Raw genomic sequence first — 121,896 nt, forward strand, 5'->3', positions numbered from 1 at the left:
TACACAAAGCCTTTGTTTTTCCAAAGGTGTAAAGAAGAGTTAGTATGTCTGCTTTTCAAATGTGTTCATAAACTCTTCCTGGTGCCAAGTCCTTTTAACTTACATTTAATCATTGCTTTCTCCTAAGAGTCTGCTGGACTGGGAATGCAGGCAGTACTGGACCAGGCTCAGGGTGGGGTACAGGAAGTGTGGTTGAAAGCCAGCTTCATTAGAGTTCTGATGGGGGCTTTGGGGCAGTCAACCTCCCTCCCTGAGCCACAGGGATCTCACTGTAGGAGGCGCAGGACCGGTGCCATCTAAGGAATCTGTCAGCACTGACATTTAATGCAGGTGTCTGATCAGTGGGTCTCCTTGCCTGAAGCCTGAAGGTCCTGACTGCCCCAAGCAGCCCCTACTGCCCATTCCAGCTTCCCTTTCACCCAAAGACATAAGATAGAGGATGTTGGGCAGGCAAGTCCATCCTTATCCACAGGTAAGAGTTAAGGACACAGCTGTAGAGGCTTTGTATATAAATTTTTTTTCTGCAGCTTGTGACGTAATGAGAAGCAACCAATGTATTTCAGAGGGGGGGGATCCCAGGCAGCCCTTGGAAGCAGGAAAAGGCCATCACTTGGGAACCTTTGTACACTAGCGTGGGTATCTGTGAGGTGCTCGTGGGTGCTGAGAGGCACCCAGCCCAGTTACACCACCCAGAGTGGCCACCTCTCCCACCTCACCTCTGCTTCTTTCCCCTGCTGGCTGGAGGTAGCATGCGCTAAGGATACAGAGGGGATCAGATTCTGTGTCCTCCCCCACAGCTTAATTGGGGTGATCTTCACACAGTGAGACATTTCCCCCCAAATTTGATCAGCATGAGGATGGCAGACCACAGAAGAGAGGCCTTCAACCCCACATGCAGGAGGCAACGAAGTCTTCCTGGTTTGGATTTTCACATGCTCTGGCTTCTACTCCAAATCCTGGCCCACACTCTGACCCATCTGCCCACAGGCACCGTGGCCTCCCACCAAGTGGGTTTGCACAGATCACCAGGCTGAGAGGTGAAAGACCCCCACCTTCTTGCTTCCTCTGGGATGTCAGGAGACCCCCTGAGCTGAGACATGCCCCTTACCATGAGCTGTGGAGTCAGCTAGTTACTAGACAAAGGGTGAGAAAATGGCCTTATTCAAGGAAGACTGGGCAGCACACGGCGAAGTTCTGTAGGGTTTCAACCTGAGTCTCCTGCTAGGTCCTTCAGAAGACCTGCAAGGGAGGAACGCAGATGTCAGTGTCTAATGGGGAAAGAACCACCACTCTGAGTGTATGTGTAAATTGTATGGTTTCTTTAATTATGTCTATGGAAGCAATGATACCTATTTCTATCTATCTAAGTAGAAAAGATGGGCACAGGGAATTAGTAAGTTAGGAACCATGCTGTAACTGGCATAAGATCCTCACCAGCGTCTGCCTCTCCTCCCAGTCCTGGGCACATGAAGTAGAGCAGTGTGACTACTTCGGGCCAACAGGCTTTAACAGGAAATGATGTGTGCTATTTTTGGGCCAAAACACTTAACAGCCAAATGTTTTTCTGCAGCACTTCCCTTTGAGCCATGGCTCTAAGGAGGCTGCAGGTTCTGGATGGTGAGAGCCATACCCTCAGGATTTTTTGAGGCCCCAGAAATAGCTGAAATTGATTTATCTGATGATCCAGCAGGCCTACTCAAGGGCCGACTTCCCAGCCTCCCCTTTGCTCCCTGCTAGCTAATCAGACGGCCTAAAAATGCTGCTACCACACCATCTGCAGTCTTTCTGTCCTCTCTCTTTTAAAGCTGATATTTGCTTTCATCGACAATGTTCTAAAAGCTGTTCTCCCTTAAGTATGAGTTAATATGTGTGCAAACAACTAATGTCTCTCCAGTCATTCTTTATTCAGGGAAAAGCACACAATCGTAAACAACGGAAAGTGAAGACAGTAACAACTGGTTTGATATTGAATTTTTAAAATCTTGATTCAAATGGAATTTTCACATCTACCACTTAAAATTTATTTTTAATTAGAAGAAAACTATGTAACTGTGAAGAGAAGCACATTTCAGCCTCTCAGTCAGCCCCATTGTGCCTCTGCTTCACATCCAGGAAGAAGCGAGTCCTCGGGGCAGCCACGCAAATGCAAGGACACGGAAAGTCCAGAGAAAACCACTTGGCCTCCAGGTGCATGCCTTCCAAGTCTACTCTGCAGAGGCAAATGCCAAGTGGGTTTTTGCCAAAATCTCAATGGAAACATTTCTATTTGCTTTAATTTATTTTTAAAGTCAAACACCACAGTTCAGGATGTGGAAGAAATATGAAGTCAGTGGATGAAGATCTTGCTTCTACCAGCTTATGATCCCACTGGCCATCCAGGAAGCACAGGACACATATCAGCATCTGAACAGCAGGGAGCATTCTTCCTCCTGTGTTGGCAACTCGAAGCTGGAGGTGCCTTTATACGAACATTTTTCATCATCATCTAGTCCAGAAATCCCTCCTTTTACAGATGTACATTCTGTAAATCTTAGGTAAATATGGATTGTCTTGTTTTGTTTTTAAATACAATTTCTAAAGAGCCCTCTGTAGTAATTTCTTATTTTATCTATTTAGAGCAGGCTTCACGTATTAGTCTGCCTGGGCTGCCATAACAAAGTACCACAGACTGGGTGGTTTCAACGACAGAAACGTATTTTCTCGCAATTTTGGAGGCTGGAGGTCCACGATCAAGGTGCTAGCCAAGTCTGTTCCTGGTAAGTGCTCTTCTTGGCTTGCAGATGCCCGACTCCTCACTGTGTCTTCACATGGCAGAGAGAGAAAGAAAAATCTCTCTTCCTCTGCTTAAGGCGCCACCAATTCTACTGAATTAAGGCCCCACCCTTATGATGACCTCACTTAACCTTAGTAATCTCCTATATGCCCTACTGCCAAATACAGTCACACAGGGATTAGGGCCTCAATATATAATTCTGGGAGGACACAATTCAGTCCACAGTACTTCATGTTGAGCAAATGAGGGGAAAAATCTCCTTCTCCTGTTTAAGGTGATCATATCATGAGAATGTCTGGCATTGTCACCAGAAGTACAAACTTATTTTAGATAGGATAACTGTGACATCTGAGGAAATGCTAAAGCGCTCTTTTTCCACAGAAAGTAAAACTTTATGACATAGCTTCTTTTAAAACTTCGCATTTTTGGGCATGGTCACTTCATCTATACCACCACAGTTCAAAGACTTTAAAAATCAATATTCACTCCAGCAACCTCTGCTCTACTCTCTAAGTCCAAAACTAAAGCAATCATCAAGAGTTTTGAAAACAAACCAAAAACTTTATTTACAAAAGTAAATTTTAACTTGCTTTTGTATATCATATAATGTTAATGATGACAACAACAGATTTAAAATACATTGAGGTTTGTGCAGCTCATTTCCCCCTAGTTATACCATAAAACTTTATAAACATTGCTTTAGCTTTGATGTTTGGTCACGTTTTTTGTGCAGAAGTCACGTTTCAGGGTAGGTTCACCACCAGACACGGTCACATCACCATTGGCTGTGGATTTCCAAGAAGCAAAGGAGCCAATCTCAGCAAAGCTCGCACTGGCATTTTTAGCTGCTTAAATTTGAAGAGCAGTTCAGCAAAACTTGTGCTCCCTAAAATGGAAATGGGGTGGGAAGGTCACATCTCTAAATAAATTCAGCCATACCTCTCCTTTCAAGGAAGCTTCAGAAACACAATCACGCTTAAAACAGGCATTTTTCCCTTTGAAAATGACTATCCAAAGACAATATTTAAAATTATGAAATTCCTTAATACACTGTAATGTAAGTTGAGTATCCCTTTTCCAAAATGCTTCGGAAGAGAGGTGTTTTGGATTCTGGATTTTTTTAGATTTTGGAATATCTGCATTATACCTACTGGCTGAGATTTCTTTTTTTTTTTTTTTGGAGACGTCTCACTTTGCCACCGGGGCTGGAGTACAGTGGCGCTATCTCGGCTCACTGCAAACTCCACCTCCTGTGTTCACCCATTCTCCTGCCTCAGCCCCCCGAGTAGCTGGGACTACAGGCGCCCACCACCATGCCCAGCTAATTTTTTTTGTATTTTTAGTAGAGATGGGGTTTCACCATTTTAGCCAGGATGGTCTCGATCTCCTGACCTCGTGATCCACCCGCCTCGGCCTCCCAAAGTGCTGGGATTACAGGCGTGAGCCACTGCACCCAGCCCCGGCTGAGCATTCTTAATCCAAAAATCCCAAATCTAAGATGCTGTAATGAACATTTCCTCTGAGCATAATGTTGGCGCTCAAAACGTTTTCGATTTCCAACACTTCAGATTTCAGATTAAGGATACTCAAACCTGTATATGATTTGATAGAATTTACCCATTCTAGACTTCAGAAAGTGACCTATAACTACATGTGAAACTACTAACATTGTTTAATTTTATATATGTATATATATACACATATACGTATATATTATACACGTATAATACATATATATAATTCTTTAAATATAATGTGCAAAAGTGCCTGTCTACCTTCAATTACTATCTAAGTGGTACTTTACTGGTTCTAATACAGTTGACCATTGAAAAACCCTGTTTGTCCATCCTGGACTGAAAAGAAAGTCTATACTTTTAAAATGTCTTCCTTTTCCTTTTAGTAGTTTGACTATTAATGTGACTAGGTATGGTTTTCTTTGTATTTATCCTGCTTAGGGTTCACTGTGGGTTAATATTTAACACCATTTTTCAAAATTCTTAGCTTTTGTCTCTTCAAATATTGCTTCTAACTCATTTTTTCTCTCCTCTTATTCTCTTATTCCAACCCCATGCATGTTTGATTTTTTTTTTTCACGGTTTCCACATGTCTCTTGTACTCTTCTCTGTATTTCCTACCCATTCTTCCCTCTGTGCTTCAGTCTGTTTACTTTCTACTTGTCTTCCAGCAGATAAGTGTCTTCCAGTTCTCTTCAAATAATCCAATACTGAGATCTTCATTTCAGTTACTATATTTTTCAGTTCTAGAATTTCCATTTTAACTCTTTTTTACTGACCCCAGGTTTCTGGTGAAATTCCCTATCATTCCCTCTATTTTCCTGGAAATATCAGACATAGTTATTTTAAGTCCCAGTATAATAACTCCAGTATCTGAATCACACATAGGTCTGTTTCTATTATTATCTGTTTTTTTATTATTATTATGTTTCATAATTTTTGATTCAACACTGAATCCTGTAAACTAAAAATTGCGGGGGCTCTGGGTATGTTTTCTTTCTCCTATGAAGGTTACATTTTCTTCTGTCAGGTGGGGAGAAAGCACACAGATCACCTTAGTTCTGCTCTAGGCTAATTGTAGGTCAAGTCTGCTTGGAGTGAAACTGAATCAGACCAGATCTAAAATTAGGCTAGAGCAGGCTTAGGGCTTGACCATGTATTAATTCACCTGAGGAGCTGGGATACTGATCAGAGCCACTTCACTTTAACAAGCGTTGAATTCCACCCTTTGTCTCCTCAGTCCTATGCTGCTGCTGACATTTTTGCTTACATTTTTGGCCTTGTGGCTTCTGCTAGATCTCTTGAAGTCTTATCCCATGTATATGAAGGCTAAAATTTCATTAAGTAACTCAAGGGAAAGGTATATCCAGAGTCTGAGTTATGATTTCTATTGTTCTCTCCTGCCTGAGACTGTGTTCCTCAAGTTCTAGGCTCTTGGGCAATCACAAACCCAACCTCTGGCTCCTCAGCCCTGCAGCATTGCTGCTTTTTGCTGGCACTCTACTTCTTGTACTATGAACTGGCAAATGCCTTTGGGGGAGAAGCTAGGATGAATATAAAGTTCTCCCTGTTGTACTTCCCTTTTCTTATTTTTTTTTTTAGCTTTTATATTTATTTTTGAGGGCAAGTGAGTCCAATACAAGCAATTCCATCATGGCCATAACTAGAAGTCTCTAGAGAGTAAACTTTTATCAGAGGCTTGCAAAACAGCAAAAAACTAGTAATGTAATTAAACTTCAAGTTTAAATGATTAAATGGAACAATTTTTGCCCTTATCAAAAAATATTTTTTTTGAGAATCTCAAAAAAACTGGGTGCTTAGAATTCATTATATCTTAGTATTCAGCTTAATGGATAAATTTTTTTTATCTGTTTCTATATTCTGAAAAATACAATCAGGTGATAACACCATTAATTTTTAAAACTATTATTAAAAAATTCAAACACAAAATTAGTTGTAAAGCTTTTTAATATTAGAAATTAAGATTATATGTGAGTCTAAAAAACCTAACTGAAAACCCAGAAAGTAAAGAAAAATAGCTTTAATAAAAAATCAATTAGTAAAGAATAATATGGAATATTTAGTTTATTAGTATAGACCAGTGTTTGGGGCTCTGTGAAGAAGAATCCATCCTTTTCTGAATAAAAATGAAAGTTATTCATGTATAAAGTTGATAATTTTTTCTTTTTTGCTCCAAAACAGTCCCTAACAATGACACTGCAACATTAATGAAGAGGAAAGTCAAACTAGGGGCAGTAACTACCGAGAAACTAGAACATAAAGGGGTAGGTAACAGAGGTACTGAAGATAAGACTTAGATATGCAATTACCTTCTAGTCCTATAGGCGGCAGGTGCCGTGGAGCTGGCACAGAGTGGTAGACGAGGAAGCAGGCCAGCATGCTCAGCTGTGATTCCTCCAAGGGCTGCCCGCTGAGGTAGGCATGCACACACATATCACCCCCGACTGTGAGAGAAACAAATGGAACTGAACCAACTGATGACAGAACTGAGAGGCACAAGAAATACCTTCTATTACTTTTTCATCAAGAACTTATTGAACGCTTAAAATATATAAAGCAGGTTCTATAGCTGTTATTGAGGATACTCTGACAAGCTAGACTGAGTCCCTGTCATTGTAGAGTTTAGAGTGCTGCTGGGGCGAGACAGATATTACACAAATAATGACACAAACAAATGCATAATTACAAATTGTGATGAGTGCTACAAAGGTGCAGTGGTCACTGTGGTTGTCTCCCTGAAATACCCCTTGTCACATCCTACCCTCCACCATATATTATATTTGATGGGACTGACTTCAGCTTCAGAACTAGATCCTTATTAGTCTTGGCCAGGGGTCCTCAAACTTTAACATGTACCAGAATCACCTGGAGGGCTTGTTAAACCACAGATGAGTGGGCCCCACTCCATGCACAGAGCACAGAGATTCTTATTCAGTAGGTCTGGGGTGGGGCCAGAAAAACTCCATTTCTAACAAGTTCCCAGGTCACGCTGCTCCATGAACCACACTTTGAGAATCACTGATCTTGGGTGATCAAGGCAATCCCATTCTCCTGATATAGTGTTAGTTCAGAGACAGGCAGACCCAGGCCATTTTTTCAATAAGAGACATTCTCTGCCACAGGGATAGATTGAGGGGTGTGCATGAGATGCAACTCGAGCCAGAAACCTGAGGAGGTACTTAATGACAAGCTTGCTGGAGGCTCCAGGGAAAGAAATTCCCTCATTCTCATCGCAAAGCTCCTAGAAGCAACTCTACTCTTCCTCTGAGTATCATGCTGAGCTATGGGTGAACATATTACAGCCATTTGATTACCATCTGAAAAATGCACTGAGAATACAGTCAAGGCACAGAATGTAGCTGATGGAACCTCAGAGAAATGGAGTTGAAGACACTGGAAAAAGACGACCCTTTACGTGCCTTACCTGCGGACTTCTAATAACATAGGCATACTTGTGTCCTTACTGTTTAAAGGCAGGTTAAGTCAGGCCTTCTGTTACTTGCAAACAAAGGCATTTTGATACAGAAAAAAGGTAGAGAGCATGAGCGGGCAGGCTAAAGATGTCAGGAAAGCTGCCTGAGGTAGACTGGTCTTGGAAGGCCTGGGAGGAAAGGTCATTAAAACTGAGGCTGCATGGATAAATATGAGTTGGGCAGGTGAAGAATGAGAGGAAAAGCTTCTAGGGAGGGAAAATAGTATATTCAAAGGCCCCACAGTGAAAAGGAGCTCAGTGTTTTTGAGTAAGTGGAAGGGGTCAGGGTGGTGTGAGGAGCAAGTGGTGTAAAAGAGGCTTTGTTGAGGAAAACAGGCGCCTTACAGGTAACACAGGTCCTGGTGCCACACAGTAGGGATTTCTTTCATAGCTGAATCAGGAGCCATTGAAAAGCTTTAAGCAGGAGTGTTACATCAGTTTATTCTTTAAAAGACTGTTCTGTCAGTTAACTTGAGATGGTTGGAATGGAGATGAGAAAAAGCAAGGAGGCTATTTAGGAGGCTATAACAATGGTCCAGGCACAAAATAATCATTCTGTTCTAGGTAGAAATAGTAAAATGTGGACAAATTCAAGAAATATCTATGATGAGGATTGAAAGGCTTCAGCAATGGGTCAGCTATTGCAGAGGAGGGGAGAAGGGAAGGAGGGAAAGGAGCAAGGATGACTTCCAAAAGGGTCAACAAAGGAGTGACAGTGAAATGGTGACAAATACTGAGAATTTTTAAAGAGGATTTTTTTAAAAAATTGGGAAAGTATGCTGTGACAAAGTCAAGGGAGGCTCATTTCAAGAAGCAAAATGTAGCTAAAAGCCTCAACATTGTAGAGATGGAGTGAGATGAAAACCGTAGACTCCACTGAACACAGTTGTGAGGATGTCAGTCTACTGGGAGATGGAAACATTTAGGTTTGGGGGAGGCAGCAGAGGGAGAAAGGTTAAGGGAGAACAGATGAGATTCTTCTTTGAACAGCTCATCATGAAGGAGAGCATGGTGGTTCAGCCTCTCTTCGATGACTTTCTCATGTCTACCAGCACTTTGTTTCACTCATTTTCTCTATTGTTTTTCTGTTTTTGGTTTCATTGGTTTCTGCTTTTATTTGCTTGCTTTGGGTTTACTTTGCTTTCCTACTGCACTTGACAAGTCTTAAAAAAAAAAAAAAAAAAAAAAAAAAGGACAATGCCAAAAATTGCATTGCACTCCACTGCTGGTGGGAAAGTAAAATGGCACAATTTGGAAAATTAAGTGTGGCAGTGGGTGAAGGTACAAATGATGCAAAAATAGGAGAATGCTGGCAACTATTAAAATTGGTGTTGGGGTTTATTACACTAGTCTACTTACTTTGTATATTCTTTAAATTTCCATAACAAAATATGAAAAAGTTAATAAAACTTTTTAAAGTTCTTAAACTTGAAACCCGCTTTCCTTGCCCAAAATTATAATTTGAGGAGATAAATACCGTACAAAACATTTATACAGGCCAGGCGCCATGGCTCACACCTGTAATCCCAGCATTTTGGAAAGCCAAGGCACGGGGATCATGAGGTCAGGAGTTCGAGATCAGCCTGAACAACATGGTGAAACTCCGTCTCTACTAAAAATACAAAAATTAGCTGGGTGTGGTGGCGTGCGCCTGTAATCCCAGCCACTCAGGAGGCTGAGACAGGACACTCGCTTGAACTCAGGAGGTGGAGGTTGCAGTGAGCTGAGATCGAGCCACTGCACTCCACCCTAGTGACAGAGCAAGACTCCGTCTCAAAAAAAAACAAAACAAAACCGACATTTATATAATATAAATAGGCTGCATTTTCAGATTAGTGTAGCGATTTAATGGGTTATCTCAGATCTAATGAGTTGTTAGTGAGTGATCCTGAAAGTCCACATATGCATCTGTGATTTTTACACACAAATACGAATGCAATTTCCAATTTTCACTTAATTTACTGTTCTCTACCCCAATGCCAACTGCTAGTGCTTGTAAGGGAGGAGACTATATATTTAAGAGGTTTTGTTTAAAAAAAAATTCTAGTTTTTCACTAGAAAATAAACACATTTTTGATAAATCTGAGTGGCAGGTCAAATTCAATGGAGGCTGACAGCAATGCTGGAAACCACCAAATGCGCTAAAGAGCAACAAGACAATCAGGGCCCTGTTTTAGAGAATGTTCTAATCACTGCCAAAGTTCCATACATTATATGAAATGTGCAAATCAGGGAATCTGCAAAGATTTAAGGAAGTATTTCTTATCAATAGCAAAGGTCTGCCATAGGTGATCAAATGTTAAAATGAATAAAAACGAAACACCAAAACCTTTCAAATAACACGTTTTTCCTCAAAAATGAGGATAAAAATGACTATCAAAAAAATTTTGAAGCTATATGATCTTTGAATCTGAACAGGAAATGACAAATAGAATGCAGCGTTTAAATATAAACATGGAGAGTCTGAAATCAGGCTTTCCAAGTATATCCCTCACAACCTGGTTTACAATTTAATTTTTTTCAGAAATTTATTTCCTAGTGTTACAGGTGGATAGTTTTAAACTGAATTATATTCAAATGCTTAGGGTCTGTTGATTACTACTAATAGTTTTCACTAATCAAAGCAAGAATTGTTTCTACTACTATTACTAAGGTTAGTAGTAACCCAAAGCAAGCAACTGTCAGATATTTACTAGGAGCATTTGAATGAACTAAAAAGAATGAAAAGATCAAGGAGTCTACTCCTGAAAATCAGTTTCAGGTGTATTTAACACATAGATATATTTCAATAAATCTAAAGGCCCCATCACTTGCCTCATGTAAGTCAGAATCACTTCTACACTGTCAACGAGTAACTACAATTTCCTTGCAATCACAAATCCTGCTGATCGAAAGCCACCACTGTGACATCACATAGCTGTGCGGTCCCAGGTTTTCAAAACTGAGTTGGTACAACAAGCTCACTCAGCAAGCACACGTCAACTTCTACATGTACATGGGGTGCCAGTACAAAAACGGGATGACTGCTGGCCTCAGGAAGGTGACTGGCCACACCCCTAGGAAACAGGAGACAGAGGCACTGGAAAGGAAATGTGATCTGATGCTAGGGAAGAGAGAAAAAGGTCCTGAGCACGAAGTGGCATTTACCAATGCTATAAATATTATCTGCCTGGGTCAGATGTATTTTACTAAAGAAGCTAAAGTAGACAATCAAAGTCTAATTCATCTAGCTGGAAACGTTAAATCTATAGCCATTCTTGCTTATACTCAGATTTATCTTGCTTACCAATGAAAAAAAAAGTTACAACAGAAAAGCCTGAATCGAATGTATCTCAAAAGCACAAGAGCGCTATGCTACAATGCTACTATTACCTTGTAGCCACTGGTCCAGAGTATTATCGATGGTACACTTCACAACAGGGAGGAATTCCGAGTTCATAAAGAGCCCCCGCTTAGGGTGGTTCTGCAGCCGCTCCTGATGGCTTCGGGAGCTGAAAAACTCTAACACCAACTTTATCTGCCACAGTTCAGAAGTCTCAGACATTTCTCTTCTCCCAAGTCTTCTTATAGCCTTGAAGAGGAAAGAGGACAACAGTCTATTTAATCAAAGAGTGCTCTGTCTCTTCATCAGAGTTGTAGACTGAGTATTCTTTAAATGTGGCTCCTAATTATAAAGGGTCGGGGGGTGGGGTCCATTCTGTGTTTTGATGCAGTCTGCCCACAAAGGAGCCGTCAATGGGTACAGGTGCACGGCTCACCTCCTTCAATATGGCCCTACATGAGCAGCTTGCAGGGAAAAGTAACAAAGGTGAATGAGCCATTCTTGGCTCAACAGCTCCGAATAACCAAGGTCACAGCCAGTCACCTCTGGGAAACTCAAGCTGGGTACAATGACATGGCAGAGATCCCAGGGGGTAGAGGGCAAGAAGAACGCTACTAATAATACTGCCCTTGAGATCCATCTGCAAGTCACTACAGCTGCAACCAGAGAAGATATTCATGCATAAAGACCTGCCGCCCATGACTGTAAAGATGTGAGGGTTCAGAGAGTAAAAAGACACATTCTCGGCCAGCAACTTAAAAACACAACTTGTTATTTGGCTGCTATACAAAGAGGCACTGTGAGAAGCAATGCCAGCGTGGATACCATATATCCATACTTTCCAACCAAAAAAGGGTGGATTCCAGACAATAATGGCATTCTGGGCCTACTTAGTTATATTGGAACTTGGTTTTTAATGATGTTACTTAACACTGTGTGTTTTCTGGTTTGAGGGAATTATCCTCTGACTAAATATATGTTTCCATTCAGCTTTTTAGCAAATTATTTTTACCATTAAAGGTTATTTCTCTTAGACATTGAGTCTCAGATGCTTAGCTGTGAACTTATTATATTCACTTAAAGAGCTGTTTAAAACTAGATTCTGGATCTCACCCCAGAAATTCTGATTCAATAGATGAGGCATGGAATTAAAGGATCTGTATTTTTAAGATACCAAGGCAAATTTCTGCCAGGTTAGAAAACTACTGGCTTGGCTTAACTGCAAATCTGGGTCTGAAAGATATAATACTGAAAAGGTCTATGTATTACTAATTTGCCTAAAGTGAATAAATTGGTCTGATCCTTTAAGAACATTATTAAGCATTATTTTCTGCATTACCTCTTTAGGCTCTTTTAAAATAGCAATAACAAGAGAAATTAAAAAATGAACTCCAACGCCTAGATAACTACATACGGACTCTGTAACCTCTTGCAAGCTTCATCACATAGGTCTAATTTCACAGTACTGCCATCACTAGGGCTCTGTTCACTAACTGCTCACATGCAGACTTCTACAAAGAGGCATTGCCAGGAGGGAGGCAAAAATAAGATGGGAGAGAGGGAGGGAGTGCTCTCCTCCTCTCCTAGTCAGGGGAGACAAAAGGGAGGAATGGGAACCCTTAAAAGGAAGACAGCCCCCCAAGGGGCACTCCTGTCAACATAAAGCCCAAGCTTTTTGGATTTTTGAGAGCTTTCAAATTTTATATGGTTTCCTTTCTTGAACTTCCAAAAGCAAATGGGAAACTAAAAGGAAGGACACTAGGAACCTTACCACACTATTCAGTGAGTTACTTCAACTACAGGACAAATTTCACCAGAATTGGTATAGGTTTTTGGATCCATACCTGATCCATTGCTATGTACGCAGGCAACATCTCTGGGGTCTCCTGGGTAACACATTCATAGAGTACTGAAGAAAAGAGATCCAGAATTTCCTGTTTCTGCAGAAAATCAGAAGTTTTGTAGCACAAAGTATATTCCAAAATCAATTCAAAAACCAATTGTATAGCACTACTATGGCCCATTCTTAAGTTTTATAATGAATGACATAAAATTAACACTACAATCTTTTAAAAAAGCCACAGCACGTGTAACGTTAAACATTAATAAAAAAAAAATTAAGTCCCAAGAGACAGTTAAAGGATAGCAAGTGCTACAGAAGAGAGGAATGGACCAAACTAGGATAAAATGAGTAGACAGGACATCACAGAGCTATGCCTTGGGTTGGGCTGGAAGAGTAGGATCCAGAAAGGAAACAGAGTAAAAAAGCTGCAAGAAAAAAAACACTGACCAGAACAAGTTTAGGGGAGGCGGCAGAGTCAAGTCCAGCTGGGGTTAAGGGCGGGCATGGGCTTTATTAGAGACCCGTGACCTGCAGTGCACAGCCCAGCTCTTACTAGCTGTGTGATCTTGGGCATGTGACATCTCACAGTGGCAGTTTCCTCATCTGTAAGCCCAGAATGATAAAATACCTATCCTCAGGGTCATAATTAAATGACATTTAAGTATTAGCAGAGTATCCAATGTATAGTAAAGATTCAATAAAAAAGAGAGGGGAAGGTTATTTCACTTAATCCTCAAAACAATACTGTAAGGTAGGTTCTATTATAATCACTTTTAGAAATGAGGAAACTACATTTTGGAGAGGTTGAGAAATTTTCTGAAGGCAATATATGCTTGTAGACAATAGGCTATCAATCCTAGATATCTAATTCTACATCCAATCTTTCCTTGTCTGTATGGTGGATTAAGTCAAAGATCTGGGCCAGGCACAGTGGCTCATGCCTATAATCCCAGCACTTTGGGAGTCCAAGGTGGGAGGATCATTTGAGCCCAGGAATTCAAGACCAGCCTGGGCAATATAGTGAGACTCCACCTCTACAAAAAATTTTTAAAAAAAAAGTAGCCAGGCATGGTGGCTACATGCCTGTAGTCCCAGCCACTCAGGAGGCTGAGGTGGAAGGAAGGATGGCTTCGGTCCGGGAGGTCAAGGATGCAGTGAGCCATGATCACATCACTGCACTCCAGCCTGGGCAACAGAAAAAACCGACGCTGTCTCAAAAAACAAAAAACAAAAAAATAAAGAAAAATCTGCTAAGCACCCTTGGAATCTTGAAGGTAACAGGTGTATGAACAATAAAAAGAAGGGTTATAATATACAGAGGAAACAGTTAATGAAATTACTTAAAAATAAGAGAAAGGTGGTAAATACTGAAAACATAAAGCAGAATATGAATGGGCATCATTCTTGTAGATGACAGAAACTATCATCTGTCAAAACTGATGTCTTATAAATTTTAAGTTGTTTCTTCTATCAAGGTAGAAAGTTGCTGGATTTAATAGTTTTAGGCTATGCAAATCTATACGTGCCAAGCAAAAGTCACCCAATGTGACTGACGCATGTCATCAATCTCAAAGATAGATATAGATAGTACAGATGTTTTGGGTGACCCATGCATAGAAATAATAACAAATTCTAGTCGTGGGGCTCGGCAAACCATAGAATATATACCTGACCCATGTTCACAGTTGGCTTGCAGAAATATTCAGCAAATGACAGAAGTGCTGGATCAGAAGTGAATGCTGAGATTGTTTCTGGCTAAAAAACAAACAACCACAACAGCATAAGATAACAAAAGATTATTTTCCTTACGCTTAAACTGTAATACACGCAGTTCTAACAACTCTACCTCCCCTTTGTCACACAACATTCCCAAAAAAACCCAGATGATGCAAACTTGCCTCATCAACCTGTTCTGCTAAGAAGTTACAGGAAGCTTTTGCACAAGTTAACATGAGCTACTAATTTATCAAAAGGCCAATAGCAAACAGGTCTTCCTGTTTACACAACTCATCCAAAAAAGGCTTTTCCCTCCTTCACTGACTAATTAAAAAGCCTACCAGAAACTAGAATTGTTACTGAAAAGGTAAGGAAAAAAGAATATCACTCAAGCCAGCCACAAAAAGATAAACAGTGTATGAAACCACGTATATGAGGTACTTAGTATAATCAAAATCACAGAGACATAAAATAGAATGGTGGTTGCCAAGGACTAGGGGAAGTAGAATGAGGGGTTATTGTTACAGGTATAGATTTCAGGTCTGCAAGATGAAACAGTTCTAGAGATGGATAGTGGTGATGGTTGCGCAACAATGTGAATGCACTTAGTATTACTGAACTGTGACTTGCAATGGTTAAGACAATAAATTGTGTGCATTTTACCACAACTTTTTAAACTTGGGAAAAAAACAGTATCATTCAAGGTTCAAGACTGAAAATGAAATATGAAGGTATTACTATTTTCCACTGAGGTTTATATTTTATTTCTGAACTCCAGTAGGCAGGAAATTGAAATAGCTTTTAATTTTTATATACTTTCTTCATTCAAACTCAAGTCTAAACTTATCTATTTTCTTCACAAATTGGGTTAGAGTCTTTGAAATATGCTCTAATTTTTAGAAGAAGCAATACTACAAATTTAAATTAAACTGTGTCCAAAAATCTTTCAAAAGTATTTCATAAACAATTTACTGAATACTGCCAAACCAAATTCACCAATGTCAACCCTGGGAACTATTTATACATTTCAATCCTGGGAACCATTATAAAGGCTCGGTCATAAGTAACTGACTAAAATGAAATATGAGTTGAATTAAAATAAACTGCTGTCTCCGTACTTGGAAGAACAAAGGATGCTAACTCAGTCCTCTGGCTGCCACTCATCCAGTCCGCCTGCCCCACTTTTGCCGTCTAATTACTCTTTAGGGGCCTAACTACTTTAGACTACTCTACTTTGTATCACCAGCAGGGACACAGTTGCTCATGGAATTACAGAAAACTGAAGTTAAATTCAGAAGTCTTAATGCCTGATTATGGGACAAATTTCTTGTGTTGGAAACTTATCTGAGTCAAGAATATAGAGCAAAACATGTGCTGACCCCACTATGGGAATGAGATTGCTTCCTACCCTCATTTATCGTAACTATTTCCTTATTTCAAACACTACTGCACTGGCAGTCAAGTACTGTGCAAATAATAAAGCAAACTAATAAAAGAAGTCTGAATCTGTCATTAGTTTATCCTCACCAAGATTAAGGAAACAAATGGTGGTTTTTAAATGGAGTTAATAATTGCTAGCTTGCAAAACTCCTTTTCTATTTTTGCTATGAAATTAAGTAAATCTTCACCAATTTGAGGATCAATAATAAAATCACTATTTGTTACAGTGTCAAGATATGGTGTGACTGTCCTTGCTGCTAAATGTAAACATTAACTTAGAGTATTTTACTTTATTTTATATATATATATAACTTATTATATACAATATTTTATATTCATTATATTTTATTATGGCCATCACATAAAAAGCAAACAGAGCCACAGTCAGTTTTTACAATCTGCAACAATGAAAAAGGAAGCAGATCCACCTTTAAAGTTTATAGCAATGGGCGAGGAAGCCAGCAATTTAGAATTCTTTCTTTCCGTTTTTACCAATCAATAATACTACCTTGAAAGCCCGGGCTTCAGAGTTCCTGTTAGCAACAGTCTGAGCCAACAAACTTTGCCATCCCATTGGATCTTCTTTGTAGGAGAGCTGACCTGCCCGGAGTTTAACATATAAAACCCCATCCTTGGAAAGGATGGACCTGAAACAAAAGGAATGAATTTAATATAAGGTATTATTGGCAGTTCTTGGCTGGAAACAGTGTTTTCCCAATACCATGTTCACAGGAGATGAAGCTTTTACCATTTTCCACTAAGGTAAATGATTATTTACTGTGTTTAAGATTAAATCAGTCCCTATGAGAAAGCCTAGAATAAAGTTCTGTTTTTCTTTGGTGTCTAGATTCATGGAACTTGTTAAATGAAGAAGGCACTTTGACTATTGGCTCAATTACAAGCTTCAAAGGTAGCATTTTGTCTAACATTTCTTTGTATTCCCTATATCCCCTAGCTCTATGCCTAGAGTACATGAGGTACTAAATATCTATTAATTGGTTTGCAGCAAGAAGAAAATAATGCTGCAAATCTAAGGACAGAACAATACAGAAAACAGCCAATATATAGTCTGGAAAAATTCACATTGGGACCAAACTATAAAAACTTTTACATGCTTGTTAAACTTCCTTGAAATTTAAAGGCTTAATTGACATGCTACTTTAGGTATAAATGTATCAACACTCTAAAATAATTGCATGTGATTATTTCCACCCAAAATAAACTGGGTGAGTAGTATACATTATCTACAATAATCTTAAATTTAGGAGAACTTTCTAGCAAAAGAATGGTAAAGAGATGCAACAAAAGATGTGGTCTGACAAACACTGATTAATAAAGTTCTTTTGTGGATGTACAAATCAGTTTTACTTTCTGACATGGTTAGGCTCCGTGTCCCCACCCAAATCTCATGTCAAACTGTAATCCCCACATGTCGGGAGAGGGACCTGGTTGGGGGTGATTGGATCATGGGGGCAGATTTCCCTCATGCTGTTCTCATGATAGTGAGTGAGTTCTCACGAGATCTGATGGTTTAAAAGTGTTGCACCTCTCTCTCTCTCTTGCCGCCATGCAAGACATGCCTTGCTTCCCCTTTGCGTTCTGCCACGATTTTAAGTTTCCTGAGGCCTCCCCAGCCAGGCGGAACTGTGAGTCAATTAAACCCCTTTTCTATATAAATTACCCAGTCTCAGGTAGTTCTTTATAGCAGTGTGAAAATGGACTGATACACTTTCTTAAACTAAATCTTATGTTAATATACCAAGAGACAAGTCCATTACTGTCACAAGGAAGTCAGTGCAAGTTTCTCAATAAATAAATATTTAGGGTTGGAGTTTGAAATTAAAACTTTCAGTTTCTAACTCAAGTCCTGTTTCAAAGATATAGACTGTTTTACAGAAGACATACCCTACATATAGTCTTGAATGAGATTAAAGGGTGATGAGTCACATTCCAGATAATAATCTATAATTTATACCTTCTTATATACTTCTATTCACTTCCTAAAAGGTAAATTTGAAAAATTTAATGTACTTACTTCAAGTGTTGTGTTCCTTTGCTTAAATCTATGAGCAGTTCCCAGTATCTTGGGCCTTTAACTTTAATCTGTCAAGATAAACGCAAACATAGTTGACCCAAAGCTGAAAAATATGCTCATCTGACAAACTGAAACCTATGTTTCTCAGAGGAAACAATAACAGCCAGAAAGAGGCATCTGGAGGTTAACAAGCTCCATTTCCAGACAAAAAATGAATGTAAATCATGTTCTGAGGCCACCTAAGCTATCAATAAAGATCTCTAAGACAAGACTTGCTCTATTCTTTCTGACTTTTCCTCCTGCTGCAGCTTTCTTATCTGCTACAATACATGAAGAAAGCAGAGGCTTTTATTTAGCTATTTTTAACACTATGCCATTCTGTTGAATTGACCCCTTGGACCCAACTCCTGACCACGCCCAGCTTACCTGCTTTAAAAGATGGAGTTCTGGAAGAAGGGTAGGAGCCATCAATTCTTCTTTGGTTTGTTCATACCACTGAGTGCCCTTTACAAATGTAAAAGTCCAGCCACAATTCACTAGGTAGTCAGTGGAAACAACAAAGAAGAAACATCTCCACGCTATACCTCCCCCCATCCCCGCAGTCCATACAGAGACCTTTAAATGGCATAAAATCCTCTCTGGTACTCGAATCTTGAAGGACTGATGTCTAAATTCCTCACAGGGTATGTGTCCTTCCCACCACTTCTAGCCTTGCTCCTCACGGGCCAGCAGGACCGAAGGCCGTGCTCCAATGCTGCTGGGTTTCTGCACATTGCCTTCTCCGCTGGGAAGGAGCTCCACTCAGTGGGCCAGGCCTACTCCAAATACTGTCCACTGTTGACAGCCTCAACCCCATAGTTAACAGCTAAAGCGAGGGTGCTTCTCTGCTTCCCCTGCATTCCACAGACATCTCCAATTATCACCCTCTATTCCCACTGTATCCATGCCTGGCTCCCCAGGGGATAGAAGATCCTTAAGGAAAATGACAATGTCATCTCATTTTGTACCACAGAGCCTAGCACAGTTTTGAGTCACAGAAGGTACTTAATAATTTGCTGAATGAAAGAAGGATATAAAACTTGTAATCTATTTATGCATCTAAATGAAAACTGTCATCAAATACACAATTTTGGGTTTTCAAGTTTCAGCTAACAAATCTAAGAATGGGTCTAACTCAATCAGTTATATAAAACACTACTGTCAGTCACATAAAGTTAACAGGGACATTTTCAAATTATAAGCTCTAAGGACAAAAGAGTAGCTGATGATCCCTAAAAAGTGATACCCAGAGAATATAAATGAGCATGAATGGCCTGGCAGGATATACGATAACTTTAGAAGCTTCCATTTTTATGAAAGTTCAATTCACTACTTATCACCTTTTACTGGACAACACATTTGAAATATTATGACCTGCAAAGATGGATGAGTGGTAATAAAATTACAAGTAAATGATAGGGAGAGATACCTTGTAGGTAACTTCTAAGAGGGCATAGCAGGGCGTGTTTGTGTCCACATCCACAGGCACTAGAAGCCTGGGCTCCGCGGCCAGCACATAGAGGTGCCGGAGAGCCTGGAGATGATATCTGTTCACAAAAAAGACAGAGGGTGGGTAACAAACAACTGTAACGATATGAGCTCTGCAATCTGCTGTTGCCTATAAGCTAAGACAGGACAGAAGCTCAAGTAATATCTTCAAATGAACAGAAATCTTAAAGGCAGATAAGATTCTATTAAAAAGTAATGGAGAAATTATCTTTTAAAAATTTTACATAACTGATCCTTGACCCAATAATTCTTTACTTTAGTCTTCACAGTGAAGAGGTTTTACAGGGAGGTAAAAAGTGTCATAACATGAAAATATTTACTATCAAACTGACCACTTATAAAATCAATCACTCTCAAAAATCCCTTTCTACTTAACATAGGCATCTGTTTTTATCTTCTCCGATTTTTTTTTTCTTTTTCCTTAAGGATTGATAGGGAAGAAGGGGGAAAATACGATGTCAATTCTTCTCAGACAGCAAAGATCTTCTACACATACATACTTGCACATACATATACACACGTCCTTGAAACACAGTACATCAAACATCTATGTGGGTATGGCAATATTTTTCTTTGGGGTTCTCAAAAAGTTTTTTAAACTTTAAGATTTCTATTTTAGAATGTAAAAACAAAAAAGTTTTCATATTTTAAGATCTCATAAAAGAAAGATAGGCTGGGCACAGTGGCTCACACCTGTAATCCCAGCACTTTGGGAGGCCAAGGCAGGTGGATCACCTGAGGTCAGGAGTTCGAGATGAGCCTGGCCAACATGATGAAACCCCATCTCTACTAAAAACACAAAAGTTAGCCAGGCCTGGTGGCACATGCCTGGAATCCCAGCTACTCGGGAGGCTGAGGGAGGAGAATCACTTGAACCTAGGAGATGGAGGTTGCAGTGAGCTGAGATCACGCCACTGCACTGCAGCCTGGGCAACAGAGCAAGACTCCATCTCAGAAGAAAAAACAAAAAAAAATCGCTCGGGAGCAGTGGCTCACACCTGTAATCCCAGCACTTTGGGAGGCCGAGGTGGGTGGATCACAAGGTCAGGAGATCGAGACCATCCTGGCTAACACGGTGAAACCCCATCTCTACTAAAAATACAAAAAAATCAGCCAGGCGCAGTGGCTGGCGCCTGTAGTCCCAGCTACTCAGGAGGCTGAGACAGGAGAATGGCGTGAACCTAGGAGGCGGAGCTTGCAGTGAGCTGAGATTGCACCACTACACTCCAGCCTGGGGCAACAGAGCAAGATCCTGTCTCAAAAAAAAAAAAAAAAAGGATAAAATGAGACTTCAATTTTAAAAAGCTTTATAGACAATAACTTCCCTCTTCTTACTCAAATATATTTACTTCTATAAATCTATTAAAAATAAAATCAATAAAGATCAGAAAAAGCTGACACTAACAAATTACATAAAGATTCTTGTCACTGGCCGGGCGCGGTGGCTCACACCTGTAATCCCAGCACTTTGGGAGGCTGAGGCAGGCGGATCCTAAGGTCAGGAGATGGAGACCATCCTGGCTAATACGGTGAAACCCCGTCTCTACTAAAATATACAAAAAGTTAGCCGGGCGTGGTGGCGGGTGCCTGTAGTCCCAGCTACCTGGGAGGCTGAGAGGCAGGAGAATGGTATGAACCCAGGAGGCGGAGCTTGCAGTGACCCGAGATCGCACCACTGCACTCCAGCCTGGGCGACAGAGCGAGACTCCATCTCAAAAAAAAAAAAAGATTCTTGTCACCAAATGGCTTTGTTTACAATAGCTAAACCAAATAGCTATGACCAGCAGTATGTGAGTGTGGCTCTCCACTGTACCCTAGCCAATAATTGGCTTTAACAACTCAAAAAAATCTTTCCTAAATGACAGGCATGAGGCCACATGTCAGAAGTGTATTAACTTAACAACAATATTCTTGTGCTGCACCTACCATCAGAGTGTGGTCTTCAGATTAGGCTACTTTTGTAAAACAGCTATCTTTCTTCTGTTGTTGGTTATACATTGTAGTGTAGTTTAAAATGATGGCTTAGGTTACTGTGATAAGTGCTCCTGACCCTTCTCCCATAAACAATAAAGGGCTCTTGACCTGTCTCTGGGGAGACAACATGGGATGCCTTCAGTTGAGCACAGTGCTCAGGTGTCTTAAAGGGTCTATTTTCTTCCCTGCCCCCATATGCAAGAGACCTGCTATATCTCAAACTATATCTAGGGAAACTGAAGTGTTGGTGGTTCCTCGTACCCTAAAACGCAGAGCTTTTAACTGCTTCTACATGGGTTGAAGTTCTACTGCTCACTGCCACTTCTAAATTGTCTCTGGTTTTTTGCTGTATTTTGCTTTTCTTGTCCCTTCTATGTCATTTATACACAATTTCTCGGCATCTATGTGAAAGGTAAAAAAGAAACTCATACAGACATTGCCACTAAATCAGACAAAGTTTTCTCTTGGAATTAAATAATTAGAGCACAAAAAAAGTATCTTGAACTTCCCTTGGCAACTATCCTTTACCTGATGACTTTTTCCCTAAAGACAACTTTACTTGATCTCCTTTTGGGTTTAGAGCAGTTCTATAGATCTGAGAATGGCAGAAGACTGGTCAGTCATCAGGTGTCCAAAGTTATCCTCTGGTCTAATACTTTGTGAGATAATTTTCTTAAAAGATTTAGCCAGGAATATAACTAAGTTGAAGAACAAAACAATGCTAATTTGGAAATAATTCCATGAAACCAAAACACAACCAAATGATCCCCTTAGAGAACTTAGTAAGTATCACATTGAAGACAGAATCACTAGACTCACCGGTTGTCAGTGCTGTGAGCTGGGAAGTGCGGATAAAGGGCACAGAGAAGAGCAGCAATGGAAGAATTTGATGTGCTCAAAGAGTACCTGCAAAGTAAGTTCGGTGGGGACAGATGTTATTGATTATATTGCACATACTTTCAAGGCATTCTTGAGAATCAGGAAACCGGGGTATAGTAAGGCATACTGATAAGATGCCCTCATAATACAAGAGTGTCAGTGGTGTGAACATTCCACTTTTCATTTAGTCCTTAGGCCATTTCAAGATCATCACTATTTAAAGCCAAAGTAATATCCCATAAATGTTAAATTGCAACCCTTGAAGCAAGGTTTTAACATAAAATAGCACAGTAGTGAAGACCATGAATGCAGTCCTAGAAATTATAAATATTGAAGAGTCATGTACCAAGTATGCCACCTTCTTATCCAATTTTATTAATATATATGCCTATTTATACAATTATAAATCTGATTTTTAAAAATACAGGATGTTTTCATTGGTATTTAAACAGTTTTTTCTCTTTCTGTAAAGCATGAGGATTCCTTTAGAATGACTGATTAAATGAAAAGGCAAAAGTTATCATTAAAAAGTTACAATGAGGCCAGGCGCAGTGGCTCACGCCTGTAATCCCAGCACTTTGGGAGGCCGAGGTGGGCGGATCACGAGGTCAGGAGATCGAGACCATCCTGGCTAACACGGTGAAACCCCATCTCTACTAAAAAAACAAAAAATTAGCCAGGCGCTGTGGCAGGCGCCTATAGTCCCAGCTACTTGGGAGGCTGAGGCAGGAGAATGGCGTGAACCCGGGAGGTGGAGCTTGCACTGAGCCAAGATAGCGCCACTGCACTCCAGTCTGGGCGAAAGAGCGAGACTCCGTCTCAAAAAAAAAAAAAAAAAGTTACAATGACTGTATAAACAACTATTCCTCTAAATATAAATTCTTTTCTCACCAATATGATACGCTTTCAAGATAAAGTTTTATAGACTTTAAAAATATTCTCTTGGTAAAGAGTCTATTAAAATTTTCCTTAAATTACTTTATTGTTGCTCAAATTTAGTACAGCAACCAGGCAAATTAATCTAAAGTCCCAAAGTTTTTCTAAAATATATTTTGAAATAAAGATGGTGTAGGACATCACATAAAACCACTTCTAAAACCACTGACTTTTTATTACATACAAACATGCACACACATATACCCAAATCTCTTTCCCTGTCTTTTAAAATAATTGGAGTATTAAATAAGAACTTATAATTCATTATATATGCTTATATATTTAACGGATTAGAAAGAAGAGATTTCAAAATTTAAGCAAAGAGATACATCTATTTTGGCATGTGCATGGAATAAGCCATTTTCTTTGTACCCTTTTGATAAACCAAAAATCAAAGATAAATATTAAGATACTAATGTTAGAAATTTTGGCTAGAAACATAATGGTGTAGCTATGCTAAGTTTAAATGTTGTTACAGAGTATACATGACCATTCAAAAACCAAAAATCACTAGAAAAGCAGTAGCAGAATGGTAGAAAAATCTATTCGATACGAAAGAAGAGCAAGGAGAGTCATACAGTTTGGAACAATGAAAGATGGGATTAAGAGACACGGAGAGGCTCATTTTGAAAGGCAAAAATTTTCAAAAATCATAGAATAAAATAAATAAGAATTTTCATAGTAATATTTCTTTAACCATTATTAATTCTAAACAATTAAAGAAAGACAATTCCACAAAACACGTTGAGAGGAAACGCACACCTTTCTGATCATCTTTACTTTTTGTACTTCTGAAAAGGTGAGTTCCAATGGTAAGCTCAGTCTTAAAGAAGAGGGGAAAATTAGCCTACGCAGACATTGTAGCCATTGATCAAGGTCACACACACTAGAGCTAAATATATGCAGGGGTATACCATATTCACAGAATGGAAGACAATACTGTAACAGATTCTAATCTCCTTAACACAGACACATACAATCAAGGCAATTCTGATCAATATTTTATCAGATTACTTAGTATGGAACAGATTCCAATATTTATATGAAAATGCAAGGAGCCAAGAGAAAAACACACTTTTGAAGAAGAAAACTGAGGTTGAAGGATTTACTCAACTGGATACCAAGACTCATAAGACAATGGAGTATTGGTGCAAGTACAGAAAAACAGACCAGCAAAACCTCATAGCCCGGAAATAAACACAGGTGTATAGGCACTTAACTTATATAATAGAGGTGGTACTGCAGAGCAGTGAAGGATAAATTTTTCAATAGCAGTGGGAAAAAAAACATGGAGAAAAATCCGTGCCAGGTAGATTTTAGATCCAAATGTGAATGGAAAAGCTAAAAACTTCTAGAAGATAAGATAGGAGAATATCTCCTTTTCTCTGGGTCAGAAAATATTTCATAAGCAACACAAAAAAGTAAAAACTATAAAAGAAGAACATTAATAATTGTGTCATCAAAAGACACCACTGAGAGAGAGTGAAAAGGCAAACAAGCCCTAGGGTTGCAAAGATAACTGCAACAAACAAAACTGACCAAGGGCTTAGGACATAGTTTAAAGAACCCATAGAAATCAATACAAAGCTAAACCAATGTGGAGCAATCAACCTCATCAAAACAGAAAGTAGAATGGTGGCTGCCAGAGGCTGGTGGGAGGGGCAAACAGGAAGTTGTTCAATGGCTATAGAATGTCAGTTTTGCAAGATGAAAAATTTCTGGAGATTGGTTGCACAGCAGTGTGAATATAATTAACACTACTTAATTGCATACTTAAAAACTGATGTTTTATGTTATGTGTATTTTACCACAAACAAAGATTTTAAAATAAATAAATATAAAAACTGGGTAGCAAGAGATTTGGACACCACAAAAGAGGTTTTGCAGTTGGCTATTAAAAGTGTAAAATGGTACTCAAGAACATTATTCAGAAATACAGAAATTAAAGCCACAATGAAATCCTGTTATATACCTACTAGTTGGCTAAAACTAAAAAGACTATAACAGTAACAAGGGTTGACAAGGATATGGAACAACTGGAACTTCACATCCTGCACATGAGTATATAAAATGGTACAAGTGCACTGCAGCACTGATGGTATTATTCACTGTAAGTGAATACACACGTACAACCTATATGACCCAATTCCACACAGTTCTATATACAACAAAATCGAAGACATGTACAACTTTCCCTAACAGCACTGTTCATAACAGCCCCAAACTAGAAGCAAGAAGCATATCTATCAATGGGGGAGATCAATAAAATGTGGTACAGTCATACAATGAAATGTAATACAACACTGAAACTTGAATAATCCATTGCTACATACAACATGAATCTTACAAACATAATGTTGAGCAAAAGTAAAGTGGAAAAGGATACATCGTGTATAATTCAATTTAAATGTCAAAAACAGGCAAAACCAACGTAAGGTGTTAGAAGACTAGATAGGGCTATCTTTGGGGAAAGGAAGGTAATAGTGATTGAGAGGGGCGCATGGCAGAAGCAGAGACGGGTGCTGTGAGTTGCAAGTGCTATACAGAATCTTGATCTACATGATAACAAAGAGATTTTTCTGTGGTAGATAGCTCTTTGACCTGTGCATGCTATGATTTATACACTTTTCTGTATATGTGTTTTTGGTTCATCTAAAGCCAGGGCAGTCTTATAAAGGATGTAGTCAGGAATGGCACATGTTGGAAAAAGATCAAGAAAGCTGAAAACTAAGAAAATGTCACAGGATCTAGTAAACAATTTTGTTTGTGACCTTTCTGAGAAAGTAGCTTAGTGGAATGGTAAAATTTTTAACCAGATGGGCACAAGCAGTGATGCACTGAAACACTGAGCATAGACTATTCTGAGAAATACAGTAATGCTCAGTGTGTTAGAGAGGATGGTAATTCTACTGAGTAGACCATAAGTTGACGGTTAAACTACAAAGAAGCCCATCAAGTCGAATAATGCTGCTAGTTAAGCTAAGAGCTAGTCAGAATTTAAATTTTTCATGTTATCTTCAAGATCAAAGTAAGTCACCCTTATAGATCTCACCAATGAGAGCTTTTCAATGGAAAAATACATATTCACTTACCTTCCTCCTCCCAAAAATAGAAGCCCAAGGGCCATGTGGTGAGCTAAGTGAAAACCATAGTTCATTTCACCACCTGTTTTCATGTGTAAGAAGCGACAAAGCTGCAAAACCTTTAGGTTTCCTGAGCCAGCCATGACCATGGCGAGAGACAGCAGCACCACGCTCAGACAAGTTTCTAGGTTATAAGGACCTGTCTGTAAGGTGAAGAGATGACATCACTGTAACTGTTGTGTTACATTTCTTTATTATCAGAACTAGCTGAGCCATCATTAGAAGACTACAAAAGTTTGTAACTTAAAAAAAAAATCTGAGCTGGGCGCTGTGGCTCACGCCTGTAATCCCAGCACTTTGGAAGGCCGAGGCAGGCGGATCACGAGGTCAGGAGATCGAGACCATCCTGGCTAACATGGTGAAACCCCGTCTCTACTAAAAAATACAAAAAGTTAGCCGGGCATGGTGGCGGGCGCCTGTGGTCCCAGCTGCTCGGGAGGCTGAGGCAGGGGAATGGCGTGAACCCGGGGGGCGGAGCTTGCAGTAAGCCGAGATCACGCCACTGCACTCCAGCCTGGGCGACAGAGCGAGACACTGTCTCCAAAAAAAAAAAAATCTGTAAATACAAATATTTTCCCTGATTATGAAATATAAGTTCAACAGAGATAATTTCAAATATTGAATATCAAGACATAGCAATCACTTGGAATGTCACACCCAAAGATAACTGGTGTTAACATTTTGGCTTTTTCTCTGAATTTTTCCTTTACCTACACATATTTTTTCCAAATGAAATGGAGATGTTACTCTACACAATAGTTTTAACCTTTTAAATAACCTATTACAAGCAAGCTTCACTCACAAAAAAAAGTTGGGTTTTTTTTTTGTTTTTTTTTTGTTTTGAGACAGGGTCTCTCACTCTGTCACCCAGGCTGAAGTGTAGTGATGCAACAGCCTCAACCTCCTGGGGTCAAAGGATCCACCCACCTCAGCCTCTCAAGTTGCTGGGACTACATGTGTGTGTCACCACACCTGGCTAATTTTTATTTTTTGTAGAGATGAGGTCTCCCTATGTTGCCCAGGCTGATCTCAACCTCCTGGGCTCAAATGATCCTCCTGCTTCAGTCTCCCAAAGTTGCTAGGATTATAGGCATGAGCCACTGCACCCAGCCACAAAAAATTCTTGTATAACATGATTTTGGTAGCTCCACCGTGTAAGAATATATAAACCATAATCAAATTTAATTAACTACTTTTAGACTTTTTTGATGGTTTCTAACTTTTCCATATTATAAACAGTGTTGCATAAATCTATGTAGCTTTTACCAGGAAATAAAATCTCTCAGTCTTGTCATCAGAGAACCAATGCCTCAAAAGCAACTGAATCCTTAATAAGTACTAATATTTTTTAAAAAGGAAATTCCCAATATTTAATACTGAGACAGAATTACATGAGGTATGAAAATCCGTGAATATTATGGCCTTTTTTATTCTCTTGTCACAAGAACTAGATACCTGTGCATCCTTCCAGGGTAATCATATTCTCACCTAAGTTAATATCGCAAAACAAAAATAAAAAGATAAGCTAATGGTTCTTCAAATCTCTCATTCTACATTCAAACAAACCGCAGAGATATCTGATAACACATAAGTAACTGGATCATCAGTAAATTTTTTTCAAGTTTAATTTTATTCCCAAGGAGAATGATAAAAAGACTTACAACAGAAGCATTAGGTGCAGACAAATAAGTCATAAAATCTTTGGCAAATTTATGCTAGAAAAACAAAAGAAAAAATTCCAAGTTAAAAGAAGCATCTTAAAGCTTTGTTAAAACAAACAAAAAAAGAACACAGTAAACTAAAATACTTCTTACCAAACAGTTAAATGCTGATAAGTTTTCTGAGCCAGCAAATCGAAAACCCAGAGACAAACAGGCTCCTGCAATTATGTAGACGTGTGCTTGGCTGAAAACAGGTGACAAGAAATTTAATAGTCATTATTTTACTTTAAAATTAACTTGAAATAAGTAACAATAAATATTCCAGTTCTCTAAGCTAGTTTATATCTTTCTGGGAATGATCAAGTGCCCTCTGCTCAGTCAGCAGATTTCTATGTATTTTTTTTTTTTTCAGCAGAAGCCATCGGGTCACCTTACTTACGAAGTTTGCCCCTTGCCTACAGTTTCATATGCAGCAAAAACAATTTTTAAAATTGTTGCCAATTTTTTTAATGGAAAGGATAAAAGACAAATACATACAAGTTAAATCTCCAATATTGCTTTTTGAGGGCAAGAGCTCTATACTTCAGAGAGCTTTAACCAACGTCATGAACATCTGATAAATAATGGTTAGAAACGTGTGGGATTCAGAATTACTTAAATCAGGGACAATATTACTCCCACATAGTATATTTCAATTTAATTATCTGATAGATGCTAGGATAGCTAATTTGCATTATACATCACTTACGACAAAGTTTCCAAATTCAAATCCTCTGAGCACGGCAATTCGATTTCACTGAGAGAGATACTATTTTCTCTTATAATCTGTCAATATAGAAAGCAAGAACACTTAGATATCAATGTTCTCATTACAAATATTTAATAATCTGAAGAATAACATACTGCTTATCATGGTTATATTTATATAAAGTAAGCTTTAGCAAACCATTACACTCAAAAGCCTATATTTTAATCTCATTGAATGTAATCAAATTTCAAATCTAAGATGGGCTAAGTAAGAATAATAATTAAGGGCAGGCATGGTGGCTCACGACTGTAATCCCAGCACTTTGGAAGGCCAAGGCAGGTAGATCACGAGGTCAGGAGTTCGAGACCAGCCTGACCAACATGGTGAAACCCCATCTCTACTAAAAATACAAAAATTAGCTGGGCGTGGTGGTGCATGCCTGTAATCCCAGCTACTTAGGAGGCTGAGGTAGGAGAATCGCTTGAATCTGGGAGGTGGAGGTTGCAGTGAGCCGAGATCACGCCACTGCACTCCAGCCTGGGTGACAGAGTGAGACTCCGTCTCAAAAAATAATAATAATAATAATAATTAAATAGAGCTGAACAAATATAAACAGGAAGACGTAAGTATATTCTGAATCAGTAACAGGGTCAAAATATTGCATACCAGTCAACTGAAATACAAAGATGATGGCTTTAGAATTGGGGCAGGGGTGAGGGGAAGAAGTGGGAAAAGAGAAATAGGCGAGAACTCTAATCAGACTTCTTCTTTACGGGATGTTTCCAGCATTAATCCAACATACCTACCACATGTGAGGTTATTCACTAGGCTAAGCTAAGCTAAACTGTCAATATGTTTATCAGCTATGTTACAACTATTGTTTAGAAAAGACATCCTTTTCCTTTTAGTATAGGTAATGAACAATTTACAAAAAAACATACACAGAATATCTAGCTGTAATAACCAAGAAGACATTTGATCCTTTTCTCCCAAAAGAAAAAAGCCAAAAAAGATAAAGCTAATATTTGCTAAATATATGAATGTATTTAAGATTTATTCTTTTAATCTTCTGAGAAGATTTCTTAGAAGATTTCTTAACATTTCAGGATGTTTTCTTCAATACAACAATAAATATTGGCTGAACGCAGTGGCTTACACGCCTGTAATCCCAGCACTTTGGGAGGCCAAGGCAGGTGGATCACTTGAAGCCTGGAGTTTGAGACCAGCCTGGCCAACATGGTGAAACCCGTATCTACCGAAAAACAAAAAATTAGCTGGGTCTGTAATCCCAGCTACTCAGGAGGCTGAGGCACGAGAATCACTTGAGCCCGGTAAGTGGAGGTTGCAGTGAGCCAAGATCGCACCACTGCACTCCAGCCTGGGCAACAAGGCAAAACCCTGTCTCAGTCTCAAAAATAAAATAAAATAAAATAAATAAATATTAGAAGGCACTTATAATACAGTCTTCTTATGTACTGAATATCACCAAATCAAAGACTTAAAATATCTTTCTTCTTTTTTTTTGCCTTGAGACAGGGTCTCCTCCGTCACCCAGGTTGGAGTGCAGTGGTGCGATCACGGCTCATTGCAGCCCTACCTCCCAGACTCAAGCAATCCTCCCATCTCAGCTTCCCAAGTAGCTAGGACTACAGGTGCACACCACCATGCTTGGCTAATTTTTGTATTTTTCTGTAGAGATGGGATCTCACTATGATGCCCAGGCTGGTCTTGAACTCCTGGGCTTAAGCAATCCACCCTCCTTGGCCTCCCAAAGTGCTAGGATTATAGGCATGAGTCACTGCACCCTGTATGTAAAGCTTTTTATGAAAGAAAAAGTGCTAGTTGTTATTTTACATATGCCCTAAGTTCAAACAGACAAGCAGTTTACAAAGTGACCTTTAAAAAAAAAAAATCCTCCTTTTAACGCTAGGTTGCTCACTACAAGGAACCCTGCTCCAGAATCAATGTAGCTCCAGATGAGAACCCAGAGAAAAGTGGAAGCTGATAGGAAATATCAATGAGAACTGTGAAATTGTTCTCTCTCCTATTTGCAGTATCCCTGATGTAATAAAGACCAAATATAACATTATAAAGTCTGAAGTAAAAAAGAGAGAGATGTTATTCTATACTAAAAGTCCAAAAACCATATTTTCATAAAAACAAAAAACGACCACTGTTTTTTGTGGGTTTTTTTTTTTTTTTTTTTTTTTTTGTAGAGACAGGGTTTCACCACGCTGGCCAGGTTGGTCTCGAACTCTGACCTCGAGTAATGTGCCCACCCTGGCGTCCCAAAGTGCTGGGATTACAGGCATGAGCCACCACACCAGGCCGCAAAAAAGACCACTCTCTAACATGAATTTATACTTTCCACTTTGGAATTACAGTTACTTGTATACATGTTTAATCTCAGTAAGCTAAACTTAGTGCATTTAATAAACTAAAGTTTTTTGAGAACACTCTGTATGTCTGATGTATCTTTAATGTATTACAGAATTTAGCACATGCCTTGCATTTACAGAGGATTAATGAGTATGTGCTGAATGAAGGAGTGAAAGAAAAAGTATTTCATCCTACAATATACATTTTAAAGAGCACTTTCATAAAAACTAAAATCTCTGACATCTGAATATGCCAGAGTTAAAATTATGGTAACAAATGAGCGAGTCATTTAAAACAATTCTTCCTCATCTCTTTCATATCAGTGATTAACAAAACTGGAAGAACTAAACAAATAAAAACAAACCTAGGAGTTCTACTTCCTCAAATAATAGATGAATAAACTCCTATAGGATCAACTCATACAACAAGTATAAACCCTAGACAAAATATAAAATCCAAACTATCTATGGCAGGGGTCGGTAAACTATTTCTAAAAGGGTCAAATAGTAAATAGCAGCAACTACTGATCTATGCATTTGTAAGAAAAAACAGCTACAGATAATAAGTAAACAAATGGGCACGGCCATATTCCAATAAAATTTTCTTTCTAAAAATCAGGTGGGCTTATTTCACCAACTCCTGATGTCAAGACACTGGAGTGAGAACAAAAGCAAGCAGATTCTAGAGGGGAGAGGTGATCCATGGAAGAGAGGAACACCACTAGATACATTTTCCTTTCCGTGGTTTCTGCTCTGAAAGCAGGTCTATCTGGGCCAAGAAAGATGGCAAAAGCTACAATTAAAAGCTCACAACCTTCTTGGCCTTAACAACTAGGATACAGGAAAATACCACATCCATTGGGAGGTGAGGACAGAATACGACGAAGGAGAGAGCCACAGAGACAGGGCCCCGAGCTCTGTATATAAATTCTGTGCAAATGTCTGCCTGATCCATGAACCATGTGTGCACAGGGCAGACTCCAACAGCCCACAGGATAAAGACGTGCACCAAGATTAGAGCTAGCAACCAAGAAAGACTGACAATCTGATTCCAAGTAAATTAACCGGTTGCTTTAAAACAAAATGTATATATCTGTGTTTACTGTGCCTGAACTACAAACAACATGGTTTAGGCTAACACACATTCTCCTGAGAATGTGGAACTTGGGTACATGCAAGTCAGAGAGTACCTTACCTACATGTAAGTCAGAGGGTACCTTACCTACATGTCAGCTCCCAATTAAAACCTTGGGCGCTGAGTCTCTGATGAGCTTCCCTGGTAGACAACCTCAACCTGTACCTCATATCATATACAAAATTACTTTGAAATGAATTATGTAAGTATACATAAAAACTAAAACTTTGGAGGCTTTTAGAGGAAAGTAGAAAAGATTATCTTCATGATGGGGTTAGACAAATGGTTTTTTTCATAGGAATAGAGAATAACCATAAGAAAAAACTGACAAATCAGACATTATTTAACATTCTAATATCTTCTGCTCATCAAAATTATTACTAAGAAAATGAATATGCAAGCCACAGACTGGGAGGGATATTTGCAAAAGAAATCTGACAGGCCAGGCGCGGTGGCTCATGCCTGTAATCCCAGCACTTCGGGAGGCCAAGGCAGGCAGATCGCGAGGTCAGGAGATCGAGACCATCTTGGCCAACACGGTGAAACCCCGTCTCTACTAAAAATACAAAAAATTAGCAGGGGGTCGTGGCGGGTGCCTGTAGTCCCAGCTACCTGGGAGGCTGAGGCAGGAGAATGGCATGAACCTGGGAGGCGGAGCTTGCATTGAGCCAAGATCACGCCACTGCACTCCAGCCTGGGCGACAGAGCAAGACTCCGTCTCAAAAAAAAAAAGAAATCTGACAAAGAACAGGTTTCTAGAATGCATTAAAAAAACTCCAGCAGTGCAGTAATAAAAATACAAATTTTTTAAAAAAATAAGCAAAGGACATGCACAGACACTTCACAAAAAAAGATAGATGGAGGACCAATAAACCAATGAAAAAGTTCTCAACATTAACAGTCAGCAGAGAAATGCAAATTTAAACAACAGTCAAATATCATTACATATTCATCAGCAGCACTAAAACTTAAAAAACTAACACCACTAATTATCGGTTAAATGGGCAACAGCCAACACTCTCAAACACTGTTGGTCAATGTGTCAAATGGTACAGCTGCTTTGGGAAAAGATTTATCATTTCTAATAAAACTAAATATACCATCTACCCTATGCCTCAGTAATTCCAACCCTACCTAATAGGACTACAAATGGAATACACAAGTTGAGGATCCCTAATCCGAAAATCCAAAATCCAAAATGCTCAAAATCCAAACCTTTTTGAACATTAACATGATGCCCAAAGGAAATGCTCATTTAAGTATTTCGGATGTCAGAGTTTCAGATTAGGGATGCTCAACGAGTAAGTATAATTTCGAGTATTCCAAAATCCAAAAACGCTTCTGGTCCCAAGCATTTCAGATAAGAAATACTCAATCGGTACCACCTAATAATAAAAAGGATGAACTATTAATATACTCAATATCTTGAAAACGCTGAAAGAAGTCTTATACAAAAGGGTATATGCTGTATGTGACTTCATTAATGTAAAGTTCTACATCTGGAAATTAACATATTTTGGAAGAAAAACAAAATACATATTGGTTACCCTGGGGGTACAGGTGAATGCACAAAGCGGGAACGGGCACAAGGGATAGAGGCTGGTTTCCACAGGCCTATGTGTTAGTTAGTCAAATCTTACCCAATAGGATACTTAACATTCGTGCATTTCACGATATATAAATTTTATCTTAAAAAGAAAAAATGTAAATACCAATTCTAATTAATATGTATGGTACAATTTTAGGATGGAGTGTATTACTGTTTGGAACTAACATTGAAATTCATCAAAAAATGTTGGATTAGATAGAGGAATAGATAAGTGGATAGATAAGTGATTAAACATGTTTATACAGTAAAATATTATTACAGAGTCTATTGGTGATGTGAGTGTTCATATAAACTTCTTTCAACCGAAAATACTGAAAGAAAAAATCTACATAAAGAAACTGAGACCACTAGACATGGACAGTTGTCTAAGGGCAGTGGCTAGTTACAATATTCAATTTTCAGTTTTTACCAAAAAAATCTGTTTATTTTCAACTAGTATACTTGGCTTATGGAATAAATATGATATAAAGTAATTAAAAGAGTTATTAGGAGATCTAAAATTGTCACGAAGTAAAATAGCATCTTAGAAATGTGCACTTAATTACGACAAAAATATCAACGCTTTTTTAGAGTATTCTGGCAAACATATTTAGTTTTTTCCTTTCATTTTTTAACTCCCATGCAACACCGATATTCATATTTAATTTTTAAAAACTACAATTTCTAGGGACCTGAGGCTAAAAGAGAAGGCGGTGGTCTGTGCAGCACAGAATCTTAAAATGAAAGTTCTTAGGTCTTTAAGAGGTATCCTAATGATCAATATTGCCTTCATAAGAAAAAATATTTTACAGAATTTTGAAAAATCCCATAAGAAATCATAATTTTATGCTACTAAAGATATAATATTTATTATATGTACTTACTTGAGGAACATTGCTGTCAACCCACTTGGAATTTGGTAAAATATCATCCCACAAAATCAGGCATCGAGCAAGTGTCTTAAAAATGCAACAGAGATAAAATTAATTAGAGCAAGTAAAGTTCATACATTTTATAACAATGATAATAATAAACAGAACAAGAATCAGTTCCCGACTGATGAGAATTTTGAAAAATAAGTATATGCAAATGCAGGAAGGTTATGTACTGATAAACCTATTGTAAGCTGAAAATACCTTAAGCTGAAAATACACTTAGGCCAGGCTCAGTGGCTCATGCCTGTAATCCCAGCACTGTGGGAGACCAAGGCGGGCAGATCACTGAAGGCCAGGAGTTTGAGACCAGCCTGGCCAACATGGTGAAACCCCATCTCTACTAAAAATATAAAAATTAGCCGGGCATGGTGGCACATGCCTGTAGTCCTAGCTACTCAGGAGGCTGAGGCACAAGAATAGCTTGAACCCAGGAGGCAAAGGTTGCAGTGAGCCAAGATGGTGTCACTGCATTCCAGCCTGGGCAACAGAGCGAGACTCCATCTCATAAAAAAAAAAAAAAAAAGAAAAAGAAAATACATTTAATACACCTTGCCTGCCAAACAACACAGCTTGGCCTAGCCTACCTTAAACATGCTCCGAACACTCAAATTAGCCTATAATTGAGTGAAATTCTCTGTCAGCATAGTAAACTGTAGAGTATGGGTCATTTACCCTCATGACTGCATGGCTGACTGGGAGCTGCAGCTTGCTGCCGTTACCCAACACCATGAGAGCATCATACCGCCAGGAGTACAAGAAAAAAATTAAAATTAAAATTGGAAGTAGTTTCTTCTGAATGAGTACCGCTTTCACACTACGGTTAAGTTAAAAATCCTAAGTTGGGAACCGTCTTACTCATTAAACTACTAATTAAAATAAAGATTTAAATTCTAACAAAGAAAAACTAAAATTGAGTTGAATATCATCAAAGTTTAGAGGGCTTGTGGGGGTACTTTTTAAAACGTACTCTGGAAAAGAAAAAAATCACAAAGGAAAGAATCATACCTCTATCTACATCATAATTTAAAAGCTTCCATATGCTAAGTTTAAACATCAGAAAAAAAAAGAATTAGAGGGAAAATTTTGGACAATTAAGTCAAATTGTTATTTTCTTTAGATTCAACCTTAACAGTATTATTACATCTCTGATAGTAATCCAAAAATGTAAAACAAAGCAGTAAAAAAGTCCTAATCACTTGTTGCTTTTTAGGAAGTTTTGAATAATAATGTGAGAAAGTGAAATGTCACTCCAAGTATTATGTATCAACGTGGTTACCTTTCTTGGGATTCCCAAAGTCCAATTTGCGAAATTTCAAATGAACACTGCCAATTAGATATGCATGACAAATTAAAAATAAAAGGCTCTCTTGTAAAGACATTTATGTTTGGTATTCATTCATTCATTCATTCATTCATGGAGACCAGCCTGTGTTGCCCAGGCTGGTCTCAAACTCCTGGACTCAAGCAATTCTCCTGCCTCAACCTTCTGAAGTGCTGGGATTACAGGCGTGAGCCACTGTGCCCAGCTCACAAGCTAAGTTTAAGAACCATAAATAGACTTCTCATGTTAACACAAATGAAGACAAAGCATACCCTAAGCAAGAGAAATTCTGGCTTCACAAAGTCCAACAAATACATGGTGTCAGGGGCTCGGAGCCAATCTGCAATAGATCTGGTGGTGGAGGAAAACAGTAAGGGACACTGTTCAAGCAGAGGGCAAGATAATCAAGAATCTCAAGCTCTATTTCAAAACATTTCTTCCCACTCCACTACTGCTCTATATATTTTTCACAATACTTTACACCTTCTAACATAATAGTTATTATAGATGTACATGTATGTCTTACTATAACATAAACTCCATGAGGGAAGATATTTTTAGTTTTGCTCAATGAAATATCCCCAGTGCCAAGGAAGCACTGTCCTACACATTCATCCAAATAGTAAAGTAACAAATATCTATTTTTAAACACTTTGTTAATTCTGCACACATTTACTTTTTCTAAAGGGAGAAATGTGGAACACTGAAAAGCTCCTTGAATCTTAGAATTTGTTTTTAATTAATAGACTTAATACATGGCATAACGTCTTGTACTCAACTCACTCTTCATGCAACGTGCAAGCATAAATGCCAAAGATCTTACTTTCAAGCGTCAGCATTAATATAGCAAGTTAGGAAGGTAGATGGTTTGGTAATTACAAAAGCTCTTGAAGTAGGCAAAAACCATTGTTTTACATGGTAACCAAGATCACACTAATGATAAGTATTTCTGGCTTAACCAGTCCTCACAGCAATATGCTAAATTAATGAAAACAAACATGGGCATTGTTTGGGTGTTACTGACATCAACTACAAAACAGAAATGAACAGAAATTGAAAACTATATTGTCAAATACCATCAAAATAGCCAAATACATTATTTCTAGGTAAAGTCTTCATAACTTCAAATACTGCAAGTTTTCTTTCAAAAACTTACAGTACTTGAAAGAACGAAAATCAGCTTAATCCAGCACAGGGGAAAGAAACACATGAGATAACTGAATTTTACAACCAAGGTCAGAGAGGACATCACACTATCACCGCGGGAGGAAGGGTGAGTGGGTAGAAATACCTGTTATTGGTTTTTAAGTAGATCATAGCCAAAGCTAGAGTAGCACCCGGACAAGTCACATCCACATTTATGGTATCTCCCTCCTATTGAAAGAAGAATTTATGCATGTAAAAGAGTTCTAAATTATTATAAAATTCCTCTGAATAATAACTATGCTTAAAATTAACATATTTACCAATGTCAGTATGAACACTAGTATTTTCCAATTAACTTACCAGCTTCCAGACTTTTGATCTATTACTTTGCTGTGTACTTACTTTGATTTGATAACTTGGTGATTTATGTTTCTCCCTATGCATTCCTGTTTGAAAGCGCCTATGTCCTCCAACCATGTACTGATAGAGCTGCTCAGGCACATTGAGATCAGACATACCTATCAAATTGCTGCCATGCTGGAAAAGACAATAACAGACAAGTGAAAAGAAATTTTATGGAGGAAGATCCATAACACATACCCATAACAAATATAAAAATGAACTAACTTCAAAGCAGGTTATTTCGGGTTTTGTTTTATTTCCAATTTAAAGCAAACATTAATCATGAGTTAATAAATATTAATAATTCTCATAAAAGTTTTAATACATGAATGTTCAACTTTAAGTACTGTCTTAAAATACATAAGAGCTTTAGTTACATTTAACAAGAAAAATATTAGTTATATAATTGAAACCTGAACTGTAAATACCTGAATACTTTCATTATTGTACTTAAGAACTAACAATAACTATGATAATAATAGCAATTTATTAAATGCATGCTCTGTGTCAGGCACTATTCTGTGTTTAACATGAATGAACAGCCATATCAAATAGCTACTATTAAAACCCTATTTTATAAATAAGGAAAGTGTGGCACAGAGGGATTAAGCCCAAGGTTATACAGCTATTATAGTAAGTTGCAGGGCTATATATAAAACATGGCCATCTGGCTCAACAATCCATGAAGCTGATTAAGCAATAGACAATAATGTAGTTAAATGACTTGACTCACTAGTTAGAACCAGAATTCAAGTTGCAATTTCCTGTGTGATTCTTTTCTTTTTTTTTTTTGAGATGGAGTCTCGCCTTCTTGCCCAGGCTGGAGTGCAGTGGCACGATCTCGACTCTCTGCAAGCTCCGCCTCCTTCACACCATTCTCCTGCCTCAGCCTCCCGAGTAGCTGGGACTACAAGTGCCCACCACGATGCCCGGCTAATTTTTTTGTATTTTTAGTACAGACGGGGTTTCACCGTGTTAGCCAGGATGGTCTGGATCTCCTGACCTCGTGATCTGCCCATCTCGGCCTCCCAAAGTGCTGGGATTACAGGCATGAGCCACCACACCCAGCTGATTATTTTCCATTATACCACCAGCCTCTTTAGCTCATGTGCCAATGTGAGAATTCAAGGCCCTAACAGATGGTCAACCACAAGGTGGATTTTCAGAACACACATGAGAAAAAATTCCTTCCACTATAACTTTTTTTTTTTTAAGATGGAGTCTCACTCTTGTTGCCCAGGCTGGAGTGCAATGGTGTGATCTCGATTCACCACAACCTCCGCCTCCTGGGTTCAAGCGATTGTCCTGCCTCAGCCTCCCTAGTAGCTGGGATTACAGGCATGTGCCACCACACCTGGCTAATTTTGTATTTTTAGTAGAGATGGGGTTTCTCCATGTTGGTCAGGTTGGTCTCGAACCCCCGATCTCAGGTGATCTGATCACCTTGGCCTTATAACTTTCTTTATATCATTTAGTTTGACCATAACAATGTATTGGTGGTTTTTCAAGGGGAACCACATTTCAAGTGAAACAATCATTTAATGAAACATTTCTGGTAATTCTGTACACATCTCTTGGATGGAGTTAAAGATGGGTCAATCTGATACTGCATTTTGTCACAAGGAAGATGCTACTGGGACAACATTCTGGGATACACAGTGAACATCACTATGGCAAAAGGGGGTTGGGGTTTGTTTCAAGCAGCTACTATAGACTCTTAAGGCTCCTGATCATATATATACGTTTTCACTATTCTCTGTTTTCAGTCATAGTGGGCTGTCACTTACTCATTCTATGTCTTGAACGCTTTAAAAAAAAAAACTTTATTCCCTTTAGTTTGTTCATGAACACTGTAAGCTGGAGGAAAAGAAATCTTAAAGTCCCACTCTTGACCACAGTTTCTCTCAATTTGCAAATCTGGTACTTTGAAAAATATCCAAAAAGACAAGAAAGCTGGGCAGCAGATTAAGTCATAGTAAGAGACAATATTCAGGTTTAGGTGTCAACGTTATTTGTCTCAACATGTAGATGTCCTAACTGTAGCATGGGAAGGCACAGGCTATGCTTACCCCCAAGCAGACCATGCCCAGGGCCAAGCCAGCAGCTAAGGAGTATGACTCTCTGTCAGTGCAGTATTCCATTTCAGGACCAGGAGGCCGTCCTGTAAAAAGAAAAGCAACACAGTTCAAACTAGCTTCTCAAAATCTCATCTCATAACAATCTTAGAGTTAACTTTCTAGTAAGTTGCACTGGAGATACGAATGGAATATAACTCCATTCAGAAAGTTATGACACTATAATAATGGTGTCCACAACTGTAGGTTTACCTACCAAAAAAAAAGGGCCCAAAATAGTTCTTTTTAAATTGCCAATTTAAGTCTTTATAAGCAATGATATTCAAATACTGTGAAACTTTGAGTCTTACCAAAAAAATTACCACGTAGTAGAAAAAAATTTTAAAGGGAAAAAGGTAAGAGTATTCAAAAAAAAAAAGTTTTATTTTTTTTTTAAAACATCTCGGCCGGGTGTGCTGGCTCATGCCTGTAATCCCGGCACTTTGGGAGGCCGAGGCAGGTGGATCACTTGAGGTCAGGAGTTGGAGACCAGATGGCCAACATGGTGAAACCCTGTCTCTACTAGAAATACAAAAATTAGCCAGGGTGGCAGGTGCCTGTAATCCCAGCTACTCGGGAGGCTGAGGCAGGAGAATCGCTTGAACCTGGGAGGCGGAGGTTGCAGTGAGCCAAAATCAGGTCACTGCACTCCAGCCTGGGCGACAGAGTGAGACACCATCTCAGCAACAACAACAACAAAATAGCTCACATTTTGTTTTCATTACTTTCAAATCCACACATCAGATGTGGTGAAACATGTTCGAATGATGATAATGAATAAGGAGTCACTTACCTATGTTGTTAAGCTGTTAAATATTATGTTTAGACATTTATTTCGAGTGTATATAATAATGAGCCCTACTATGGTAGAATTTCTGTGTACTGATCCTAGAAGTCTGACTGGATACAAAATTCATACTTTTAAAAAGCACCCTGTAACTCTAACACTACCTTGTTGAAAACAACAAAATGTACTATGTATTAAAACCCTTCCCTCTGAAAAAGTGTTCACATTCCTGAAATTTTATCCCTATAGGAAAAAAATGCAATTTAAAAAAAAAGAAAAAAGGCTGGGCGTGGTGGCCCTTGCCTGTAATCCCAGCACTTTGGGAGGCCAAGGCAGGCGGATCACTTGAGGTCAACGAGTTCGAGACCAGCCTGTCTGACATGGAGAAATCCCATCTCTACTAAAACTACAAAAATTAGCCAGGCATGCTGGCAGACACCTGTAATCCCAGCTACTTGGTAGGCTGAGGCAGGAGAATTGCTTGAACCTGGGAAGCAGAGGCTGCAGTGAACCGAGATCGCGCCACTCCACTCCAGCCTGGGTGACAAAGTGAGACTCTGTCTCTAAATAAATAAATAAATAATAAAAATTAAAGAAAAAAATCACACAAAGGTAATCAGTGTAATGTTTATACATAACAACAAAGGATTATTAGAAACAATCTAAAAAGTTCTAAAAGTTAAAAAAAAAGGCATTTTACAGACCATCAACTCAATGAATATTATACAAAATTTGTTTTAAAAACCATTTATAACAATGATCTATAAAAACAATTTTTAGGCGGGGCAAGGTGGCTCACGCCTGTAATCCCAGCACTTTGGGAGGCTGAGACGGGCAGATCACAAGGTCAGGAGATTCAGACTATCCTGGCTAACACGACGAAACCCCGTCTCTACTAAAAATACAAAAAAATTAGCCAGGCGTAGTGGCAGGTGCCTGTAATCCCAGCTACTTGGGAGGCTGAGGCAGGAGAATGGCGTGAACCCGGGAGGCGGAGCTTGCAGTGAGCCGAGACTGCACCACTGCACTCCAGCCTGCGCAACAGAGTGAGACTCTGTCTCCAAAAAAAAAAAAAAAAAAGTTTTTAATGTACATTCTGACAGTAATTATATAAAAAGGCATATACATATGAATTAAAGATGAAATCTTCTATATACAGTGTGAAAGAGGTATGCCACAGCTGTGAGACTGTGCAATGACACCATTAGACATCATCATGATATAGCCAAAGAATGGTAAACTACTTTGCAGATGAACATGCTTTAACAACCAGTGTTGAATATTTTCAGAATCAGTGTTTTTCAGATCTCTAACTTACGCTACCATGTATTGTGATAGCCAAAACATTTCAACTTTGGGAATAATTTCATTTATCATTATAGTAGACTAAATTATGGGTCCCAATCTTCACTGGTTCTCTCTTAAGGTTTCTATTAACACCACGAGAGAAACGCACCCTCCAGCCTGGGTCCCAGAATAAGGCAGGTGAGGCAGAACAGCAGCGGAACAGCGGGCTACACATCTACAGCCTAAAGCAGAGCTGCCTGGGCCAGTGCTATGCCTGTATATATGTAGCATCACTGTGGCAATAACTATCTGATACAATTATACTAAAGAATAATACATCTTTAACAATATATTCACAAATGCATATAGAAAAGATCTTGAATAGGACATGTAAGTATGTAACTAAATTGTTGAGCATATTAATAATGCCAACAGCATTTCCATTTGGCAGAAAAAGATGACAACACATAAATACAGATTTCCAAAAAGTTTAAACCCAATAAAAAACAGAGACAATGTTCACTAAAGTGAGTGTGTGGACCTTACCATTTCCAGGTTCATCACCAACATACCCACCAGCATGTAAAGGAGGAAAGCAGGAGTCAATTACTTGACTCCTATTGGAAGTGCTGTTATCTGACACAGTAAACACTGTGATGTGTTTAGTTTAGTGTCTCTAAGGGACCAAAACAATCTACTCTGAGTTTTAAGTGCAGGCCACTGCTAGACACTGCTGGTAAAGCAGGATAAACGGCGTACTCATAGGTGATTAAAACCACAGGTACCTCATTAAATGTGACCACTGGAATTCAGTAATGAGCTAGCAAATAAATATGGAGGTTAATAACCTGCAGTTACATTAGCCTTGGATAACATTACTTGGAGTTTTGTTGTTTTTTTTTAATTAGTACTAGATCATTCTTTGCTCACAAAAGCTACCATTGTCTTTCCTTAATTTTTATAATTTTACTATCATTTTTACTTGAGTGCATGTGGAGTGGAGAGTACATGCCTATGAAGATTCAGCACTATTAATCCCATACCTATCTCAGCCAACAGGACTTCTGCAGTATGTCTGTGAGCTGTCCCTTGATATACAAGGCCAATGCCAACCACTGCAGCCACTTGGACATTGTGAGGAACATCCAGCTCTGTGGACGTTGGGGGTAAGAGAGCAGGAATGTGAATGCTAAGAAGCCGAGTAATAGACATATCCATGGTGCCTAGTTTTGCAGCAGAAACACCAAGTAGCAGTCCAATGCTTGTCATTTCATGGCCCTAAGATAGAAACAAAACAAATACATAGTTTAAAATAAAATACTGCCTGCCACTTTCAAGAAGTACTTTTATGTTGACAGGCAAGGTGAGAGGCACTGAGAATATAGCAGTAAACTAAACAAACATGGTCCTTGCTTTCATGGACCTAATGTCTTAATAGGAAAAAAAGTGTTAAATTACAAAACATAAACAAATATATTATTAAAAAGTAGTACAATAAGAAAGTACAAAGTATTATGAAAGAGTATTTTAAAATAGCTTAATTTAGATTGGGAGGGACTAGAGGATTATTAGGGATGAAATCTCTAAAGATTATACAAAGAAATTTATATTAGGACCTGAAGGATGAAAACAAATTAGCCAGGAACAGTGGCAGGAAAGGGGACACTCAAGTTTAGAAGGTGAGGAAGACTGTTTCAGGTGATAAAACAGCATGTAAATAAATGGCTCTGAGGTGATTCAGAAATAAACCCTCACATTAACATCAACTGACCACAAGCGTGCCAAGACAATTCAATAGGTAAAGGGCAGTCTTCAAAAAACAGTGCTGGGACAAGTGGAAGGACACATTCAAAAGAATGAGGCTGGACTCAACACAATATAACAAGTGTTGGCAAAAATATGGAGAGACTGGAACTCTCATGTATCGCTGATGGGGTTGTAAAATGGTGCAGTCATTATGGAAAACAGTTTACAGTTCCTCAAAAAGTTAAACAGAGTTACCATATAACCCAGCAATTCCACTCCTAAGTATGTACCACTACTTACCATTACTTCATTACTCTTGAGTAATGAAAACATACATCCGCACAAAAACATGTATACAAATGTTCATAGCAGTATTATTCGTAATAGCTAAAAAGTACAAATAACCCAAATATTCATCAACTTATGAATAAAATGTACATTCATAAAACATTTATTCAACAATAAAAAGGAATGCATTGCTGATAGATGGCACAACATGGATGAACCCTAAAATTATCAGGCTAAGTGAAAGAAGCCCATCCTAAAATACCATATTTTGTATGACTCCATTTATATGAAAGGTCCAGAAAAGGCAAACCCATAGAGACGGAAAGTAGATTAGTGGTTGGCAGGAGGTGAAGTGAAGGTTGGGGGGTGAGGTAGAGGAATGGGGAGTCACCACTAGTGGGTACAAGGTTCTTTATGGGGTGAAAAAGATGTTCTAAAATTAACAGTGGTGATGGATGCACAACTCTGTGAATATACTAAAAACCACTGTACCATATACTTTAAACAGTGAATTGTATGGTATGTGAATTTTATATATTTATATAAATAAAGATTCCTTAAAAAAAAAAATAAGGCTGTGAAGTGAAAGAGTTTAGTTTGCCAGGGAGCTAAAATAGCCAATCTGTATGGTTAGAGTGTGGGGGAGCAAGAAGAGTGGGGCTGGGTGCAGAGGCTCACGCCTATAATCCCAGCACTTTGGGAGGCTGAAGCGGGCAGATCACCTGAGGTCAGGAGTTCAAGACCAGCCTGGCCAACATGGTGAAACCCCGTTTCCATAAAAAATACAAAAACTACCCAGGTGTGGTAGTGTACACCTGTAATCCCAGCTACTCAGGAGGCTGAGGCAGGAGAATTGCTTGAACCTGGGAGGTAAAGGTTACAGTGAGACAAGATCACACCACTGCACTCCAGCCTAGGTGACAGGGTGAGACTCCACATTAGAAAAAAAAAAAAAAAAAAAACGAAGAAGAACAGTGGTACCAACTAGGGCTGGAGAAGTGAACAGGCTCACACCAGCTCCTAGAATGTATATTAAGAGCAATGGTCAATCCCCCTTTGCCCTCTGGTGTTGGGAATGCTGGCCTTGTTCTAAACCAGTTTCCCTTCACAGAAGTTCAGCCATCGTGTGGGATCAGAATAAGGTCCTGGGGCAACTAAAGGTATCTGGCCAAGGGTACATCCGAAGGACCCTACACCTGCCCCCAGTCCCCAACAGCCTGTTCAGGTGTCGGACAAAGACTTCCAATCTTTCCTATCATGTTTTTCCTACTGCTCTTCTGAGAAATGTTACTTAGTTATGTGTCTCTTTGAGAAATTGCTTCTTTACAGGGCAGGATGCTGGGTTATGCTTGAAGCTAAATAAACTGTCAGCCAGATGAGAATTATAGACAAATAATATGCAGGGACCCCCTGGATTCATCTTAGTCTTGAGCTCATATAGAATTCAGAGAAATCAAAGGCAGTTGACAAGGAGGGTCAAGGCTGAGTGCAAGTGAACGCAACTACTCCTGCTGGCTTGATCCTCCCCTGGTCATGAACGGCGGTTGCACGCACATCCACGACCAAGGCAAGCTTGAGAGACGCCTTGGACTCTAGCACAGCAGAGGGAAAGACTAAGGATGCCTTTTTCTCCCCTCTCTCTTTCTAAATGGGTAGGCTGCACTCCTCTCAAGTGCATCTTGAGACATTGGGACTCCTTTGATCCTCAGACTCTGAAGAAAAAATACCTGGTATTTATCAGTACCAAGGCTTGGCCCAGCTAGAAGTTGGAAGATGGGGAGACCTAGTCAGCTGGGGAAAATAACAACTATAATACTATCCTATAGCTAGATCTCTTCAACCACAGAGAAGGAAAATGGTCCAAAATTCCATATGTATAGGCCTTTTTTGCCCTGAGGAATAACCCCAAGCTCTGTCAGCAATGTAGAATAGACCTTGCACTTATAGCAGTGATATCCAGCCAGACTTAATCCAGACAGAAGGGAAAAAAGTCTGCCTCCTTAGAAAAGACAGAGGCCCCTGCACCAGCCCAGGTCCCAGCTCCTCTTGGATCATCTCGTCCCCCTTATCCAGGCCCCCTTTTGAACCTCATCCTGTTAGAAGAGTTCGATCTGAATGCACTCCAGCATCACTTCTTCCTTTACAGGAAATGCCTAGTGAATATGGTCCTATCAAAGTACAAGTCCCCTTTTCTTTACAAGATTTGAGGCAGATAAAAAGAAATCTAGGAAAATTTTGTCGACCTTGATAGGCATATTGAAGCCTTTCAGAACCTTACTCAAGTGTTTGAGCTTTCATGAAAGAGTATCATGTTACTTCTCAACCAGACTCTTAAGAGCTTCAGAGAAGCAGGCGGCTTTACAGGTCACTGAGACATTTGGAGATGAAATGTTTATCTTATTATGGCACCTACCAAAAGGGGGAAGAAATTAGGGAGCCCTTTCTGACAGCCAAGCAGGCTGCATCCACCAATAATCCTCAATGGGACTCAGACACTGCTCTAGGAAAGTGGCCGAGAAAACATTTTCAGGGATGCACAGTGGAAGGTCTGAGAACTAGAGCCAAATTTCTCAATTACATTAAGTTATCAACCATAAACCAAGGGTCTGAAGAGAACCCTTCTGTTTTCCTGGAAAAACTGAGAGAGGCTTTAATTAAACACACATCTCTCTCCTGACTCTATAAAAGGACAGTTCATTTTGAAAGACAAGTTTATAACCCAAGCAGCCCCAGATATTAGAAGAATGCTGCAAAAAGTTAGCTATTGTACCAGACAGTACTCTAAAGAAAATCCTGAAAGTCACCACCTTGGTCTTTTATAATCGGGACCATGAGGAAGCCCAAGAAAAAGGGAGAAAAGGAACGAGAAAAAGGCAGAGGCACTAATAGCTGCCATACAGGCATATAAACCTCTGGATCCCAGGGAGTTTCTCATTCTATGACCAGCTGTTACCAGTGTGGGGGCACTAAAAGAGAGTCTGCCCCCGAAATCAGAAGCAGCCCCCACGGCCCTGTCCAATCTGTAAGGGAGACCACTGGAAGACAAACTGCCTCCAGAAACATACGCCCCGAGGGTCAGAGCCGGCTTCTCAAATGGTCCAACAGGACTGATGGGTCCCAGGGCTCTCCTCCCCAGCTCTGACAGCTCAGGCTGCATTACCATCCAGGAGTCCCGGGTGAGTCTGGAGGTCAAAGGACTCAGAGGACGGACTTCCTACTCAACACCAGAGCAGCCATTCCTGTTCTCCTCTCCATTCCAGGCCTCCCCTCCTCCCTTAGCACAACTGTGAGGGGCGTCTCAGGAAAGCCTCTGACTCGATATTTTTCTCAATCCCTTAGCTGTACCTAGGGAGACCTTTTGTTTACCTATGCCTTTTTAATCATACCTGAAAGCCCGACTCCTCTGAGGTAGGGATATTTTAGCTCACATGGGAACCACCATCCTTATGGCTCCAGAACAGACTCTTTGCCTCCCTCTGGTGGAGACTGATATTAATCCAGAGGTTTGGGCAATTCAGGAAAATACTGGCTGAGCTACAACAGTCTTACCAGTCCAAATCCATCTCAGGGATCTCATCTCCTTCCCTAATTAAAGACAATATCCCCTAAAACCAGAAGCTAGGAAACAGCTAGAAGCCATCATTAATAACCTAAGGATGCAGGGCCTTGTTAAACCCTGCAACAGTCCTTGTAATACCCTAATATTGGGAGTACAGAAAGAAACCCAACAGGGAATGGAGACTGGTCCAGGATCTCCACCTCCTTAATGAGTAACTGGTGTAATTAACCAATTTACCCAGTGGTTCCCAATCCCTATATTTTGTTAACTTAGACACCTGAAGGAACTAAATGGTTTGCATTCTTGGAATTAAAAGATGCTTTTTTTCTGCATACCATTATACCCCAACTCCCAAAACTTGTTTGCATTCAGGGATCCCTCCAACCAGACTACCCAGCTAACGTGGATGGTGTTACCACAGGGATTCCAAGACAGCCCCCACCTGTTTGGGCAGGCATTGTCAAAAGATCTCTCTGAGTTCTTTCAAACTCAAGTTAGTCTTAATATGTAGATGACACTCTACGCTGCGCCCCAACTGATGAAATTTCTCAGAAAGGCAGTAAGCCTCTTCTTAATATTCTGACAGAGGACATAAAGTTTCAAAGTCCAAGGGTCAACTCCGTCAGACTTCAGTGAAGTACCTATGCCTGGTCTTGTCAGAAGGGACCAGGGCACTGGGCGAGGAGAGAATTGGACCCATTTTCTCCTTCCTTCTCCCCAAGACCCTCAGCTAACTAAGGGGATTATCGGGCATTACTGGATTCTGCAGCCTGTGGATCAGAAATCTAATTAAAAGCATTGCAATGCCTAATTATAACATATCTAATAATCTAGGGGGACATGCCCATGACAACCCTATTTTGCAAAATCCTGGAATAGAACAGTCCATTTTCAGAGGTTTTCTTCCTGTCTTTTCTAGGTGTCCCTAATATATGGGCATGGATTTTTCCCCCTTTTAGTTCCTCTTTGTGTTCTCATTGTAATACTCATATTTGGTCCATGTGGACTTAACCTCCTTGTAAAATTTGTTTTTTCTCGCCTAGAGGCCATCGAACTCCAAATGGTCATGAAAATGGAACCTCGGTTGATGGCTCTCTTTTACCAGGGGACCCTTAGATATGCCTCTAAGAGAGACCTGACTGCTGTTTCCCAAAACAACACCCTCTGTCAGCATGAAGCAGAACAGTCATCACCCCTATCCTAACAGAAGTTAGATATACCTCTTCAGAGCGGGGACTGATAGCAGTAGGAGGCAGGTAAATTCTCAGATGAAACTCAACCTTCCAGCCAAGGAGAGTCTAAAGCCTGAAAACCAAGCTACAAGTTCTGGATAAATCCATGGACTAGAAAGCTCTCATTCCTGTTTGGCATGCTCTCTCCTGATTGGTCCTTATCCTTCACCTACTTTAAATATACCTGCCCTTCCCCAGTTGGTCCTCTACACTATCGTGCCTATTTCTAAATGGTGCTTTTTCAAGCATACCTACAGACCAATCAGCATGCACTTCCCCCACTTCCCCCATTTCAAGCCCATAAAAACCTCTAGACTCAGCCTCGTGGCTGGCAACCCACCTTCGGGTCCCCTCTCGCTGTTGAGAGCTTTCCTGTCACTCATTAAATTCTACCCTGCCTTACTCAAAAAAAAAAAAAAAAGCAATGGGAGATCATTAATTAAATGGCTTTGACCAGAGAAGTGACATACTCTGATTTACGCTTTAGAAAGATTATTCCATGTACTATGAGACAAATGGACTTAGAAGTACAAGAATGAAGAAAGAAGAGCAAATAGAACAATTAGGAGCTACTAAAATAGCCAGGCAAGGCACAAAGCCAGGCACTGGGAGCACAGGTCTCACCTTGGTCAAGTAGTCATGGATATTGAGAGTCGCCAGCTTGGTAAGGTGCCCATTCAGACCCAGAGCCATGAGAAAGCCAGCATACTCATTGGCTAACTCAGCATGCTTGGGCTTATTGTAAACAATCCAAGCTGAGTCGATCTGGGAGGCAGGAGCTATCTTCAGGCCAGCAGCCACACCATTATGAAAGCTGGCCCAGCTTGTCATGTTGGGAGGCACATCGATGTTTCCACTATTAAGGTCTACTGTTGTGTTCCGAGGAGGGGCACGCCCTATCCAGCCAAACGAAAAACATTGAGAGAATAAAAATTCACAAAACCAAGATTGTTAAATTTAGATCTTTAAGACTAAGATTACTTACATTTTCTACATTCAAAACCATTAACTCCATAATGCCTGGAATGTTAGGTCTCTATGACCACTTAAAACTTTTGTACATGTGAGTCAAACTTAATGGAACTGGAAAAACCTTCACTGTCTAAACAGTTCATTGTCCTTCTTGTTAAAATGTATGAGGCTATATAATGAGATAACTGATACCAATTTAACATTATACAGAGATGACTGGGATAATCACTGCTTTGAAATCTTTCTTTCAAACAGTAGAGAGCTTAGAAACCAAAATGAAGACTAACATCACTGTTAAACTATACAAGTTATAAATCCCAACATCTGATGACATTGATGTTAATTTCAAATGTTCTATCCTATATTTTCCCCTGGACATTAAGGAAAAATGACATCTTAAGAAAAGACAAAAGCCAGGCCTGGTGGTGTGTGCCTGTCCCAGCTACTTGGGAGGCTGAGGCAAGAGAATCACTTGAACCTGGGAGGCAGAGGTTGCAGAGAGCCAAGATCATGCCACTGCACTCCCACCTGGGTAGCAGACAGAGACTGCATCTCAAAAACAAACAAAAAAAAAAGAAACAAGAACCTTAATAAATCTGCTACAGCTCTTACCTATATATGCCCCCTTCTCTCTCTTTTTTTCCTCTCTCTCTATATATATACATACAGATATAGATATCTAATTATATGCTATTGTTTAAAATGCTTAGAGATAGTTTTGTAAAAAGCATCCTTTTATAGACTTGAGTGACCCAGTGAACTTCAAAAGGGCATTCACTAGATTTAATTTTACGGTCCATTTATTTAAGAACAATGTAAATTATATGTTCACAATGCTATATGTTCTCTACGAATTTCTTCTTGATTCTTTTCTTTTCGATCTACATTATATACAGCAAACACTGAATCTTTTTAAATATATTTTGAATATTGTCTTAAGTCACGGATAAAATAATTAACATAAATATTTTAATTACTGCATAGTTATCCATTTCATTGCAGCTTTAAAAATACCATTTTTAAAGAGTTCTAAGATGTTATGTAAAATAAATTTTAAGTAGATGCAGAGTGTCTTATTTGTAGCATGTATACATACACACACAAAGCACAAAGTAAGACGTATTTGTCTTTACTATACGCTTTTTGTACCTAAAAGCTAACTCAACTGCTAGTGTTAGCACCACAATGAGTAATAAGTTTGTAAGTTACATTTGCACTTTCTCAAAAAAGGCAGACATATCAATATGAAAAAACTGAGTGACCTTTCTGAAACATTCATTCATCATATGCAAAAGACATAATATTTATACACAAGACAAAATAAAATGCAAAGGGTAAGGTAAATTTACTTCAATGAGAATAACAACATACAAAAGTACAACAGGCCGCATCAGTGTGGGTTAACCAACTATTTAAGAAAATATTTTTTCCTAAATTAACAGGATAACCTTTCTTTTTGGCCTACCAGAATGACTAAAAGAATAAAATGTTGGATTAATGTCATAAACACATTTTAAATCATGCAAATTCAATTAAATGTGTTCAGAAAAAAAGATGCATGTATATATATTTTAAACCCACCCAAGTATCACTTGAGTACTAAATCACTCAGATTGAATACATGTTAACATTTGCCAATTTTGCATTAGATTTTCTTTTTAACCCGCACTTATTATACGAAATCTTTCATATAAACAGTTGGAAAGACTACTAAAATGAACATCTATATACCATGCCTTCCATCAAGAATCAATAATTGTTAAAATTTTGCCACAGGTGCTTTACCTCTGAGACAATTTAAATATTAAAAGCAACTCTGCTCACTATGTCCCTCAGTGAGATTAGGGCTCAGAATAAGCATGATATGGAGATGGGAATGTGTTCTTCACTTAGTCAATCTCATTTCCTGCATGCTGCTCAAAGCACAAGCTTTTCACAAATCTGACTGGAACTCTGGATTTTTTAAAGTATGCAATTTAAAATACTGTACAATTATGTTTGCATATATTATGTACTATTTATCATATATTAAATTGTACATTATATACTACTACATATACTAAATACTACTACAACATACATTATACATACATTTTGTATAGGTTTCACAAAACCATATATACTATAATAGAGTTTCAATGATAATTTCAACTATGTAATTGTCACCTTTAGAACACATTCAAATCAGCATTGGGGGACATGCACTATAAAACTCATTGTAATCAAGACTATAACTACAGTTATATATGGCAGAAATAAAAACTTGTGCCAACCAGAAAGGCAATTCGACATGTTCCTTAAAACCATTCATCTTGCTGTCCTAAGAGTTCTACTTCTAAGCATTTAGCCTAAATACATAGGACAAATACGCCCCAAACAACGTTTATAATACCAAAATACTGTAATTTCCAACAATACCAGGCTGCTTCTATAAACTATGGTATATCCACTGAATGAAATACTCTGAAGCAAATATAAATGAATGTATCAATTAAAAACACGTGTATACAATACATACACATAATTATAAACACATACATTTATTTGCTAGATATAAAAGGATGTTCACTGTAAATTTTAAAAAAATATCTAAAATGGATTTAAATTTTCTGATAATTAAACAAACATAAAATTATAAATATGTGGAAATAAACTTAGGAAACATATATACTAAAACGTTAAAAGGAGTAACGCAGAAGAGTGGGAGTACTGCAAGTGACCATTTTTTCTCTTTTTGCTTAGTACATTTCTTGATTTATACAATGATCATCTGTTCAAACTATGACATAAGATATTTTAAAACTAAATATTTTTACATATTATACTTAAGATTATTTAAAATTCAATAGTCTCACCATTATCAATAATATCTTTCTGAACTTCTCCAAGTGACTTTTTATATCTTGAAATCACCTCATTAAAAAGCAAAAATGAGTAATGAACTATATTCTGCTTCTCTCAAGGTTTAGTTTGACATGGTATTTGAGCTTTGATAACCACTATAGCAGCTATTAGGAAAATTTAAAATCACTGGGGATAGAGGGAGCATTTCTTTTGTTTTAACTAATTTAAAGAACTACACTTAATGCATGTACTTAATCATTTTCCTTTCTCATTGAGCCCAGAATTTAACATACCAGTCAGATTCAATTTAGGAATAGGCAATGGCTCTGTTGGAACAGGATGGTATGAAAACAAGGTAAACATTCCTCGTCCTACAGGAAGAGCCATAGTTCGCTGACACAATTGGAGCAATCTGTAATTAAAGTAAAAACCAACATGTGAAAATGTTTAAAGCAAAGCGCAATTGAAATATCATCTGTAAGTATTTCAAAAGAAGGTGTACTGTGTAAGATGAAGTTGTCTCAAAGTAAATTCATATAAAGATGTGAGTGAACTACCCAAACATGATTATTTTCATTTTAATATTCTTGTTCCTATTACACTCTTAGGGAGAGACATATTTCCTTTGTTTCGTTCATATTTACATTGAATGAAAACCACCTGGCCTATAAACCAAGCCAACTCTCTCTAGGCATTCAAAAAAAAAGAAATTTAAAATTCCACTCCGATGGATGCTAACCTTCTCAAAGGAAAATACAGTACTTTTGGGGTTTTTATCACTGTGTTAATTTCAGTCTAGCTGTCCTCAGTACATGTGGGATCCTCCTCCCATCCCTTTTGCCAATACAGCCTTAGAAGTACCATTTCTGTGGCCTGTACACAAGAAAAGAAACAAGGTCCCTATGTTAGAGGTGAATGGATTTCATGGTGTCTCCAAGGGAAACACAGATTGGTTTCACTTACATGATGGCTAGATTTATAGGACTAATCCATTATATATCAGGTATGTTCAAGGTTAAAATGGTTTCTGTTGGCTCTACTGTGAAATTAATATACCACTCTTCAACTTGTTCCTATGTTAAAATAGCTTAACATTCCATATAGCCACTTAAAAAAAACTAACAGAAATTTTGGAAGTAGGGCATTTATAACTAAGAAACGCTTATACAAGTTATATCTGAAAACACAGAAATATTCCTTCAGAGGCTGACAACTGACGAACATTTTCTCTGCAGACAAAGCTATTCATAAGCATACTCCCTCCTTAACTGGACACACATAACTGCTTTTCTAGCTAATTGGAAAGAAAAATTTTGCTGTCCTAAAGATTCTCTGGGAACATGACCGCCACATTAATTTGGGATGAGGAAAATTCAAAGCCAAGAAGCTGTTGCAACCCACAGAATTTTTTTAGAGGAAATCTTACACATAATTCACTTCAACTTTGCACAAGTAACAAAATTATAATGAGAACAATATTATATCCCCTGAATATAAGATGCCACTGATAAGATGTATCATTATTTCATGAGAAACTAAGAAAGAAAAAGCACTGCCAATTAAACTATGACACCTGTTCACTGAAATACACATCTGATTTCAGAGATATTAAAAAGTGAAAAAACTTGCATCTTAGAATCAATGAACTCTACTACTAATAATGGCTGACTACACTGAGCTTTACTATGTACTGGGCAGCATTCTAAGTGCTATGTAAAAATAATTCACTTAATACACAGCACCATCCCATGAAGTATGCCTATTTTTACAGATGAGGCAACTGAGGCAACAAGAGGTAAAGTAATTTAACCAAAGTCACCCAGCACAGCATGGCCATGCCTGGCTCTAGAGGCCATGCTCATAAATCCTATGCTCTAAACTCAACTTCTGTCACTCCATCTTTTTATTCACAGGTGACTAATAACTGGGTACATGTGGCGAGGAAACAGTTAATAGGGAAATCACAACTAATTCAGATCTTCAGCAGCCTGTGGCTAAGTGTGGGTGACGGTTCCCCTCAAAACAGCACCATAAAAAAAGTAAAGAGAACTAGAAAACAGTGGCAGATGAATGATAGATGATAGAGATAAGCAGATAAAAGGAGAGAATTTTAAAATAGAAGTGTCCCAAGAGAATAGCTCTGGAATGTCACAGGGATCTGAGTCTTACAATGTATCAAGGGACATCCTGTGCAGGGGAGTGGCAGAAGAACGGCTTAACTATTTTTATTTGAAGTATTATCTATCATATCCAAAAAAAAAAAAAAAAAAATACTGATATAAGTTTAAACTACACTAAAAACCCCACTAATCTCAAAATCTATTCCTGATCAAGACACAGAAAAACAAGTCCAGTGTTTTCTTTGTTTGTAAATTCTTAAGGTAATTATCAGGCAAAATAGTTTTACATTCACCTTTTCTAAAGAGTAAACTGTTATTAGGTATTTCAAGAGGAGGACGATATGAAATACAACAATTATGTCCTCAAAAGCCAAAGACATTTTGCTAACACACGTGGTTTGTTGAAGTTGGATGAAAACTTAAAACATAGGGCATACTTTCACTTGAAAGTATCTTTTAAATCTCTTTAGGGTTTTAAATGCTAAAAACTTGAAGGAAAAACAAATATAAACAAGACACAAATGTAACAATGAAACGTGACAAGAGATAGTACACGTGTTTTCTTTCACCTGTTTTCCTTTTCCTCAATGAACTCGTGGTCGCTGAGCTCTGGGTACTGCACTACGTTGACACGGACAGGATGCGCACTCTGAAGAAGCCTTCGCACATCCTGCACCCTTAAATCTTCACTCCATATTAATGACATGACCTCATGATTCATATCATTCATGCCGTCATCTTCCTCCTCAGTTTCTGTTCCTGAAGGAACATCTGATGAGAGCACCTGAGTAACAGACTTTATTGTAATAATAATTTCAAAAGCAGTTAACATGCACTTACTGAACATGAGGACATATAGGCTGATGTGCCATGACTATACCAGCACAGAGAAAATATGTTTTCCAAAGCAGGCATGGGTTGGGGCCGCAATGTATACTGGAACTCTAATCTACAAATCTTTCTAGTACTATATTGCTGGCCGGCTGTGGTGGCTCACACTCTGTAATCCCAGCACTTTGGGAGGCCGAGGTGGGCAGATCACCTGAGGCCAGGAGTTCCAGACCAGCCTGGCCAACATGGTGAAACCCGGTCTCTACCAAAAATACAAAAATTAGCTAGCCAGACGCAGTGGTGCACGCCTGTAGTCCCAGCTACTGGGGAGGCTGAGGCTGGAGAATCACTTGAACGCGGGAGGCAGAGGTTGCAGTGAGCCGAGATCGTGCCACTGTACTCCAGTCTGGGTGACAGAGTGAGATTCTGTCTCAAACAAACAAACAAACAAAGTACTACATTGCCTACTTCGAAATATTTGGAAATGACGGGGAGAGTTTAAATTTAGGACAACAGTCAAGGGGCTGGATACGAACAGAGAACTATTCTGAATAAACTATAAAAAAAATCTAACTACATCCTGATCATTTTAAAAAAGAAATTATTGCAAGTAGAATATGAATACTAGTCACTGCTAATAATGCTAATTTAAATATTGTCTGTTCATTAATAGAAGGAGAAGGAAAAAAGCCTGAAAGGATATACACCAAGGGTTGCGGGAAGTCACACAATGAAATACTTTCTTACTTTACTACTTTAAATAGACAGGATCATGGTTGGATTTCATTATTAAGTTTTTGTTTTTGTTTTTTTGAGACAGGGTCTTACTCTGTCACTCAGGCTAGAGTGCAGTGGTGTGATCATGGCTCCCTGCAACCTTCACCTCTTGGGCTCAAGCGATCTTTCAACCTTAGCCTCCCGAGTAGCTGGGACTACATATGTGCACCGCCCACCCAGATTTTTTTTTTTATTTTTTGTAGAGACAGAGTCTTGCCCTGTTGACCAGGCTGGTCTTGAACTCCCGACCTCAAGGAGATCCACCCACCTCAGCCTCCCAAATAGCTAGGACTACAGGCACATACCACCACACCTGGCTAAATTTTTTTTTAAATTGTTTAAGTAGAGATGAGGTCTCACTATGTTGCCTAGACTGGTCTCAAACTCCTGGGCTCAAGCAGTCCTGCGCCTTGGCCACCCCCAAGTGCTGAGATTACAGGCATGCGCCACCACACCCAGCCAGTTTTTACTATTTTTAAAAAATGTGTTTCCAATAAAAATTTCTTAGAAGGAAAAGTACCGAACTGCAGCAAAATAAGTAAGAGGGTAAATTCCTTGATTGTCATCATGTTCTAAGCCCAGCCATGTGCTTTAATATGGGGCTTCCCAGTCCAAATAATTAAATCTAACTGCAACACAGATGTGAATTGCATGGAATCATATCATATTCTCTCAAAAACAGTATTATACTCTTTTAACAAAAGAATAACTCCAAGTTGAAATGTTAAAGTTTTGCAACATTTAATGTGAAAACAAGGTTAGCCTGGAAAAAAAGTAGATACGACCAAATAATCACTTTCAGTTCCTAAAAATTCATTTTTGGTTCCTATAAAATATCTAATTAAAAAAAAAACTATATTCTAATGGATGAGTTAGCTATAAAATATAGTCTCAAACAGTGACACAATAAATTTAGATGGAATTTGTTATAAAATGTAGCCTCAACTGAACAAACTGTATTTAGATAATTACTTAAAATAACATTCAAATACAGATTAATGTTTTAATGCTACTGGTGCTGAACTGCTCTCTCTCACAGGAAAATCATTTTATAAGCAAAATGATTTGTTTTCAGTTTAAAACAGGATGTAAATACTAATTCAACGAAGAGCTGTGATTGAGACGCAGATTAAAGGAGAGACGTGCTGGGATGACCCTGCTGGAGATCAGATGCCCATGGAAACTGCCTCCGGCATGGGTACACATTAGGCAACTCTGAGATTAGGAATAAGTTTTGATATAGGCCCTGAAGAAGTAGTAAGAAGACCTAAGGTGACTCATAGTTACAATGTACTGATTATTATGTATTGATTCAAAAGCTACTAAGAGGTAAGGCCAAATTCCCACTGTCTTCTCAGGGACATGAACATAAAAGAGTCACCAGGAGTGGAATTATTATTCCTGAATTCTCCTTGATGAGATTCTACTGTTCATTTTTTAAAGTTACCTAGAATTCTAGAATAAGTTTTAAAAGTTTCATTTTCAAGTTTTAAGAGAGGATGATTTAAAAAGATAATTGGAGAATAATGAAATAATTTTACTTTCTACTTGCAGGATTCCTAGAACTCACTTAAAAAAAAAATGATGATTGATGAAAGACAGTATTTCAGGAGGGATAGCTTAAGACATCTTTTTAAACAACTCTACTGAAAAAAACACATTTTTTTCCCTGGGGCTGCAGTTTTATGTGATTAAACAAATATGTTTACACCTATTTAAAAGGTTAAATTCAAAAAATTCAACACATCAAAAAATATGCAGTAGAAAATATTTATATATAATTACCCATCCAAATTCAGGATATATGTGCTCTTCCTTTTCCTATGTAATAATTATAAAGTGGTTAATTACTAATATGGTACAAGTAGGGAAACAGCCATGGTAGTTTCCATGACTACACTCAGGACTTGTCCTGATTCAAGGCAAAGAAAGATCCAGGCACAAGACAGAACATTCACAAAATCTCCTGCTCCTATGCTCAACTTACAATTAATAAGACGCGTACAATTACAAACCCCATCTGGCATATAATATAAAAGAAAAGCTAATATATATACTTAGAAAAAGCCTTAAAGGAAAATGAAGAACATTTCTACTTTATGATTTTATTTAAGGCTAAAATTGGAACTCTGAACTTTCTATGTTGATACTCACAGACTTCCCTTTGGGTAAGTTTCCTTCGCAGGCCTGCTTGGAAAGATCCTGACGTCCAATCAAGAGACAGACAGCTTCTGGCCAGTCTGAGGCAGGCTGCTCACGACAGTGATAAATTGCATCTCTGATAGGAAGAGCAATTCCAAAGGGAAGAGTTTCCAAATCTCTTAAAGTGAATCCTAATGGTTAAAGGAAGAGAGAAAAATTTTAATTTAGACTTGCCACTGTCCCAATTATCCTGACTGAAGTTGGCAACAATATCTATCCTGACAAATAAATTCATTTTATTCATCTTACTACCAGACTAATGTCTTGACATCAGGGACTAGTATAGGAAGTCTCTTTGAAAGAACTTGTAAAAACCTGAAGAAAAAAAGACAATCTAATAGAAAAACATAAAGGACAAAAAGTCATTTCCTAGAAGGGGAAACATAAATGGGCAATATGCATATAAAAAGATGCTCTACCTAATTAGTGATCAGGAAAATGCAAATTAAAGCCAATGAGAAATATAAATGTCAAAGCCAATCAATACCAAGTGTTGGCAACTATGTAGAGCGACAATAATTCTTTTTATTCTTTTTTTTTTTGAGATGGAGTCTCGCTCTGTCGCCCAGGATGGAGTGCAGTGGCGCGATCTCGGCTCACTGCAAGCTCCTCCTCCCGGGTTCACGCCATTCTCCTGCCTCAGCCTCCCGAGTAGTTGGGACTACAGGCGCCCACCACCATGCCCGGCTAATTTTTTTGTATTTTTTTTTAGTAGAGACAGGGTTTCACTGTGTTAGCCAGGATGGTCTCGATCTCTTGACCTCGTGATCCGCCCACCTTGGCCGCCCAAAGTGCTGGGATTACAGGCATGAGCCACCACGCCCGGCCCAAGCAACAATAATTCTTATCCATAGCCAATGGTAGTGTAAACTGGTACAACCACTTTGGAAAATGGTATGTATAGGTCAGTCCACCCATTTGATCCATCAACAGCCATATAGAAACTTATACCCATGTACACCAAGACACAGGTATAAAAATACTCATTAGCAATACAGGTTTGTTATGGAAAAAAAAAAAGAGATGGAGAAAGGGGCGAGTCCGATTGTCTATCATCAATAGAATGGGTAATTAAATTGTGATATGTTCAAACAAAGTAATCTCTATATCAGAGAAAATGAATGACTCACTGCTACTGCTACATAAGTCGACATGGATGAATCTTTAAAAAACAAAGTTGAGTGAAGAAAAAGGAACATACATTTACATCTATATATTTTCAAAATTACATAAAACCTAGCAATTTATAAAGATGTAAAACTATAAAGAAAAACAAGAGTAAGGTAACACAAATGTAGGTAGGGCAGTGGTTCACTATAACATTGGAGTGTGTGACAGGAGGGGACCATCCAAGAACAGATATGTAAGGGCCTTCTACTATGCGGGTAATGTTCTGTTTCTAGGGGTGGGTGACCAGTACATCAAGACTCACTTTAGTACCATTCTCTAAACTAAACATATATGTTTGACATATTATTTTGTAAGTATACCATATTTCATATTTAAATTTTTTTTATCCTCAGGTTAATTAAATCATGTTTTTCGTATCATGATTTTCTAAATTTTATAATACTATGCATTATTTATAATATAAAAAGTCAATTAACTATTGAGGCAAAAAATGTTTCCTTATATGAGAATAACACTTATTAAATATTATGCAATATACAAATGGATAGAAGTAATCCAATATTTTTTAGCATAGGTATCCTGTATGTATGCTATGCAACAGTTATCGTCATTTTTAAGGTAAAATGCAAAAAAAAAAAAAAAAAAAAAAAAAAACCTGTCAGAAACTTCATTTAGTACATACTTTAGATAAGACTTCAAAAACATCTTTTAATATTCATTAAAACTTTACTTTTTAACACACATCCCATATAACATCCTCATTTTAAAAATCATGTCTTCGTGGCAGTAATTTTTAATTTTGTTTTTCAGTTCTTTGTGAAAAAAATTTCTTTGGTATTTTACTTAATTAAAAACCTAGGAGCATAGGTTTGGGGAATAGGGAATAAAGAACTCTTTTCCTCCCTCTTCCTCTTCCCAGTTCAATGTTCATCTTGGTGCCTGAAATCCCTTCAAAAGTGCATTTATCCTTCAAAAGTATACCCTGAAATGTTTATATTATTGCTTTTAGACTTTGCCAAAACCACCCATTTCTGATATCTGAGTATCACAATGATTTCAGGTGTGTATGTAGGGTGATTAAAGTTCTCCATTCTCAGAGACCAGCTTACATAGCCACAGCCTCAAATGGTCCAGTGTAATGGCAAATAAAGATTCCTTATGCACCAAGATAAAAAGCTGGTATCCCAAATATTATTATACGGAAGTTGTGAGACTGTCGAGAAAAAAAGAATACGGCTTGATGAACCATAATCTCAATCTTGTGAGGCCTTTTCACAAAGCCAGAGCCCCTCTCTCCTCATGCCTTCCACTTCTAGCTAGTCTGGAGGAAGCAGGGCCTAGTTAGGAGGTAACAAAGAAGCTCTCACCTACATTAGTCATCCAGACAACCAATCTTTCAGCTAGACTAGAAACGGACGTAGAATGCCTGAAACTAAACCTATAAGAGAATAAAACATAAAGTTATTAAGCAGAACAGTAAATAATATTGTTTTAAGTGTTTGACATAAAAGCACAGTCTAAATAAAAGTCACCTGTTTTCCTCTTGTTCTACTTGCAACTTCGGGGGGGCTAAAAGGCAACAAAATGAAACTTAATTTTGATAGTCATCCTGGTAAAGAAAACATGTAACATGTAGAAGACATTTGAAAATAAGAATCCTTTAGCAAACAACATCTAAAAAAATAATAAAATAAGCAATACTGTGGCAGGCTGAAAAGTACAGTCAAGGCCCTCAGAATACTCAGGGGACTGGTTAGGACACCCCATGTGTACCCAAATCCGTGCATGTGCAAGTCCTGCAATTGGCCCTGCAGAACCTGCATATGGGTTTCACATCAGAGAATACTGCATTTTCTATCTGCATTTGGCTGAAAAGAATTTCATTGTAAGTGGACCCACACAGTTCAAACTCATGTTGTTCAAGAGTCAATGGTACAATAATTTCCTTCAGGCTAAAATAGTCCTTTTTACCTGCACTGAAAATACAAGATTTATTAGATTTTAAGTAATCCTGATACCTGAAAATTAGTTGTGGACAACAGACCGCAACAGACCAGAACAGTACTAAAAAGGTAAGACATGGCCGCCAAAGCAAACAAGAAAAATTCAATTCTTTTTTCAATTCTGATACCGACATTTACAAAAATTTGTTTCCGGAGGCAACATTGCACCAACTTACCTATAGTTATTCTGGTTAAATACTGTAAGGATTCATCAGAAACCGAGCTCTCATCACCAAGTATGTACAGTGCAATACTCTGCAAAAGAAGAAAATTAACATTATTTTTCTCTTTTCAGAGATAGCATCTCACTTTGTCACCCAGGCTGGAGTGCGGTGACACAATCATAGCTCACTGCAGCCTCAAACTCCTTGGCTCAAGCAATCTTCCTGCTTCGGTCTCCAGAGTAGCTAGGACTATAAGCACACACCACCATGCCCAGCTAATTCTTTTATATTATTTTTATTTTTTGTAAAGACGGAGTCTCACTGTGTTGCCCAGGCTGGGCTCAAACTCATGACCTCGAGCAATCCTTCTGCTTCAGCCTCCCAAACTGCTGGGATTACAGGTATGAGCCACCACACCTAGCTACATAATTGAAGTATAACTGGAAAATACTTATAACATAGAATAATTCATCCATTTTAGGTGTACAGCTCTGTGAGTTTCGACAAATGTTATATCACATAACCACTACCACGCTCACAATATAGTATATTTTCATCACACCAAAAAGTTCCCTTGTTCCTTTTGTAGTCAATCCTTTCCTCCTACACCCAGCACTGGAAACAATTCATCTGTTTTCTTGCTCTACAGTTTTGTCTATCCTACAATATCATGTAAATGAATCATATGATATGTAGTCTTTTTTGTGCTACTTCTTTAACTTAGCATAAGTCTTTGAGATTCATCCACGTCTTTCCAAGGATCACTAGTTTCTTCCTTTTCATGCTGAGTAGTATTCCATTATACAGACATACCAAACTTTGTTTACCTACTCAAAAACTGATGAACATTTGGTTCCAGTTTGTGGTCATTATGACCAAAGCTGCTTTATTTATTTATTTATTTATTTATTTTTGAGACAGAGTCTCGCTGTGTCGCCAGGCTGGAGTGCAGTGGCACAATCTCGGCTCACTGCAACCTCCGCCTCCTGGGTTCAAGCGATTCTCCCACCTCAGCCTCCAGAGTGGCTGGGATTACAGGCACGCGCCACCACGCCCAGCTAATTTTTGTATTTTTAGTAGAGACAGGGTTTCACCATGTTGGCCAGGATGGTCTCGATCTCCTGACCTCGTGATCCGCCCTCCTCGGCCTCCTGAAGTGCTGAGATTACGCCACCGCGCCTGGCCCCAAAGACATTCACATACATGCGGGTCTTTGTGTAGGCATATGTTTTCATTTCTCTTAATCCCAAGGAGTTGGGATTTGTCTTATGGTAAGTGTATGTTTAACTTCACAAGAAACTGCCAAACAGTTTTCCAAAGTGCCGTGCCACTTTTGCAGTCCCGCCAGTAATGTATGAGAGTTTCGGTTGCTCCATATCCTCACCAAAAGTTATTTTCAGTCATTCCAACAGGTATCGAATAGTGCTCTCTCACTATCTAAGCAGTATCTAGTAGTACAGAGCTGTAGTGGTATTTGCTTTGAAGAGGAAAAGAAAAAGATAAGACAAAGGAAAAAGTCTCTCAAAAAGAGTTAAAATATTCAACACATAACACAAACACAAAAGTACATAAGATCTCTCTATTAAATGAGAAAACATACATAAAGTTCCTTGAAGACAACAGGCTCCCAATAAATGTTACCTCCCTTCCTTCCTTTCCCTCATTTCAACAAATGGTACACAGACAATGCCATGTCCGCATATACAAGTGACTCAATAGAAAAGAGCCACCATAAGCTAGAAGGTTACTACAAATGTCTCATTAGCTAAACATCACATAAAAAAAATTTATCACTTGCGGTCAGGAGTTCAAGACCAGCCTGGGCAACATGGCAAAACCCCATCTCTACTAAAAATACAAAAATTAGCCAGGTGTGATGGTGTGCACCTGTGGTCCCAGCTACTCAGGAGGCTGAGGTAGAAGGATTGCTTGAGCCCCGGAAGGTTGAGGCTGCAGTGGGCCATGATTGCACCACTGCACTCCAGCCTGGGTGACAGAGTAAGACCTTGTCTCAAATAACAAAAATAAAAAATAAAAAAGGTCCAATAAAACTTATAATGACAAAACCAAAAACCTATCAACAAGGGCTTCTGTTGACAGTTTTCAGAATATTTTTATAAATAAAAATAAATTCATATTTTTATAAATAAAAATAAATTCATATTTTTATAAATAGATCTCTGAACTGACAAGTTATAAAGGAATACCAAGAGGATAAAACTAAGATGAAAGGCCAGAGAGGTAAACTGAGCACTCATGCCAGTTTTACTGAAAAGACATTCACAGAAAAACCTATAGAATGGAAGAAAATATTTGCAAATCATGTATCTGATACATTAATATCTAGAGCATAAAAATGCCTAAACTCGAAAATAAAAATCCAATTTTCAAATACACAAAAGATCTGCATAGATATTTCTTCAAAGAAGATATGTAAATGGCCAATAAACACATGAAAATATACTCAACATCACTAATCATTAAGGAGGCAAATCAAAACAATGAGATATCACTTCATAAATACTAGGATGGCTATAATTTTTAAAAAAACAAATAGAAAATAATAATATGTGTTGGCAAGACTGTGGAGAAATTGGAACCCTTCCTCTTGCATTGCTGATAAGGATGTAAAATGGTATAGCCACTAGGAAAATGAGTTTAGCAGTTCCTCAAAAAGTTAAACATCGAACTACCTACCATATGACCCAACAATTCCACCACCAGGTACATATTCAAAAGAACTGAAAGCAGAGACTTGAACAGATATTTGCATACCCATGGTTCACAGCAGCACTATTCACAATAGTCAAAAGGTGGAAACAACCCAAATGTCCATCATCAGGTGAAATGATAAATTGTGGTATATCCATACAATGGAATAATATATAGAATACTGCCTTTAAAACAATGTAATTTTGATACATGCTACAATATGGATGAACATTGAAAACATTATGCTAAGTGAAATAAGCCAGACACAGAGAGACAAATATTGCTTGATTCCCATAATATGAGGTACTTACAAGAGACAAATTCATAAGAAACAGAACGGAATTACTAGGGCCTGGGAGGAAGGGGAATGGGGAGTCACTGTCTAATAGGTAGAGTTTGTGTTGGGGATGATGAAAAAGTCTTGGGTACAGACAGTGGTGATGGCAACATAACAATGTGAACGTATTCAACGCCACTGGATTGTACACTCAAAAATAATTTCAGGCCAGGCGCAGTGGCTCACGCCTGTAACCCCAGCACTTTGGGAGGCCAAGGTGGGCAGATCACCTGAGATCAGGAGTTCAAGACCAGCCTGGCCAACATGGTGAACCCCCATCTCTACTAAAAATACAAAAATTAGCCAGACTTGGTGACTCACGCCTGTAATCCGAGCTACTCAGGAGGCTGAGGCAGGAGAATTTCTTGAACCTAGGCGGTGGAGGTCGCAGTGAGCCGAGATTGTGCCACTGCACTCCAGCCTGGGCAACAGAGTGACTCTGTCTCAAGAAATAATAACAATTTCAACGACAAATATTATGTTATATATATTTTGCTATCATTAAAAAAATCTGTGTTTTTTCAACAGAATCATCATTCTGTATGTCTGTTTTGGAGCCATGGGGGGACTCTGAAGCACTTCTCACCATGAAGCAGAGCAAAACGCAGAGTAAAGAAAAAGAAGGGCAGGGGGCAAAGACATTTACAGTCTGCCAACATTTGAGAGAAGGGATAAAAGCATATGGTTCTCCTGCAAGCCTGGGAAGACCCCACCTGGAAAGGCCCACAAGGGGCCTATGAGCAGGCTGCTCCAAGATGGGGGGACTGAGGAACAGGTATGCCAAGAAACTTACCTTATCCACCGTTACAGCCCTATGGTTCTATATGAAGGTTTGATCTTGGACATGTATTAACCAGTAATAACAAACTAATTTCTAAAAATAAATAAATCATGAGATTTGCAGCTAGAGGTAAACAAAAAATAATAAAAATAATGAAATGTTTCTTTGAAAAAAATTTCAGCAGGATTTTTCTTTGTAGCTATAGACAAGCTGATTATAAAATCAGTATGGGACGGGCGCGGTGGTTCACACCTGTAATCCCAGCACTTTGGGAGGCTGAGCTGGGCGGATCACTTGAGGTTGAAAGTTCGAGACCAGCCTGGCCAATATGGTGAAACCCCGTCTCTACTAAAAATACAAAAAATTAGCCGGGCATGGTGGCAGGATCCTGTAATCCCAGCTATTTGGGAGGCTGAGGCAGGAGAATCGCCTGAACCCGGAAGGCGGAGGTTGCAGTGAGCTGAGATCACTCCACTGCACTCTAGCCTAGGCGACAGAGTGAGACCCTGTCTCAAAAATAAAAATAAAAATAAAATCAGTATGAAAAGGCAAGAAGAGTAATGAAGGGAGGAGTAACGCTAATCAATTTTAAAGACTTACTATAAAGCTACAGTAATTACAGCGTAGACAGCCACAAAGATCAATGAACCAGAATAGAAAGTCCAGAAACAAACACACAAGAATGTGGCCAAATTAACTTTTGGCAAAAGTGCAAATGCAATAGAAAAAGGATAGTCTTTTCAAAAAATAGTGCTGAAAGAACTGGATATCCAAATGAAATAATAAAAACCTTGACTTAAAACCTGACATGTTATAAAAGATTAACAAAATGGATTAGAGATCTAAATGTAAAACATGCAAAGAAACCCAGGAGAAAAATCTTCAAAACCTGAAGTTAAACAAAGAATTATTAGACATGACACTAAAAGCAACATCCATTAAAGAAAAATACAGATAAACTAGCTTCATCAAAATTAAACACTTTTGCTCTTTGATGTATTAAGAGAATGACGAGACAAGACAAGGTAGAAGCTAGAAGAAAATATCTGCAAACCACATATCTGACAAAACCTCATACCTAGAACCCTCAAAACATCATTAGCCATTAGGAAAATGCAAATTAAAACCACAATGAGGTATAACTACACATCTCTCAGAAAGACAAAAATAAAAAAGAGTGACAATACCAAACACCAACAAGAATGCAAGTAAATGGTCTCTTAAATATTGCTGGTAAAAATGTAAAATGGAAGAGCCACTCTGGAAAATAGATGACAGTTTCCTTAAAAACAAAATATAAACTTAACTACATGACCCATCAATCATACTCCTAGGTACCTGTCCTAGAGAAAGCAAAACTTATGTTCACATAAAACGCTAAGCATGAATGCTGACAGCATCTATATTTACAATTGCTAAAAACTGAAATCAACCCAATTATCTTGAATGAAAAACCAACTATGGCACATTCATGCAATAAACTACTAATTAGCCATAGAATGCAATGAACTGTTGATACAGGAAACGACTTGGATAAATCTCAAAATCATAAGACAAATTTTTGAGGGTGATGTAAATGTTCTATATCCTAATTGTAGTAATTACATGAATCTATACACGTACTGAAATTCACAAAAGTATACACAGAAAGAAAAACTTAATATTAGGTGTACTTTTTAAAACTAAATTTTAAAAGAAAAAGGAGATAGGTAGTTAACACTCCACATACATACCAAGACTACAAGTCTGCTTCTTTCACATATTCCAGGGAGGTAAGGATAAGGTGGCATTCCTTCACCCTTCAGACAAGAACTCACCCACTGATAAATACTTGGTGGCTCAGACGTAAAAAATGATGGATGATGCATAAATCCTGTTTGACCTTTAAAATTAGATAAATATTCAAAAAGACACAAAAATACATTAAGACAACATTATTTTATTTTAAACGGAAGATGATCAACAGTTACCTGTCATTTTGAAACAACTAGAATAATATTTTTCCAGCCGGGTGCAGTGGCTCACGCCTGTAATCCCAGTACTTTGGGAGGCCCAAGCAGGTGGATCACGAGGTCAGGAGTTAAAGAACAGCCTGGCCAATACGATGAAACCCCGTCTCTACTAAAAATACAAAAAAAAATTATCTGGGCCTGGTGGTGCGCACCTGTAGTCCCAGCTACTTGGGAGACTGAGGCAGAAGAATCACTTGAACCCAGGAGGTGGAGGTTGCAGTGAGCCGAGATCACGCCTAAGAGACAGAGCGAGACTCGAAAAAAAAAAAAAAAAAAAGGAATAACGTTTTTCCATATTCTCCAAAATGCTTCATGTTTTCTGCCACAGTACATAAGTAACTATGTTATTAAATGTAGAATTTAAATGACTTCTATTTTATCCCATCCTGGATGGAAATTTGGCAAATTCTTGTTCCCAAGGCATATAAAGACTCTAACCAAAAGCTGGATGTGGTGGCTAACACCTGTAATCCCAGCCCCTTGGGAAGCTGAGTCAGGTGGATCACTTGAGGTCAGGAGTTCGAGGCCAGCCTGGCCAACATGGTGAAACCCCATCACTACTAAAAATACAAAAATTAGCCAGGCATGGTGGCACACACCTGTAATCCCAGGCAATCCCAGGCACTTGGGAGGCTGAAGCAGGAGAATCGCTTGAGCCTGGAAGGCAGAGGATGCAGTGAGCCAAGACTGTACCACTGCACTCCCGTCTGGGCGACAGAGTGAGACCCTGTCTCAAAAAAAAAAAAGAATCTAACCAAAAATTTTGCCCTAACCCTAAAGGTGAAAAAAACAAAAGAAACATCCAGGATTCAGCTCTGTTCCAACAACTGGGCCCCAAATTTCAGTACCTTTAACTCAGGGTCTAGGATAGTACAGTGGTGATGGAAATGTTCTGTGTCTGTATCTGCACTGTCCAATATGGTAGCACTAGCCCCATGTGGCTACTGAGTTCTCAAAATGCAGCTAGTACACTGAGGAAATATATGTTTTATTTTAATTGAATTTAAGTACCATATGGTTAATGGTACTAACTGTACAGTACAAGTCTAAGTTAAAAGCATCCTTGGCGGCCTGGTGCGGTGGCTCACGCCTGTAATCCCAGCACTTTGGGAGGCCGAGGCGGGTGGATCAAGACCATCCTGTGTAACACAGTTAAACCTCGTCTCTACTTAAAATACAGAAAAATTAGCCAGGCGTGGTGGCGGGCAGCTGTAGTCCCAGCTACTCAGGAGGCTGAGGCAGGAGAATGGCGTGAACCCAGGAGGCAGAGCTTGCAGTGAGCTGAGATCGCGCCACTGCACCCCAGCCTGGGTGACACAGCGAGACTCCATCTCAAAAAAAAAAAAAAAAAAAAAAAAAAAAAGGCATCCTTGACACTGGAAGCTCTTTCTCTGACTTTTGCAAGTCAGAATCTTAGGGATGGGTAAAATTTTCCCTATACACTGAAGATATTATGGCTTACTACGTGTCAGAAAACAAGCACTATGAACTAAAATCTGCCTGGTGGAAAGGCATTGCCCCTGACTTAGAAGCTAATGGTAAGAAATACATCCTCTGCTATTCATTGAGAAAGATACAAGGAAATATCACTACACTGTTTAGAAAATATTTAAAAGCACGACCACTTACCTGGATCAACTGTGCACACTTGTCCAGTAGTTCTGACAAGTGTTGGGTAGTCTCTATAGTAATGATCTACATAAGGCCCCAATTTTAAGTCCCTAAAACAGTAAGAGCATGTAAAAAAGAAAGTATTACAACACTTTCTCCTAACAGAATTGGAAGGATTCATTAGTTGAATCTTTCAATTTAAAAACTTACTTATGAGAAAGATAACCAAATCTAGAGTCTCTCTATTGTATTTTTGGACTTTAAAGTACCCAGTGCGACAAATGCAACCCAATCTCTTTTTGCTAAATTTTGTGGAAGTAAAACCACAGTAAAAGCACCGTGATCTAGTTTCTGCTCTGCTATTTATTAGCTGTGTGATCTTCCATAAGTCATGTCTATAAACCTCAGTATTTTCTTCTAGAAAATGGGGCAATACCAGCTCACTTACTCTGAAGTTTTAAAGATTAAATAAGATAAAATATGTGTAAAAAAAAAAAAAAAAACCTGATAAAATGTAAAACATCGCTGGGCACGGTGGCTCACGCCTGTAATCCCAGCACTTTGGGAGGCCGAGGTGGGCGGATCACAAGGTCAGGAGATCGAGACCATCCTGGCTAACACCGTGAAACCCTGTCTCTACTAAAAATACAAAAAATTAGCCGGGTGCGGTGGTGGGCGCCTGTAGTCCCAGCTACTCGGGAGGCTGAGGCAGGAGAATGGCGTGAACCCAGGAGGCGGAGCTTGCAGTAAGCCGAGACTGCGCCACTGCACTCCAGCCTGGGCGACAGAGCGAGACTCCATCTCACAAAAAAAAAAAAATGTAAAACATCATACACATTACTTATTTCAGACAGCCATGATTATGGTTTGGAAATTACTTAATTACAAAAGAATTTTCATGATAGTAATGACATCCTAAGAGATATTTACCATTGATTAAAACTGCCATGTCTCAGGATTGAATTTCAAGATCTCAAAAAAGACAACAGAAATTAGAAAATGTACTATGTCTTAACTCAGAGGTTGACTTTTCAATTCAAATTCAACTTCTTTATCACCAAAGGTCATAAAGGTCAAACAACACATAAGTATGACCCTAGAATTCTGAGCCATACACAAGGTGCTTCAAAGCTCTTGAAAGGTGTTGAAACGTATTATTAGAACTATCTTATTGTGGATCTACTATGAGTGCCTCAAAGAGAGGGACAACCTCAAACTGCAACAAGGATAGCATAGCAAAATGAGTCTACAACTATCAAACACTCATATCCCAGGAAACAAATTTAGGCAAGTTTCCTCATCACTAAAATAGGAAACTTACCTTGTTTGAGACTTTATATGTAAACTATGATTTTGTCAACTATAAAGCACTATTTGAATGCGGATATTACAAAACAGCAGATGTTATTCTAGAACTCCCACCGTAGTATAGCCAGTCAGTCATCCTGTCAAAATGAAAATCTGAGCAGGTCATCTCCATTTTTTCGTGACCTTCCACTAATCTCAGGACAAAGACTAAAAATCCCTGCATGGCTCACAGGCCCTAAAAAACCAGTCTCTTCAAACAACTCTGTGTTTTACAGAGATGCCCTAGTTTTCTGAGAAGGTAGATTTCAGAAACTTATTTACAAGGTCCCTATATGATATCATGGAAAAGACAGTCATCTCAGGACTTCCTGGCAGTTTCTAACCTACAAACAACTTTACCTTGCCAACTGAACGAGAAGTTCAACAAGTGAACAAATTCCTTCTCCCATTAGAGTATTCAACTTAAGCTCCTCATACACAAGGTGAAGAACGAAAAAAATTGCAGGTATGTGAGTAAAGAGAAGTGTAGAAGAATCCAGACTGAGATTCTGTGAAAAATCCTCATCCTTCATCTGTGAAGCTTCTGAAGGACTCAGACATAAAGATCTGTTCAAAAGATGAGACTCAACATTCTGGTGGTAGTCTGAATTTAGTAAATATTCCCAGTCCTGAGAAGAATAAAAAGAATATTAATTTTTAAAAATAATACCTCCTTATAATATCATAAGAAAATTAATTCATTTAAAATAATTCAAGTTTCATTTTCACATTAAGTTGATCTAAGAGTATATTTAAAAAAAAAAGACAATGCTAAGAATGAAGTAACTATAAAATAGCAAGCCAGTTATAAATGTTAAGGCAAGCCACCTTTAAAAACCATTAAAAAAAATCTTGTCATGTCCTTTTAGGAAAGACATTGGGAGAAGAATTATACTATTTAGGTAGAGATTGAGAGAGAAAATTTAAGATTATTTCAGGCTAGGTTTTATAGGAAAAGTAGATGGCAAGTTAGTGGCCACTACACTGAACTGTGTTTTGGTAAGAAGGAAGGTCCACTTGCATTCAGCTGGTGTATTCATCTTTCCACATGTATAAGATGACAGGGCTAGTAATACAATCTAATAATCAACTGATTTTTATATTCAGACTGATTGGACTACATTTTCCAAATATTCAGTCTATTTTGGTTCTACTTGTGATTTACTGCATTTGGTTCAGAGAACGTGGTTTATGCTATTTCCAGATCTTGGAATTTACGGGTGTTTTTATAAGGCTTAATACAATGTGTTATTCTAAATTAAAAATTCTTGGACTAGATACAGAAAGAACTAACCATAAAATAAAAAACTGGGCCGGGTGTAGTGGCTCACGCCTGTAATCCCAGCACTTTGGGAGGCCGAGGCAGGTGGATCACAAGGTCAGGAGATCGAGACCATCCTGGCTAACACGGTGGAACCCCATCTCTTCTAAAAAAAATACAAAAAAATTAGCCAGGTGTGGTGGCGGGCACCTGTTAGTCCCAGCTACTGGGGAGGCTGAGGCAGGAGAATGGCATGAACCCGGGAGGCAGAGCTTGCAGTGAGCCGAGATCATGCCACTGCACTCCAGCCTGGGCAACAGAGTGAGACTCCATCTCAAAAAATAAAATAAAATAAAATAAAAAACTGATAAGTTGGATAATTAAAATTAAAAATTCTGCTCATCAAAGACACTGTTAAAGCCATATTCTAAGGGAAAATATGGTCAAGAACTCATGTGTAGAACATGTAAGAACTTCAACAGCTTACATATTTTTTAAAATCTAATTTACAAGTAGGTAAAGACTTGAACAGAAACTTCACAAAAAGATACATAAGCAGCTAATGAGCACATGAAAGAGTGTTTAACATCCTCCTACCTCAGCCTCCAAGTAGCTAGGACTACAGGTTATGCGCCATCATGCCTGGCTAATTTTTAAATTTTTTTGGTATACAACTGGTCTTACTATATAATATGTTGCCCAGGCTGGTCTCAAACTCCTGGGCTGAAGCAGTCCTCCTGCCCCTACCCCTCAAAGTGCTGTGATTACAGGCGTGAATTTTCATTTCAAAAGAAATTAAATTAAAAGAAAGTAAAATTACAGATGTGAATTTTAATTTAAAAGAAAGTAAAATTACAGATGTGAATTTTAATTTAAAAGAAATTAAATTAAATTAAAAGAAATTAAAATTCACACCTATAATCACAGCACTTTGGGAGATAGGGGCAGGAGGACTGCTTGAGCCCAGGAGTTTGAGACCAGCCTGGGCAACATATTATAGTAAGACCTTGTCTCTACCAAAAAAATTTAAAAATTAGCCAGGCATGATGGAGCATACTGGTAGTCCTAGCTACTTGGAGGCTGAGGTAGGAGGATGGCTTGAGCCTAGGAGTTCGAGATTACAGTCAACTACGATAGCATCACTGCAGTCCAGCGTAGGCAACAGAGTGACACCCTGTCTCTTAAAAAAAAAAAAAAAAAGAAAAGAAAAAAAAGAAACTGTATGTCCACGGGCTGGGCATGGTGGCTCACACCTGTAATCGTAGCACTTTGGGAGGCCAACGTGGCAGATTATTGAGGCCAGGAGTTTGAGACCAGACTGGCCAACATGGCAAAATCAAGTCTCTACTAAAAATACAAAAATTAGCCAGGCATGGTGGCACACACCTGTAATTCTAGCTACTGGGGAGGCTGAGGCATGAGAATTGCCTGAACTCAGGAGTCAGAGGTTGCAGTGAGCCAAGATCGTGCCACTGCGCTCGAGCCTGGATGACAGAGCAAGACTCTGTCTCAAAAAAAAAAAAAAAAAGAAAAGAAAATATATATTCACAAAGTGAATTTTGGCAGTAGCTTGCTTTATTCATAAGACTTTAAAAAAAAATGGAAATAGCCTAGATATCTACCAGCAAAAGAAGGATGGATAAACAAACTATGGCATATTCATACTACTCAGCAATAAAAAAGCACAAACTACTGGTATCTGTAACAATATGAATGAATCTCAAAAGCATTATGCTGAATAAATCTTATACCAAAGATTACATACTATATTATTTTATTTACATCAAGTTCTAGAACAGGTATAACTAAGATATGGTGACAGAATTCAGATCAGTGATTGCTAGAAGAAGAGAATAAAGCTGATTAAAAACAGCAAGAGGGGCCAGGCCCAGTGGCTCATGCCTGTAATCCCAGAACTTTGGGAGGCCAAGGTGGGCAGATCACGAGGTCAAGAGTTCAAGAGCAGCCTGACCAACATGGTGAAACCCCATCTCTACTAAAAATACAAAAATTGGCCAGGTGTGGTGGCACATGCCTATAATCCCAGCTATTCAGGAGGCTGAAGCAAGAGAATCGCTTCAACCCAGGAGGTGGAGCGCCGACATCGTGCCACTGCACTCCAGCCTGGGCGATAAGGCGAGACTCCGTCTCAAAAAAAAAAAAAACCACACAAGGAAATTTTATGGAGTTATAAAAATATTCTGTGTCTTTATAGGATTGTAGGTTACATGAGTGTGCATATATTAAAATTGATCAAACTGTAAACTTAAGATGTATTTCATTTTTGTAAATTACACCACAATTTAAAAAAATATATTTGGACCACTTAAGAATATACCAGGGAGGCCAGGTGCAGTGGCTCATGCCTGTAATCCCAGCACTTTGGGACACCAAGGTCAGGAAGGTCACTTGAGGTCAGGAGTTCGAGACCAGCCTGACCAACACGGTGAAACCCTGTCTCTACCAAAACTACAAAATTAGCCGGGCATGGTGGGGCAGGCGCCTGTAATCCCAGCTATTCAGGAGGCTGAGGCAGGAGAACTGCTTGAACCTGGGAGGCGGAGATTGCAGTGAGCCCAGATCGTGCCATTCCACTCCATCCCGGGCGACAAGAGCGATACTCCGTCTCAAAAAAAAAAAAAAAAAAAAAAAAGAAGGAATACACCATGGAACCTGATATGATTGAGAACCTTAATTTAAAAAACACTGCATAAAAAAGGTAAATGCTGTCATTTCAGGTGATCAGTTGATAATAAAATGTCTACAAACCCAAACTGAAAGAATGCAGTAATACATATATTAACTTTTAGATAATCATTAAAGACCACAGAAAATGTAACAGATCCTACTCTTCAAAATAATTGCTATTCAGTATTAAAATAAATAAAGTGAAAGGTGTTGGAAAGATATAGGAATTGATAGGAATACCACAGAAGTGGAAGAATAGTATGAATACCCATAAATTTATATTAGCAAGAAATAATAATGCTTACATCATCAGATCCAGTCTCGGAAGGCCTTGCTTTTTTGGGCGCAATGACAGGGGAAAGTGATCCTTCAAAGTCAAACTGAAAAGTAACCCCAAAAGAAAAGATAAAAATCATAAATGCATTCCTGTCAACTGATCAACTTAAAGGATTCAGAAATCAGTTCTCCCAATTATGAAAACTGAGAAAAGCCATCAAAACTCATTTTTTGATCTGGAAAGTCATTATTTAAATATCTTTCTTCTAAGTTACTGTAAAGATGAAATGAAATCATATTAATATATGCAAACATCTAGAAGAGTGCCTGGGCTCCTAAGTATTGATTTTAATGGTAGTTTCCTTCCCTCTCCTACTTCTGTAATGACATAGATTACATCACATCTTCGGTAGAAAAAGAAACTTTAGGCATATCCACAATATACCAAGTCTCAAAGGATCAGCCCAATATCAGTCAAATGTTAGAACTAAGCAAACATTTATTTACAGTCCACCTACAGTAAACTATCTAACAATTCTATGGCAGAGACAAGCAGCTACTCTGGAAAATCTTTTTTCTCCTCTTTCTCCTGAACCCACAGCCAGACTACATACATACGTCTGCCTCCTTTGAATTTAGGTGTGACCCTTTGACAGAGTTAATTATAAATGGAAGTCACTGTCATCACTTCCAGGACCAGTCCAGTCCTACCTTTGCTCCTCCAGGCTCTTTGCCCCTTCCACTTGACTGGAATGCAGTCAACCAATGGCAATCTTTGAACCGAAGACAAAAGATCCTCCATCAACCTAGGTTCCTGAATAACTGTGTGGCCTGTTTATCTGCTAAGCCCTGTTATGTAAGCAAGACAGACATTTTTGTTGTGTTTGAGCCATTGTATCTTTTGAGGCCTTTCTATTATAACAGTGAGCCTATCTTCTAACTAATACAACTACATAAAAGCAGTTTTCTACAAGTTGCTCTTCTTCAATTTCCCCTGGCATAATCTTCGCTGCCCCAGCTGCTCCACATGGGCATTGACCATCAACTAATAAACTGGAACTCTATCAATGGCAATGGCTATTTTCCAATGCTGAAAAACTTACATATTTATCAACTCACTCACCTAAACAGAGTTGATTTCTATATAAAACCTAAACACAGGTAGCAATAAAGTGATTTTTAAAACTGAATGTTATTGAGAGAGAAGATCTGCTTGTGAAGCATTCAAATAAAAAACAGCCCAACTCATACATATTATAAAAAACCTGGTAATAACAGTGAAATCAAAGCAACAAATATAACAGTAACTATCTAACCTAAAACTTCAACCAAAATATAACACACACAAAGTCCCACAGTCAAAAAGAATGCCCCTGCTATAATTAACAGATTCATAAGGACTGGAGTTATGAGAAAGTAGAAACTGCCTGATAAGGATGGCTCTTTGTGCCATACATGGATCTGTTTAATCTTCACTCAATGTGTCTCAGGTTAGCCAACCCTGTTATATGCTCCTATGGACCCTTACCCTTTATCTATCATAACACATGTATCAAATATTATTTATTTGTTTCCCCCAAGATAGTCAATTCCAGAGGAACAATCTGTTTTGTTTGGGGTATATATGAGAAACCCGGCATCATGCCTGGCCCACAGCAGGGATTCAATATTTATCTAATGAAAAAAAGAGCAGCCCAAAAGCCACAAAAAGTTAACCCCAAATGCAACTGTTCCTACAATGTACAGTCCAGTGTGCTCATTTAACACATCAGGAAATTAAAGAAAGCACAAACAAATGCCAAAAATTGTGTAACTAGTCATTGGCAGAAATTCTGTACTCCACCACATTATATATATGAAACCAAAAAGAATAAATCTGAACAAAGCAAAATGAAAACCATTTGCCAATGACGACCATTTCATCCTAAGCTTTGACTACGAGGACAAAAGATAGCAAGGGTTTAACCATGCAGTCCTATAAATAAATGGCAAAGCAACCTGGCCTCAAGAATTGATTTCCTTATTCCTTCCTCTATAATTATCATGCAATAAGTAAGTCAAAGAGCCATGTCTTCTTTGCAAAGGAAAAAATGGGTAGGTGCTCAGTCCTCCCCAAAACATGAAAATGCGAAGGGGCATAGGTTCTCTGCCAGAGACTAGGACACAACAATCTGTACTCATCAACAAGTTCCAAGGACAATGATACACAAAACTACAGAAAGCTGACATGCTTTTTCATAATGTAGAAATCCAGTTTCTATGAGGCTTAATCTTTTCACATGTAATAAAGAACAGAAAAATTGGGGATAATGTCACTTGGATACAATTGTTTAAAATAAGAAAAGAAGGCCAGGAGCCGTGGTTCACACCTGTAATCCTAGCACTCTGGGAGGCCAAGGTGGGAGGATCACTTGAGCTCAGGAGTTTGAAACCAGCATAGCTGACATGGCAAAACCCCGTCTCTACTAAAAATACAGAAATTAGCCAGGCGTGGAGGTGCATGCCTGTAATCCCAGCTACTTGGGAGGCTAAGGCACAAGAATCGCTTCAACTTAGGAGGCAGAGGTTGTAGTGAGCCAAGATAGCACCACTGCATTCCAGCCTAGACGACAGAGTGAAATCCCGTCTTAAAAAAGGAAAGAAAAGAAAAGAAAATTGTCCCTATTTTCCCATAAGATTTTTCTCAAGGAAATTGCAGACAGCAATTCCTTCATGTGCTGAAATAGACACAAACTCTTAAAAACAGTATCTCACTCAGATGGAAAACGGCATTCACTCAACAAATGTTCACTGAGTACCCTTCTACGCCAGGCAATACCACAGGTCCTGGAAAGAGAGAGTAGTAAACAAAACTAAGCAAAAATCTTTGACTTCCTAGAATTTACATTCCAGTTGGGGGAGGAGGGACACAAAACAAAATAAGTAAAACATATAGTATATTATATTTAATTAAGTGAGAAGAAAAAAAACAGGTAAATGGCACTAAAGGTATGGAGGCAGGTGTAATTCTACAGAGAGAGACAGGACAGGCAGCACTGAGGTGACACCTGAATAAAGACCTAAGCATGTCTTGTCGGAGGGAAAGCATTCTCCATAGAGGTAATAGCAAGTGCAAACACTCAGAGGCAGAAACATGCTGGCAGTGCTCAGGCCAATGTGGCTGGGATGATGTGTGCAAAGCATTAAGAAATAAGACCAGGAAGGTGAGCAAGGGCTAGGTCACATGGCATCTTATAAGCCTATGGCCTTTACTCTGAGTGACATGGGAAGTCACTGGGAGATTCTACGCAGAGGCGTGACTAACGCAACCTGACGTTATCAAACAGGATTACTTTGGCCACTGGACTGAGAAGAGACTGGAACACAGACAAAGGACATGAAATACAAATCAAAAAATAAGAACTATAAATAACTGATGAAATTTTGAAAAAAACATTCCCATTTACTTATACAGAAATAAGATAAAATTTCTCAGGAAGCTGGCAAAGGTTCACCACACCACAAATAAACACTGGTGAAATGGGCACTTTAAAATGATGCTAGTAACAATGTCACCTGGGAACCCCTTTCCAAACATTACTCGACCCAACAGTTTCTCTTTTAAGATTCAATTCTTGGGAAGTAACTAGAGATGTGGTTAAAGATTCGTGAAAAAGGATGTTTATAAGTTACTCACAATAAGGAAAACAACAGATTCACAAGGTACAATTATTAGCTATTGGTTATGATAAAACTACACTGTGAAGAAATGATGGAGATTTTTTAGAAAAAATTTTTAATGATGGGGAAATTTTCATTGGTATTTTTATATAGAAGGTAACATCAAAAATATTTAGAGTGGTTATCTCTGAGTAGTATAATTATTTTCTTAATTCGTCCATTTTCCACATTTTCCTTTCCTAATTAAGACAAAAAACAAGCTTTAAAAATGGATTTGCTGGCCAGGCGCAGTGGCTCATGCCTATAATCCCAGCACTTTGGGAGGCCAAGGCGGGCGGATCACAAGGTCAGGAGATCGAGACCATCCTGGCTAACATGGTGAAACCCCGTCTCTACTAAAAATACAAAAAATTAGCCGGGCGTGGTGGTGGGCACCTGTAGTCCCAGCTACTCGGGAGGCTGAGGCAGGAAAATGGCGTGAACCCAGGAGGCGGAGCCTGTAGTGAGCCGAGATTGCGCCACTGCACTCCAGCCTGGGTGACAGAGCGACATTCTGTCTCCAAAAAAAAAAAAAAAATGGATTTGCTGTACAAGGCTAAAACATAGAATGGTACAGCTGAGCTATCTGGAAAAGGGGTAATTATAATCTAGAATGATTTTTTTTCAGAGTGACCCAGGCAAAGTTGTCCTGGGAGTGATCTCCAAAGCTAGAAGGAGATCACCAATACTGAAGACACCACTCTGCTGATTTTGTAAATAATCTAATAAGGGCCTGTAAGGATGTTACTGGGGGAAGACGGCGAGAGGTAAGACTTTATACCATTAACAGAGTAGATAGTCAGGCTAAGGTACTTTAAATCTCCCTCAAAGCAAACCTTCATCTTCACATCCCAAGCAACATGTGTGTAAAAAGACAATCTTGTCTTCAGAAAACAATCTTAAACAAGGAGTCAGAAGATGCAGTCTAGTCATAGTTTTTAAAAAATCACAGATCTGTGATTTCTTTGTGATCCAGTTTCTTCATCAATAAAACCAAGACTATCACTAATCCTAGCATAACTTGCAGTCATTTTACAAAGGTGAAATGAGAAATAGTCATATATGCTTTAACATTCCAAAGCTCAGTAATTATAATTACTAGTAAAATGTTAATATTATTGAGATTTGATTTACAATATATAGATACAATAAACCTTAATATTATTCTATTATTTTGAATATGGTATGCCTATTATGTAGTCTCAATGTCATATTACCAATTATGCAACCATTACATTAACAGAATAACTCATAAAGAAAACAATTGTATTTACTTACATTTCTAGTCCATGCTAAGCGGTCTGTGTTATAACCCATCATGTTCATGAGACAAGTCACAAATAAATTCCACTCTGAGTGATAACTGGGTCCTCCTGGAGCACTGTGGACATTGTACCACTTGACAAGCATCTGAACTGCTATTTCTTTTGGCAGGATAAACTTAATTGCTTGCAAACACGTTTGTACTATTAAAAGCAAAGATTAATTTTAGTATTCTTACTCTGCATGCATTTCTTTTCCCCTTTCAATAACCAAGTTTTTTTTTAACTTCTACTATGTAAAGGCCAATTATTATGAAAAGAAAACTGTCATTAAAGAGCCAATGAGATGCAAACATTACCTAACCAATCATCTGTAACTAAAACCAACTACTGAATTCAACAGGGCTTGAAAGGGGTCTGAAGACAGCTTTTTTTTTTTTTTTTGAGAGGGAGTCTCACTGTTGCCCAGGCTGGAGTGCTGTGGCGCGGTCTTGGCACACTGCAACTTCTGCCTCCTGAGTTCAAGCGATTCTCCTGCCTCCGCCACCAAGTAGCTGGGATTACAGGCGTCTGCCACTGCCCCAGGCTAATTTTTGTATTTTTAGTACAGACCATGTTTCACCATGTTAGCCAGACTGGTCTCAAACTCCTGACCTCATGGTTCACCCGCCTTGGCCTCCCAAAGCACTGGGATTACAGGTGTGAGCCACTGTGCCCAGCCAAGGACAGCTTTTCGATCATTAATTTTGAATCAGAAATAAAGTAACCAAATAGCCCAGTTTGCCAGAGACAGTCCTGATTTACATCCATTGCCCAGCAATTACTAACTGCTCCCCTTCACTCTTAAAGATGTTCTAGCTCGGGTGACAAATTAAAAGTCACTATGGGCCAGGCATGGTGACTCACACCTGTAATCTAAGCACTTTGTGAGGTCGAGGCGGGTGGATCACCTGAAGTCAGGAGTTCGAAACCAGGCTGACCAACATGGTGAAACCGCATTTCTACTAAAAATACAAAAATTAGTTGGGCATTGTGGCGGGCACCTATAATCCCAGCTACTCGGGAGGCTGAGGCAGGAGAATCGCCTGAACCCGGGAGGCAGAGGTTGCGGTGAGCCGAGCTCACGCCATTGCACTCCAGCCTGGATGACTAGAGCGAAACTCTGTCTCAAAAAAAAAAAAAAAAAAAGTCACTATGAAAAACATACAACTTCTATGTTTATACATTTATATAAAATACTGCCTAAATACTTCAGCAAATATATAATATTCAATATATGCATCCACGAATAGCAATGCTTAGCTAGCATTACATGATGTTCTAAATGAGTTAACATGCCTATTAACCAAAGCTTTATAACTTTATTTCTGACGTCGTTCAGTTTCTAAAATGTTTCACATGCTCTCTACCTTAAAAGGGTTAAGAGTTAATACCACATAATTTACACCATTCTTTTTTTGGTAACGGGAAACAGGGTCTTCCTCTGTCCCCAGGCTGGAGTACAGTGGTGCAATCATAGCTCACTGTAACCTCCGACTCCTGGGCTCAAGTGGTCCACCAGCTCAAGCTTCCCAAGTAGCAAGGACTACAGATGCATGCCAGCATGCCTGGCTAATTTTAGTTTTCTTTTTGTAGAGACAGAGTCTCACTATGTTGTCCAAGCTGGTCTCAAACTCCTGGCCTCAAGCAATCCCCTCACCTCAGCCTTCCAAAGGGAGGGGATTACAAGCACGAGCCCACCACACCTGGCCTTATACCATTCTCAATGGCTCCACATCAATTATAGCACTACACTGTCATACAATGATCCCCTCAGAGTGGCCAGGGCTACCACTGTGAAGAAACCCAAATCTGCTTTTAGTAGTAAATAATCCCAAACTGCAATATTTGTGTACTCACATATCCTCTCTTCCAGGATTCTTTTTTCCCTTTCCACCGTCATGCCACTGGGCCCACCCTCATCAACATATCCTCTGTCCCATCAGTTTGCAATGTGCAAACTCACACAGCACAGGTTGGAAGCAAATAATACTAAAATACCAAATAACCAAGTATGTCATAGCTGAATCCAAAATAAGTGTAAACCCAATGCTGCATGAGTGTGAGAACCCTTTGCAGGTAAAGTACAAAAACTTATGTGCATAAACTATGGGGCTTCTGTTTGGCTATAAAGGGGTAACATTTTTTGTTTTTATTTATTTAATTTCTTCCATTATTATTAGTTTTTATATATTTTGCTTAGGCTTATAATACTTCTAGGTACCTGGCCTTGTGATTACGACATACCTTTTAGAAGGCAAGGAATCTCTATATCAACTTGGAATACCATTTACCAGCAGTGAAAATTCCTAAAATGAAAAAGTCATTCTAGTCTACAATCTGCCAATGTCCTGCTTTGGCAGTTAGATTTGAAACCAAGATATGTCATGAACTTCCTTATATCATACAGGCATTCTTTTCATAACCTACGTTTGTTGGCAAATCCCTTCAATTCTAACATTTTGTTTACTATTCTATGTTCAGAAATATTCTCCTCTAGCATTTTTGAAATTGCATCTCAGGAATAATTCAAGCAGAATCCAGTATTTATTAAGATAATTCTGATTGTATTTTGACAATAATATTAAGTTTTATTCAATTAAGGCAATTATGTTACTTTCACAATTTATCTGAAAATTTAGATATTTATTTTAAAATTAAAATCATTAATACATTAAAGAAAAAAAAACATTAAATATGCCAAGAAATATCTTAGTTGCTTAGGCTTCCAGTTTCCCAGATGTTCTTGCAAGAGGCATGTCTGTATATATATATATATCTATATATAGATATATATATAAACATATATATCTATATATAGATATATATATATATATCTATATATAGATATATATGTTTATATATATCTATATATAGATATATATCTATAAATAGATATAGATATAGATTTTTTTTTTTTTTTTTTTTTTCTGAGACGGAGGCTCACTCTTATCACCTAGGCTGGAGTGCAGTGGCATGATCTCGGCTGACTGCAACCTCCGCATTCTGGGTTCAAGCGATTCTCCTGCCTCAGACTCCCAAGTAGCTGGGATTACAGAAGTGCACCACCACCACCGGCTGATTTTTGTATTTCTAGTAGAGAAAGGGTGTCACCGGTGATGTTGGCCAGGCTGGTCTCAAACTACCGACCTCAAGCGATCCACCCGCCTCAGTCTCACAAAGTGTTGGGATTACAGGTGTGAGCCACCATGCCCAGCTGACATGTCCATATATTATTATACTGCAAGATATTCCTCAACAGAAGAACCTCAGAGAACAGAACTAGCACATCCTTCACCTGTACTTCAGCCTTAGAGCACACATACAGTGGACATCACAAAGCACTCCCTAGCTCTTTAAAGCTCCTCTACAAAGCTAAGAACTTGATCCAGTGGCTGCAAAAATGGCAAAATAATGTTTAATACCCCAATTATTAATGTAAATCACAATTACTTCATGTCTTATAAATGAAACTTCTCAATCGTACCTAACTCAGAGGTGGCAATTTCAGGAATAGTGATCCTAACCATGGAGCCATTACTCAGTTCCTAGATGGAAACAAATGAGAAAGTAAATAAAATCTGTGCATTCTAAGTCTTTGAATGTCTTAAAAATAGCTGGTACAAGACTTTGCCTATCAAAGCAATAAAATAAATGAAAAACAATTTTCAAACAGAAATGAACACTTCCAAATTTCAGAAACTTTAAATGTAATTATTTGCAAAATGTTTTCCAAAATGCTTGTTTTAATAAAAAGTGTCTAATCTTTATACAGTGAGTCACCATCATCAAAAGGACATTTAATGAGAAAACAAAAAATCACATCAATATACAATTCAACTGACTCAACAAGCTTTTGTTTTCACTAAGTTTTTAATAATACAGAAACTGTAGAAAACAAGCAGAATTACTGTATAGTAAAAAGTAAAATAGTGCCAAAAAATGACACAATAGATTTTTTTAAATCATGAGAAATGTTTGCTGTCATTTTTCAGACAAAATTCTGTATTCTGTCAAATTTGAAATGCCAGCCCACTTCTTGGAAAGCTACCAAATGTTTATACTTACTAGGGTGACTCTGTTATGGACAGGATCTCTGATAGAATGAATGTAAGTTCCAAGCTGTTGGAAAGTACAATCCTCATTATAGAGAGAATCATGAAGTTTTGAAGAATCCCTCAGTTCTGGAACTGGGGACAACAGAACAACCTGTAAAAAGTCATAAATACAACACAAATGAATTGTTTTCTGAGAAATTAAGGACAAGGAAATTTAACTATTCCTTTTTTGCATATGGTCTAACAAACAATAATATGTAATGATTCAAAAACATTCTGCTCCAAGCCAAGCATGGTGGTGCACACCTATATAGTCCCAGCTACTCAGAAGACTGAGACAGGAGAATCACTTAAGCCTAGGAATGTGAGGCTGTAGTGAGCCTGTGAATAGTCACTGCCCTCCAGCCTGGATGACACGGCAAGACCCAGGCTCTTTAAAACATTTTGTTCCAGATACAATGAAGTACCAGCAAACCAAGGTCCTCACAGAAAACAACTAGAAAAGGTAGGTAAAAGGAAAACATCTGATTGGTGGCTGTGGAAAAGCTGTGGAAGCAACCTGGACTTGAGAGACCAAGATCTAGGAGAGAAGGCAACTGCAGAGAAGGGGGTCAATGTTCTTGGAGAACCTTGCTTTTTCTGCTCTGGCCATCTGCAAATTTTGGTGGTAAGAGGAACATATGGAAAGGCTGACAATATGCAAGGAAAGTCATAGCAGCATTGTTAGCGACCTTACAGGGCTAAAGACTAAACTGTGGGCTGGGGCACACAGTGGCTCATGCCTATAATCCCAGCATTTTGGGAGGCTGAGGCGGGCGGATCACTTGAGGTCAAGAGTTCAAGACCAGCCTGGCCAACATGGTGAAACCCCATCTCTACTAAAAACACAAAAATTAGCCAGGTGTGGTGGCGGGCGCCTGTAGCCCCAGCTATTTGGGAGGCTGAGGCAGGAGAATCGCTTGAACCCAGGAGGTGGAGGTTGCAGTACAGTGAGATTGCCCCCACTGTACTCCAGCCTGGATGACAGGGAAAGACTCCATCTCAAAAAAAAAAAAAAGACTAAACTGTGATTTGAGGCAGCTGAGGAAGTAAGAGCCCAGGAAGAAAGGACGGTAATGAAAAAGCCAACAAATGAGACCAGTATTTAGTGGTATTTCCCCTATAGGCAATTATTTATTCAAGAATACAGGAAAAAATAGAGGAACAGCATTTATTTGCTTAACTGCAGATATGCAAACAAAAAATTTAAATGATCTTAGTTACTATCTACATGCAGATGCTTCCAATCTTAATCTCCAGTCATGACCACTGATCCTTTTTTGATTCCTTTAATTCAATTTATATATCTCTAAGTGAATATCTTGTCAACACTGACAATCAAGACTAAGATGTATTTATTCTATTCCAGATTCTACTCTAAAAGTCACCAGGAAAAATTCAGCTCCACTGGTCCTGGCTCTAAGTCTACTAGCAAAATCTTCCAGAGAAGTGGAAAAGCCATCAGCCAATGTGTTAGACTATCATTTCCATGACCTTAAATCTATCAAAAAGGCACTATTACCAGGCTTATAGAATTCTAAAAAAGTTGGAAACCATTCTCCATTATAAAAGAAATTCTTCCAAATCACACAAAACACTTTGACACTTCTCCAGTTCCCCCTTTGAATGTTCTGCAAATGTGCTAGTTTGAAGGAAAAAAAATTCAATGTTGCACGTTTAAAAATATAATGAAGACATAGACATTATCAAATACAACTGATAGCACTAACCTTCCCTTTGAACCGTCCCTAAACATCCACACTCACATGTCCTTTAAATACAAACCACTTTTCTCCAGGCTTCCTAACTTGTTAAATCCAGGTACCTTCCCAGGTCGTTCAGAGAATTCGGAGCCTCGTTCCACATCACCTCTCCCCAGCCCAGCAGCACAAAACCAATCAGCTGATAAACTCATTTCCACCTCTCAAGGCCTCTCACATTAATCCCTTCTTTCCACACATATACTGCCCTACCTCAGACCCTCTTCATACTTCTTAAACTGACACAGACAACCTCACTTGGAGGCTAACTGGTCTCCTTATCTTTAATCCCAAAATACACCTATTTACAACACAGATCCAAAACCTCATAAGTCCTTTCTCAAAATCCTGTAATGCCCTGTCAATTGCATTCAGAATAAAACCACCTTTTCATCCTTTCTCCCTTTAAGAGCACATTAGTAAGAGTGTAAATCCCAATTCTACCACTTATTAGGTTTATTTCATTTGTAACCTCTATCTCATTTGTAAAAAAAAGAATCATAGTACTATCTTCTCAATAAAGCTGTTCTAAGAAAATAATGAATAAGAATAAAGCACTGAGAACAATGCCCAGCACATAGAAAATGCTCAAAAAAGGTTATTATTGTTATCCAAACCCTATCCTGCCTCACCCTACAGACTACTTGTACTTTTATAAGTATTTATTCTACAGATTTATTGAGTCCTTATGACTAGGAGATGAAGATACAAATATCCATTAAAAAATGTTCCGCATTATCTGGCCTTCCTGCCTGTGCCTGTGTGGTTCCTCCTTGCCCTGAATGCTCCTTTCTACCTACAGATATCCTACTCATCCCCAAGGTCCAAACGAAGACTGACATGTCTCTCAGAGATGAGGCTTTGATTTTGCCATGTCCTCCCATTGGATGTTATCTTCCCATCAGTCAATCAACGATGGTACTCTCTTTTCCACATTACTAAGTCATGAGTCTTTCTTAAATTCTAATTTCTTATGCAGACAGTACATCAACTCTACACAATTGTGAGATCCCTAGATGGAAAAGAATGTATCATTTCCATCTCTCCAGCACCTTCAAAAAGTATCACACACGTCACAAGGGAGGTCAATATATGTTAACTGAATCACTTCTGTTTGAAAACATTTATTCTGCAAGTAGAAACTAAAATTAAGTTAACCATGGAAAGAACTAATATTTAACCAAACTTCTTTAAAAAATGTTAACTTTTTGGCAACACCTAGTCCTTTTCTTACCTCATCCAATGATCCAAGGAGTTTACTAAGAGGCTTTGGAGTACTAACGCCATCAAGTGGAGTACTGGGCCGAGGCATTGCGTTGGACATCGTCAGAGAAGGAGCTGGCAGTCCAGGAATAAAAACCTTTCCCACCTTTAAGCAATAAAAACGTGGAAAAAAAATATTGCCTTTAATGCATCATATCCTTAAATAAAATGTTAAGGAATATAAGCATATATTTATTTTGATATTTCTAAGTTTCTGCTCACCAAACACAGCAAAGAAACAATTCAAATGTCAATAATCTATCCAATTCCACTATCCAACTGCAAATATGTTGGTATAATTTCTTTTTTTTTTTTTTTTTGAGATAAGATCTGACTCTTTCCCCGTGGCTGGAGTACAGTGGCATGATCTCAGCTCACTGCAGCCTCAACCTACCAGGCTCAAGTGATCCTCCCACTTCAGCCTCCTGAGTAGCTGGAACTACAGGCACATGCCACTATGCCTGGTTAATTTTGTATTTTTTGGTAGAGACACGGTTTCACCATGTTATCCAGGCTGGTCTTGAATTTCTGGGCTAAAGCCATCTGCCCACCTAGGCCTCTCATACCTTGGTATAATTTCTCTTGGTTGGATTCCTTCTCTTCATTACTGAAGACTTTTTTTGCAGGCAAGAAGACGAATGTTAATATAATCAACACATATAAAAATCTGCACACTATGTACTCTTCTACCTTATTGGTCATAAAGACAGTAAGAACAGCGGCCGGGCACAGTGGCTCACGCCTGTAATCCTAACACTTTGGGAGGCCGAGGTGGGCGGATCACAAGTTCAGGAGTTCAAGACCATCCTGCCTAACACAGTGAAACCCCATCTCTACTAAAAACTAAAAAAAAAAAATTAGCCGGGCATGGTAGCAGGCGCCTGTAGTCCCTGCTACTCTGAGGCTGAGGCAGGAGAATGGCGTGAACCCAGGAGGCGGAGCTTGCAGTGAGCCCAGATCGCGCCACTGCACTCCAGCCCGGGCAACAAGAACGAAACTCTGTCTCAAAAAAAAAAAAAGAATGAGTTGACAATCCGTGCTAACCACTCCTTATTTTGGCTATCAATAGGGTACTTAGCAAAAACAGAAATTCACATCTGTACAGGCTGAAAACTTGATAAGACTAAAAAGGAGATGCTCAGAACTAAAATGAGATCTTAACAATGTACATATTCATGTTAACACACTACTCAAAAGCTAACAAAATAACAGAAGTTGCCCCAATAAAATCCTTAGGCTTAAAAAACAAAAGTAACAGTGAGAACTAATTATGCATAATTTTTTGAAAGCTATCTCAAACCCCTAATTTACGAAAAGATGGAATAAGCACATACCATGCTATTCCCTCATTAATCACCAAAAAGAAAAAAAACTGAATAAAATTTATAATGCAACTAACAGAAGATTCTGAAAAAGTGAAGAAAAGAAGACAAACTGGCTAGTAACCTGAGACCCAGGAATGACCTAATGATGAATTCCCTAGGTTTCTGGTTTTTTTGACTCCTTACATAACCAGGCCTCAGGCTTTCAAAGTGCCTACAATACAGACATGCCAACGTTCACAGACAAAACACGCCCTAAGAAAATCTTACTCTTTCCAGCCAAAGTGTTGGGAAAAGAATGACCAACCAGGACAGAAACTTTTCACTATATCTGCCCTACTCTTTGCAAACACAAAGAAAAAAGTCATGGTCATCCCTTCCTCCTCATCAGGAGGCACAGTGAAAATTTTGAATGTCCCTCGTCTGTTTGAGGAAGTCCCCTTCTGCTTCTAGATGCTGAGGATTTTTTTTAATCACGGATATTTGATTTCATCAAATGATTTCTCTGCATCTATTTAGATCCTTGGTCAGCAAACTATGTTCCATGACCAAATCTGGCTTGTATCCTGTTTTTGTACAGTCTGTGAGCTAAGAATAGGTTTTACGTACTTAAATGGTTAAGGAAAAAAAAAAAAACAGAAGACAAATATGTAACAGAGACTGCATGTGGCCCATAGAGGCTAAGATACTTGTCTGAACTCCTACATAAAAAGTTTGCCAGGCTGGGTGTGGTGGCTCATGTCTGTAATATCCCAGCACTTTGGGAGGCTGAGGTGGGAGGATCGCTTGAGTCAGGAGGTCATGGGTGCAGTGAGCTGTGATCCCACCACTGCACTCCAGTCTGAGTGACAGAGCGAGACACCTTATCAAAAAAAAGAAGAGAAAAGAAATTGCCAAGGATGGAGAGGACATGAACAACATTATCAACCAAATGGAATGAACTGACATTTATAAAATACTCAAGGGTGCCTTCTTGGTGATTTGGCCCTTTAAAGTCTCTCATTGTTCCTGGTCATTTTTTTTCCCACTTTATAGTGACTCCAGCTATCTTTTGATTACTGTTTGCATAATATATCTTTTTTCCATCCTTTAACTTACCTATGTCATTATATTTGAAGAACGCTTCTTATAACCAACATATATAGTTGGGCTGTATTTTCTAATCTCTTCTGCTAGTCTCTGTTATTTGTGTTACACCATTGTATTTAATTAGTGGCCCAGTGGGATTTAAATCTGCCATTTAATATTTGTTTTCTTTATGTTCCCACTTTCTTTGCTCATCCAGAAGAAGCAACTCTTCAAGTTTGATCATAAGATTTTGGCAATTCTGTTCAAGTCTGGCAATTCTGTTCAGGTTTAATCATAAGATCTTGGCAATTTAGTCACATCTTCAGGCTCTACTTCTAATTCTAATTCTCTTGCTATTTCCACCACATCTGCAGTGACTTCCTCCACTGAAGTTTTGAGCCCCTCAAAGTCACCCATGAGGGTTGGAATCAACTTCTTCCAAATTCCTGTTTATGTTGATACTTTGTCCTCCTCCCAAGAATCATGAATATTCTTAATGGCATCTAGAAAGGTGAATCCTTTCCAGGTTTTTTTTTTTTTTGAGACGGAGTCTCCCTCTGTCGCCCAGGCTGGAGTGCAGTGGCGCAATCTCGGCTCACTGCAAGCTCCGCCTCCCGGGTTCACACCAGTCTCCTGCCTCAGCCTCCCGAGTAGCTGGAACTACAGGCGCCCACCACCACGCCCGGCTAATTTTTTGTACTTTTAGTAGAGACATGGTTTCACCGTGTTAGCCAGGATGGTCTCGATCTCCTGACCTTGTGATCCACCTGCCTCGGCCTCCCAAAGTACTAGGATTACAGGCATGAGCCGCCACGCCCGGCCCAGAAGGTTTTCAATAGACTTTGCCGGATCTCTTAGAGGAATCACTATCTATGGCAGCTCTAGTTAAGTAATGTATTTCATAGTAAGACTTGAAAGTCAATTACTCCTTCACAGGCTGCAGAACAGATGTGTCAGCAGGCATGAAAACAACATTCATCTCCTGTACATCTCCCTCAGAGCTCTTAAACGACCAGGTGCACTGTCAATGAGCGGTAATATTTTGAAAGGTATCTTTTTTCTGAGCAATATGTCTCAACAGTGGGCTTAACATATTCAGTAAACCATGCTATAAACAGGTGTGCTGCCATCCAGTCTTTGTTGCTCCATTTATAGAGCCCAGGCAGAGCAGACTTGGCATAATTCTTAAGGGCCCTAAGATTTTTGGAATGGTAAATGAGCACTGGCTTCAACTTTAAGTCACCAGCTGCATTAGCCCTTAACAAGAGGGTCAGACTGTCCTTTGAAGCCAGGCACTGACTTCTCCTCTCAGGTTATGAAAGCCCTAGATGGCATCTTCTTCCAACAGAAAGCTGTTTCATCCACACTGAAAATCTGTTTAGTGTAGCCACCTGCATCAATTATCTTAGCAGCTTCTACATCAGCACAGGCTGCTTCACCTTGCACTTTTGTGTTACGGGGAGGGCTTTTTTCCTTAAACCTCAAGAATCAACCTCTGTTAGCTTACAACTTTTCATCTGCAGCTTCTTCACCTTTCTCAGCCGTCACAGAATTGAAGAGAGTTAGGGCCTTGCTGTGGATTCGACTTCAGCATAAGGGAATGTTATGGCTTGTTTGATCTTCTGTCCAGACACTAAAATCTTCTTCATATCAGCGATAAGGTTGTTTCGCTTTATCAGTTGCCATGTTCACTGAAATAGCACTTTTAATTTCCTTCGAGAGCTTTTCCTTTGCATGCACAAGTTGGCTCTTGTGCACAAGTGGTCTGGCTCTCAACCTATCTCAGCTTTCAACATGCCTTCCTCACTAAGCTTAATCATTTCTAGTTTTTTATTTAAAGTGAGAAACTTGTGATTCTTCCCTTCATTTGAAAACTTAGAGGCCATTAGAGGGTGACTAATTGGTCTAATTGCAATATTGTTTTGTCTCAGGATATAGTGAGGCAGGAGGAGAGAGAGAGACAGGAAAGGGGTCAAATGATCAGGCAGACCACACAAAACATTTATCAATTAAGTTCCTCATCTTATATGGGTACAGTTCGTGGTGCCCCAAAAGAATTCCAGCAGTAACATCAGAGACCACTGATCACCGGTCACCATAACAGATAAACTAATAACAAAAAGGTCTGAAATACTGCAAGAATTATCAATATATGAAACAATGACACAAAATGAGCACATGCTGCTGGAAAAATGGCACCAACAGACTTGCTCAACACGAAGTTGCCACAAACCTTCAATCTGTAAAAAAAAAAAAAAAATGCAGTATCTGTGAAGTACAATAAAGCAAAGCACAAAACAAGGTACGATGGAATACTATTAAATACATACATAACACTGAATGAGTAAACAACACTACACATCAACACAGACAAATCTAAAACAAATATAATGTTGAGCAAAATAAGTACATCAGAGGCGAGTACATGGTATCTTTTTTTATATAAAAATTCAAAAACAAGGAAAACTAAACAGTGCATTCTTTAGTGATACATACATATACATAACTGTAAAAACTAGTAATACAAACAACTGATTTATCACAAAATCAGGATTCTGTCCATCTCGAGGGCAGGGGAAGACAGGATGCAATCAGAAAAGAACGTAATAAAAATAAGGATACTGGCAATATTCTATTTCTTAACCAGAGTACTGGGTATACGAATATTCACTTCATTATTATTATTATTCAAATTGTACGTATTTAAATTTCATAATTTAAATTTGTAAAATGTACATTCTCTATGTACATTTCACAAATGTTAAAAAAATATAGCTAACAGCCGGGCGTGGTGGCTCACACCTGTAATCCCAGCACTTTGGGAGGCCGAGGCAGGTGGATCACGAGGTCAGGAGATCGAGACCACCCTGGCAAACACGGTGAAACCTCGTCTCTACTAAAAATACAAAAAATTAGCCAGGCGTGGTGGCGGGCGCCTGTAGTCCCAGCTACTCGGGAGGCTGAGGCAGGAGAATAGTGTGAACCCGGGAGGCAGAGCTTGCAGTGAGCCGAGATCGCGCCACTGCACTCCACCCTGGGCAACAGAGCGAGACTCCGTCTCAAAAAACAAAAAAAAATACAGCTAACATATACATTTAATATAGTGAAACTTTACCAAAACTTTAGTACTTACCAAAGGTACCCATGCTTCAATTTCAAAACTAGTTTAACTTTAAAAAAAAAAAAAAATCTACGTATACTCATTGAAGGTTTCCCATCTGTCACAGGTTTAGAGTACCAATGCATTTAATAGCAGTGAGCCATAGCCCTCCAAATTAGGACCCACGTAAATGGGAAGCTTCACTGAGAATTATTAACAAAATTCTTCTGCCAAATTGTGCAGACAGGAACATAACAAATTTAAAATATCAATCTAAAGTAACATTACAAATATTCATGCAGGCAGCCTGAAGTCCTACTAAATGCATGAAGTGCTACTTATTGCTTACCCGAACCACTCCTGTGTATAGCACCAGGTTTCCACTGCCTTCCAAGACCAGCATGGTGTCTATTTTCTAAAAAAAAAAAGACAAAAAATTTATTTCCCAATCTGAGCAAATTAACAGATTTTTTGACTGAAAAATCTGATGAAGCATAATAATTGTCAACTTCTCAAATGTGCCTACATTACCTCCACTGGTGCTGCATCCTTTGCTGGTATGTTGGTCACCGAACCAAAGATGAGCTGGGTTTTATCATTACTCTCTTGAAACTTTACACAGCTAAATAATAAAATAAAAAAGAAACTTGATACATGCAACAATCAGTATGGGTAATAAAAGTATTATGCTGAACAGAAAAAGACAATCTCAAAAGTTTACATACTGTATGAGCCCATTTATATAACATTCACAAATGCCAAATTATCAACATGGAGAATTAGTGGTTGCCAGGATCAGTGGGTAATGGTGTATGTGACTATAAGGGGTTTACATAAGAGAAAGAAAGACGTTTTGTATCTTGATTGTGGTGGTATTTACACACATCTACAAATGTGAAAAAACTGCATAAAACCATACATACACATAAATGAGTACATGTCAAATTGATGAAATTTGAAATAAAGTGTGTAGATCATCTATTTCCTAGTTATGATAATGTATTATAGTTATATAAGAGGTTACCTATGAGGGAAAAAGAATGCAAGGTACACAGGACTTGTTTACTATTTTGTAACTTCCTGTGATCTATCGTATTTCAAAATATGAAGGTAAATAAATGAGCAAAAGATCTGAATAGATATTTTACCTAAGAAGATAAATGAATGGCTAATAACTTCATGAGATGATCAACATCAGAATGCATTAGAGAAAAGTAAATTAAAGCCACTTCACAACCACTAGAAAATAGCTACAATCAAAGAGTGTGATGATATCCAATCCTGTCAAGGATAAAGAGACATTAACCTTCATATTTTGCTGGTGGGAATATAAAATGATACAGGCTATTTGGAAAACAGTTTGGTGATTTCTTAAAAAGTTAAACATGAATTTACCATTCAACCCAATGACCCAACCCTAGGTATTTACTCAAGAAAAATAAAATCACATATGTCCACATTTTTGCTCAAGACCTTTGTTCAAATGTTCATACTGTCATAATTGTCAGTAGTCAAGAGGTGGAAATAAACCAAAAGTCCATCAGCTGATGAACAGATAAACAAAACATGGTGGTAGATCTATACAATGGACTATTACATAGCAATAGGTATGAAATAATGATACATGTTACAAAATGATGGATCCTAAAAACATCATGCTAAGTGAAAGCTAAACACAAAAAGCTACACTGTGTGTACATACATTATATATACATAAATGTCCAGAAAAACTAATCTATAAAGGCAGACGCCCAGCATGGTTGCCTGAGGCTGGAAATGGGAACAAGACTGACTACAAACAAGTACAAGGAAATCTTTTTATGGTGATATACATCTTGTAAAATTGGGTCGTGGTGATGGTTGTGTAACACTGTAATTTACTAAAAATCATTTAATTGTACAGTTAAAACATGTTAATTTTATGACATGTAAATTATTTCTAAATAAAACTACTTAAGCCAAAAGAAAGGAAAGAAAAGAAAAAGAAAAAGCAGTGCTGAGTTATTTATACAGAAACAATGGGAAATACATACACCTACCGTAACTGGAGCTGGGACTCTACTAAAAAGCACAGGAACTTTTGCCCACATAGGTCAGATGTAATAAACACTTTTGAGGCTTGTGAATTTTTCTCTCTATAATAGATACATTAATAAAGTAACTGTCAGCACTGGTCCAAGAATCTACCACGGTAACTATTAAAAGTCTTTGAGGCCGGGCGCGGTGGCTCACACCTGTAATCCCAACACTTTGGGAGGCCGAGGCGGGCAGATCACAAGGTCAGGAGATCCAGACTATCCTGGCTAACACGGTGAAATCCCGTCTCTACTAAAAATACAAAATAAATTAGCCAGGCATGGTGGCAGGCGCCTGTGGTCGCAGCTACTCTGGAGGCCGAGGCGGGAGAATGGCATGAACCCAGGAGGCGGGGCTTGCAGTAAGCCAAGATCGCACCACTGCACTCCAGCCTGGGCGACAGAGCCAGACTCGGTCTCAAGAAGAAAAAAAAAAAAAAAAAAAAATCTTTGAAAATATTCTGCAAGAAATCTAAAAACTACTTAGGTCAAGCAATAATCTCAAAGACACAAACATTTCTAAGAATTAAACTTCATGATCTCTAAGATCCTTTCAGTTCTTTGATTATGAGCTCATTACACAGCTTTGTTGGGGAAAGCTACAATAAATTTAACAATTACTGATGAACTTTTAAATTACATACTATGTAAGCTCCCTACTTGTAAAGTAATGCAAACTAAGCCACCTACTTGTAAAGTAATGCATGCAAACTTGAATTCCTATCCCGCAAAGGGCCAGATCTTTTATAATGCTATTTCTCCTATCTACCCCCTCTCCTTCTCAGATTAGGCCTCATTCACATCTCTTTTGGAAATCATATTTCTAATTCCCAAACCCTTCCTTCTAACGTGCTACAGAAGGCCGGGTGTGGTGGCTCACGCCTGTAATCCCAGCACTTTGGGAGGCCGAGGCGGGCGGATCACCTGACGTCAGCAGTTCAAGACCAGCCTGACCGACATAGAGAAACTCCGTCTCTACTAAAAATACAAAATTAGCCAGTAATCCTGTAATCCCAGCTACTCGGGAGGCTGAGGCAGGAGAATCAATTGAACCTGGGAGGCAGAGGTTGCGGTGAGCCGAGATCGTGCCATTGCACTCCAGCCCAGGCAACAAGAGTGAAACTCTATCTCAAAAAATAAATAAATAAATAAATAAAGTGCTACAGAAGACCCATAAATCTAAAAAATAAGAATCTATAATATATTCAACTTACAAATAAGTTATTTAAAGAAAAATGATTTATAATTGTAGGATACTTTTATTTGACATATGAGAAACAAACCAGAGAGACCACTTCATCATTGTATCCACACCTTTACTTTCTTCAGACTACCTATCCCCCATTCCATTCTCTCTAAGAGTATGCATTTGCCTTCCATTTCAGATAAAACGAGGCTCTAAGGCTTGAGCCCAACCTTCTGCCTTACATATCTGATCAACCTTCACTTCTTTATCCCAAGGCTAATCTCACCACTTGCGCACCTTTCTGGTTACTTGTTCCATCAATCATTTCCTCTCCTCTGTATTTTCAATACTTTCCCTTGAGTATAGTCCATATAGCCTACTATTTCACATTAAAAGTCTTAAAATATAAAATGGACTCAACATTAGAGTATATAAAAGACCTCAATTTGACTGGATATAAAACTTGTATTGTGGTTAGGTAAGAAAATATTGGGGGCCAGGCACAGTGGCTCACACCTATAATTCCATTACTTTGGGAGGCAGAGGCAAGCAGGTTGCTTGAGCCCAGGAGTTTGAGACCAGCCTGGGCATTACGGCAAAATCCTTTCTCTACAAAAATTACAAAAAATTAGTCAGGCATGGTGGTATGCGCCTATAGTCCCAGCTACCTGGGAGGCTGAGGTTGGGGAATCACCTGAGCCCAGAAGGCCAAGGCTGCAGTGAGCTGTGATTGAGTCACTCACTGTACTCCAACCTGGGTGATGGAGTGAGACCCTGTCTCAAAAAAAAAGAAAAAGAAAATACTGGGGCAAGATGTCATGAAAACTAATTTTATTATAGTTCAGCAAAAACAAAACTCTCCTTGACCGAGACTCCCTCTAATTTTGTATCTTCATTCCTATTCAAAGGCAAACTCCTTAAAAGAATCTGTATGCCTATGTTCATTTCTTCAGTCCCCATTTACTTTTTCTACCCCACTTTCCCCCGCCACCCTCCCAGCTTAACATGCTCTGGCCAAGGTCACCAAGGAACCCACTGCCACCCAGGTGCCTCCTCTCTGGGTTCAACTCTCAGGGCCACACTTCACCAGTACCTGGCAATACTGGCATCTCTGTATTCTTGAAATGTTCTTTTCTGTATTCTGTATTTCCTGCTGCTTCTCCCATCTGACCTCTTTTGCTTTGTCTCTCTGCACCAGCTTTGTCTCTTTCCATTCCCCAAATCTTAAGTTTCCAGGACTTCAGTTCCTAGCCCTCTTCTAATTCTACACCACTAGATTTTAACTATTTGGAGGCCACAGATCCCTTTGAGAATCTAAGGAATGTTAAAACCCTCTCCTTGGGAAAAGGCCTATATACTACATGTACACACAATTATTGAATACAATAATTCTTCAATTCTAATCCAATTCTCTTACCTCAATCACCACTTATAAGCTGACAATTCCACATTTATTGTTCTGCTCTTACCCAAACTTCCGACACTTAGAAAGTGCCTTCTTACCGCTGTCATCAAACAGACCAGATGCCTAAAGGGCAATCAGTAATCTCTCAAGCCTCCTTTTTTTTTTTTTCAGACAGTCTCACTCTGTCACCCAAGCTGGAGTGCAGTGGTGTGCTCTTGGCTCACTGCAACCTCCAACTCCCAGGTTCAAATGATTCTCTCACCTCAGCCTCCAGAGTAGCTGGGACTACAGATGCACGCCATCATGCCTGGCTAATTTTTGTATTTGTAGTAGACATGGGGTTTCACCATGTTGGGCAGGTTGGTCTTGAACTCCTGAGCTCAAGTGATCCATCTGCCTCAGCCTCCCAAAGTGAGTGATTACAGGTGTGAGCCACTGTGCCTAGGAAGCCTCCTCTTCATTAGCCTTTTCCCTCCCCTCTGCAAAAACCAGAGTGGGAGTACTTATAATTCCCTAAATACACCACGCACTCACCAGAACTTCTGTTCTGATCCCAGCTGCTGTGTGGTCTTTCTCAACTTACCTGCCTAGCAAATACCTATTCATCTTTCAAAGCCCTACCAGCAAAAGTAGTCCCTCCTGTGTCACCATCCTTCAGCTATCTGCCTCTTTTGAGAACAGGGACAGTGAGTTATTAGATTGTTAACTAGCACACACATTGGCATATAAATTAACATGTGAATTATTAAAAAGAATATAAAAGAAGAAAGGTCACCCAGAAGAGAGATCTAAGTTATGTTTCCCAAAAAGTAAAGCTGGCACTCAACTAACATGAACATAAAACTTAGGAAATGTGCCAAAAAACCCACATTTCCTCATTGATAGAAATTAACTCTTTCTCCCTAGAACAAAAAACACCTGAAAAATGAGAGATTATTACTATAAAGGAAGAAATATTAGATGACAAAATAATATTTTTATGATGACTTTTTTTTTTTTTTTGAGATAGTCTCACTCTGTCACCCAGGCTGGTGTGCAGTGGCACGATCTCAGCTTACTGCAAGCTCGGCCTCCTGGGTTCAAGCAATTCTGCCTCAGCCACCTGAGTAGCTGGGATTACAAGTATGCACCACCACACCCAGTTAATTTTTGTATTTTTAGTAGAGACGGGGTTTCACAATGTTGGCCAGGCTGGTCTTGAACTCCTAGGCTCAAGTGATCTACCAGCTTCAGCCTCCCAAAGTGCTGGGATTACAGGCATGAACCACCGCGTCCAGCCTATGATCACTTTAATATCATTAATATCCTCTACTGAAAATGAGGTGGCCTTAATACATATCTCTATATATTTTTACATATATTAATAACTGATCACATTAAAAGGAAACTTTAAACAAAATGCCATATATTTCCCAAGACTTTCAGCAACATTTTTCTTTCAATATAATAATATATATAACAAACCTTATATTAGTAATCGTTTCTGTCCACAAATGGTCAATACACAGTTCAGGAACAATTGGCTCCGTTTCTGGTGCAAGAAAGGAGCCATTAGAATTACTATTTGGAGAATGAGAAATACTATGTCTCTTTGGAGACTGATTATGGCTTGAAATGTTGAACCTTTGCACCCCTGAAAAAGAGTGCACTCCTAAGGCAGGAGAATGAGCACGACTGCAAAATAAACAGAGGAGAGAGTACATCACAGTTAGCAGGGTAGGTTTATATGACACACACTCCAATGACACTTCCCAAAATTCCACAGACAGAAGAGCATTCACGGCATAATCCAGGTCAGAAATTAAAATTTTTCAAAAAGCAGTAGGTATTTAAATGGTTCATGTCAATGTGTTTTACTATATTCTAAAGATTTAGAATTATTATTAGAAGAACTCATCTTTTAAAACTAAAACTTGGATCATCTTCTTTTTCAGAAAATGAACTGATTATTCAAAAAGCTCTAAACTATGTCCCTGTATAGTCAGACATATATATATCAACAAAACAATGTCCCTGTAGCACCAGATATACATATCTGGTGATTTAAATATATATCTATATAGAGAGATAGATACATTTAGATATCAAATAACAAGAAAAAAAAGAAAAACATAAATTAAGGCAAAAATAAAATAATGCCACAATATTTTGGGAATTAATATTCATCAAACTATTGCCCACATAGTGGTAGAAATGAGGTAACTAATCTTAGGACAAGCATAGGCAGCTTCAAAATATGACTCAGGAAAGAATGTGACACGGTAAACTTAGAAATCTTAGTAAAAGTGGCTTAGGGCTGGGCACGGTGGCTCACGCCTGTAATCCCAGCACTTTGGGAGGCCGAGGCGGGCGGATCACAATGTCAGGAGATCGAGACCATCCTGGCTAACACGGTGAAACCCCATCTCTACTAAAAATACAAAAAAAAAAATTAGCCAGGTGTGGTGGCAGGCGACTGTAGTCCCAGCTGGAGGCTAAGGCAGGAGAATGGCGTGAACCCAGAAGGCAGAGTTTGCAGTGAGCCAAGGTTGCGCCACTGCACTCCAGCCTGGGTGACACAGCAAGACTCCGTCTCAAAAAAAAAAAAAAATGGCTCAATTGGGATAATGGCTATTTCCCCTAAAAAATATCTCCCCTAAATGTATTTCCCCTAAAAAAAGCTGTCAACAGAAATTCTAAATCCTTCAAAACAAAAGAGAAAGCTTAGAAAGAAAAACCAGGAAACCCTTCTACCTTAGAGCTGCCATGTTGGAAATAGAAGGTGAGCGAGAATGTAGACTGGGTGATGAGGTTGAGCGACTCTGGCTGTGAATGGAGGAGTAATTCTGGAAAGGTGAAGTCACAGGGGAATCTCCTTTGGAGAGGCTTCTGAGATGTGCTGTGAGGGAGCTGCTAGTGGCCACATTCTGTGGGGTTCCCCCCTGTTCAGAGAACTTTAAAACAACATTCTCTTCCTTAAGTCAAAATAAAGAGAAAGAGGAAAAAAAGACAATAATTAGAATAAAATAGCAATTTCCTCGTAAGAATGCAAGTTGAAGTCAGTTACTAAAGACACAGTATTTCTTCTTTCCTAAGAAGCTCAATCTATTTCTCAAATGAGGCCAGGTGCCGTGGCTTACATCTATAATCCCAGCACTTTGGGAGGGTGAGGCGAGAGGATAGCTTGAGCCAAGGAATTCAAGACCAGCCTGGGCAACATAGCAAGATCCCATCTCTACAAAAAATTAAAAATTAGCTGGGAGTGGTGGTACACACTTGTAGCCCTAGCTACTCAGAAGGCTGAGGCAGGAGGATCACTTGAGCCCAGGAGTTCAAGGCTGCAGTGAACTATAGTTGTGCCATTATACTTCAGCCTGGGTGACAGAGTGAGGCGCTGTCTCTAGAGATGATGATGATGATGATGATGATAACAATAATAATAAAACTATTCACAAGTGATTTTTCCAAAAAAAAATGTGAGGGTATGAAGTATTAACTACTCTTTCAAATATATATATATATATATATATATATAAATTTTTTTTTTTTTTTTTTGAGATGGAGTCTCGTTCTGTCACCCAGGCTGGAGTGCAGTGGCACGATCTTGGCTCACTGCAACCTCCACCTCCCAGGTTCAAGTGATTCTCCTGCCTCAGCCTCCCGAGTAGATAGGATTACAGAAGCCACCACACCTGGCTAATTTTTTATATTTTTGGTATAGATGTGGTTTCACCATGTTGGCCAGGCTGGTCTTGAACGTCCTGATCTCAAGTGATTCGCCTGCCTTGGCCTCCCAAAGTGCTAGGATTACAGGCGTGAGCCAGTGCACCCAGCCTACCCTTTCCTATTAAGGAGAAGTGACTTGCCTTTCCCCTTACCTCTGATTTGACTCTCCGGAGAGTCCACACAGAATGCACATTTTGAACAGCATCATAAGTCATTACAATAGAGGGGTCAGTATTGAGGAAAACAATTTTCATTGCATGATCTATAACATATTGCACCCGTGATGAACCAAAAAGACCTTAAAAATAAAATAGAAAAATCAGGTATAGAACAATGGGCTTTACAAGACTGATATTTATGAACGGAGCTCTTAAAATTGTTAAAGAACAACCAAGCCAAAGAGAACACAAAATCTATTAATATCTTAAATAATTAACTCTAAATTTTTAATAAATTTACTTTAGGCATCAACTTCCTTAAAATACATTAAAGTGAGAGCATTACAAGTTTTAGCTTCACATACATGCTGCTGTTAAATGTTAAGATTTGTGCTGACTCTCACCATGAAACTATCAGCCACAGGTAAAAGGTCGATGATTTCTTTAACAACTGACTTATTTATAAATTGCACTCAACTATTCTGCCAAGTTTGACTTCCTTATTGGTTCTGTTCTTCTGTATGAAAGCTGTACTCCATAATTACTATTCAGACAGTGCTGAACAGTAAACTGTTGTTTCTGCTTTACTAGTTACACATGCAAAATAAGGTTTTTCCCAGTGAGTTCAGCTTTTAATCTAAAGTACCATGGACTGATCTCCATATCCTTATTTGACAGGAAATGTTTCCCACTCAGTTAAAATATTGAAAAATTTTAAAATATGATTTTATAATCATAAGAAATACTTTATAAATAAAAATCATGCCACCATCTCAAAATATCTACTATTAATACATTAGATAATTTTTGGTTTTTTTCATACATATATACACACTTTATACATTTTTACAAAATTATAATCATACTGTGTTAAAGTTTTGTATCCTACTTGACACTACAAATAAGCAACTTCTAGTTCACTAAATATTATTCAAAAATATGATCAATAATGGCTGCACTCCACCCTCCAGTCCGTGCCTCCAAGATAACAAAGAAGGAACAACAATCGTGCCAAAAAGGGGTGCAGCCACATGCAGCCTATTCGTTGCACAAACTGTGCCCGACGCGTGCCCAAGGACAAGGCCATTAAGAAATTCATCATTCGAGGCTGGGCACGGTGGCTAATGCCTGTAATCCCAGCACTTTGGGAGGCCGAGGCAGGCGGATCACGAGGTCAGGAGATCGAGACCATCCTAACACAGTGAAACCCCGTCTCTACTAAAATAAAAAAAAAATAGCGGGTCGTGGTAGCGGGCGCCTGTAGTCCCAGCTACTTGGGAGGCTGAGGGAGGAGAACGGCGTGAAGCCGGGAGGTGGAGCTTGCAGTGAGCCCAGATCCCGCCACTGCACTCCAGCCTGGGCAACAGAGCAAGACTGTCTCAAAAAAAAAAAAGAAATTCATCATTCAAAATGTAATGGAGGCTGCAGCAGTCAGGGACATTTCTGAAGCGAGCGTCTTCAATGCCTATGTGCTTCCCAAGCTGTATGTGAAGCTAAATTACTATGTGAGATGTGCAATTCACAGAAAAGTCGTCAGGAATCCATCTCGTAAAGCCCACAAGGACCAAACACACCCACCCCGATTTAGACCTTCGAGGAGTGCTGCCCCACAACCCCCACCAAAGCCAACATAAGGAGCTGAGTCCTTAAACACTGAAGACGAGGCCAGGCGCGGTGGCTCATGCCTGTAATCCTAGCACTTTGGGAGGCCGAGGTGGGTGGATTGCCTGAGCTCAGGAGTTCAAGATCAGCCTGGGCAACAGGGTGAAACTCCATCTCTACTAAAATACAAAAAATTAGCTGGGTGTGATGGCACACGCCTAATCCCAGCTACTAGGGAGGCTGAGACAGGAGAATCGCTTGAACCTGGGAGACGGAGGCTGCAGTGAGCCGAGATCGTGCCATTAAACTCTAGCCTGGGTGACAAAGTGAGACTCCGTCTCAAAAAAATAAATAAATAAAAATAAAAAGATTGAAGACAGACTATTCTCCAGAGAAAAAATAAAATGGAAATTGTACTTAAAAAAAAAAAAAAAAAAAAAGAAGGCTGCATGCCATTTAATCCCAGGCCCTAGTATGTTTATTCGGGTTGTCTGCAATTAGTAACAATATAAAATTTGAACTTTTTCTGTAAAAGATCAAAGACTAAATAGTGCAGTTTGCTGTCTACATACTTACTCTATCACATAATCTTTGTTATTTTCTACAACCCTTTAAAAGGTAAAAACCATTCTTATGTTGGGTGCGGTGGCTCACATGTAATCCCAGCACTTTGGGAGGCCGAGGTGGGTGGATCACCTGAGGTCAGGAGTTCAAGACCAGCCTGACCAACATGGTGAAACTACGTCTGTACTAAAAATACAAAATTAGCTGAGTGTGGTGGCACATGCCTGTAATCCCAGCTACTTGGGAGGCTGAAGCAAGATAATCACTTGAACCCAGGAGGCAGAGGTTGCAGTGAGCCAAGATCGCACCATTGTATTCTGGCCTGGGCAACAAGAGCAAAACTCTGTCTTAAAAACAAAACAAAACAAAACAAAACCATTCTTAGCTCACAAGCTTTACAAAAACATGCTGCAGGCCAGATTTAGCCCATGGCCTGCAGTTTGCCAAGACATAATATAGAAGATAAAAAGCAGCTGGGCATGGTGGCTCACCCCTGTAATCCCAGAACTTTGGGAGGCCGAGGTGGGTGGATCACCTGAAGTCAGGAGTTCAATACCAGCCTGGCTAACATGATGAAACCCCGTCTCCACCAAAAATATAAAAAATTAGCCAGGCGTGGTGGCGTGTGCCTGTAGTCCCAGCTACTCGGGAGGCTGAGGCAGGATAATCACTTGAACTCGGGAGGCAGAGGTTACAGAGAGCTGAGATCAAGCCACTGCACTCCAGCCTGGGCCACAGAGCAAGACCCCTCTCAAAAAAAAAAAACCCAAAACAACAACAAAAAATAAACTTTACTTCATCCAAGTATCATTCATTTACTTATTAATTATTAAAGAACAAAGTCATCTACAGGTAGGTTAATAAATATATTGGTATTCCTCATTGATTCATATGCCTTATTTTTACTAAAATAACTGTTGAGCAGTTAATACCATGATAGTCAAGAAATTCAAAATAGAAGTTATTTTTGTAAAATGTTTACATTATTTTTATAAGTCAGTTTTCATATAAGCGCCTTTATAATCTCCCTCACCAAAGTCAAAAAAAAAAGAGCTTATCTAAAAGAATATAGAAATACACTTACTTCCAGATTTACAAACAAGTGGAGTTATTTCATCTAGTGGGTGCAGCATGCTGAACATAGTGGGTAAAGGTTCTCTAGCAATAAACAAATAATCAATTAATTACCAATACGAGTATGTCTGTGCACAAATTTTGCACTTCTATTGCAAAGAAATCTCCAGATTACACAAGCAACTAGAAACCCACTAATCTCAAAATGCAATCTTCTAAACTTTGTACATACTATTTTTCACAATGTCTTCTATTTCATTCCTAGAAATCTCTCCCCTTAGAGTAATTCTATCAATGCACGAACAGATGGAAATCAATATAGTCCAGGGAATTTCTGCAAACAGCAGTCATCACAGTACAGAACAAACGGAGTAATGTGCATAAAGCAGTCTTTTTTTATTGACCTCTTTTACTGGCAGTGTGTCTTTGGCAGCTAAGAAAGAAATTTATTCTCCCATACCTGCTGACAAAGGAATGCATTTTTTAAAAAAGGAAGAAAAAAACTACTTCAAGTAAATTAAAAGTCTGCTTTTTTTTTTTTTTTTTTTTTGAGATGGAGTCTCACTTTGTTACCCAGGCTAGAGTGCAGGGGCATGATCTCGGCTCACTGCAACATCCACCTCCCAGGTTCAAGTGATCCTCCTGTCTCAGCCTCCCAAGTAGTTGAGATTACAGGCACACACCACCATGCCCAGCTAGTTTTTTTGTATTGTTAGTAGAGACAGGGTTTCACCATGTTGGCCAGGCTGGTCTTGAACTCCTGACCTCAGGTGATCCACCTGCCTCGGCCTCCCAAAGTGCTGGGATTACAGGCGTGAACCACCGCACCTGGCCAAAAGCCTACATTTTTTAAGAAATTATTTTTTTTAGAGCGAAGACAGGCTTTCTTTCAAAGCAGAAAGAGTAAAATCTATAAGCAATTTATTTAAGACTTAGCAAGTGTCTACCTCTTGCACCACCACATGACAGGTGCTGTATGTTGCTGCCCTTCAGTGTGCTCACAATTCATAGGGAGACAAGATAAACACACCGCTAATAAACGTCTGCCATTTATTGCATACTTAATACCTACTAGGCCCTGTGTCAAAGCTTATATACATTTAGCTAGTTTAACTTTGCATAAGTCCTAAGAGATAAATGATAATATTCCTGTAATACATAAGGAAACTATAGCTAAGAAGCACTAATGATCTGCTCAAAGCAGCACGATGAGAAAATGGCAGAGCTAAGAATTGAATCTTGTTATTTATTTTTTTTGAGACGGAGTTTTGCTCATCACCCAGCTGGAGTGCAGTGGTGCAATCTCGGCTCACTGCAACCTCCGTCTCCCAGGTTCAAGCGATTCTCCTGCCTCAGCCTCCCGAGTAACTGGGATTACAGGCGCCTGCCACCATGCTTGGCTAATTTTTTGTATTTTTAGTACAGACAGGGTTTCGCCACGTTGGGCAGGCTGGTCTCAAACTCCTGACCTCAGGTGATCCACCCACCTCGGCCTCCCAAAGTGGTGGGATTACAGGCGTGAGCCACCGCGCCTGGCCAAATCTTTTTTGAAGCCATTTATTTGCATGTTCAATTTTACCACTTGGATTGGGAAAAAAGGCTAATTAAGTGCCAAGTGTGTAGAGCTCATGAGTGTACATACAGGCTGAGTATCCCTTATCTGAAATACTTGGGACCGGAAGTGTTTTGGATTATTTACCTCACACTAACAGTTGAGCAACCGTAATTCTTTTGGGGGTACAAGTGGCTTTTGGTGACACAGAATTATGTAGTGGTGAATTCTGAGATTTTAGTGCACCCGTCACCTGAGTAGTGTATGTTGTACGCAATACGTAGTTTTTTTATCCCACACCTTCTTCCCACCCTCCTCCTTCTGAGTCTTCAAAGTCCATTATAACACTCTGTATATAGCCTCTGCATACTCCTTGCTTAGCTCTCACTTGGAAGTGAGAACATGCAGTATTTGGTTTTCCATTCCTGGGTTACTTCACTTAGAATCATGGCCTCCAGTTCCAGCCAACTTGCTGCAAAAGACATTATTTCCTCATTATGGCTGATTAGTATTCCATGGTGTATATATACATTTTCTTTATTCACTCATTGGTCAATGGGCACTTAGGCTGCTTCCCTATCTTTGCAATTGTGAACTGTGTAGCAATAAACATACATGCACATGTGTCTTTTTCATATAATGACTTTTTTTTCCTTTGGGTAGATACCCAGTAACGGGACTGCTAGATTGAATGGTAGATCCACTTTTAGTTCTTTAAGGAATCGCTATACTGTTTTCCATAGATGTCGTACTAATTATGTTCCCACCAGCAGTGTATAAGTATTCCCCTTCCACCACATCCATGCCAACATCTATTGTTTTTCTGACTCTTTCATAAGGGCCATTCCTTAAAGAGTAAGGTGATATCTCACTGTGCTTTTAATTTGTATTTCTCTGATGATTAGTGATATTGAGCAGTTTCATGTTTGTTGGCCATATGTATATCTTCTTTTGAGAACTGTCTACTCATGTCCTTTACCCACTGTTGGAGCTTTTTTCTTGCTGATTTGAGTTCCTTATATATTCTGGATACTAATGCTTTGTTGGATGCATAGTTTGCAAATATTTTCTCCCACTGTGTGAATTATCTGTCTATTCTGACATTTCTTTTGCTGTGCAGAAGCTTTTTATTTTAATCAGGTCCCATTTATTTATTGTTTTTGTTGCATTTGCTTCTGGTGTCTTAGTCATAAATTCCTTGCCTAGGCCAATGTCCAGAAGAGTTTGTCCAAGGTTATCTTCCAGAATTTTTATGGTTTCAGGACATAAAGTCTTTGATCCCTCTTGAATTGACTTTTGTATAAGGTGAGAGATAAAAAATCCAATTTCATTCTTCTAAAAAAGGTGTCAGTTTTCCCAGCACCATTTACTAAATAGGATGTCCTTCCCCCAATTTATGTTTCTGTATGCTTGTTTGTCAAAGATCAAATACTTGATTACAAGTATTTGGCTTTATTTCTGGTTTCTCTATTCTGTTCCATTGGTCTATATGCCTACTTTTATGCCAGTACCATGCTGTTTTGGTAATTATAGCCTTGTAGTATATGTGATGGCTACATATTTGTTCTTTTTGCTTAGGATTGTTTTGGCTATTTTGGGCTCTTTTGGTTCCATATGAATTTCAGAATTGTTTTTTCTAATTCTATAAAAAAGATCTTATTTTGATGAGAATTATGGTGAAATCTATAGATTGCTTTTGGCAGTATGGTCATTTTCACAATATGGATTCTTCAAATCCATGATCATGGGATGTTACCATGTGTTTGTGTCATCTGTGATTTCTTTCAGCAGTGTTTTGTAGTTCTCCTTATAGAGATAATTCACCTCCTTGGTTAAGTATATTCATAGGTTTTTGTTTTTGGCTTTTTGCTGCTCTTATAAAAGGGATTGAATTTTTGGCCAGGTGTGGTGGCTCATGCCTATAATCCCAGCACTTTGGGAGACCAAGGTGGGCGGATCACCTGAGGTCGGGAGTTCGAGACCAGCATGACTAACATGGAGAAACCCCGTCTCTACTAAAAATACAAAAAATTAGCCAGGTGTGGTGGTGCATGCCTGTAATCCCAGTTACTCAGGAGGCTGAAGCAGGAGAATCGCTTGAACTTGGGAGGCAGAGGTTGTGGTGAGCCCAGATCATGCCATTGCACTCCAGACTGGGCAACAAGAGCAAAACTCCGTCTCAAAAAAAAAGAGACTGAGTTCTTGATTTGATTTTCAGCTTTGTCACTGTTGTTGTATAGCGGTGCTATTGATTTGTGTACATTGATTTTGTAATCTGAGACTTCACTGAATTTATTTATCAAATCTAGGGGTCTTTTGGAGGAGTCTATAGGGTTTTCTAGGTATATAATCATATCATCAGCAAATAGTGATAGTATGACTTCCTCTGTTCAAATCTGGATGTCCTTTATTTCTTTCTCTTGCCTGATTGCTCTGGCCAGAACTTCCAGTACTATGCTGAATAGAAGTGGTGAAAGTAGGCATCTTTGTCTTCTTCCAGTTCTCAGGGGGAATGCTTTCAACTTTTCCCCATTCAGTATGATGTTGGCTGTGGGTTTGTTGTATATGACTTTTATTAATTTGCGGTAAGTCCGTTCTATGCCTAGTTTGTTTTTATCATCAAGGGATGCTGAATTTTATCCAATGCTTTTTTCTGCATCTATTGAGATGATCATATGGTTTTTAATTGTTTATGTGATGTGTCACATTTATTGACTTGTGTATGTTAAACCATCCCTGCATCCCTGAGACGAAACCCACTTGATCATGACATATTATCTTTTTGATGACAGCAACCCTAATTTGAGAATCCAAAACCTGAAATGCTCCAATAAGCATTTCCTTTGAGTGTCATGCCGGAGCTCAACAAGTTGCAGATTTTGGAGAATTTCAGATTTTTGGATCAGGGATACTCAACCTGTACTGAGATGAGAGAAAATGGCATACATCTATGCTGTTAGCATGAAAATTATCATCATCTCAAACTTTGAGATAAACCTCAGAACCAACACACACACACAAATCCCAAGCAGTAATATTCTGAAGTGAATAAAATGAATACCTGGGTGAACCTGGAGGTACTTCATGTGAAGAAGCACTTCGTTCAAACAACAATCCATATTTAGTGGGCCAAACATTTGCAACCTTTCAGGTAAAAGGGTGGGAAAAGACAGAAGTAAGAGAACCTACCCCTTTATAAAATGTTTTAAAGAAACATTACAGAATGTTTTATTTTCCAATTTAGTAATAGCTTTACAAAGTAACATAATCATTAAATACAGTATTTTCTTAAAAAGTAATACAAATAAGCAACTCTAAGATAAAATCAAATCTAATAAAGAAGAGTTGTTCAATGTGAAATTCCTGCCACTGGCCAGTATCAGTAACAAAATGACAATGCGTTAACAATAGCCCTAGGCATTAAAAAGATGATGAGTAACAAAAAAAGACTGGTGTTATTCATATGCCTTATTTAACACAACCAAAAGTTCTTACATATCATTTAAACCAACAAACATATACCACAGAAGACTACCTAATTGACTTCATTAAATAACTTATTTTTGTGTGAAGTACAGAAAAATGGTAAGCCACTAAAGCTGCCAAAATTTAGTTATTTTGAGAAAAAATTACATTTTTGACTACTACGAAACATGAGACATAAGACATGCCTCTAAAACCAATTAATTCAAAAATGTTCTCCAACAAAACCCCCCAAAATTTGAAACACTTGTTTACCTGAAATGGTAAGGAAGCTATGTAATCCTTTCCTTCTATGCTATGCATGTTAATACATGAGCTTTGCAATATACATATGCATTTTTCTACTTCATTGCTACCTGAAAAGAAAGGGTACAACAAGACTTATGAGTTTTTTCCCCCAAAGGAGTTCAATCCTAACAGCACAAATTATTTAATGCACAACATAAAGATGCTTATGGTAAACCACTATTACTAGTGGCTACTTCATTTGAATGAAAAATACAATGAGATAAACATTTGGAATCATCATAAGAAAAATAAAATTTCAAAAAGAAACTTACTGTAGGCCTTTTCAGACTTATCCTGTGATATAATGAAGTCACACCACAATGCCTAAAATCAAAACAAAATGCTTACCTAAGAAAATTATATCTAAATAATCATCTATTAACTAATGGCATCTAAATAATAATAATAGCATCTACGTAATAACTTTGCCTCCTCAGCTCAACACGTACAATCATGGGAACAAAAAGAATAAGAAAAAATAAATTAGAGTAATAAATGATAAATATGATAAGGAAAGACAAAATATGTTTACTATTAAATTTTATGAAAAGATCCATTGGATTTAAAATTTTAAATTAAAAAAATAAATTTTACAAAAAGAGAAGAATCAAAAAACCTACCAGATAGAAACTTTGCAGCAAAAATTCAAATAGTGGCTCAAACCATACTAAACCCTATATCCTATACAAAACTAAAGATTATTCAAACTTTATAATCTCTAGATTAAACAATTGATCTTATTCTTAAAGACTCTCTCTAGACTGACTTTTGAAAAAGTATTTAGGAAAACTAACTCCTCACTTTCTTAAAAGCCCATCTTACAAAATATAAACTAGGAAAAGCTATTAAACTTTAACTGACATACTTGGCAATCACTTACTATTTAACAGCATTTTTCGTTTCTTTTTTTACTGTGGTCAAATATACACAATATGAAAATTAACATTTTAACAATTTTTAAGTAGACAATTCAGTGGCATTAACATTAAATTGACGAGCTTGGTACAATTTGTGAGCTTGTACAATACTGCACATTTCCAGAACTTTTTCCTCATCTCAAACAGAAACTCCGTGCCCATTAAACAATAACTCCCCATTTCCCAATGCCCTGAGTTCTGGTAACCTCTATCCCACTTTCCCTATGAAAGGCCTGTGCTAGGTATCTCATGTAAGTGAAACTGTACGACATTTGTCCTTTTATATCTATTTTATTTCACTTAACATAATGTTTTCAAGGTTCATCCATGTTATGGCATGTATCAGAATTTTATCCCTTTTTAAAGCTAAACAATATTCCACTGTTAGCATATACCACATTTGTTTATCCATTCATCTGTCAATGGACATGGGTTGTTTCTACCTTTTGGCTAACATAAATAATGCTGCTGGAAACACTGGTGTACAAGTACCTATGAGTCCCTGTTCTCAATTCAATTGTGCCTATATCTAGAAGTGGAACTGCTGGATCATAATGGTAATTCTACGTGTAACTTTTCTTTTAAGAGATGGGGTCTCACTCTGTCACCCAAACTGCAATGCAAGGCATGATTCTAGCTCACAGCAGCCTAGAACTCCTGGGTTCACATGACCCTGCTGCCTCAGTCTCCTGAACAGCTGGGAGTACAGGCATGCACCACCATGCCTTGCTATATGTATAACTTTTTGAGAAATCGCCAAACTTTTCCACAGCAGCTATGTTACATTCCCATCAGCAATGCACAGGAGTTCCAATTTCTGGACATCCTCACCAACATTTGTTATGTTTCTTTAATAACAGCCAACCTAGTAGTGTAAAGTCGTATCTCATTGTGGTTGTAATTTGCATTTGCCTAATGATTAGCGAAGCTGAGCATCTTTTCATGTGCTTATTGACCATGTGTGCATCTTTAGAAAAATGTCCATTTAAGTCCTTCCCCCCAATTTTTTAATTGGGTAGTTTGTTTTATTGTTGAGTTGTGGGAGATTTTAATGGTTAAGAAACGAAAATTCATGAAGAAAACCATGCATGAGAGCTGTGCTCCAACCTGAAATGTCCAAAATCTACAATGCACCAATTACAGTCTCAACTTCCTTTCATGAAATCCCATCCTCTCAGCCTCTAAAAGTAAATATTTTAACATCTCTTTTATCCCTGATATCTAAGAGATCACTAACCCCTTCCATATCTCCCTCTGCTTTATCACCTCTTCTTTGCCAAGGCACCAATCTTTTACCTGAACAGTCACAAAATAGTGCACCTGACAACAGTCTCCCTCCTCTCCAGTCAATCCTATATATTGCTAACAAAGCAATCTCTTCTCAAAACACAAAATTGATCACTTCCATTTTAAAATCCTTGGCAGGCTCCCTTCAGCACACAGTTTAAAATCCAAATTCCTTGGTTTATAAACAAGGCCCTTTGGTCTGTATACCGCCAGCATCCACTTGCATCTCTCCACACCTACACTTTGTGTACAGCCATTCTGAAGTTTAAAAAGTCATCTTTTTCCATAATTCTTTTTGCTGTTATTTCCTCTGCCTAGAATGCCCTTCTGCCACCATTTTATAACACAAATAGCATCTTCTTTGAAAAACCCTCCCTTTGGCACTCAGTCCTTTGGGCTCTCATCACTCTGTGGACAGGCAGTTATTATACAGCATTCAGAATACAGTATTTCAGTTGATCTGTTTGTTCTCCTTTCTAGGCTATGAGTTCTTCAATGGCAGAAACTACATTCACCTTTGTAGCCCCAGCATAATGTCTGAAACAGAGTGAGACTAAATACTTGCAGAAGACCAGGCACAGTAGCTCACGCCTGTAATCTCACCACTTTAGGAGGCCAAGCCAGGAGGATTGCTAGAGCCCAGGGGTTCAAGACCAGCCTGGACAACATAGTGAGACCCCCATCTCTATTAAAAAACAAAAAGAATAAATGAAAAAATAAAAAGAACAACCAAAAAAAAAATACTTGCAGGATAAGTAAAACAATGAACAGACAAAATCTGAGTCACACATACCTGATATTATTTCATTAACAAAATAGAAAATCATCTTTCTCCATATTAGCAAGAAGATTAAATAACAATATATTTTCCAGATCAAAAGACTGAAATTCCAAATCTTACAATTACACTTACAAGTGATCTTAAGATAAAGGAGATAATACATCTCACTGCACTTCCATAGAATCTAGTAAATAGGCAACTGTTCTTGGAGAAATTAAGATGAAGATATAGAAGCAAAGAACTACTTGGATATCATCAAATGCACTTTTCACATCTATACTAACTATATGAATTATATGGGAAAAAAATTACCATCAAAAAGATCACTGGCTTCAACACTCCAGGACACAAATGCTTTTACACATGCCCTCAAATGTTGGAATAATGATTCACTTTATCCTTTCCAATAAATAGTTAGAATACAGTACTCATCAGGAAATAGTTAATGGCAGGTGGGAGGAACGGGAGGAAGCAGTGTCCAGATACAAAGATTTCAGCATTTACAAAAATGAAACTTAACATTAGTCAAAGCCTCCAAAACCTCTTGTCAACCCTAATTCAACTACAATAAATGCATTAGTTCTTCCTCCAACTTTTTGTTATAAAAATTTTCAGTAAGAAAAGTTGAAATAATGCAGCAAACATATTTCACCTAAACCCAACAATCATGAAAATTTTGCCATATTTGTTTGTGTGTGTGCATTTGTGTACATATGGGATTTTTGGAATGGGAATGCTGACTGTCTAAAAATAAATTGCACACACATCATGACATTTCACCCCTAAATACTTCACCATGCCTTTTCTAAAAATAAAGATGTTCTCCTATAAAACCATAAAATCATCATCCCTAAGAAAAAAATAATACTTCTCTAACATCAGCTACTGGCCAGTAATTTTCAACTTTCCCAAATTTTCCCCAAAAATATCTTTTTAGCTAGTTTTCTAAAACCAGGACTCAAAGTTCATTTAACAAGGTTCAAAAAATACTGCATTTGGTGATATCTCTTTAGTCTCTTTCAATGTAGAACAGTCCCCACCTTTTTTTCTTTCTCCATGACTTTTTTAAAGAAACCAGAATATAGACTATAAACTTTTTACAATGGAAAATTTCAAATAATACAAAGTAAACAGAATAGGATACTGAATCCCCATCAGCCAGTTTTAATAATTATCAAGCTTAGCCGGGCGCGGTGGCTCATGCCTGTAATCCCAGCACTTTGGGAGGCTGAGGTGAGTGGGTGGATCACAAGGTCAGGAGATCGAGACCATCCTGGCTAACACAGTGAAACCCCAGCTCTACTAAAAATCTAAAAACAAAATTAGCCAGTTGTGGTGGCGGGCACCTGTAGTCCCAGCTACTCAGGAGGGTGAGGCGGGAGAATGGCATGAACCTGGGAGGCAGAGCTTGCAGTGAGCCGAGATATGTCACTGCACTCCAGCCTGGGTGACAGAGCAAGACTCCATCTCAAAAAACAAATAAATAAATAAACAATAATAATAATAATCAAGCTTTAGCCACTCCTATCTCATCTATTTCCTTATCTCATGGTATTTTAAAATATAATTCTCTATTGCCTATATTTCCTATAAACAGGAAGTTAGGTCTAAATATTCATATTTTTGGGAAGAAAACTTAGATGACATCATGTACTTCATTCTGTATTACAGCTAGAAGCACAAAATATTCCTTCATGCTAAACTCAATCACTTGATTGAGATGGAGACTGACAAATAACTCCAAAGTAGAGGTACATCTGTTCCTTCACATTTACCAGGTAACCCACAGGGTGATATGTTGGTGCCATGGTAATATTCTTTCAACCAACAGTGTTAGTATCCATTTACAATCCTTGTTTGAATCAATTATTGCACTGGAGGTTACAAAATGGTGACATTCTAATTCTACAATTCCTTTTACATTTATTAGCTAGCATTCTTCTCTAAGTAAGAGCTTTCCTTCATCAAATGGAGATGAACTGCATGTCTTCCTGAAAAAATATGGCAAACGCTTAATTCTTTCCCTTTCATTATCAACTTTCAGAACAGTTAGTTATAACAGCCAACTGCAATGGTTGCAAAGCAGATTTTTTCCTTTCTCTCTACTACTATGAATCTCACGATTTTTATTTATTCAAATCTTTGCAATCAATTATAGTAATCACGTGTTAAAATATTTCTGTACCCTTAATGTTTTATAGGTTTTTGCTGGCAATAACAAATTGTATTACATAAGGACAGAGTGTTTAAAGATTATCATTAATGGCCGGGCGCGGTGGCTCACGCTTGTAACCCCAGCACTTTGGGAGGCCGAGGTGGGCGCATCATGAGGTCAGGAGATCGAGACCACGGTGAAACCCCGTCTCTACTAAAAATACAAAAAATTAGCCGGGCGTGGTGGCGGGCGCCTGTAGTCCCAGCTACTCGGAGAGGCTGAGGCAGGAGAATGGCATGAACCCGGGAGGCGGAGCTTGCAGTGAGCCGAGATGGCGCCACTGCACTCCAGCCTGGGTGACAGAGCGAGACCCCCTCTCCAAAAAAAAAAAAAAAAAAAAAAGATTATCACTAAAGTGACAAAGGAGAGTGTAAAAAAAGTTAAAAAATTAAATTTTTATTTTCCTGCCATTATCTTCACATTACATTATGTCATGTTACAACGTACACCCAGCTGCTGAGATCATTATGCTGGTTTTATAATTTCTGTTAAATTTTAAAACAAAACTTTTTTTTAATTGCATTAAATAGTGAATCAAATGCTAAAATTCAAATCAACTCACCTGCTGAACAGGACTGTCAACTGTAAACGCTTTATAAACTGCCAATGCCTGGCTTTTACTTCCTTTGCTCCATATCACCATATTTCCAGCAACATAGAGTTCCTCATCATAGTCCACGTCTTCTCCAATTTCACTTACTCCTTTCCTTAACTGCCAGCTTTCCTTAAAAATTAACACATGTAAAACATATTCAAGCACTCTTTTTATGTTCTTCAAAAATCTGAAACAAAATTTATTTGCCCATGGAGTAAGACTCAATTCAAATACAACTCCTACAAAGTTTGGTATACTGATTAACAGAGGATGTGGATACATGCATTACATTACAGAATTACATGAAGAATTTACTCAATAATTCTCTATATTGAATGTTTCATATTATTCCTCTATATTACTCTGCCAAAAACAAAAACGAACAAAAAGTACACCTTCTCTATAGTTCCAAAAGTCAAATCACATGCTTGGGAGACTAAAAGGACATATTAAGTATATGAGGTAGGGTAGGGAAAGGACAGTGAGGTGCACATGGGAATCACTCGGGGAGTTTACGCACAAATGCAGACTTCCCGCTTCGCAGTCACATATATACTCACCTTCTTTTCCTTTGTCCCACCCACCAAAATGAATGGAAGAAAGAGAAGTTTCCATTTGTAACTACATAGGCTTTCCCTCCCTGAGATTTTGGTATCCCAAAGGGATATGACAATGGAATAAGGCAGGAGGGATTCATTTTCTGACACACACTTACATCTCATTCCCCTACTTAAGAACTATTACTCGCCAAGTGTGGTGGCTCACGCCTGTAATCCCGGCACTTTGGGAAGCCGAGGCAGGTGGATCACCTGAGGTCTGGAGTTTGAGACCAGCCTGACCAACATGGAGAAATCCCGCCTCTACTAAAAAAAAATACAAAATTAGCTGGGCATGGTGGCACATGCCTGTAATCTCAGCTACTCAGGAGGCTGAGGCAGGAGAATCGCTTGAACCCAGGAGGCAGAGGTTGCGGTGAGCTGAGATCGTGCCATTGCACTCCAGCCTGGGCAACAAGAGTGAAACTCCATCTCAGGAAAAAAAATAAAACTATTACTCTACCTACTTTTGTGGCATTTCTTCTCTCCTTTAGAAACATCTAAATCTTCTGCAGCAGGGACTACTTCTAATCTCTACCATTTAATCATTAAATAACATGAAACCTGGTCCCCACAAACTAAGTGAAAAGAAAAAGGTTGAAAATGGACGACAATCATACTACTGAACCTGACTCATATTATAAAACCACAAGTTGGCCGGGCACAGTGGCTCACGCCTGTAATCCCAGCACTTTGGGAGGCCGAAGCGGGTGGATCACCTGAGGTCCGGAGTTCAAGACCAGCCTGACCAACATGGAGAAACCCCATCTCTACTAAAAATACAAAATTAGCAGGGGTGGTGGTGCATGCCTGTAATTCCAGCTACTCAGGAGGCTGAGGCAGGAGAATCACTTGAACCCGGGAGGCAGAGGTTGCGGTGAGCCGAGATTGCACCACTGCACTCCAGCCTGGGCAAAAAGAGCAAAACTCCATCTCAAACAAAAAAATTACAAAATAAAAAATAAATAAAACCACAAGTTATAGAGGGTATCTAAATAAGTCGCTATGACAATGTAATAAAGTCATTATTTTCAACATTTATTGAAATTACCACATCTTAACTCTACCCGAGAAGTGGCATCACACCGATCTCTCAGTTGCGTCTCAGTAGCCTTAAATTACAAGTAGATTATATCACTCTACATTTCAAAAACACAATAGGAAACTCAATGGAACCTTCTGTTTCTCGTGGATTGTAACCTCCTGAAGGGATCCCACCAAGCCAGCAGCACCATCAGAAGACCATAATTCAGAAGCTGGCTGCAGCTGGCGAAGTTGAAGGTTCAAAGCATTAGGGTGGTGCTTGCAGTGGTCTCGACCAAAAGGAACAAATTCCTGCAAATCCCTGGCTGCAATCATCGTTGCCCTTTCTTCATAGAAGTTCGACATGGGTTCCAAATATCAACATTATTTCTGTATGAATTCAAACACATTCTGGTCAGCTTCCAGACTCAAAACTAGAATAAAAATACCATAAACACATAAGTCATTTATCCTTACATAGGTGTCAAGTAATTATACCAGATTGGTAAGTATATAAGTTGGTCATAACATAAAACGGCATTCTAGATCTGATTCTTTCAGACAATTGCAATTATCACACTTGAGTCACAGACTGACAGTTACCACTATAGAAAACCACTGGGATGCAACAAGTACTTATGTCCCACACCATCTATCCCGTGTTTCCTACTACTATACGCTAATTTTTCCATACTTTATATATGAAGTATTTCGACAAGTTGTATTCTATAGTCCCATAACTACATGGCTTCTCGACATTTAAGGTCATTTCTGGTTAGATGCCAGAACCTCATTTGAAAAGTACATCTAAGGAATCATTGCCATATTGGAATAAAACAATAAAAAACCACATATTACTCTAATTCATCAGAGGTTGAACTGCTTTCAGCTGACCAATCTACAAAAGACATAAGTTATCAAATGTCATAAGTAGCTGTGACATCCCCAATCCCACCTAAATATATAACTACAATCAATTTCAATTATTGGTCAAAACCCAAAGAACTGAGGCATGAAAAACTCTAGCCATGGAACAGTTATGCTTGTGGATTTAAGGGTACTAGGTTTTAATTAATTATTACATCTAATTAATCTAATTATTAATCTATTACAGTACAGTTTATTACTTAAAAAATGTGGATGAACTGTTCAAGCCTTCATCACAAGGTTAGGAAGCAGCCAGGCTTTAGACAAAAGTACAGATAAGCATAATTAGATTGCCCTTTGATCCACTTTCCTGTACCTGCTTATATATACCACGTTCCTATAGATAGCATTTTTAATGTTAGGAGCCTAAGACTTTTGAGATGATGCAAGCTAGTCTTAACACCCCATCAAGGAACCACATTAGCACGAGAATGTGGTTTATCTCTCGGTCCTATGACTTCATCCTTCATTCTCTGACCAATCAATACCTTAGCCCACTACCCTCTCTTTAAAACCTCTGGACCAGGCGCGGTGGCTCACACCTGTAATCCCAGCACTGTGAGAGGCTGAAACGGGCGGATCACCAGGTCAGGGGATCGAGACCATCCTGGCTAACATGGTGAAACTCCATCTCTACTAAAAATACAAAAAATTAGCTGGACTTGGTGGCGGGTGCCTGTAGTCCCAGCTACTCAGGAGGCTGAGGCAGGAGAATGGCGTGAACCCAGGAGGCGGAGGTCGCAGTGAGCCGAGATCATGCCATTGTACTCCAGCCTGGGCAACAGAGCAACACTCTGTCTCAAAAAAAAACCAAAAAAAACCAAAAAACCTCTAGACCTTAACTCTTTGGGGAGGTTGACTTGAAGTTTCCTTAGTCTCCTAGTTCGGTGGCCCTGCAAGTAAAACACTTTATCTGCTGCAATCCCCGTTGTTTCCGTGTATTGACTTGCTGCTCATAGGGCAAGAGACCTATATGGTTACACAAACACCCAAAGCCTATGTAGTTCCTTTGCAGCTCCTCCAAAGCCACAAAGTTATTTTGCTGTGAATTAAATGTTATCCTTGGCCAGGCGCGATGGCTCACGCCTGTAATCCCAGCACATTGGGAGGCCGAGGCAGGAGGATCACCTGAGGTCAGGAGTTTGACACAAGCCTGGCCAACATGGTCAAACCCTGTCTCTACTAAAAATACAAAAAAAAAAAAAAGTACTCAGGCAAGGTGTGGGCGCCTGTAATCCCAGCTACTTGGAAGGCTAAGGCAAGAGAATAGCTTGAACCTGGGAGGCAGAGGTTACAGTGAGCCGAGATTGCGCCATTGCACTCCAGCCTGGGGTACAAGAGCGAAACTCCATCTCAAAAAAAAAAAAAGTTATTCTGGATATAATTATGTCACAAAACATGACACAAGTTTTGTTTTTCCTCCTGCTAGAAATAAATGAGTACTGGGACACTTGAACTTGGAACACAAGTAAAAAGTGCCTTATAAAACTTACAAGGGGCAGGGCATGGTGGCTCACGCCTGTAATCCCAGCACTTTGGGTGGCCGAGACAGGCGGATCACGAGGTCAGGAGTTCAAGACCAGCCTGGCCAAGATGGTGAAACCCCATCTCTACTAAAAATACAAAAATTAGCCAGACGTGGTGGCGGGCGCCTGTAATCCCAGCTACTTGGGAGGCTGAGGCAGAGACTTGCTTGAACACGGGAGCCGGAGGTTACAGTGAGCCGAGATGGCGCCACTGCACTCCAGCCTAGGAGACAGAACAAGACTCCTTCTCAAAAAAAAAAAAAAAAACCCCACAAAAAAAAAACCTTAAAAGAAAACAACAAAATTCAGCTGGTCTTCCTATATTTTATTCAACAGAATAACCAACATCAACGCACTTTTGACTTTATGAAACGTTAGTTCTGCAATTTTATAATGTTATGTTCTTATAACTTTGAGAGAAAACTACAGAATTGTTAAAGAATTATTTATCACTTTGTACCGATTAATGCCACATATTTAATACTTTTTCAGTACCCCAAACTTTTAGAAATGTTTTTACTTGTTACGTGCAACATAAACAGCTACACATAAAAATACTATTAAATTCATATGCTATAAATAACAGTATCAGCAATGATTCCTACAAACACTACCCTGCCAAAAAAAAAAAAAAAAAGGAGACCCAAATGCGCACTAACGGGAGCTTAAGTCTCCACAAGAGCTTCCCCAGCCGTTCTAGAGGACGGTGAAAACAGGCTGAGAGCCCGAGGCTCAGAAAATCAGCTCAGAGGGGCTGGAGGCCAGGCTAGAAGCTGAGGCTGCACAAGGGATGCTGCGCACAGCTCAGGAAAGAGGTTGGCAACCAGTGAGCCGGAAGGAGCACCCCAGCCCGCAGGCCAGGAGCTCCCTCAGCCCCGGGGAACGCTCAAGGCCCTCCCTCGGGTTCCCAGTCCCCCGGGTTTCCAGACCTACGGCCACCAGGAGAGGATCGGCCTCGGGACGGGTGCGAGAGTCACGCGGCGCGCGACAGACCACCAAGTGCTGCGGTCCGGCGCTCGCACCTGTATAACTCGGGACGCGTCAGGCGCGGCGAGCCCCGGCTGCTCCCCGGAGGCGCAGGGGCCGAGGAGGCCCGAGGGCAGCGGCGGGGTCCGTCACAGTGACTCTTCGGCTGTGGCAGCTTCTCATTCCCTCTCCCTTCCCTATTCCGGAGGAAGAACGGGCAACAGCAGCGGGCCCGAGTGCTAATGGCAGGAAGGCGTGGGAGACGTTCAAATGGACGCGTCCATCTTGACTTTCCCGTCTTGCCTCGCGCCGGGGCGGGGCATCGCGAGAGGCGCGAGGCGTCCTAGCAGTGCTGGCGCCTGCGCTGTTGCAGAAAGACCGTGGCGGGGTAGAACTTGTGGGCTATTTCCACCTTCCGTGCAAGTGATCCGAACCCCGAAGCTGGATTCTGTCTGCTACAGCCTGTACAGTGATGGGATCCTCCTGGCGTCCAAAATTTCTTTAGCTCATGTCACTAGGGACCTGAACTGCCTTATAGATCTCAGGGTTTTTTCTTCTGGTTTCGCTTCCGCCTCCTGACCCCACGTGGAGGTAGGCACCTCAGGCTGAGGGTGGGGAGCAGGGGTTGCTGATTTTCTCTACGTGCAGTGAGTGCCCTATGCCTTTTTCGGTCCATACTCTTCGAAGAGTCGATGAACTGTGTGAAGGTCCTCACAGAAACGTTACTTGGAATTCCCAGATTCAGAGACACTTCTTGAGGCGATTCAAAGACCCAAGTTAAGAACCCCAGCGGCCACTCGCGCCTGTAATCCCAGCACTTTGGGAGGCGAGGCGAGAGGATTGCTGGGGCCCAAGAGTTTGAAACCAGCCTGGGCAATATAGCGAGACCCTGTCTCCACAAACGAAAAATTTTAAAAATTAGCCTGGCGGCGTGGTGCGCACCTGTAGTCCCAGCTGCTTGGGAGTCTGGAGGATCACTTGAGCCGGGAGTTGGAGGCCACAGTGAGCTATGATCGCGCCACTGCACTCCAGCCTAGGCAACAGAGCAAGACCTTGTCTCAAAAAAAAAAAAAAAAAAAAAAAACAGAATGGGTTATAGGAGAAAGGTTAGAAACAAAGATTCATGAAACAGTTAAAGTTAAATAAATACAAATATACCTAATTGACATTTTAAACTTGTGTGTGTGTGTGTGTGTGTGTGTGTGTGTGTCTTTTCTTGAGACAGAGTCTCGCTCTGTCACCCAGGCTGCAGTGCCCTGGCGCGATCTCGGCTCACTGCAACCTCCGCCCCCCGGGTTCAAGCGATTCTCCTGCGTCAGCCTTCCGAGAAGCTGGGATTACAGGCGCCC

General features: G+C 39.0%; 1 protein-coding gene across 3 annotated transcripts; it reads right to left on the bottom strand.

The window, feature by feature from the left end:
• Positions 1 to 3,313: 3,313 nt before the first annotated feature.
• ANAPC1 (anaphase promoting complex subunit 1) lies at positions 3,314 to 120,870 on the bottom strand. 3 transcript variants are annotated; one of them, XM_054474990.1, is made up of 48 exons: positions 120,604 to 120,870; positions 117,282 to 117,518; positions 115,477 to 115,638; positions 109,987 to 110,038; positions 109,682 to 109,782; positions 109,005 to 109,087; positions 104,402 to 104,475; positions 101,146 to 101,291; positions 100,022 to 100,242; positions 98,753 to 98,962; positions 94,662 to 94,757; positions 93,154 to 93,244; positions 92,972 to 93,037; positions 87,104 to 87,238; positions 84,081 to 84,221; positions 83,500 to 83,560; positions 79,990 to 80,177; positions 75,042 to 75,116; positions 71,148 to 71,416; positions 69,459 to 69,550; positions 67,551 to 67,699; positions 62,000 to 62,078; positions 61,353 to 61,389; positions 61,188 to 61,258; positions 58,642 to 58,820; positions 55,449 to 55,663; positions 53,053 to 53,171; positions 49,568 to 49,839; positions 43,162 to 43,396; positions 40,000 to 40,091; positions 37,931 to 38,065; positions 37,674 to 37,756; positions 36,655 to 36,733; positions 35,011 to 35,085; positions 29,026 to 29,102; positions 28,431 to 28,521; positions 28,278 to 28,331; positions 26,566 to 26,759; positions 22,478 to 22,564; positions 19,605 to 19,722; positions 18,563 to 18,640; positions 18,137 to 18,204; positions 16,610 to 16,748; positions 14,614 to 14,700; positions 12,947 to 13,042; positions 11,153 to 11,351; positions 6,618 to 6,752; positions 3,314 to 3,659 (listed from the first exon to the last, which is right to left on the bottom strand). In XM_054474990.1, the coding sequence occupies exons 2-48, from the start codon at positions 117,492 to 117,494 to the stop codon at positions 3,544 to 3,546; spliced, it is 5,835 nt and encodes a 1,944-aa protein (XP_054330965.1). In that variant the 5' UTR covers positions 117,495 to 117,518; positions 120,604 to 120,870; the 3' UTR covers positions 3,314 to 3,543. The 3 variants fall into 3 exon arrangements, with proteins under 3 accessions (XP_054330965.1, XP_063504622.1, XP_063504623.1); XM_063648552.1 differs by having other exon boundaries at positions 120,511 to 120,870; XM_063648553.1 differs by lacking the exons at positions 109,987 to 110,038; positions 117,282 to 117,518; positions 120,604 to 120,870 and having other exon boundaries at positions 115,477 to 115,604.
• Between the last annotated feature and the right edge of the window lie 1,026 nt (positions 120,871 to 121,896).

Source organism: Pongo pygmaeus, chromosome 12 (assembly GCF_028885625.2).
Source record: "Pongo pygmaeus isolate AG05252 chromosome 12, NHGRI_mPonPyg2-v2.0_pri, whole genome shotgun sequence".
Classification (NCBI taxonomy): Eukaryota; Metazoa; Chordata; class Mammalia; order Primates; family Hominidae; genus Pongo; species Pongo pygmaeus.

Excerpts from the sequence above, each read along its gene's own strand:
- ANAPC1 (XM_054474990.1), bottom strand. The coding sequence starts at position 117,494 with ATGTCGAACTTCTATGAAGAAAGGGCAACGATGATTGCAGCCAGGGAT. Across the intron at positions 83,561-84,080 it reads TCCATAACAGAGTCACCCTA|GAACTGAGTAATGGCTCCAT; the intron begins GTAAGTATAAAC and ends GTTTCCATCTAG. Across the intron at positions 69,551-71,147 it reads CTTCTCGTTCAGTTGGCAAG|GGACTTAAAATTGGGGCCTT; the intron begins GTAAAGTTGTTT and ends TTACTGTTTTAG.